This window comes from Oncorhynchus nerka, linkage group LG28 (assembly GCF_034236695.1).
Source record: "Oncorhynchus nerka isolate Pitt River linkage group LG28, Oner_Uvic_2.0, whole genome shotgun sequence".
Taxonomy (NCBI): Eukaryota; Metazoa; Chordata; class Actinopteri; order Salmoniformes; family Salmonidae; genus Oncorhynchus; species Oncorhynchus nerka.
The window spans coordinates 32,783,777-32,888,427 of record NC_088423.1 but is presented as its reverse complement, the minus strand read 5'-3'; the positions used below and the strand labels follow the sequence as shown (position 1 = coordinate 32,888,427).

General features: G+C 42.7%; 1 protein-coding gene across 1 annotated transcript; it reads left to right on the top strand.

Moving 5' to 3' along the window:
- The first annotated feature begins 16,465 nt into the window (after positions 1-16,465).
- On the top strand, positions 16,466-103,212 carry LOC115113151 (girdin-like). Its single transcript, XM_065012774.1, is given in 34 exon segments — positions 16,466-16,767; positions 16,901-17,001; positions 24,865-24,973; positions 52,678-52,747; positions 60,801-60,859; positions 62,116-62,199; positions 62,486-62,626; positions 64,246-64,415; positions 78,791-78,872; positions 80,333-80,491; positions 80,670-80,816; positions 81,376-81,520; positions 82,294-82,472; positions 83,580-83,717; positions 84,281-84,595; positions 84,784-85,539; positions 85,843-85,973; positions 86,150-86,288; positions 86,836-87,018; positions 87,137-87,298; positions 88,159-88,436; positions 90,053-90,196; positions 90,486-90,672; positions 91,091-91,236; positions 91,373-91,465; positions 91,979-92,181; positions 92,728-92,799; positions 95,418-95,495; positions 98,473-98,685; positions 98,993-99,055; positions 100,554-100,631; positions 101,030-101,295; positions 101,485-101,944; positions 101,947-103,212. Coding segments are annotated over 34 exon segments (6,111 nt in total). The 5' UTR covers positions 16,466-16,704; the 3' UTR covers positions 102,444-103,212.
- The last annotated feature ends 1,439 nt before the right edge of the window (positions 103,213-104,651 follow it).

The following is a 104,651-nucleotide window of genomic DNA, read 5'->3' as shown; positions in this document are numbered from 1 at the left end:
AAGCAATAAAACGGGCCTTCATTTGACTAGTTAGGTATCAAGAGCATCAGCATTTGTGGGTTCAATTACAGGCCCAAAATGGCCAGAAACAAAGAACTTTCTTTTGAAACTCGTCGGTCTATTTTAGTTCTGAGAAATGAATGCTATTCCATGCGAGAAATTGCCAAGAAACTGAAGATCTCGAACAACGCTGTGTACTACTCCCTTCACAGAACAGTGCAAACTGGCCCTAACCAGAATAGAAAGAGGAGTGGGAGGCCCCTGTGCACAACTGAGCAAGAGGATAAATACATTAGAGTGTCTAGTTTGAGAAACAGACACCTCACAAGTCCTCAACTGGCAGCTTCATTAAATAGTACCAGCAAAACACCAGTCTCAACGTCAACAGTGAAGAGGCGACTCCGGGATGCTAGCCCTATAGGCAGATTTCCTTTGTCCAGTGTCTGTGTTCTTTTGCCCATCTTTTCTTTTTATTGGTCAATCTGAGATATGGCTTTTTCTTTGCAACTCTGCCTAGAAGGCCAGCATCCCGGAGTGATCCCTGATAATGGGCCTCTGTACACCGATGTAGATATTCCATTAAAAAGCTGCCGTTTCCAGCTACAATAGTCATTTACAACATTAACAATGTTTACACTGTATTTCTGATTAATTTTATGTTTTTTTAATGGACAGAAAATGCGCTTTTCTTTCAAAAACAAGGACATTTCTAAGTGACCCCAAACTGTTGAACGGTAGTGTATGTCAAGCTGCAAAATTACTAAATGCTAAACGCGTTTTTTTCTCAAGAAACTAGGAGAAAAGGGTGATGTTTGAATTTAGTTGTGTTTACTTATATATTGTGATTTTTGTTTGTACCCCACACAATCACGATAACCATGAAGTAAATGGAGCTTGTACCTATTTCATGGGGATTTTTGAGTGGTACAGTGCCGTTTAAAAATGTGAACACAAGAGGGCGCTTTCTCCTCACAATAAACATGATGCCTACATAGCCCATGCCCCAATTATATCTCCTTCCACCCAAAGTTTGCACTGCACTCCCCTTTGCCGATTTGAAAGAAAATGACTGGTATAAGAAATATTGTGGAAACCTCCACCAGCCCATGCCCCCGCCAATTCAATGCTTTTAGATTTGTTGGAAGTAATGAAAGAGCACAGACTTCAAATCAAATAAAATTTTATTTGTCACATGCGCCGAATACATCAGGTGTTGGCATTACAGTGAAATGCTTACTTACAAGCCCTTAACCAACAATGTTTTAAGAAGTTTTAAGTAAAAATTTTAAAAAAAATAGTAACAAATAATTTAACAGCAGCAGTAAAATAACAATAGTGAGGCTATATACAGGGGGTACCGGTACAGAGACAATGTGGGGGGGCACCGGTTATTCGAGGTAATTGAAGTAATATGTACATGTAAGTACAGTTAAAGTGACTATGCATAGATAATAAACAGAGTGTAGCAGCTGTTAAGAATTATTTTGGACCTAGACTTGGCGCTCCGGTACAACTTGCCTTGCGGTAGCAGAGAAAACAGTCCATGACTAGGGTGGCTGGATATTTTGACCATTTTAGGGCCTTCCTCTGACACCGCCTGGTATAAAGGTCCTGGATGGCAGGAAGCTGGCCCCAGTCGGAGGCCGAGTAGTTGCTATACCAGGCAGTGATGCAACCAGTCAGTATGTTCTTGATGGTGTAGCTGTAGAACCTTTTGAGGATCTGAGGACCCATGCCAAATCTTTTCAGTCTCCTGAGGGGAAATAGGCTTTGCCGTGCCCTCTTCACGACTGTCTTAGTGTGTTTGGACCATGACAGTTTGTTGGTGATGTGGACACCAAGGAACTTGAAGCTCTCAACCTGCTCCACTACAACCCTGTCGATGAGAATGGGGGCGTGCTCGGTGCTCCTTTTCCTGTAGTCCACAATCATCTCCTTTGTCTTGATCACTTTGAAGGAGAGGTTGTTGTCCTGGCACCACACGGCCAGGTCTCTTACCTCCTCCCTATAGGCTGTCTCATCATTGTTGGTGATCAGGCCTACCACTGTTGTGTCATCTGAAAACTTGATGATGGTGTTAGAGTCGTGCCTGTTCATGCAGTCATGAGTGAACAGGGTGTAAAGGAGGGGACTGAGAACACACCCGTGAGGGGTCCCCGTGTTGAGGATCAGCGTGGAGGATGTGTTGTTACCTACCCTTACCACCTGGGGTCGGCCTGTCAGGAAGTCCAGGATCCAGTTGCAGTCCCAGGGTGCTTAGCTTAGTGATAAGCTTTGAGGGCACTATGGTGTTGAACGCTGAGCTGTGGTCAATGAATAATATTCCCTAATAGGTGTTCCTTTTGTCCAGGTGGGAAAGGGCAGTGTTGAGTGCAATAGAGATTGCATCATCTGTGGATCTGTTGGGGCGGTACACAAACTGTTGAGGCAGTACACACTTCAGGAGAAATTAGATGTTATTGGGTAGCACACAGGTATAATGCAGTATGACGAGGTTGTTCTTAAATTGCAGGGGCCTCCCTTGCCTTTGCAATCATACATGTCTTTGTTTATATTAAACTGTTGATCAATGATAAAACATATTGCAAGACCTTTATACTGCAAATGCTGTTTATGCATTGCTTAAAGTACTTAGGGTAAGCAAATTGTGTTGTCCCAGTAGGGATAGAGTGTAGAATTGTCAAGACAAGTTTTGGGGATTTAGAGATATCTATTTTTTGAATCCTAGAAAGTTGACAGGTCGCAATTGTAAATGAGAACTTGTTCTCAACTTGCCTACCTGGTTAAATAAAGGTAAAATAAATAAATATTTTAAAAAAGTGAAAAGTATTTAATATCTTGTATAGATCAATAAAAACAAAGAAGGCTATTAAAATAAAAAATGTTTTACTAGTATAATGTCTGTCCCTCAGTTTTATGTAATTGGTGTTACCACCTTGAAAATCACTCATGACAAAGATAGACAAGGAATTTGAGCATTCCCTCCAGTGGCAAACTGTTACCGGCAGAGTGGTCTATATTAAAGAAGATTATTGGCTAATCACACCCTTTTAGTGTGTCATGAATTTGAGGATTCCATTGATAATTTGGTGTGTCTAATTTTTATGTATTTTATTTAACTAGGCAGGCAAGCCAGTTAAGAACAAATTCTTATTTACAATGATGGCCTTCCCCAGCCTAACAACGCTGGGCCAATTGTTCACCACCCTATGGGACTTCCAATCATGGCTGGTTGTGATACAGCCTGGAATCAAACCAGGGTCTGTAGTGACGCCTCTAGCACTGAGACGCAGTGCCTTCGACCGATGCGCCACTCGGAAGCCACTCAGGAAATCCAAAGTGTCACTTGGTGTTACTCAATTTAATTGAAGGGAAATAACATTGTGAGCAAAATTATTAATCATGTCACTATATTTCATTATTTGTGTTAACGGCCTTAGAGTTGAGCATCTGTGGCCTCCATTTAAGAAAATATTTAAAAATCTAACATTTCTCATTGATGTTACCGTCGGTGGTGTTACTACAACTACTGGTGGCACAATGTTATCCTTATGGTAAAACATAGTCACTAATATGGCTGCCATATTAGTTGATTTAGAATGGGAAGATGTACCCAAATACATTTAAATAAATACAACTTTTCTTCTCTCCAAAATGCCATGCCAAAATGCCACCGCAATTCAAGACCGACCCATGAACCGGAAGTCTTTGGTTGTACAATGTCAGGCTTGCCAGCCATGCTGTTACTGTACTGTACCAGCCTAAAGAACAATGTGAGGATATGTTGAAAGACTTGTTCGATAGGAATATGCTGTCTTTGGTCAACACAGCATTATCAGCTTCCTCGTCATGAAATATTGGTTGACCCTTAAACTGTATATTGGGAGTCGAATTTACCTGCTTTAGAGTCAGCTATTGGTACTTTCAGAGTGGTGAACGGTGGTGAGGGTCCCCTACCGAGGACTTAGAATGTGAGCGCTATTAATCCTTGCTCTCACTCACCCCCACTCTCAACCACTCTGACTGCGCCTATGGACTCTTCCTGTGCGGGTGCATTCTCAGCCATTTTAATGTCAACCAGGACCCATGAGTCCATTGAAAGAATCGCATCTCTGCATGTCTGGCAGACATATCAGTGTGGATGACGGATCACCACCTCAAGCTGAACCTCGGCAAGACGGAGCTGCTCTTCCTCCCGGGGAAGGACTGCCCGTTCCATGATCTCGCCATCACGGTTGACAACTCCATTGTGTCCTCCTCCCAGAGCGCTAAGAACCTTGGCGTGATCCTGGACAACACCCTGTCGTTCTCAACTAACATCAAGGCGGTGGCCCGTTCTTGTAGGTTCATGCTCTACAACATCCGCAGAGTACGACCCTGCCTCACACAGGAAGCAGCGCAGGTCCTAATCCAGGCACTTGTCATCTCCCGTCTGGATTACTGCAACTCGCTGTTGGCTGGGCTCCCTGCCTGTGCCATTAAACCCCTACAACTCATCCAGAATGCCGCAGCTCGTCTGGTGTTCAACCTTCCCAAGTTCTCTCACTTCACCCCGCTCCTCCGCTCTCTCCACTGGCTTCCAGTTGAAGCTCGCATCCGCTACAAGACCATGGTGCTTGCCTACGGAGCTGTGAGGGGAACGGCACCTCAGTACCTCCAGGCTCTGATCAGGCCCTACACCCAAACAAGGGCACTGCGTTCATCCACCTCTGGCCTGCTCGCCTCCCTACCACTGAGGAAGTACAGTTCCCACGCAGCCCAGTCAAAACTGTTCGCTGCTCTGGCCCCCCAATGGTGGAACAAACTCCCTCACGACGCCAGGACAGCGGAGTCAATCACCACCTTCCGGAGACACCTGAAACCCCACCTCTTTCAGGAATACCTAGGATAGGATAAAGTAATCCTTCTCACCCCCCTTAAAAGATTTAGATGCACTATTGTAAAGTGGCTGTTCCACTGGATGTCTTAAGGTGAACGCACCAATTTGTAAGTCGCTCTGGATAAGAGTGTCTGCTAAATGACTTAAATGTAAATGTAAATGAAAGGAGAAACTGCTCTCCTCTCTTTTACTGTTCATTTTTGTGTCCGTGGATTTCACTTCTTCAATGGATGAACCACTCACCATATCCTCTATAATAATGACCACAGTGTCGTTATTGGTGTTGGTGATGGGTGTTGGACCCGCCAGGAACCTAATCGTCGACACGGCAAGAGCATGCATAATTAACCTAACATCTATAAAGAGGGAAAGCACACTGGATATGCATGTTCTGTTGCAAATAGGCCTGACTGGCGCACTAGTCACAGCATCATGTTTGAAGTGATGCATGCTTCATACCAAATTATGTTTGTAACTTTGAATTGAATAATCTTTGTCTGTGAACACCATCCTTACACTCAGATAATAACAATTTGGACCTGAAGCTCTCTCTTTCACTGTTATACCTTCTCAGAAAGATTCACTTCTTTAGGGGGCTAATTCAGTAGGCCATTACTGCTTGCTACTGGACATTTTGGTGTTTTTTGGTTTGTTCAAATTTCACAATTACACGCCATGCCTCATGTGTCAAAAAGATCCCCTTGCTGTACCCCGGGAGGGCATCTTGGTGTAATGAAAGGAGATTAGTGTGAGCAGCCATGCCGAGGAAGGGGTGGGAGGCTGTGGTTGTTATGACAACAGATTAGTGTCAGCAGCTTTTTTTTGCCAGAGATTCTATTAGGTTTATCCAGTTGCCATAGATATGGACAGGTTGAGAGCTCCTGTCCTGACAATATCCAGAGGCAAGGACCATCAGTGTCTTATGGACCATTCACTTAATGTTGCCATCAGATTGCACTTAGATTATTATTGTTTCATGGTTTCTTACAAAAGACGATCTTGGAAATGGAATTCTAATCATGTGTGCGCTGTGATCATTTTTTTGTATTGTTCCCCTCTCACCAGGGATGGGTTTACACCTGGTACACTAGGTGTGTGCAATTAATTATCAGGTAGAACAGAAAACCAGCAGGCTCCGGATCTCATAGGGTAAGAGTTGAGTACCCCAGGTCTATAGGGACTGGAAGGTGTCTGACCTTGTATCTGAAATCAAATTGTAGTTGTGCTGTGAAAGGCACGCTGAAAGATTGAGAAAGCATTCATGTAGTATAGAACAGTGTTTCCCAACTCCGGTCCTATAATACTCCCAACGGTACACAATTTGTATTGTAGTCCCAGACAAGCACGCCTGATTCAACTTGTCAACTAATCATCAGGCCCTCAATGAGTTGAATCAGGAATGTTTGTCTGGAGCTACAACAATAATTTGTGCTTTTGGGGTATTCAAGGACTGGAGTTGGGAACCACTGGTGTAGAATGCACTCGGGCAGGTCACTCCAGGACTCCAGTAGTTAAAGAGAGTGAGCCCATTGCTAGTGTCTATATACTATGGTGGCGCTAGGCACTGACGACAGGCTGTATAAGTACCACAGTAATACATTTTTGGCATATCCAATTACATTTTCAACAGTGGAGTGACAATTTGGGTTAAGGGTGTCTGGCAATCAATCATCACTGCGTCTTAGATAGGGATTCCACATAAAACCATTCTCTAAAAATACAGTGCAAATATGTTTACAACAGAAAGTCTGCAGCACACATATCTAGAGTATGGGTGACACACAGGAGGTTGGTGGCACCTTGGGAAGGACTGGTTCGTGGTAATGGCTGGAGCGGAATCTGTGGAATTGTATCAAATACATCAATACATCAAACACATGGTTGGATGCCATTCCATTCGCTCTGTTCCACCCACTATTATGAGCCGTCCTCCCCTCAGCAGCCTCCACTGATATTATATATAAAGGAAATTGCTTTTACATTGGCCATAGTCTGCCTACTTTTTTGCTTGAGGTGCAAAAAGTACAATATCAATTCTGTGAGTGATAATGGAATTAGATTTCATTTTCTACATCATTTCATCCCCAGTTTACCAGACAACATGTGGTGGCCATTATCCTTGTTCCTGCCTTAGCTAATTTATCACCTGTCAAAAGTGGACATTAGCTCATGAGCACAGTCAGTCATTTTGATTACTAAGACTTAAAGTGGAGAAGACTGATCGTCCATGTCAGGTGTGTAGTAATTACATGGTGCCTAGCAGAGCTGTAGGTATCATTAAAAGTTCTAAGGAAATTCTAACATGACATATTAATTATGACATTGAGGTGTTGATACTGTAGGCTTGTCAGAAACACAGCAGCAGGGAATCTATTGGAATTTTTGTTGTAATCAGGCTGAACCAATTATGTATATAAACCCTGGATTGCAGATGCTATGTATTGGCCATTGACAGGCTATGAAGCCACCGGTCGGCCATATTGGCACTCTCCAGTAGGAGCAATCTTCCATAGGAATGAATGGAATTATACAGTATTTCAATATAATATTTCATGGACATAATTACATTTTTTAGAATATAATTTTTATTTAACATGTTTGTTTAGCTCACATAATAATTTAGGAGTATTCATTAAGGTGTCTAATATAATGAATATGCCAAAATAACAAATGTAGACATCAATACATTCCTTTCTATAGCTTCCAAAATATTTTTTACAATGGTGGAGGAGTGCCAAGATGGAGGCACGGTGGCTTCAAAACAATGCCGCTATCAGTCATCTAATATATTTATAAAACATTGGGCTGACCTTTGCCGTAGGAGCTTTATATCAACAGAAGGGGGATTTGATCCATTTGGTTTGATTTCCCATATCAGCCCGACAGGATGAAGAGAAGTGAGTTATGGGGCTGCTGCTCCAAATAGGTCAGTCATCCCAAAAGCATACATCAATCATTTGACAAGACCAGCAAAGTGTAAGGTTTATAGTGATGTATTTTAGTACACATTCACACCTTGGATAAAGATTCCAAAATGTTTGTGATGCATAGATAAGCAGAGTTGGGTAGATTACTTTCTAAAAGTAATCAGTTACAGATACTAGTTACAGTACCTTTGGGAAGTATTCATACCCCTTGACCTTTTCCATATTTTGCTTGGTTACAGCCTTATTCTAAAATGGACAGAATTGTTTTCTTCCCCTCATCAATCTACACACAATGAGAAACAGGTTTAGACATTTTTGCTAATTTATTAAAAATAAAACTGAAATATCACATTTACATAAGTATTCAGACCTTTTACTCAGTACTTTGTTGAAGCACCTTTGGCAGCGATTACAGCCTCAAGTCTTCTTGGGTATGACGCTACAAGCTTGGCACACCTGTATTTGGCGAGTTTGTCCCATTCTTCTCTGCAGTTCCTCTCAAGCTCTGTCAGGTTGGATGGGGAGCATTGCTGCACGGCTAATTTCAGGTCTCTCCAGAGATGTTCGATTGAGTTCAAGTCCGGGCTCTGGCTGGGCCACTCAAGGACATTCAGAGATTTGTCCCAAAGCCTCTCCTGCGTTGTCTTGGCCGTGTGCTTAGTGTGGTTGTCCTATTGGAAGGTGGGCCACCCTAGTCTGAGATCCTGAGCTCTCTGGAGCAGGTTGTCATCAGGAATCTCTCTGTACGTTGCCTCGATCCTGACTAGTCTACCAGTCCCTGCCACTGAAAATCATCCCCACAGCATGATGCTGCCACCACCATGCTTAACCATAGGGATGGTGCCAGGTTTCCTCCAGACGTGATGCTTGGCATTCAGGCCAAAGAGTTACATCTTAGTTTCATCAAACCAGATAATCTTGTTTCTCATGGTCTGAGAATCATTTAGGAAAACTCCAAGCGAGCTGTCATGTACCTTTTACTGAGGAATAGATTCCGTCTGGCCACTCTACCATAAAGGCCTGACGGGTGGAGTACTGCAGAGATGGTTGTCCTTCTGGAAAGTTCTCCCATCTCCACAGAGGAACTCTAGAGCTCTGTCAGAGTCACAGAGTCACCTCCCTGACCAATCCCCTTCTCCCCTGATTGCTCAGTTTGTTATTGTTTGGAACCACCTTCTTCCATTTAAGAATTATCGAGGCCATTGTTTTCTTGGGGACCTTCAATGCTGCAGAAATGTTTTGGTGCCCTTCCCCAGATCTGTGCCTCGACAAAATCCTGTCTCGGCGCTCTACGGACAATTCCTTCGACCTCGTGGCTTGTTTTTTGCTCTGACATGCATTGTCAATTATGGGACCTTATATAGACAGGTGTGTGCCTTTCCAAATCATGTCCAATCAATTGAATTTACCACAGGTTATCTCCAATCAAGTTGCCGAAACATCTCAAGGATGATCAATGGAAGCAGGATGCACCTGAGCTCAATTTCAAGTCTAATAGAAAAGGGTCTGAATACTTATATAAGGTATCTGTTTTTATTATTAATAAATTAGCAAACATTTCTAAAAACCTGTTTTTGCTTTGTCATTATGGGGTATTGTGTGTAGATTGCTGAAGTTAAACTTAACTTAAACTTGCGCCTTTTGTCAATGGTAAATTGAATGTCATTTAAAAGTAATCCAAGAAGTAATCATTGTGTTTTCCAAAAGTACTTTTGCTGGTAACGTAACTGATTTAATTTTTTTGTAATCAGATTACATGCAAATGATTACATGTAATCAGTAACTCCCCAAACCTGTAAATAAGTAACAGGAACCAAGTACGAACGAGGAAAGGGTCATGAGCTCATGAGAGTTAGATCAAATTGGATTTTTTCACAAGGACATATAAAGGATACTATCCTCTACAACAGAGGTGTCAAACTCATTCCATGGAGAGCCTAATATCTGCAGGTTTTAGTTTTTTCCTTTCAATTAAGACATAGACAACCAGGTGAACCAGTTTACTAATTAGTGACCTTAATTCATCAATCAAGTACAAGAGAGGAGTTTGACATATACACTCTACAACATAACCTTCACTCCAAATCAAAACTTCAAACCTACAACCTGGAATTTGGACAAAATTACCTGGAAGGATTCTTACTACCAAGGACTATTCAGGACCATCCAGCAAACCAAAATTAAAATTCATTACAATAAATTCTAGATATTTTACTTTATAAAGACTGAATGGTAAATTAGGGTTACAAAGCTACCAAGCTTGCTAGGATAGAACAGGCCCTGTGGCTTCTTTACACCCATTTGCAGAGACTATCATAGTACAGTTCCCCTCAAAATAAAAATGACTCCAGAGACACTATCTGCGGACTGCTACAAGACTGGGAACATAAGCAACTTAATTTTCCACACATACAATCCCCTGGCATGGCACACTGCTATAAGAGCACACTACCCCTCTGTCAAGAGAGAGGGTATTGGCCCAGGGTGGGTGGAAAATCAGACGAGGACCCTGAGACTGAGACAGCCTATGTCAATTTGTACAAGGTTGGAACAGCGGTGGTGTAGGGAAGCTTCAAAGACGTCCAACAGGACTTTTACAGAATCAAAGACATGGTACAGCAGGAGAAGCTCTCTCTTGGTGACAACTCCCCGACTCCAAGTAAGTCGTTCCACTTTTTGAAGAACCCTGAAAGACATTGCCCACAACCCCAGCACCTCACACAGCAGCAACAGCGCAACAGACAACCCACCTAGACCAGCAAGAAAACAAGATCTGGCCCTAAACAGAGTGTGGAATTCCTGACCACTGTGGAGAGAGAGAGCGAGAGAGACTGGCGTTTTGGTATTGCGGCATTGCTTGGTCAGTGGAATCTTTGCTTTAGGTTAAATTAACATGATTCCATGCACCTCTGTTGCAGCTCTCTTTGAGTACACTGGCTTTGGAGAGTTTGATTTTCCTTAGCCAAAGGGGTGGTCTGCGTTTTTAAGAAGCCAGCCAAGTTGAAGGAATTTGTAGAGTTGTTTTCCCTGCTGTGTTCAAGCTGCGTAAGGAATGTTGCTGTTGCTCTATGACCCAATAATGAATTAATATGCTCTGTTACGCATCACATAAACATGATTAATAATTTATGAATAAAAAACATATGACCAATCGCATTTTCAAAACCAAGGTTTATGCCAAACACACACTGTTCTCCCCATTGAAAAGACAAAAATGGAGCTTCACAAAAAAAAAAGTCCACATTAAATATAATTGTTTTCAGATTGTGGTAGGTGCGCATTACATGAGTAATGATGAATTGATGAGTATGAATTACCTGTAAGTGTTTCAGAATCTATGTGCTCAGCCTGGCCCGTGGATTGGCCTGCTGTGTATTTGAATCTGAATCCCCTCCTACAAAAATGGTAGTCCAAAGTCCCGCACAAACCAGAGAACACATGGAATGTCTACCTAACATCCTCTTTTTGAACATAAACTAAAGCCTAAATCTGTGGGAGATAGTGTTCCCAGAAAGTCCCAGAAAGTCCCATCAAATGAACTCAGAAGCTCTCCTTCCTTATCTCAGGAGACTGGAGAATGACCTGTGCTGGAAAAGTTTAATGTTTGTGATTTTCTAATACCAAATGTCTGTGTTCTATCCATGTGCTTTTCTAATAACCATTTTCTGTGTTCATGCAAGTGACTGACTGAACGAATCCTCACTATCAGTAGCTACAATTTGGCAGTACACCCAGACCTTTGTTTTGAGAATGAAAGATATTGGAGTTTCAAGTTCTCAACTTAGAGACAAGAAACGTGTGAGGTATTGATCTGTTAAATATCTTGAACCAGTATTGGTTGGTCACATGAATGAAACAAATTGGTAATGATGAATGAATCATGCTAAATCATGCAAATATAACTTGTCTGTGTACAGCCATATATAAGACAACTGCTGGGCCTGCCCTGGCAGAGCTCCTGACAGATGTTCACAATGGTGCATTGAGTTGGAACCTCTCCAGTACACTGGCAATAAACAACGATTAATTTAAGATTGACTTCTAGTGTCCCTGTGTAAAATTATTTTCATAACATACCCATAGTAATTATTTCAGGTAAAGTGATGTGCTTCCATACATAGATTTTAGCTAAGCCCTCAGATGTAACCATTAACAAGTAAATAATTGTTTTAAAATTGCCTTTTTGGTGACATTGCCCTTTCCCCATTCATTCCGACCGACCAAATAATCAGTTTGGTTGATTGTGAGGCTTATTTCGTGGGATGAATGACTGGGCTGGTCTCAAAATATGCCACAGGAGGTTGGTGGCACTTTAATTGGGGAGAACGGGCTTGTGGCAATAGCTGGAGCGGAATAGTGGGGTGGTATCAAATGCATCCCATTCCATTTACTCTGTTCCAGCCATTATTATGAGCCATCCGCCCCTCAGCAGCCTCCACTGAAATATGCTTCCTAACTGCTGACAGCTCACCAAATCAAAGTTTATTGGTCACGTACACAGTTTAGCAGAAATTCTTATTTTACAATTCTGAACAAAAATATAAACGCAACATGCAAAAATGTCAAAGATTTTACTGAGTTACAGGTCATATAAAGAAATCAGTCAATTGAAATAAATAGCATTTTATCGATAGCAATTTGAATGCACAGAGATACCGTGACTAGACCCTGAGGCCCATTGTCGTGCCATTCATCTGCCGCCATTACCTCATGTTTCAACATGATAATGCATGGCCCCATGTCGCACGGATCTGTACACAATTCCTGGAAGCTGAAAATGTCCCAGTTCTTCCATGGCCTGCATACTCACCAGACATGTCACCCATTGAGCAAGTTTGGGATGTTTTGGATTCGACACGACATTGTGTTCCAGTTCTCACCAATGTCCAGCAACTTCGCACAGCCATTGAAGAGGAGTGGGACAACATTCCGCAGGCCACAATCAACAGGAGATGTGTCACACTGCATGAGGCAAATGGTGGTCACATCAGGTAATGACTGGTTTTCTGATCCCGCCACTACCTTTATTTTTAACGTACTGTACCTGTGACCAACAAAGGCATATTTGTATACCCAGTCATGTGAAATCCATATATTTGGGCCTAATGAATTTATTTCAATTGACTGATTTCTTTAAATAAACTTCAACTCAGTAAAATATTTAAATGGTAGAAGCGGTGCTCCTAGTGGCCGGAGACTTTAATTCTTGCAAACTTTTACCTCAACAACCATTTTACCTCATTTCTACCAGCATGTCACATGTGCAACCAGAGGGAAAAAAACTCCAGAAAAACTTTACTCTGCACACAGAGACACGTACAAAGTTATCCCTCATCCTCCATTTGACAAATCTGACCATAATTCTATCCTCTTGATTCCCGCGTACAAGCAAAAACTAAAGCAGGAAGTACCAGTGACTCACTCAATACGGAAGTGGTCAGATGTCTTCACTAACATTTTCAACCTCTCCCTGACCAAGTCTGTAACACCTACAAGTTTAAAGCAGACCACCATAGTCCCTGTGTCCAAGAAGCCAAGGTGACTCTGCTTAAATGACTACCGGGGCGGACGTCTGTAGCCATGAAGTGCATTGAAAGGCCAACACCAGCATCCCGTTAACCCTATACCCACTCCAATTTGCATACCGTCCCAACAGATCCACAGATGTCGCAATCTCAATTGCACTCCATGCGGCCCTTTCCAACCAAAAAGAAATACCTACGTGAGAATAGTGTTCATTGACTACAGCTCAGAGTTCAACTACATAGTGCCCACAAAGCTCATTACTAAGCTAAGGACCCTGGGACTAAACACCTCCCTCCAACAACTGGATCCAAGCGGTATCAATGCATCAAGTCTGGAACCAACATGCCCATGAACAGCTTTTATCTCCAAGCCATAAGACTCCTAAATAATTAGTCCAGGTAGTTATTGGTTAAATTTTTATCTGCATTGACCCTTTTTGCACTAACTCTTGTGACTCATCCCATATTCAGCTTGCTGTTTATTATCTATCCTGTAGCCTAGTCACTATATGTTATTTTACATTTTTCAATTATTCAATTTTTTTCTCTCTGCACTGTTGGGAAGGGCACGTAAATATGCATTTCATTGTTAGTCTACACCTGCTGTTTACAAAACACTTTCCCTGTCTGCCACAATACTACTCGTGTTATAGTCTAAAAGTATTTGGATTTAAATATGCTTAAGTATCAAAAGTAAATGTAATTGCTAAAATATACTTAAGCATTAAAAGTATAAATCATTTCACGTTCCTTATATTAAGCAAACCAGACAACACAATTATCTTGTTTTTATTTTATTTACAGATAGCCAGGGGCACACTCAAACACTCAGACATAATTTACAAATGAACTATTTGTGTTTAGTGAGTCCACCAGATCAGAGGCAGTAGGGATGACCAGGGATGTTCTCTTGTGATTTGGACCATTTTCCTGTCCTGCTAAGCATTAGAAGTACTTTTGGGTGTCGGTTAAAATGTATGGAGTAGAAAGTACTGTACATTATTTTGTTTAGGAATGTAGTGTAGTAAAAGTAAAAGTTGTACAAAATATATAAATAGTAAAGAACTTACCCGCAAAACTACTTAAGTAGTACTTTAAAGTATTTTAACTTACTGTAAGTACTTTACACCACTGATCATAGTGAGGATATTAATAGTGAGATGTGCAATGCCATTTTGTTCCAATATTTGATTTATTTAAAAACATTTCATGAAATAACTAACAAAGTGAAAACTTCATTGTTAGTTTGCCTAAGCATGACCATCATCCACATACCAATTTTTGTACCAAACCTTTTTTGTGTCAGCAATTGGACATTGTTTTTAGTGGGGGGGCTAGTTACCCCACATGTTACTAAGAGTGATTTGTACAGCAGTAGATATATTAGAGTGGGTTATGTCAATAATCCAGTATATAAATAAATATATGGTGTGTATAAACAGTGTAACTAAAACCCAATGTATGGTAGTAGAAATATTGCAATGAGCTATGCCGAGAATACAGTACTAAAATACGTGGAACAAAACCCCATGGCAAAATGGATAGAATTGCAGGGAATTAGCTTCTGGACCATAGAGGAAATATAAATAATATGGATGTGAATGGTGTGTATAGACAGTATAGACCGTATGTGAATATAAAAGGTGTGTACAGCAGTAGTTATATAGGATGAGTTATGACCACAGTAGAATACAGTATATACATATTAATTGGGTAAAACATTATGTAAACATTATTAAAGTGACCAGTCTCTAAGGTGCAGGGTAGAGTACCGGTAGGCTAGTAACAGTGACTAAGGTTCAGGGCAGTGTACTGGGAAGAGGCCGGCTAGTGATGACTGTTTAACAGTCTGATGGCTTGGAGATAGAAGCTGTTCATCAGTCTCTCATGCCCAGCTTTGATGCACTTGTACTTTCTCTGCCTTCTAGATGGTAGCGGGGTGAACAGGCTGTGTCTCGAGTGGCTGAGGTCCTTGATTATCTACTTGGCCTCCCTGTGACACTTTGTTTGTAATTACAGGTAGATAACAGTGTAAAAATCCAATATGAATTACCGTGACCTTCAAAGCAGTGCATTCCAAATAGTTTAATCAAAGGGTTGTGTGTGTTTGAGGATAAATGATATGTGCACTGGCATGCAAGTATCACACAAATTGAAGAGTACTGTTTTTTTGATCAATTACATCAGGATATATCTATAGATGGGCAGATGAGGATTTCTTTCAATCATTAATACAAGGATTTGTCTGGACATTCTTATTGATCTCTGTGTGGTAACACTAATGATTTTTCTAGTCATGTTGTTTGAGATCATTTATATGAATACTACCCATAACCTACATTGGCAGCCAGCCAGCATGCTACACACACACACACACACACACACACACACACACACACACACACACACACACTGCATAGTCCTACTGACACACTCACTTTGACAATATTCATTGACAAAGAAGACACATCAAATGTGAAGCATTATGTCCTGCTAATGTAGTCTATAGTCTCCATACAACATAATCCATTTAATGTGGAGGTGGAACTGTTAATGACAACGTGCTGCAGCCCTATTTTCTTGAGCGCAGTTGATTTTGGCGGAAGAAGACACGTCCTCTACGGATGGATGAGTACGCTGGAATGGAAACAAAACGGAGTTGAGCCCGTGGAGGCGGTACTTAGTCTAGCGCCATCAGTAAACTCATGTCAGTAGTAGGCTATTCAGCCGTTAGTCACTTGACTGGAAGAAGGGAATACATGACAGAAGAAAGACATCTCTGCCCAATTCTATTGGAACAGTCGTTGGTTTTATTGGGGAAAAATATGCGACCTTCAAGACTTAAAATAACGTGATGGGGAAAGGAATACATTTTTTAAAAGAATATTGTAACTCGACGTCCATTGGAGGAAACCAGTTACTGTCTTTAGGCTTACTACTAGTTCTGTGTTTTATCAGATCAACGTTAGATTTTCATGGAGCATGTTCTTTATTATTAGCCTACCTGTACAGGTCTAATGTCTTAGTTAAAGACATTTAGCTGTAGGTAGGTAAGCTGCCTTGACGGGCACAGGCTAGATGGGATTCAAGGTTTTTCCAAAAATGTGATGGAGTCCTTCTCAAGGAGGTAACATGTTTATCTCGGGTATCAGATACGATAATTGTGGATACATTTTCAGCAAAACCCGACGTCATTGACTTGTTTTCTTTATCGGCAAAAGTTGTATGTGTTTAATTAAATCAACCACCTGAGCGGCGTCTAAATTAAGGACGCGTTCAGAGGGGTGAAAGGCGACGCGAAGAAAATTTCCGACAAGGAGAAAATACAGTTTAATTCAAATTCTCTGGAATTGTCGCTGTCCAACACAAGGAAATGGAAAGTGAGGTTTTTACGCCATTGTTGGAACAATTTCTGCTCACGCCATTGGTCGCCTGGGTAAGGCACCCTAATTAACCATTCTATGGGAATTTGAGCAAAGCAATTAATCAGGGTATCCAAAATAAATGCCCTGTTTAACAAGTGATTTGGTTTTGATGACAGGTTTGGTGTGTATTGTCATATTTTTCAGGTTAAGGCGGCTGGGCATTCATCAGGAAACGATGGCACCAAACTATCGGAATACATTGAATTGTTGGATGGCATTTATTTAAACGAGATCATGCTTGAGATGTAAGTAGTAGCCTGTCTGTCATTTATGGGTGCTCTGTCTTTCACATGAATGAATGGCCATGCATGCTTCTGATCCATTGGCCACTCTCATCAAGTTTTGCCCTGCACTGTAGGTTACGGTGGATTCATGACACACAAAAAAATGTTAAACGAGTTCCACAGACACATTTCACTAGTGAAGTATGTCAGCCATCGATGCAACTAGATTAGGTGGTCTAATCAGAATGAGTTGTAGGTATTTTGAAGCAGACCGTTTCACGAGTTCTGTATTGATGGCAGAGTCTGCAGTAGGTCATCTTCCACTCGAGCAGTCAGTCACTGACAAATGTCAGAATGTGAATTGCAATCTGCAGCCTGCTGAAGACCTCTCCCTGGCGCTTGCTCTTCTTGCCTGCTAGAATAATACAGAGGGCAGCTAGTCTACCTCACTCACCCAGCCTACCCCTCGAGGAGTAGAAATGAGGAATCCATCCATCTCAGCCATGACCACTGACACGCACTATACAAAAGAAGCTGGTTTCCACCCATGCTTTTGTCTGGGCTAGGTTTGCATTAAAAGGTAGCCTATGTCAACTTTGGCCTACTTATCCTGTATGAGTAGAATTAACCCTAACCCAAGTTATTTATTATGGGCATTATCACTCTGGATTCAAAATCAGAAGGCAGACATCAAATAAATTCATTTTTTGTTATTGCAGAGCACTTTCTTCTCACACTATGAGCTTGTTACTTCTCACACATTCTATTAACAGGTCTAATCTCTACTGGCCCAGAGTATCAGTTAGCTCACAGTTTCCAGGTACTAGCTGTGCTCATGCTGCCTTGGCAACACTCATCAGGCCTCAAATCTTACTAGGTTGCCAATGACCTTGCAAACTCTACTCGGGTGTTTTTTTGTGGCAAATTTGGTATTTTATTCATATCCATTACTCCAGTCATACCAGTAGGCCTTGTTTATAATTGCCAATATAATCAGTCAAAGCCTAATATTTGGATTTGTTGATTTTCATCCCAAGAGCAGTTTTCAGTTTAAATGAACTGTAGTTTAGCTTTGCTTGTCTGGCCGGCAGGGTGTTGGGGCTGGCCAGTCACTTCATCCTAGCTCTTTGTGTGTGTGCATGCGTGCACAGTCAGTTTTGGGCAGCTGTTGGCACTCGTCTGCCCAGGAAGACTCCCACACAGAAGGCACATTGTCAAAATCTGTTGGGAAGCAGGTCTTTGTCTCACTCTCCATTTCGTCAAGGCTACATGTTCATCTTGCGTTGGCTGGTTTAAGATATTCACTGGTAAATATTTACCTTGTGCTGGATGAAGTTATGATTATTCCCCCCATGTTTGTCCTTGGTTTAGTTGATTCGGCCATATCAAAACTCAGACTTCCAGTTTATTTAGTGAAGTTGTACAAAAGCGTAGATTTAGTTCATGTTAACCATGTTACAGCTCATATGACTTCAGTTTATTCAACATGTCATTTCTACTAAACTTAATGTTGTCTGCAGTGACGCTGAGTTTGTATGCAGAGTGGAGAGCTGCGTTAAGTGATGAAAAAGATTAACTGCCCAGCGGGTCTGTAAAGTTGATGGCTTTGCCCAACAATACGCACTCTCACTGCCCAAGTCTGTGTTGAAACTCCTGCCGAGTGCTATTATCGTGGGTGTAACGGTAGGCATACTTGGTATTGACCTGCCTATGATCAATGTAGCCTCGTAAAGGGGTGCTCAGTCTTGTCCATGAGCAGCCATTAGAAAGATAAATAGATGTCTGATAGATCAAACAATCCATTTAAAACCACATTTCTACTAGGCGTACAGGCATCATCCATCTAGCACCTTCAGATTCGCATGCTTTGAAGTAGAGGGTGTATCATGTACTGCATAAAATGAACATGTAACGAGTTGCAGTGCTTGTTGTACAAATAGTGAGTTTGGCTTACTGCCATTTGAATCTTCTCATGTTGAATACTGTATGTGTGTGGTTCATCATGTACTGTACACAGATGGGCTCCAAATGATTTAAGCATCTGTATGTTTATTTTGTAGTTTATTTTGTAGTATCTCTCCAAGTTGTTGACAGGGAGGCAGGCAGACCTAAGTTGTCCAGGAAGCACAGAGGCCCTGCTGGATTATCTAACGGCTAGTTGGACTCACAGATGGCATGGTGTCACTGTCCTGCCCCTCAGTCACTACTGCCCAGCCAATTAGACCACCTTTCAGCAATATACTGTAGGTCTGTTTTCTTGTGTGGAGCACAGACTGGACAGAATTTAAATTTCTCTCTTCTCATTGCATTGGTCAAAAAGCAGGTTATTTTTTTCTGGTTGTACTGGCATACATTACAATGGTTCAGGTCCACAGTTGTAATAAGGTGAATGGCTGCATTTTCAGTGTCTGGGATGGTTGACCTCAAGGCCAAATTGTAGCACAATTTAGAGCTAAACCTGTTTTTGAAGCTAAATTTATGTATCAAGGGTAACTACATCCCCCTCAATTCTGGAAGTGATATTGTTAGTGTGCTATTTTCCACTTCAGTGCTCAAATACATCACCTCGGTCCATGAAACTCAGATGAGTGAGACTAATGAGCATGTGACACAGACACACATGTTAATTCCACCTGAAGCCGTGCAGCAGCTGTAGGGAAACCACATGCTCATTGTTCCTGAGCCTCTCCCTCAACACCTCAGTCAGGACAAAATCACAGACGAGTGCGGCCCACTTCCAATGCGACATGGCCACTTAACACAGTGGTGCAGCAGTTTAGAGGAAGCTCTGTTGAAGGACAACAGTTGAATTATCTTAATCCATATAGGATTAAAATCTCCAGCAGCTCCCCAATTCACACAAACAGGTTGTTTTTTTCCACTGGAAAAAAACCGGGTGATAAGACAGGACGGCATCACAACCACCACCTCTGCAACACTGCTGAACCAGACAACACGTCTCCATGCACGCTGTCTCCCTGTGTTTTCACTGAGCAGCATGCCTCCTGCTTTTGTTTTCTCTCCTGCTTAGGAAGACTGGGTATAGTTTGGATTCTTGCTGGACGGCTGGTGTATATTTGTTGAATTTCCCTAAGCTAGGTTATTTTTCCTTTGGAGATCAAAGGCTTCAGTCATAGGCTACCACTGACAGCCAGCTAGACAGACATCCCACACCATGCTGCTTTCCCGTTATCTGCCACAGACCAAACATGAATGACCATCCTCCCTGCGTCGCATCTCCCACTCTTCCGGGCCGACATTCCGTTTATCTGCCTGAACCAAGACCTCTCCGTGTCTACCTATGGTTGGTGTGAACACAACAGCTCGTGGTTCTGTTTTTGAATGGTAATGTAAACCGTGGGCATTTATTATTATTATTATTATGCCTGATGTCTTGTGCTTCACTCACATGTTCACTAGACTACGGTATTGAAGGAGGATGTTATAAGCTGGAAAAAAGCCCTGTGAGTCAGACATGCAGGAAGCAGCTGTTGTGACCTTGAAAGGGTACTGCTTTAACAAGGCCATGCAGAGACTCACAGGAATAGGAACGGCCCTATGGAAATGTACATGAATGACACACAGCTTCATATAGAACCAAACTACCCGTTAAAGCACAAGGCCACGAAAATAAGGCCGAGGTGCAGAACCTACTGCAGCTGTTCCCTCTCCCTGGATATTATAACGTGTGCTGTACTGTAGAAAGAGTATGTTACAGTAGATTGCTGTGATACCGGTTGTGGCTTTCAGGAGCTTTGAGCTGAAAACTGGAAATGATTGGGCAACACTATAGCAGCTCCATGAGACACACACACACACACTGTCATCCTGCCTGCATAGTTCTGAACGCCTCACCACAGTGGGACAACTGTAGTCATCATCCACATTCCTCTCTGGTGATTCCCCCAGCTAGCCCTCCATGTGCCTGGGAAGTAATCACTCCTCCCCACTAGTGTGTTTGGACTGAGAGGCTCACTGGCTCTGTCCTCCTCGTGCTGGGCAGCCTGCCCCTGCTCTACTCTCTGCTCCTGTTGACTTTGATGCCGCATGTCAGAAGTAGGTTATTTCCCAATGCAACGCAGGAGCGCCCTGGGCAGTACTGTGCTCTGCATTGACTATTGACTTGTATGTTGACTCCCCATTGTCTGAAGCCTATATGATCATCGTGGTACATTATTTGGGTTTTGTCTACCTCACAAAGTGCCATATTCAGGCTCCTGCAGTCACTAACACTGGGGGTGATGTAGTTCAATGAGGGAGGAGGAGTAGAGAAGGCCTCGGCCTAAAAAAACTGAGCCACGGCGGGATTGGGATTGTGTTTTCAAGGCACATTGAATTGGCTGTGTGTTTCTGGCTCTGTGATGTATAGAGAAGTTAGTTACTAAATTAGCATCCTCCTTCCCAGCTCCCTATGTGCAGCCAATGCTCGGCTTGAAAGGATTTCAGCTCCCTCCATGCTATTTAATTAGGGGTTAAGATGACCCCACCCCCAAAGTGCTCCTCTAGAGGGGCTCTGAGTGAGCGGTGGGGTTATGTGGCCAGTGCTATTCAAAGTGCCCTTAAAGTGGACCCTGTCTTTATGATTTGCAAGACTGAGGGAACAGTGTGTGTGTGTGTGTGGGAGCATAGCTGATCAAAATGCCTATTGACACCCGCTCCCCTTCTCAGGATAGTTGCTTTCATAAAAAATCATGAATGTTGTCATTTTATTTATCATAGTTCAATGATAGCTCTCTGGTCTTATGAAGTGCCATTTATTTTTTTATAGGCCAACTGCTAAGTCTTAACAATACAGGGGGTTTCAGGAAGATGCTGGAAACTCTGTTTATTCTATTTTATCAGTTGCTTGGCAATGGGCCTATTTTTCCATTATGAGTATTATGACCGAGGCGCATTAAAGAGGTTAATTTTATCCCTCATCGAGTGTTCTAATTCCATGGAAGCCAAATCTAGAACAGAGTTAACGGTGAGGGGAGAAATTGTGCAAGGTTAATTTGAAATTAGCCGTGTACACATGAGGTTGTGTTAGACATGAATGCTGAAAGCTTGGATCACAGATGCGGGCATGTATGACTGCATGCACATGCTACACATGTACATGCACTCATGCAGGTAATCACACAACCCTGTTTACAATAGATTTAACCTCTCTGGGATATGTGGGACGGTAGGGTCCCACCTCGCCAACAGCCAGTGAAATTGCAGGGCGCCAAATTCAAAACAACAGAAATCCCATAATTAAAATTCCTCAAACATACATGTATTTTACACCATTTTAAAGATACACTTGTTGTAAATCCAGCCACAGTGTCCGATTTTCAAAAAGGCTTTACGACGAAAGCACAGCAAATGATTGTTAGGTTAGTACCTAGTCAGAGGAGTCACAAAAAGCAGAAATAGAGAAAATTAATCACTAACCTTTGATCTTCATCAGATGACATTCATACGACTTCATGTTACACAATTCATGTATGTTTTGTTCGATTAAGTTCATATTTATATCCAAAAATCTCAGTTTACATTGTTTACAATAATATCTTGCTTCCAAAACATCCGGTGATTTTGCAGAGATGTTGATGACGATACAAGTGTTATGCATGGAATTATAGATACACTTCTCCTTAATGCAACCGCTGTCAGATTTCAAAAAAGCTTTACCAAAAAAGCACACCATGCAATAATCAGAGTACAGCGCTCCGACAACAAAATAAAACCTTACAGATATCCGTCATGTTGTGGAGTCAACAGAAGTCAGAAATAGCATTATAAATATTCACTTACCTTTGATCTTCATCAGAATGTACTCCCAGGAATCCCAGTTCCACAAATGTTTGATAAAGTCCATCTATGTCCAAATACCTCCTTTTTGTTTGCACGTTTAGTACACAATCCAAACTCACGAGGCGTGGGCAAGTCCAGGCATAAGTTCAGACAAAGTCCTATTACAGTTCTTAGAAACATGTCAAACGATGTATAGAATCAATCTTTAGGATGTTTTTAACATAAATCTTCAATAATGTTCCAACCGGAGAATTCCTTTGTCTGTAGAAATGCGATGGAACGCAGGTTGCTCTCACGTGAGCGCACGTGATCAGCTCATGGCACTCTGCTGAGACCCCTCACTCAATCAGCTGTCATTCCCCCCCCTCCTTCACAGTAGAAGCCTCAAACAACATTCTAAAGACGGTTGACATCTAGTGGAAGCCTTAGGAAGTGCAATATGACCCCATTGACACTGTATATTCGATAGGCAATGACATGGAAAAACTACAAACCTCAGATTTCCCACTTCCTGATTGGATTTTTTCTCAGGTTTTTGCCTGCCATATGAGTTCTGTTATACTCACAGACATCATTCAAACAGTTTTAGAAACTTCAGTGTTTTCTATCCAAATCTACTAATAATATGCATATATTAGCAACTGGGCCTGAGAGGCAGGCAGTTTACTCTGGGCACCTTATTCATCCAAGCTACTCAATACTGCCCCCCAGTCCCAAAGAAGTTAATGAACATGCCATGCCATTTGGGTTTAATGGCCACACAACAAATTTAGAGATTTTGTTGTCAAAAAGAATTGTCCCATCCTCCAACATTGGGAGATCATTCGCTTTATCAGCGACGCTTTTAAATCTCCAGACCAGTAGATAATTGGAACGCTGCATGGACGCACCATCAGATTGGCTTCAGTAAGAAATGAGGTCAGAGGAGAGCATCCAGAGACTGAACTCAAGCCATCTGGCCAGTGAAGGAGCCCAGTGGAGGCCTGCGTGTGTTTAATCTCTGAGCTCGTAAACCATGTTGGTCCAAAACCTTTTGGTTGATGATCATCAAAGCACAGCTCTGAACTAACAGACAGTAGATGAGAGGGACTCAGAAATTGGGTCAACCTTGATTGTCTGTGAGGACAGATGAGGGGAAATTCCTCTGCTTTTGTCCTGTCAGTGTTCAAGAATTCAATTCAATACCCCTTTTTTGAATTTCAGGTAGTTTCATAATGTATTCCTCAAAGTGTAATGAACGTAGTTTTGAAAATAATAATGCTAAATGATTTAGAATGCATGATTAATTACTAAAATGTTGATTCATTAAAGGCAGATTGTTGGAATTGCATTGACATTTTTTAAACATTTTAGTCATTTAGCAGACTCTCTTATCCAGGGTGACTTACAAGAGCAATCGGAGTTAAGTGCCTTGCTCAAGGGCACATCGGCAGGCATTTCACCTAGTCGGCTAGGAGAATGTCATGCATTCCTCATACACTCAGAGCAAGGAAAAGACGTATTGTTCTGAAGTTCCACACCCATGCTTAGTATGTCTGGAATGTCTGTTAATGCAGGTTGACACTCCTGATAACAGTTACGCTCCTAGCCCTGGGGCAGCACATCTCAATAGTACTCCTTGACTATACTAGAATGCACTCCCTCTGTGATTCTCACACCAGACTCAAGTAATAGTTAAGTGAGTTGTTTTCGCTACAAACTGTCCTACAACACAAACGTTCCAAAGTTTAGACCAGGGCTCTCCAACCCTGTTCCTGGAGAGCTACTGTCCTGTAGGTTTTCGCTCCAACCGTAATCTAGTGTACCTGATTTTGTTATAATTAGCTGGTTGATCAGCTGAATCAGGTTTGGTACAACTGGGGTTGGATTGAGCATCTACAGGAAGGTAGCTCTCCTGGAACAGGGTTGGAGAGTCCTGGTTTAGACTTAGCTCTGTTCGTACTGGGGTCATCAACACAACCATGAGAAATGTCAATGTTCAAACACTGATTTAACACTGTACTGATAATGCAGCATTTTACTGACTGACTGAAAGGCAGAAAGACAATTTACAAACGGATTTATCTACTCTGCTCTTATTCTCATCTATTTCTTTCCCCACAGAAATCCAAAAGCCACTGTTCAAAGAACCAACAAGAAAGTGAACAATGACTCAACACTGCGCATACAAAACCTCTCCATCCTGATCCGGCAGATAAAGTCGTACTACCAGGTGAGTGGGCAGTTAACCCTAATGCTCTAATGGAAAAATGATACAGATTGCATCTGGTGCTGAGGTCTGGTTTGTTGTGCTGATCTGTTAAAGGCATTAGCTTCCTTGCTCTTTGGGATCAATGACATTTTCTTCCCTGAGGTTTGTCAGCAAGACACGTTTCAGTGGAGACAGCCTTGTGTACACACACACACACACACACACGTGTGCACAAAATCAAGTTTAAACTAGCCTATGAACAAATACACACACATTGGAAAATAAGTATAAACACACACATATTTGAAGATGTCTGTGGCTGGTGTGATGTGGCAAGGGGACCTCCATCCAGATGTCACGGAGGCTTCTATAAATGGAAGGGAACTGCATGCAGACATGTTAGACATTTTTGGAGCTGAAACGCAGCACACTAATGTGGTTTTCCGTCTCACGCTTTGAGTAATGAAGATCTGGATGTATTTTGGCTTCAGTTTTGTGAGCGCTCAGAACAGTATTAAAACGGACACACTATGAGGAGTTACTTACCCACTATAGTAACTTTAAAAGCTGTCTGCCAGTAGTGTCTCAGTTTTGCTGCTTGGCTGATGTTTTCATTGTATTAGATCATATCAGGTTCTTGCATGTGAGAGTCAATTCAGAGCGTGGTTGATATTTCCATTCTGCTCAAGTAATGAGACTTCCCATTAATCTGATGGATAGAGGGAGGAAGGGGGGCTTCCTGGTGACAAGATCTGGTATACACAATGACTGCGAATGGAGGGGCTCTGACCTTAATATAAGGGAAGTTTATCTGGCTGTCAGCACCTCTGTCCACCAACCTTTTTGCCAACCTCACAGCCGAGAGAGAGAGGGAATACACTTAATAATTCACATGGAGGACGATAAAGAATTTCAGCCGTGATATGTTGGTGTTTCTTCTGAAGGTGCTGATGCTGGGAGAGATGATTGGTCGTCTCAGGGTGTCTTGGAACTCAGAATGATAATCAGGAAATGCACTTGATCCAGCATGCACAACACCAACGGCAGGAATATGTGGAGCTGACTATGGGGGATTTACCCAGCAGAACAGTCTGACACAGCCGTGGGAAATCCTCTCCTCAATCTGGACAGAGATGTTCCCTCCAGTCGGCCGCCATCGATCTTCCTATCGTCATCTGCAAGTCTCAAAGCAGAAACTACGCAGTCACATCCCCATAAGCCCAATGCTCATCAACATACCATATTGTAGAGTAGGATGATGACCAGGACTCTGGACACTGCTATTACATGCTTGGCTAAGCGACTTTCCTGGAACATCCAATTACACATCCCTTGAACATCTCACTACGCAGGGCCATTGTTTATCGACATTAATGTCATAAGCCTTGAAAGCTCTGCTAGGCCCTCTCAAAATGTCTTTCAAAATAATCTGTCACAAAGCCAAGTGTCTTAATACCCTTATTAGCCGCTTGGGTTTAAGTAAGAACATCAACATTCCAAGTGGCCATGTCAAGCTGAAAGCATTAGCCTTAGATGCACAATGAATGCTTCTACGGTGGGTGTCATCAATCTTTTCCTAGCCTTTCCTGCCTTTGTGCTAACCTCATGTTTTATATATTGTCAATCCAGTGAAGCCACCACTGTTTGTAGCAAGTCTCTCAATTGTCGTTGTGGCTTTACCACCCACAATCAACTACTCTGTTAACTGGAAACGCCATGCCATTTTCCTTTCATGTGGGCAGCATTGATTCTTGTGGTGTTTTGTGTAGACCTGCGTAGTCCGTTTGACTTGTTTGAAATCCACTTGATTACCTCATTCACATTCATCAAGGATTGAGATTTGATGGAGGGCTGGCCTTTGGTGTAAATGACAACTACTTGACTGAGATCAGTGGACCAGCAAACATTGCTTGGCTTTTTTTTAACGTTTCTTTCGTGACTTTCAGCGATTTTTTTTTATTATTTAAAAAAAAAAAAAAAAAAATTATTCTGATTAGTGAACACAAGTAATTGCTCCACTGAAACAAGAACAGCCCAGTCTTATGATATTGGTTAATGTGTAGGAATGATTTCAGATTAAAGGTCTGGCCAACAGACCCCTTGATTGTATTGAGGTCTTGAATTGAAGCGTCCTCTAGCACTACTCCTTATTCCTAGGCTCTGGATTGCCTACTATCCAGCCTTAAGTTGCTATCTCTGCCCTGGCTAAGGTTCACCCTGGTGCTTCAGTGCTGCTGGTTATAGACCTCTATGACTGGCCTGCCTGGCTGATCCTAAACTAGGCTAGTGGAAAACAGGCCAGCGGGCCCCAGCCATTCACCACTGGGGCTGATCAAAGTCTAGAGAGAGGCACTTTGACATTGAACAATGTCTTTGCTTTTCTTTGCTGTGGTCCCAGTTGTTCCTGCCTTTTAATTCATCCCTTTTTAATCTTACGTGTTCTAGATGGAAATGTAATCAATTCTCTAGGTTTTCAACTAATGGAGTTTCATCATACTAAAGTGGGCACGTAGACACTGCAGGGCTCATTTGGCATATAGGGTGGTTATGTTGGCAGCTCTACCATCCTTTTGTCTGTCGATTCTGCACTGTAGCTTCACTCTTGAATCTCGGGAGGAGGAACATTATTAAGCTACTGATCGTGCTGACTCCGCTCAAAGTCTCCTGCAACTGAACAAATGTAATACTTAAGATAACTCTCCTCTTCAGAGCTCTGGTGTCAGACTAGAGACCTCCATTCCTCTGGGATCCCATCTATCCATCCACCCATCCTATTAGTGCACCAGTGTCTTGGGACACGTGGATAATTACTTTGTGCAGAGGTTGTTAAAGTGGAGTGGCCTATAGTTCCATAATGTCTTTATTTATTGCGGTGTCCGCTCTCATCGGCATGCATAATATGCATTTTGCCATGTGTCCCATGGTTTCTGCTATTGCACTTATCTGCTTATATATTTGTAGTCGCTCATTGAGTGCTATTGTTGTTAGCATGGATACTGTGTTACTACGGTATGACACTATTGCGGCTGGGTTTTGTAGGAAGGAACAATGCTCATGACTTGTTTCTGTCAGAAGGAATGATTGATTAGAACTAATGCATTCCTAGTTCTGATGTTTTATTACACTAGGAGTGCACAAGATTTTCATTTAAAAAATGGCATCACCTTTTATTTACGAAGTAGGCTATTGATTCTTTGTCATGTTCTTTCAGGATCCTCATTACTCAACTGTACATAATACCTTCCTTAGCTAGGCTTTGGTCATAAGGATCAGGGCCTGAGGTAATCATTGGATGCAATTGGATGCAGTCTATCACAGTGCTATCCGTTTTGTCACCAAAGCCCCATATACTACCCACCATTGCGACCTGTACGCTCTCGTTGGCTGGCCCTCGCTTCATACTCGTCGCCAAACCCACTGGCTCCATGTCATCTACAAGACCCTGCTAGGTAAAGTCCCCCCTTATCTCAGCTCGCTGGTCACCATAGCATCTCCCACCTGTAGCACACGCTCCAGCAGGTATATCTCTCTAGTCACCCCCAAAACCAATTCTTTCTTTGGCCGCCTCTCCTTCCAGTTCTCTGCTGCCAATGACTGGAACGAACTACAAAAATCTCTTAAATTGGAAACACTTATCTCCCTCACTAGCTTTAAGCACCAACTGTCAGAGCATCTTACAGATTACTGCACCTGTACATAGCCCACCTATAATTTAGCCCAAACAACTACCTCTTTCCCAACTGTATTTAATTTATTTATTTATTTTGCTCCTTTGCACCCCATTATTTTTATTTCTACTTTGCACATTCTTCCATTGCAAAACTACCATTCCAGTGTTTTACTTGCTATATTGTATTTACTTTGCCACCATGGCCTTTTTTGCCTTTACCTCCCTTCTCACCTAATTTGCTCACATTGTATATAGACTTGTTTTTTTTTTTTTTTTTTTACTGTATTATTGACTGTATGTTTGTTTTACTCCATGTGTAACTCTGTGTTGTTGTATGTGTCGAACTGCTTTGCTTTATCTTGGCCAGGTCGCAATTGTAAATGAGAACTTGTTCTCAACTTGCTTACCTGGTTAAATAAAGGTGAAATAAAAATAAATAAATAAAAATTGGTGGATGCATCGCTCCCAGGTACTTCGTAGTCCACTGAATTCAACTGTGAGGAGTGCTTTCCAAATACTCAACAGTTCACTGAGTACTTACCTGGTGATTCAGAGTCCAGAGTCCAGAATGTGGTTTTGAGATATAACTTATTAACTCTATTTCACACTGGAAATGGTCATTTTACATTTTTCCAAACATTTTAAGTGCATTCCTAGTACTGATATTTGGGTTTGCCAGAGTTGTTGATTGGTCATATGAAGGTTTCTCTTCTTGGTTACTCAATCCAAATGATTGTTAGGCCTATTTATTTGGTGGTCTCTGTTTGGCATGCATGCATATTTTTCTGGAGCTCTCGCTAGCCAAACAAATTCCATGTGCGTAGCATCACGTCAAGTAAAAAAAATAAAAAGATGACTTATAGCCCTACACTTTTCAGTACCGATGTGAATTGAAGAGTGGACCTGCTGTGTAACTTCGCCCTTTAGCACTGCTTTGCTTTGGGGTGTGTTAATGCAGTAGCTCATTTTGTTTTCACTGCATTAAAGGGAACAGCGCTCCATTCACACACAGGGCCTGGTCCTCAGGGCACTGAGCCTAATGTATCTTTTGACCTCATCCCTACCCCATGCCCATTTTAGAAGCCATTTAAAGATGAGTTGGCACACTCACAGCTCACATCCTCTCTGCTATCATCCAAATGCTAAATAATCCTCCACATATGACACTTTAATGCTGTATGTCTCTATGCTGATCCCCGGAGTAGTGGACTTTGTTTTGGAGGCTCCAGGGGACTGAGTTCCCCTTGCGGCTGAGGCTTGCTGACCTACACAAAGACTGTCTGTTAGTGGGCCAGAGGGCTGAGATGGCGAGAGCAGAGCCTAGGATGGATGTTGTTGTTTTTGTCTTGGACTTCATCATGGAAAGATTTAAGTGTGTGTTATTATGGGAAAGGTTCAAGCCAGAGGTTCTTTTGCTTTCTTTGAATCATCGGCAATTCACAACATTTATTTAATTTGGGAACTGCGTATGCCTGATCCCTAAGGGATTTCTTTCATGGCCTTTGCATTTGAAACATGAGCAAATCAGTTTATTAGGGCATGTAGGCTACTTGTAGCTCGGGGCTAAATGCATCTACTCATGCAATCTCACATGCTAAGCCTAAATGTCCTGTTGATGTTAGAGCTGTGCCGATAGCTGGCACACGCACATCATCGGCAGCAGTCTTTGCAGGGTTGTCATTTGTTGGTTTATTTTTTTATTAGGCAGATGCAATATAGATTGAGGCCGGAATTCAATTCATAGCGCAGCACGCTGGACAGCTGACATTGCAGCTTTTAATGGCCTTTCCCCCGACTTTCGCAGAGATCACATTCACGGTAAAGGCCGTCATGTCGGCTCCATCAGAAATTAGCGCAGAACTAACGTGGATCGGATCAAACCAAGCCTTTATCTAGATTCTGCATTGCTGTGTAGCCAATGCCCCTAAAGCCACATTGGAGCAAAGTATAATAGAGAATAGCATCATGACTATCTATACAAAAAGAGATTGTGTCAGTGACCTCGCCGTGTTCAGAGAAATTATAATTGGATGAGTACTGCCCCTGTCTTAATATAGCATAATGAGAGGTTTTTAATTCATTAAAGCGTATTCCGCAGAAGAGCTTGGCGAGTGTTCTATTAAGCCTCGACCAAGGTTGATAATTGGTGCAATCACCCCTCTGTGGCCTCCTCATAGATCAAATAAAGGGGGATGTCTGCCTGAGGACATCCCTGTGACAGAGTAAAAGATCTCACCAGGACCTGCTTTAGTACAGAAATACGCCTATTTATTTCTTCAAGGATGACCTGAGTTCGGTACTCTCGCACCTTGAGTTACACCACTCTTTCTATCTATAGTAAGTATTGTCATGACATTACAGTACAGACACTCCAGCAGGTGCACTTCTCCATAGTCGAATTACACTGTAGTTGTCTTAATGAGCATGTGTAAAAGAACAGCACATTTCAAGATGAATTTAGATTAAAGTAGAAAGAAAAGAGCCTGATCTGTAGGAGAGACAGGGCAGTGTTGGTACCTGCCACCAGATGCTAGTCTCTGAGTGGTGGCAGTGTGGGCCAAGGCTGTCCTCGTGGAGGTGCCTCTATCTTGGTCATGAGCAACAGCAGCATCCCCAGGGGGCTATAGTAAAACCACTCTAACTGATAGCTCTGGAAACAAAGGGAGGACAGGACTAATAGCTATGTACTCTCCTCCTTCACATGTATGAAGTCTGTCCATCTGACTGGGTCCTTCGGTTTCTCGTTTGGCCTCGCTAACAAGGGTCATTGACAGTCTGACTCGTGGGGTAGTTTGATCAGTTGGTGGTACTACTGACTGTGACCGCTGGTATTATTACATGGATGCGTTGATGAGATGTTTGTCATGTACCCAAATCGGCACTAAAGCTATGAAATTTGGTATGTGTACAGTCATTTACGGCCAGAGGATTTGATTCTGACCTACATTACAGCACATCTGATATAACCAAGCACATTAGAGACCATGTTTTATGCCACTATTCACACAGGGAGGAATTCTGAAATCTTTGCGCTGAACTCATTCAATTAGAGATTCATTTATGTGAAAGTCCCACTTGTGCACGCTTATCTCAGCTCTGAATTGGACCTACAATCCTGTCTAAAGGTTTATTGTTCTCCAGCTTTTCTTGAAATCCTCAACAATAGGAGTGCTTTCCTTGTCTGTCACATGTGGTGAGAGACTGGTGTGTGAGAGAGGAAGCCTGCTGTGGTGCAGCTCGTTTCCATGGAGCTGCTCCCGCTCTTACCTCTCTCCTGCTTTTCCCTCTCCTCTCTGCATGTCCTCTTCTCCTATCTGACCAGCTTAATCCTGTCTACATATTCGTAATCAATCACATCACGTTCACCGTAGAGGAGTTAAGTCTGCACTGCCTTTTCCAGAAGTGTGTGCATGTGAGACGCCCAGGGAACATTCACCAGGCTGGGGAGAATAAACCCCATCGATGTTGCTAAGGCAACCCACTGTGTGCAGAACAGTTGTGATTCAAGCATTGAGTTGATAAGCAAGCAAGCAAGCCACCATCCACCCCTTCCCCAACTCTCACGCTACTGCACACTTGCCCCCGTTTGAGAGGTGCCGGTAGTGGAACCTGGGGAGTTGGGGGTAGTGAGCTGCTTAAACAGACTGGGGTCCTGTGAGACAGAAACACAGCCCTCTCAGAGCAAACCTCACCTTTCTCCTTCCCTCCCTTCCTGTGAGGAAGAGAAGGGAGGAGGGAAATCTGCATTCTGCATACGGCAGCAGAATACTGTATTAGGGAGAGGCTAGTATATCAGCAAGCATGGTTTGTCAGTAGAGCTCACTGTCTCATAAGTATACTCCAGTCTATCGGGATAAAGAACACTGTCTAGTTGGCATATACAGTGCCAACAGGATCCACATACTGGCATAATGAGGGTTGTGGTTATTTTTGAGCAACTGCATTTTTTTTAAACACCTTGTTATTGCAAAAAAAAAAATCTGTTTTGATTCACTGTGAACACTGTTTCATCTCAGCAATACATAGTACTACAGAACTGAAGGTGGAGCACTTCAGTAACACCTTATCTGACTGTAACGTGACCCAGTCTTGAAGAGCAATGAACTCTGAGCTGATCTATAATTCAGGAGTACACAGTGTGACGAGGAAGTGTAAGCTAATCACAGCTTACTGTAACTTTCTCTCTCTCTCCACACTGGGACATCTGCCTAAACTGCTTTACAGATGGACTATTTTCTCACCATGAATATTAAGTTGCAGATGTGAGAAGTAAAACAAATCACAAGACAGGCATGTACTGAGTTCTGTTTTTGTTGCCCTCCTGCCTGGCACCATGGAGCGTGCCACTGGATGATGGAGGCTTTTCCATTTCAAAGAGGAGTATGTATTCCTGCCACCACATGCTCAGTGTTTCCCCTATATGCATCGCAGCTGCTAAATTGTGGATGCCACTGTAAAAATAAAGAATTTTAAAAAACAATGTCAAATTATAGACTGGTTGGTTGTTTGGCAACAAAACCGACACGTGGGCAACTGGGGCAAAACAGACTGGGTTGGCTTAGATTGTTGACATGTAAACTGTATGTAGTTTCCAAATGTTTATTGAAAATCAGCGGTTAAAGCAAGGCGGTTCGGTAAAATAAATAGTGGGGTATGCCGTAGAGGTCGACCGATTAATCGGAATGGCCGATTTTTTTTCAAGTTGTCATAACAATCTGAAATCGGTATTTTTGGACACCGATTTGGCCCCCCAATTTAAAAAAAATTAAAAAGAAGAAAATAATCATATATATATATAATATATAAACTAGGCAAGTCAGTTAAGAACACATTCTTATTTTCAACGACGGCCTAGGAACGGTGGGTTAACTGCCTTGTTCAGGGGCAGAACGACAGATTTTTACCTTGTCAGCTCGGGGATTCAATCTTGCAACCTTACCGTGACTAGTTCAACGCTCTAACCACCTGCCTTAAATTGCACTCCACAAGGAGTCTGCCTGTTACGCAAATGCAGTAAGAAGCCAAGGTAAGTTGCTAGCTAGCATTAAACTTATCTTATAAAAAACAATCAATCATAATCACTAGTTAACTACACATGGTAGATGATATTACTAGTTTATCTAGCGTGTCCTGCTTTGCATATAATCGATGCGTTGCGCATTCGCAAAAAAGGACTGTCATTGCTCCAACGTGTACCTAACCATAAACATCAATGCCTTTCTTAAAATCAATACACAAGTGTATATATTTTTAAACCTGCATATTTAGTTAATATTGCATGAACATGAATTTATTTGTGTCACTTCTCTTGCAACAAAGTCAGGGTATATGCAGCAGTTTGGGCCGCCTGGCTCGTTGCGAACTCTGTGAAGACTATTTCTTCCTAACAAAGACAGCCAACTTCTCCAAACGGGATGATTTAACAAAAGCCCATTTGCGAAAAAAGCACAATCGTTGAACGACTGTACCTAACCATAAACGTCAATGCCTTTCTTAAAATAAATACAGAGGTATATATTTTTAAACCTGCACATTTAGCTAAAAGAAATCCAGGTTAGCAGGCAATATTAACCAGGTGAAATTGTGTCACTTCTCTTGCGTTCATTGCACGCAGAGTCAGGGTATATGCAACAGTTTGGGCCGCCTGGCTCTTTGCGAACTAATTTGCCAGAATTTTAGGTAACTATGACATAACATTGAAGGTTGTGCAATGTAACAGGAATATTTAGACTTACGGATGCCACCCGTTAGATAAAATACAGAACGGATCCGTTTTGTTTTTGAGATGATAGTTTCTGGATTCAACCATATTAATGACCTAAGGCTCGTATTTCTGTGTGTTACTATGTTATAATGAGGTCTCTGATTTGATAGAGCAGTCTTACTGAGCGATGGTAGGCACCAGCAGGCTCATAAGAATGAATTCAAACAGCAATTTAGTGCGTTTTGCCAGCACCTCTTCGCAATGCTGTGTATGACTTCAAGCCTATCAACTCCTGAGATTAGGCTGGCGGAACCGATGTGAAATGGCTAACTAGTTAGCGGGGTGCGTGCTAATAGCATTTAAAACGTCACTCGCTCTGAGACTTGGAGTAGTTGTTCCCCTTGCTCTGCAAGGGCCACGGCTTTTGTGGAGCGATGGGTAATGCTGCTTCGAGGGTGGCTGTTGTCGACGTGTTCCTGGTTCGAGCCCAGGTAGGAGCGAGGAGAGGGAAGGACGCTATACTGTTACACTTGCAATACTAAAGTGCCTCTAAGAAACCCAATAGTCAAAGGTTAATGAAATACAAATGGTATAGAGGGAAATAGTCCTATAATTCCTATAATAACTACAACCTAAAACTTCTTACCTGGGAATATTGAAGGAACCACCAGCTTTCATATGTTCTCATGTTCTGAGCAAGGAACTTAAACGTTAGCTTTCTTACATGGCACATGTTTTTGCATTATTTAAACCAAATTGAACATGTTTCATTATTTATTTGAGGCTAAATTGATTTTATTGATGTATTATATTAAGTTAAAATAAGTGTTCATTCAGTATTGTTGTAATTGTCATTATTACAAATACATTTAAAAAAATTGGCCTATTTTAATCAGTATCGGCTATTATTGGTATCGGTGTTAAAATCATAATCTGTCGACCTCTAGTATGCCGTACCGGTAAAACATGAGCCCATCACAAGAACTGCAGGCTATTACACCACTATTTACCATCACTGAATGTTGAGGCATGAAAGATGAGTGAATGGACTTAAACGGGTGGTAGGCCTATAGCTTACGCTCCAAAATGCAATGTGTTTCGACGAGAACACTGACATTTTGCCAAGGCAGAGATGAGTGGCCGACATTGAGACGCACGGACAGCAGCGGAATTAATTCTATCGCCAAAATTGTAACCGATGTCTCTTTCCATTCACCACTGTTTGGTGTCTGGAAATGTGTTGCGAGTGGATCAACGTGCATGAGTAGTCTAGTGAAGGAGCCCTTTGATGTGATTTTGACAATCATATAAAAACATGACTGGTTGTGTTTATGCCACAGCATATATACAGTTTTTTTCTCATTTTTTAACCACTCCACAAATTTCTTGTTAACAAACTATAGTTTTGGCAAGTCGGTTAGGACATCTACATTGTGCATGACGCAGGTAATTTTCTCAACAATTGTTTACAGACAGATTATTTCACTTATAATTCACTGACTCACTGGAATCACAATTCCAGTGGTTCAGAAGTTGACTGCTTTTTAACCTCTTGAAAATTCCAGATAATTGTCATGATTTTAGAAGTTTCTGATTGACTAAATGAGCGTCAATGCAAATGCGCTACCTAAATGCTAATAGTATTTGTTAAAACTCAAAGTTCATTAAAATCAGTGCCTCTTTGCTTGACATCATAGGAAAATCGTTGTGAATCAAGGCAAGAAGTCAGATTTTTTCTTTTGTAGATCAGCAAGTCTATTATCTGATAGCATGCAAATGCCAATACACATTCATCACAAACAACAGGGCACGTAAAAACATAATTACCATGCAGCCATCAAACCGCACAATAAAATGCTTTCTGTCTTACCTTTCAATCTTCTTTGTTGGCACTCCTAGATCAATCCCAGAACAACACTATTGGGTCTTTGGAGATGCTGGAGGAAACGGGTCATATAAAGCCAAGATATCCTCAGTAAATGTAGACTGTGTGATACAACCTGAAAAAAACAGCGATTTCAGCATGGAAGAAGCCACTTTTTAAAATTCAAAAGTAGCCAGACTAAACTTTCACAAAACACTGGGGACAAATACGTTTGAAATGCTACTTTAGGTCTGATGAAACGTTAAAAATAAAAATCATGTGAGGCGATGTAAAAATCATTAGCTATGTTTGGAAAAATTTCTTGAGAGAGCTCTTCCAAATGATCTCAACCGGAGACTGGGGTAAGTGCTGTATCCTGTTTGGGTTCAACCAAGAATCAAAGATGATTCAATTCACAAGACTCTAGACAACATGGGGATGCTGTAGGAGTTGAATGCTCGGTCTTATCTGAATTGAAGCTCACTGGAACAATTCTGGAAGTGGCGCAAGGATATTTATTTCCATTTTCTGTGATCAGGTTTTCCTGCGCTTTCCGATGTAACAACGTTATGTTATAGCAACAGTCGTGATTTAACCAGTTTTAAAAACTTCCGAGGGTTTCCTATCCACACATTCTAACCATATGAAACTATATTCCTGGCATGAGTAGCAGGGCGCTGAAATGTTGCGCGATTTTTAACAAAATGTTCAAAAAAGTAGAGGGTAGGAGCAACTAGTTAAACAGCTTGGAAAATTCCAGATAATTGCCATGATTTTAGAAGTTTCTGACTAAATGACGTCAATTGGAGGTGTACCTGTGGATGTATTTGTATTTCAAGGCCTACCTTCAAAATCAGTGCCTCTTTGCTTGACATCATAGGAAAATCAAAAGAAATCAGCCAAGACCTCAGGATTTTTTCTTTTGTAGATCACAAGTCTGGTTCATCCTTGGGAGCAATTTCCAAATGCCTGAAGGTACCACATTCATCTGTACAAACAACAGTTCGCAAGTATAAACACCATACCATGCAGCCATCATACCGCAATGGAAGGAGATGCTTTCTGTCTCCTAGAGATGAATGTACTTTGGTGAGAGAAATGCAAATCAATCCCAGAACAACGGCAAAGGACCTTGTGGAGATGCTGGAGGAAACGGGTACAAATGTATCTATATCCTCAGTAAAACAAGTCTTATATCGACAACCTGAATGGCCGCTCAGCATGGAAGAAGCCACTGCTCCAAAACCACCATAAAAAAGCCAGACTATTGTTTGCAATTGCACATGGGGACAAAGATCGTACTTTTCGGAGAAATGTCCTCTTGTCTGATGAAACAAAAATAGAACTGTTTGGCCATAATGACCATTGTTATGTTTGGAGGAAAATGGAGGCTTGCAAGCCGAAGAAACACCATTCCAACCGTGATGCACGGGGGTGGCTGTATCATGTTGTGGGGGTGCTTTGCTGCAGGAGGGACTGGTGCACTTCACAAAATAGATGGCATCATGAGGTAGGAAAAGTATGTGGATTTATTGAAGCTGAAGTCAGGAAGTTAAATCTTGGTCGCAAATGGGTCTTCCAAGTGTACAATGACCCCAAGCATACTTACAATGTTGTGGCAAAATTGCTTAAGGACAACAAAGTCAAGGTATTGGAGTGGCCATCACAAAGCCCTGACCTCAATCCCATAGAAAATTTGTGGGCAGAACTGAAAAAGCGTGTGTGAGCATGGATGCCTACAAACCTGACTCAGTTACACCAGCTCTGTCAGGAGGAATGGGCCAAAATTCACCCAACTTATTGTGGGAAGCTTGTGGAAGGCTACCCAAAACACTTGACTCAAGTTAACCAATTTAAAGGCAATGCTACCAAATACTAATTGAGTGTATGTAAACATCTGACCCAATGGGAATGTGATGAAAGAAATAAAAGCTGAAATAAATCATTCTCTCTACTATTATTCTGACATTTCACATTCTTAAAATAAAGTGGTGAGCCTAACTGACCTAAGATTGGGAATTTGTACTAGGAATAAATGTCAGGAACTGTGAAACTGAGTTTTTAAATGTATTTTGCTAAGGTGTATGTAAACTTCTGACTTCAACTGTATTTTTAAAATTTAAAATGTATCCTTTTTTATTTAACTAGGCAAATCGGGTGAAGAATAAATTCTTATTTACGATTACTGCTTATACCGGCGAAACCCGGATGATGCTGGGCCAATTTTGCACCTCATAGCCGGTTGTGACAGCCTGGATTCGAACCAGGGTGTCTGTAGTGACGCCTGTAGCACTAAGATTTGCCACTCGGGAGCCCCAATAAAGGTAATACATTTTAAAAGTTAAATGACAAATCTTTGACTAGAGATGCTTTTGAATTAATAGGGATTCTAAATATAAGTCCGGGATTAGGCAGCTGCCTGGAGCGGCGGTTTGACAAGGGCGGTATTTTTCGAGCTCAACTGACCAAGACGCACCTCCAACACCACACATTATTCTTTCCATAAACAACATCTTCTCTCACTCAGTGACATGAAGGCTATTTAGGTGAGTGCTGATGCCGCCCCATGATAAGCAATGCCCACTTTGCCAAAGGCAGTGCTGCAAAATATTTATATTTTCCATGCCCAGCGTTCCTCTCCAGGGTGCTGATGGAGAAACGCAGCATTGCGGCTCCCTACCAATGCGCCATCAAATTAATTTAACATAAATTAGATCTATGTAGCCTGCAGTAGAAAGAGTAGTAGCCTATGGGGTTTTTCTGTAGCCTTAGAATGGAGCCCAAATGTATTGCAATGTCATGAGACGGACACTTTTTAAATCATTAAGTTATTAATGAGGAGAGAGAGTGCAGGAACAAAAAGAGTGCGGTCAACAAGAATTGCAAGCGGGCAGACATCAGCTATGGAGCGGCTGAGGCATAATCAGAGGTGGACAGCAAATGGTGCTGAAAGTAATTTCATTATTTTTTTTTGACTGAACTAACATCAAAATGGCTTTGTTGGAGCCCATTTATTCCAATCTATCTAAGAAATAAACATTTTTTAAGCCCTTCAAAGTTGCTTTTAACCGTATAGAAGCAGAAAGGGGGCATTAACCAGACACTGTATGTTTCTCAGTTCACCATGTAACAATTCACTGCCTCCCTCTTCACAAGTTCTGTGCCAGAAACACGAGCCTATTGACAGTTTCAGGCTTCAAAGTTGCCCTCTGGCTTGTGACCACATTGCCCCCATTGCTAAATGCTTTCTGAGGGCTTGTGGCAGGGATTCATAAGTATTTCTTTGTCAGTCAGACAACTCACTTGTGGGAAGTTGGATGCGTGAACTCGCCACCACTTCAAAGGATCAGCCTCACTGTCTGCTGCCATCATCAGAGTGTAGCTGTCCAGCTCTTGCTCTGTGGCTGATCTCTGGGTTCTTAAGGTAGGTGCACTACTGGTTTTCTTTTAAAGATGCTCCCAAGGCTCTTCTTGGACTTCTTTGCTGATTGTGGAGCAGTGGCAGCTTCTTTCTCACTCTGGTCCTCTTCAAGAGAGAAGTCTCCCACGGCTGTGTTCCCTACCAGGAGGGCTTCTGTCTCGGGCAGCTCTCACCTTCACCTCCACCAGCTTCTCAGTGGTCATGTAGGTGGTCTTGAACCTTGGGTGCAGAAAGGTAGCTATGGTGAGCAGCTCCTCTGTTTCAGGGTTGGTGCATTTGTCATTCAGGTAATTGAGGACATTCATCATCTCTTGGGTCAGTTTGGCTTTGCCCTCCATTTGATTTCAGAACCTCCGTCTTGAACAAATTGAGGATCGGCTTCAGATGGTACACACATGTATTTCTCTCCTGACAGGGCATCTGTGAAATCCTGGAGGGGCTGCAGTGATGGATTCAAAGGCATCAATGTCTTGCCCGGAGGGTGCAAGGTGCTGTTTTTTTTAACCTGCTGCCAGAACTTGTGTGATGGCCTTTTCCTGCACCAGGACTCTTCCTATCATCTGCAGTTGAGATCCCCACTTTGTCGGGGATTCTGTGATGGGTTTGTGGAGGGTCAGGCTCTGTTTACCCTGTGCACTTGTCTGGGCCTTCTGCTTCTTTTAACTTTAGGAAAATGTGCTGACCACTTTCTTGCACACTCTAGTGGCCCAGGACACCAGAGGTTCATTTTGGACACTCCTCTCTGAAAAAATAAAAAGGTGAAAAAGAGTTGCATATGAATCACAATTATTCAATAGAAATAACATTGCATCTGCTATAATTAAAGCATGGACACCGGACATGATTACAAATGTAATCCATTTATAGATTTACAACTGTTGTAATTAAGAGAGCTATGTTGCATTAGAAAACAGGATAGCCTTCTCGATAAATTATTACTGAAAGAAAGAGGATAGATGCATATATTGAAACCATAGGCAATTGTATTGATTATAATTAAGCAAGTTAATCCATGTAATGTTGGGTTATTGCACACGTGAACAAATTACAAATATTATAGATTTGCGTAGCTGTATATATTCAGTGGAACATAAGAAAGATCAGATCGTGTAGTCAGCTATAACTTTAAATAGAGAACTTAACTATAGTTCTGCATTTTCTTCTTTATTTTTAAACTTATGTAATTGTTCTACCTAGCTCTGTGTTTTGGACATTTTTGAAACATACCAAAAGCAATGTATAGCCTGTGTCCGGAATACCCTAGTCTTGTCCATTTGTTTAGCTCCAATGCTTTGACCATGTTCGATCCGCTGTCTGTAGTCCTACATACTTGACGTGACTCTTTCAGGCCCTAGGAAGAAAGTGCCTCCCTCAGCCCAGCTGCAATTCTTTCTCCGGTGTGAACATCTGGGAAATAAGAGGTTTGAAGGAATTGGCTTGGCAGCTTCCAGTTGTCATCAATGTAATGAATCGTGAGGCTAATGTATGGCTCTGTGGTCCGGCTTGATCATAAGTCGGCAGTGGTAAAGAAGAATGCAGCATTAGGGATTTCGTTATCAGGACAGCGTTGCCATTCTGTGTAGAGTTCTGGCAGACATGTTTTGTGATGCTCGGGATCTCGTATCTTGGGTCTTGCGTTCAAATAAACTTTCTGAAACTGTCTTTCTCCACAGTTTAATTGGTTCTGCATTGGTTCTGCTTAACTGCATTTGTTATCTCATTCCACTTCTTCTTGCTCTTCTTGTCATAGGGAGTACCACTAATGAATGATGCCTTGAGTTATAGCTGAGTGCAGGTCTGACTTGAAGATGTCTTGAGACTTGCTCCGGGTGTTTGTTGCAAGCATTCTGCTAGATTCTTCATATTCACGCTAGAGGTTGACCGATTTATGATTTTTCAATGCTAATACCGATTATTGGAGGACCCAAAAAAAGCTGATGCCGTACATTTTTTTTGTATATATATTTGTAATGACAATTACAACAATACTGAATGAACACTTATTTTAACTTAATACATCAATAAAATCAATTTAGCCAAATAAATAATGAAACATGTTCAATTTGATTTAAATAATGCAAAAACAGTGTTGGAGAAGAAAGTAAAAATGCCATATGTGCCAGGTAAAAAAAGCTAATGTTTAAGTTCCTTGCTCAGAACATATGAAAGCTGGTGATTCAATATTCCCAGTTCATCAATATTCCCAGTTAAGACGTTTTAGGATGTAGTTATTATAGGAATTATGACGGGTTGACTATTTCTCTCTCTACCATTTTGTATTTCATATACCTTTGACTATTGGGTGTTCTTATAGGCACTTTAGTATTGCCAGCCTAATCTCAGGAGTTGATAGGCTTGAAGTCATAAACAGCACTGTGCTTCAAGCATTGCTAAGAGCTGCTGGCAAACGCAGTAAAGTTTCAATGAATGCTTATGAGCCTGCTGCTGCCTACCACCGCTCAGTCAGACTGTTATATCAAGTCATAGACTTAATTATAATATAATAAAGTTTTGGCCTTTTCTAGGGAGTTTTTCCTAGCCACCGTGCTTCTACACCTGCATTGCTTGCTGTTTGGGGTTTTAGGCTGGGTTTCTGTACAGCACTTTGAGATATCAGCTGATGTAAGAAGGGCTATAGAAATACATTTAATTGAAGTTATGTCATAATTATGTAAAATTTTGGCATATTAGTTCCCAACGTCCCAGGCGGCCCAAACTGCTGCATATACCCTGACTCTGCTTGCACTGGAACGCAAGAGAAGTGACACAATTTCCCTAGTTAATATTGCCTGCTAACATGAATTTCTTAACTACATATGCAGGTTAAAAAATATATACTTGTGTATTGATTTTAAGAAAGGCATTGATGGTTAGGTTCATTGGTGAAACGATTTGGCTTTTTTTCGCGGATGGGCTTTTGCTAAATCATCACCCGTTTGGTGAAGTAAGCTGTGATTCGATAAATTAACTGGCACCGCATTGGTTATATGCAACGCAGGACAAGCTAGTTAACCTAGTAATATCATCAACCATGTGTAGTTAACTAGTAATTATGTGAAGTTTTTTTTTAAGATACGTTGAATGCTAGCCAGCAACTTACATTGGCTCCTTGCTGCACTTGCGTAAAATGTGGTCAGCCTGCCACGCAGTCTTCTCATGGATTGCAATATAATTGGCGTCCAAAAATGCAGATTACCGCTTGGTATGAACTTGAAATCGGCCCAAATTATTCGGCCATGCCGATTTAATCGGTCAACCTCTAATTCGCACACACATTCAGTGTTTTCAGGTAGTGAAATATATTGCTAGTGTTTCCACCTCTGGCTAGCAAAATGCATTGACACAACTGGTTATCTCTGGTTACCCCTTTTCTTTTTTTTCTTTTCTAACCAATTCTTCGTACTGCAAATCAACCTCAACTGTTATTTTCCTTGTCTTCGGTCATCCTCAATGCTTGCCTACACATGTTACACTTTTGTTAACGAAAGGAGTTTACTTCACTAAATGTTTGCGTACTCTGCAGTTGCGCATGCTTGTTTGTATACTTTGATTGTTAGGCAGATTGCGTGTAACATCCATGCTTCTAGTTTTTTTTTACTTTGCTAAAAAAGGCTATGTTTTTAGTAAAAGAGAAACAATTTGAGGCCGTAACGCACGCCTGAAATCTGGAATGAAACAACGGCTTATTTTATTAATTCATCATGACATGCACGACATGGCAAAATCCATATCATGGCAAAACGTCATACCGGTATTCGCGTTCATCCCGCTATACCGCCCACCCCTACAAAAGATGTGATGCTGATGCTTATGGGGATATGTTATTTGTATCTGAAATTCTGTTTAGATTCATACTGATGTTTAATATTATTGAATTATTTGCAAACTGCAACCGTTTCATTGGAAACAAGACACTTGGGATTGAAATATGTTAATGCCTATTTCGCTGTCTATTCATCCCTATTTTCATTATCCACCTTTTTTGAGACTTTTTCAGGGTGACATTTTCTCTTGATTGCACCAAGAAATATATATTTTTAGCAGTGTAATCAGATTGAAAATATTAGGATATATTATTGACATTGAACTGATTTATATAGCCTACTAACCAGATGTTAATTGTTTAATTTGTAGCAAAGGCCTATGAATTGAGCTGCTATTATGTTTTGTTCTGCCGACTTAGCTGAGAAAATATGGTCCTAAGTACAAACCGTAACAAATTACGGCTTCCAGTCACATCGTTGTGCACGTAACATTTGTGACATTGTTAGCTAACCCTTCTATAGATGTATGCCCCAGGAAGCCCCCCCCCCCCCCTCGCGCTAGACCCAATTCACATGGCGCTTCACAGCTCCCAGAAAAACAGCTTTCAAACTGGATTTCGTAGCTAAGGTAAAACGCTAATTGTGCTCATAGATTATGCATGTGTGAACTACACATTGAGACATCCAGCCAAAAGAGGGAGGTTTAAAAAATATTTAATAGTCCTAAATTTCCAGAGCATGTCTTTAATATGCTAACCTTGATTTAGCATCGACTCATTCAGCCTTTTAATTTAGCAATTAGTCCTATGCTGCTTGTTTTGCCTTGCCTAATCAAGCATCCATAATGAAACATCATGGAGTTTATCATTCATTGGCCAATCCCACTGCTCTATTTAGAATCCAAACCCCCCACTTCAAGCATTTATTCGGGGATTTAAAGAGTGAGATTTCATAAACCAAACAAAGGAATACACTTGAGGTCGTTTTAGCCTGGATCTGAGGCTTTCCATTCCCTGTGTGTTCTCTCTTTGCAATAGCAGATAGTTCAGCTTCTTAACCCAAATAGAGAGAGGTGACATAGAGAGCAGATAAGGTTGGTGGACTGGCTAATGTACACTCAGGCTTTTGACTCAGTGCCTGACAGTGCTACAGTATGTGATTGCATTGAAAACGTGTCTGTTGTAAGGGACAGGTGTGTGTGTGTGTCGGCAGGTGAGGCAGCAGCTAGAAGGGACGTGTATGTGTGGTGGAGAGAAAGGGTGTTTGTATTTATTCCTCTTTGGGTTTAGTGGCGCCAGAGGAGATGGCTGCAGTTAACTAATTGTTCAGTTTAAAAAATAAAAAATGTGCATTATTTGTAGCTTTTGTACATAATGTTTCCGTCTCTTATGATCAAAAAGAGCTTCTGGATATCAGAACAGCAATTACTCACCTCATACTGGACATGTGAATGATGGGGACTCTTTAACGAGTCCTACATAAAGGATTTACTTCGGACACTGGAAAACTGTCAAATCCCCATCATTCGCATGAAGAAGAGACAGAGATGTAGGGTCGTAGGTTGTTGTGCCTGGTAATTAATCAGATGGCGAATGGGGATAACCCGCATCTGCCATCAGTCTTATTAGCCAACGTGCAATTATTGGAAAATAAACTGGATGAGCTCCGATCAAGACTATCCTACCAAAAGGACGTTTAAAAACTGTAATCTTATGTTTCACCGAGACGTGGCTGAACGACAACATGGATAACACACAGCTGGCTGGATTTTCCGTGCATCAGCAAAATAGAATAGCTGCCCCCGATAAGACAGGGGGTGGCGGTCTGTGTCTATTTGTCAATAACAGCTGGTGCACGAAATCTAATATTATTGAAGTCTCAAGGTTTTGCTCACCTGAGGTAGAGTATCTCATGATAAGCTGTAAAACCACACTATTTACCACAAGTTTTCATCATATATATTTTTCAGAAGCTGTCTATTTACCACCACAAACAGATGCTGGCACTAAGACCCAACTCAACGAGCTGTATAAAACCATAAGCAAACAAGAGAATGCTTATCCAAATGTGGCGCTCCTAGTGGCTAGGGACTTTAATGCAGGGAAAGTTTAAATCCGTTTTACTTCATTTCTACCAGCATGTCACGTGCAACCAGGGGAAAATGACTCTAGACCACCTTTACTCCACACACAGAGATGTGTACAAATCTCTCCCTTGCCCTCCATTTAGCACATCTGACCATAACTCTATCCTCCTGATTTCTGCTTACAAGCAAAAACTAAAGCAGGAAGCACCAGTGACTCGCTCAGTATGGAAGTGGTCAGATGACGCAGATGCTAAGCTACAGGACTGTTTTGCTAGCACAGACTGGAATATATTCCGGGATTCTTTGGATGATATGGTGTACTCCTCAATGCCGGTCACAGGCTTGCTCAATTAGTGCATCGATGACGTCGTCCCCACAGTCACCGTACGTACATGCCCCAACCAGAAGCCATGGATTACAGGCAACATCTGTACTGAGCTAAAGGTTTGAGCTGCCGCTTTCAAGGAGCGGGACTCTAACCCTGACACTTGTAATAAATCCTGCTATTCTCTCCATCAAACGGGCAAGCGTTAACACAGGACTAAGCTTGAATCCTACTACACCAACTCCGACTCGCATCGGATGTAGCAGGGCTTGCAAACTATTACGGACTACAAAGGGAAGCACAGCCACGAGCTGCCAAGTGACCCGAGCCTAACAGATGAGCTAAATTACTTCTGTGCTCGCTTCGAGGTAAGCATCACTGAAGCCTATATGAGAGGACTAGCTGTTCTGGAAGAATGTGTGATCACGCTCTCCGTAGCCGATATGAGTAAGACATTTTAAACAGGTCAACATTGACAAGGCCACGGCCAGACTGATTACCAGGACGTGTACTCCGAGCATGCGTTGACCAACTGACTGGTGTCTTCACTGACATTTTCAACCTGTCCTTGACCGAGGCAGTATTATACCAAGATTCACCGTAGTCCCTGTGCCCAAGAACACCAAGGTAATCTGCCTAAATGACTACTTACCCGTAAGCACTCACATTTGTAGTCATGAAGTACTTTGAAACGCTTGTCATGGCTCACATCGACACCATTATCCCAAAAACCTAGACCCACTCCAATTTGCATACCGCCCCAACAGATCCACAGATGACGCAATCTCGATTGCACTCCACATTGCTCTTTCCCACTTGGACAAAAGGAACACCTACATGAGAATTAGAGGTGAAAAGGTTCACAAAACTCATGGTACAATACGGTACAGAGGTGTCACGGTTCGGTATGGTTTCGATGATACATCGACAAAATAAATGCCTGAGAAATGTGATTTGTATTTAAATTAGCCATTTATTATAATAGTAAACATGGGTAGCTTGAAAACAAAGGAACCCCAAAAAACAGCAGTGGCTGCCGTATAACATGAAATTAAATTTAAAACAGAACTTCAACAAGAATGCATAGTCCAGCAGCATATATCAAAATTAAGTGACATAGCAGTGCCTTAAACAAAATAGGACTACTTGAGACTGGTTACTCAATCTGATGATAATGATTTAAATTTTTCCCCCCATGTTTTTCTTTAAGAAGATTAGTCTATCTACATTTTCTGGAATGAATGTAAGTGGATCAGCATCCAGGGGAATATAGTCCACTTCCCTGTATGAGGTCACCACCTCGATGACCTTGACCTTTGACTTGGTTCCCTGCTCCTGGGTCGTGAACAACTCCCCAAAAAGCCCAGCCATGGCAGACTTCTTTTCTGGAGGAGAACCCCTTTCATCTGCCTTCTCTGGAGAGGGGTTGGCGCCTGTGGTATCTGTGGCTTGATCCTGCAGAATTCAATTATATGAACATCTCTGTGGTGGCTTAAAGATATGATTTGTTGTTTGAAATGTATATTAGACACAAGACTTTAATTGTTAACCTACTAATAAACGAAATGTCACATTAACGAAATAAATACAATACCCGTTGTATATTGGTCACAATCTCTGCTGTGAGTTCATTGTAGACTCTCAGACGAGCAGCAGCATCCAGGTGTAGCAGGGACTTGAACCGGGGGTCCAAAGCGGTGCTCTTGTGTAAGAAGTCTTGGACACCAGGGTCAGCATATCTATGCTCCAGGTTAACTCTGATAGCAGTCTTGACGTCCCTTACAGTGAGTTCATCTTCATCAGATGCCACCATTGATTTCAGGATCATTGTTTACATAGGACCATGGAAACTGATGGGATGCTCTCAGTGCATCTCAGTGTTGTGACTGTTTTTTGAGAGGTTTGCACACTTTGATAACTTCCTCTGCTAGTCTTATGTCATTTTCAGACCGTCACAATATCTTTTGACATTCTTCCTCACAGCTTGAAACCGCAACTTTCTGCTCAAGGTATCTCTCAACCATGTCATGGCTTGAATTCCATCTAGCAGGGACATCTTGGATTAGTTTGTTGTTTGGCAGCTCCAGCATCTCCTGTTTTGTCTTGAAAACATGTGCAGGAGTTGTGCTTTTATCAAAGAAGGATTCCGCCTTCCTGATCTTTGCTAGGAGACGAGAGGTTGGATTCACTGACATTGCTTTTTGAGATGCTATATTAAGGATGCTTTGCTCACATATCTGTGGCCCCAATCCAGCTAGTGCAACTGCTTTTACAATATTTATAGCGTTGTCAGTGGTCACAGGAATCGTTACATTATCCCCCTCCAATTTCCACAAGGCAACTACTACCCTTAGCTCTTACCCCAAGTTTACACTGGTGTGACTACTCTCAAGGGGATGTCCAGGTTTTCTTAACAGCTTTTACCCCCAAGCCATAAGACTCCTGAACAGCTAACCAAATGGCTTCTGCGTTGACTGTTATTTTATTGTTGCGCTATAATTATATATATATATATTTATTTTTTTCATTTGTATTTTTGTTTACTTCAGTTTATTTAGTAAATACTTAACACGTATTAGTAAACATTTCATTGTATTCAGCGTATGTGACAAATAACATGTATTTGGTAGTTATCCAAGGCTATAGTTGCTGTCTTGGGATCTGACTCAGCAGTCAGCACCTTATGCCACAAAATGATTGTGGTGGGATAGCATTTGATGGCAAATCACATGTTATTCTATTCGATCTATTCTATTCTGGAAGCATGGGGGAAAAAATGTGAAGGTACTCCCTTCCTGTGGTGTTAGCCATATAATCATCCATCCACCCTTCACCAGCATAGCAGCAGTACAGGGTGGAGCAGCAGCTTGACACTCATCCTGACTGACACACAAAACCATGGCAACCGTGTAAAATTCTCACTTTGTAACCCCTGGAAACGAATGACCTTGAGCCCTCCGTCCCCTGGCGCTCGTTAGTGTGACCGGCATCTACCACACGTCTGGGGTTAGGGGTGCTGTGGATAGGGAGAGTGTGTCTGGTGGCTGAAGCATCAGTATTTTGTCCACTCTTGTCTGTTTTTCCTCGTGCCATGTTATACATATCATATAGGGCTACAACTGTAAATCTCGCTCAAAAGACGAGCCTATTATTGACCAGATGTGACCAATGGACAAAATCATTTCCACCTTGGGCCTCACGAGTGGCACAGTGTTCTAAGGCAGTCCTAGCGGCGTCTCTACAGATCCGGGTCCGATCCCGGAATGTGTCGCAGTAGGCTGCGACTGGGAGGCGGCGCACAGCTGGCCCTGCGTCTTCTGGGTTTGTGGATGGTTTGGCCGGCTTGGATGTCCTTGTTCCATCGCACTTTAGCATTGTTCTTACCTTGAATGCCGAGAGTGTGCAAATCTGTCATCAAGGGGTGACTATTTGAAGAATCTCTAATATATAAAATATATTTTGATTTGTTTAACATTTTTTTTTTGTTTACTACATGATTCCATATGTTTTATTTCATAGTTTTGCTTAAACTATTATTCTACAATGTAAAAAATTAAGAAAAAGCCTGGACTGAGTAGGTCTCCAAACTTTTGACTGGTAGTGTATGTGTGTGAAATGTCAGAATAAAGTGACTTACATTCTTAAAATAAAGTAGTGATCCTAACGTAAGACAGGGAATTTTTACTAGGATTGAATGTCCGGAATTGTGAAACTGAGTTTAAATGTATTTGGTTAAGGTGTATGTAAACTTCCGACTTCAACTGTATATATATATATATATATATATATATATATATATACAGTGGGGCAAAAAAGGGCAAGGGCATTGAAGATGAAATGTGGCTGGGTCTTTCAGCATGACAATGATTCCAAACTCACTGCCCAGACAACGGAGTGGCTTCGTAAGAAGCATTTCAAGGTCTTGGAGTGGCCTAGCCAGTCTCCAGATCTCAACCCCATAGAAAATCTTTGGAGGGAGATGAAAGTCCGTGTTGCCCAGCAACAGCCCCAAAACATCACTGCTCTAGAGGAGATCTGCATGGAGGAATGGGCCAAAATACCAGCAACAGTGTGTGAAAACCTTGTGAAGACTTACAGAAAACGTTTGACCTCTGTCATTGCCAACAAAGGGTATGTAACAAAGTATTGAGAAACTTTTGTTATTGACCAAATATTTATTTTCCACCATAATTTGCAAATACATTCATTAAAAATCCTACAATGTGATTTTCTGGATTTTTTTTCTTCTCATTTTCTGTCATAGTTGAAGTGTACCTATGATGAAAATTACAGGCCTATCGTCTTTTTAAGTGGGAGAACTTGCACAATTGGTGGCTGACTAAATACTTTTTTGCCCCACTGTACATACATTCTCACACACACACACACAGATATGCATATATACACTCTCGCTCGCTCCACCGGTCAAAAGTTTTAAAACACCTACTCATTCAAGAATTGTTTTATTTTATTTTTGCTCGCTGGACAAATGACAAGGTCAGGCCACCGCCCCACATACTTTAATGGTTACTTTGGGTTGGAGTTCTTTGGCTGAAGTCCCGAGGCTTTAATTACTATTCATTATGCTTACACCGTAAGCAAGTTCATTATCCAAGGTGGCCAGTCAGTCTGGCAGTCTGTTAGAGATTACACAGGCCCTAGATCAGCACTGCCCACGCGTCTTATTCCAGTCCCACCAGTTCAACAGACTTCTTCACTACTGATTACACAGGCCCTAGATCAGCACTGCCCACGCGTCTCATTCCAGTCCCACCAGTTCAACAGACTTCTTCACTACTGATTACACAGGCCCTAGATCAGCACTGCCCACGCGTCTCATTCCAGTCCCACCAGTTCAACAGACTTCTTCACTACTGATTACACAGGCCCTAGATCAGCACTGCCCACGCGTCTCATTCCAGTCCCACCAGTTCAACAGACTTCTTCACTACTGATTACACAGGCCCTAGATCAGCACTGCCCACACGTCTCATTCCAGTCCCACCAGTTCAACAGACTTCTTCACTACTGAATCAATAGTTAAAGCTGTTTCATGGAAGGTCTCCCTCATTTAGTGAGTACTTGGCTTTTTACATAATAGATGAAGACGTGTATGTGTGTGTGGACAGAGGTGTTATGCCCGTAGGGGGCACAGGGGCACGTGCCGCCTCGGACAAACAAAAATGTTTGTTGTTTCTCTGTAATACTACTAGCCACCTAGCTAAAGCCAACTTTATAACATTGCTAACTCGGATAGGTTCCCAACCTCGACTAATTACCAAGAAGCCATTTCAGGCTATCAATCAAGTTTGAGTAGCTAGGTTTGTAGACTTAACTAAATGTACTGAATAGGACTCACATTTAAAAAAAATATTTTACCCAGATTTGAGCAGAGATGGAGAAGCATATTTAGTTTATTTAAAAATATATATATTTTAAAAGAACCACTAGTCTGGAGGATTTAGACTGCGAGGGATACACGTGGGCCCCGACAGAGAGCATTGCGGCGTGGTCTGCATTTTTCAGGCTGCGGTTGGGAGCAGGCGGTCAGATCAGATGCAAGTTGTCCTGCTCCTTAAAGGTAGGCTATAAAATGTAGCTCAAGAGAAAGTGCAAGTGTTCACTCTGTTCTCTTCAAACTACATCTAGCCTGTTGGTTGATATAGCCCAGGAATACCTACCGATAGCCTAATTATAATGGGCCCAGTGAGAATCTCTGGGAATTTAACCTATTCTTAGGTTATTTTTGTGCATTTTGATATTGACTATAGGGTGCAATGTTGCTGCGACCTTGGCTGTCAAGTGAGCTTTGTCGTCACATAGTTCTAAAATAACATAGCGAGACTGCAGTTGAGTTCCAGACCATTTCTTGCGGTAGCAGGTGGGAGTCGGACACAGACAGCAGGTGTCGACGGGGGCAGGCGGGAGCGAGATGAATAAATCAGTGTAAACCCGCACAGACCTCTAATACAGAAAGCTGAAGAGGTATGCTTAGAAGTACAGAACATTTTACATCGAATGTAAGCATAATGATTATGGCTCTCGATTGCAGGGACGGTTTCGGGTGTTTGAAAAATGCTAAATTCACCAACTTCGGGGAATGGCAGTCTAGCTCTCCTCCAACCCCCCCCCCCCCCCCCCCCCCCCAGCCATCCTCACGTACTTTGTACCCCCTCAGATCGTTAGGGTGCATGTCACCCCTATGCGTGGAGAATTGACCAGTCGGCATGACTGGCTGCCTGTCAGAGTACCAGCAGTAGCATGGTGGTGTAGTACTGAACTAGGAGGAGCAGGAGATGAGCAGCTTTAGTTGTCTAGTCAGCTGACGACAGCTTTTGCGCTGTGTGTGTGTTTGTACTCCTATGTGCTCATTTCACATATGTATGTGAGCTTTAAGTGTGGGCATCCTGTTTTCATGATGGGAAAAAAAATCAAATTTGAATACCTGTGTAGTGAAAGGGGGATTTGAGATTTACAACCTACAGAAAGACCAAGGTCACCATTGTCACATGACAGCCAAGAGCACAGTCGGCACATAGACACAGGACGTGTGACATCATCAAAAGATGCTATATGAGACTTCTGCTTTGTCCATTGTTGGACAAATTGATACTCTTTTATATAACATCCCCATTGGGCTTCCCTCTGCCTGTACGGTCTCTGTACACGGCCTGCCTGAAACTCTCTAGTCTAGCCTATAGCTATCGCGTTGGGAGGGGGGGTTCAGGCATGAATCTGCAGTGATCCTTTAAAGATTCCTTCTCCATGAAGTCACTACTGATTCTGATGTTCAGTGAACAATATGCACACTTGTCAGGATGAATGAAATCCTGTGAACATCTGTAATAACTGATACTGTAATAATAAGTATTTGATGTTTTGTTCTTCCAGGAGACCCTCCAGCAGCTGGTGGCGATGCCTCTCCCCAACGTGCTGGTGCTGGGCAGGAACCCTCTCAGTGGTACGTCCTTCATCTGACTGACCTGCCAACAATGCAAACTGTTACACACTGTTACATGTCATGGCTGATCAGTGTGTAATACACTGTTACACTGGGATATGATATGCTTTTTAAACCCTTTATAACTTCATTATTATGCAACGTACGTGTAGGTTGTTTGCATTTCACATTCCCCTTTTATCTTGAAATCAGTTTTCCTTGTGTGTAGCTTTGATTTCCCCCGGCTAGAATTAGTCTTGGTTCTCTCAATATTGGCTGGTGAAATAAAATGAAGATCAAACCAGCCATTGATTGTATTGTCAAAATACGGTGATTTGGGAAACACTATGCTGGTTTATTGAATCTTGAATTGTTCTGCTACTGTGAAACTTAGCTAGTATCTGCGTCTAGAGTGAAGACCTAGACAACACAGCCATGAAATTCAATACTCCTATGTGCAAAGTATTATCAGACCAACTCAAAGTCCTGAACCAAAACATGTGGCATTCCAGTCTCTTTCCAATGACCTTTGACCCTGGTGGTGTGCAGCGGTGCTGGTATCTGGAGCCATCTGAAAGTGATTGACCATGTGGCTTTTATTATGCAGTCATTAAGGCTCAATGGGGTATGGGCCTATTATCAGTACTATGGGAATCCACCCCAGGCTCTGATTATTAACCCACTCTGTGCTCAACACCACAAAACCCCACTCCTCTGAGCCCACTAACTAACTCATCTGGTCCCCCACCCCAGACTGTCTGACTTCCACACTGAATATCACTTCGACTCAAAATGGAAAGCACTTTGACCAGCTAGAACATAATGTGCTCTTAAAGGCTCATCTCCTGTTCAATGTGGACAGTCATGCCCTGTCTGTGTCTTTCTAGTGAAACTACTTTTCCTTGGGTGCAACGATCAAGCCTTTATTTCAGAGACTGGACACGGTTGTCCGTTGCCTGTCACGTGGAGAGCAGTTTCTACCTACTTTTTATTGCTGACATTGTACGATTCTATTGTGGTCGTTTAGATGCCAGAGGAGTGTCTCTTTTCAGGAACAATGGCAACCGTATGGAGATATGTGCTCGCCAGGAGGAGAGGTGGAGGCAGGGCAGAGTGGCAGTCATCAGCAAAGCTGTGTGGGGTTGTGGGAAGGTCAGGAAACCTGAAGTCACATTTAAAAACCTGAAGATGGTTAGAGCACCTGGGGCCTCATTTATAACCATTACATAAATTGAACACTAAATATATGTGTGCGCCATTTCTGAAAAGACTGCAAAAATATTGAGATTGATACACTTGGTGCACGCCATACATGCGTTTATAAATCATACCTGCCGTAAAAGAAAGTGCAAGCGTGAACAAGCATTATAACTGCATCTGAAAAATGCCCATCGTTCACCTTTTATGGGGACAATAACACCCTTATTTGCTGTATGGTTTGGAAGTATTGGAATTAGACCAAGACGGTATCTAAAGGAAAATGTAATGGCAAACTTGATCAAATGTCAAGTGACATTTGCTTTATCTGACTGTTTCTGAAGGTCAAAAACAATAGCAAATTGTTGTGGACCAGTAAACAGATCGTTTGAATGCAATCATGTTTTGCTTTCACTTTTTCCCGAACCTAAATATTCTGCACTGCCCACACATTCTGAAACATTGTCTACTCTGGGGGGGGGAAAATAAACAACAGTAGACCTACGTACAGTGGTAGCCTACACATTTCAACGCAAAATATTAACATCATGTTCACCTGTTAATCTTATGAACTATGCTCCCTGTCGGATGCAAAGAGCAAAAACTTGAAATGACAGAAGTCTATCTAATAGGCCCAATTTAAATGAGATGTGCATGGTAATTTGTTGTGTAGCCACGTCGGGAATATGAGCTCCACTGTCTCAGCACAAGGATACTACTTTTGCCTGCAATGTAATACCTCAACCAATAGAAACTGCGTACACGTGGTCTAAAGTTTGCGGCAGGATAAGCACATTCTCACTTCAAGCTCAGTTTTTATAAATGGCAAGTTTTGCGTGATCTGGGCACACGCATATGCACAAAATATGCTATGTTTATAAATGAGGCCCTTGGGGAAATAAGTGATTTATAAAATCAGTTTCAGTCGGAAGTGAAATTAGCAAACGTGTGGTATTTTATCAGAGGAAACATGAGTTGTCCCTGACTCACGTTATAGACATATATAATGAATAACAATTATTGGGCCAATTGACAAAATACACTGACTGTACAAAACATTAGTAACACCTGCTCTTTCCATGACATAGACTGACCAGGTGAAAGCTATGATATGATCCCTTATTGATGTCACTTGTTAAAGAAAGGTTTTTAAGCCTTGAGTCAATTGAGACATGGATTGTGTATGTGTGCCTTTCAGAGGGTGAATTGGCAAGACAAAAGATTCAAGTGCCTTTGAATGGGGTGTGGTAGTAGGTGCTGGGCGCACTGGTTTGAGTGTGTCAAGAACTGTGACGCTGCTGGGTTTTTCACCTGTATGCCCCAGCGTCACTGAGGCCTTGTGCCCCTGCTCCCTGGTAGGACCCCCCCCCCAGGTTCCTGTGAACAATGGCTGGGCAGGAAGGGTTGCAGCAATGAGGGGTAAGTCACTGTCTGTGCGCCCCTGTGAGTTTCCTGCCAGGAAGAGCGGAGTGTAGCGACCGAGGGAAGGAGCCACACTAGGCGCATACAGCACTATCATAACAAAGCCTGCAGAGCCAGGGCTTCTGAAGGGAAATTTCCATCTATTTTAAACCACCCCCTCTCTCCTCTTGCTCTCTTTCTCATTCTCTCGCCACATCTTGCTCTCTCCCCCATCTCTCTCTTTCTCTCGCATGCTCGCTCGCCATGCTTGGTTCAGTCAGCTTCTTAAATTATTCATCCAGCGCCTGCCTGCTCCTTTATCTTCAGCGCTCAAGAAGATTTGCCTTTCTAAATCACTGTACAGGCTTCTGTGTGTGTATGAATCCTTCTTAAGGCTTTCAGTTTGAAGAAAAAGCATTTAGAAGGCATTCGCAACAGCTGGTCTTGTGTACTCAGAATAGAATCCAGAACGGACTACTCTCATATTCCCTAAAGGACCACACACACCACACAGATTGTCGATCTGCCGCTTGTTCGGTGTGGTGTGTTAGAGACCACCCGCTGATGGACATCCCGACTGCCAACATTTTTGCGCAATTCTACATGAAGAATGGTTGGCAAATTATGGCCTGCAATCTGTTCAGAGGTGCTAAGTACTCTTGGCCGACAAAAGCTAGTGTATGTCCTAGCCTTTATAGATGTTGTTTAGCTTCGATGGGTCTCAACATTTTCTAATCGTCGTCCGTTCCGTCCATATCCTATCTATCAGAATATTATCTTGAGTTATTCATTGCGACCTTAACACTTTTTTATATGAATAGACTTGGGCATTTTGACATGTCCCTCTGTCACTGTCTAGGAAGATCTTTAACCCCAACATTTCTCCAAGTTTTCACACCTAGTTATTTTGTTACTTTGACAGTCATTTCTGAATATTATTTTGTGTGATTAATGATTTTTAATTTCAAGGTCAACCCTGTTACTTAACTCTTGTTTTAATATGGTGAATCCCCCCCCCCCCTAAAGAAACATTGAACATCATACTGTAAGGTTGTGAATATAGGCCAGTAGTTATTTTTCTTACTGATGGTGCTTCAGTCTGGGCCACAAACATTGTTAGTTTAGCTGAGACCTGTGTTTTGATCCTCTGGATGTCCTGTGTGGACATCTGTAAGGATTCCAGATGGCATAGGAGGAATCTGGTCTTCAAGGATGTTGTCATTAGGATGAGTGAAACACTGATGTCACTATAAGTTGTTTATTAGCCACAGATATAAGCCAGCTCAGCGGAAGTGTTACAGGTCATAATTTTTATCATGGCTTTTATAATCAGTTGACTTGACACTATAGCAGTACATTTAACACCAAATGCCCCTTAGAAGCATTATTGCGTTGTATACAGTGCATTTAGAAAGTATTCAGACCACTTGACTTCTTCCACCATGTTATGTTATAGTCTTATTCTAAAATTAATTCAATTGTCCCCCCCCTCATCAATTTACACACACTGCCCCATAATGACCAAGCAAAACTGAAATATCACAATTACATACGTACACAGACCCTTTACTCAGTACTTTGTTGAAGCACCTTTTGGCAGTGATTACAGCCTCAAGTCTTCTTGGCTATGACACTACCGTACAAGCTTTGCACACCTGTATTTGGGGAGTTTCTTCCATTCTTCTCTGGAGATCCTCTCGAGCTCTGTCAGGTTGGATGGGATGTGTCGCTGCAGAGATGTCTCTCCAGAGATGTTAGATCGGGTTTAAGTCCGGGCTCTGGCTGGGCCATTCAAGGACAGACTTGTCCCGAAGCCACTCCTGCATTGTCTTGGCTGTGTGCCTAGGGTCGTTGTCCTGTTGGTAGGTGAACCTTCGCCCCAGTCTGAGGTCCTGAGCTCTCTGGAGCAGGTTTTCATCAAGAATCTCTCTGTAGTGCGCTCCATTTATCTTTCCTTCGATCCTGCAGCTGAAACATATTCCCCCAGCATGCTGCTGCCACCACCATGCTTCACCATAGGGATGGTGCCAGGTTTCCTCCAGACGTGAATCTTGGCATTCAGGCCAAAGAGTTCAATCTTGGTTTCATCAGACCAGAGAATCTTGTTTCTCATGGTCTGGGATAGAGGTCGACCGATTGATCGGAATTGCTGATTAATTAGGGCTGATTTCAAGTTCTCATAACAATCAGTAATCTGCATTTTTGGACACCGATTGTGGCTGATTTTTAAAATAAAAAATAGAAATGTAGTATTTTTCTTTTCTTTTACACCTTTATTTAACTAGGCAAATCAGTTAAGAACACCTTATTTTCAATGACGGCCTAGGAACGGTGGGTTAACTGCCTCGTTCAGGGGCAGAACGACAGATTTTTACCTTGTCAGCTCGGGGATTCGATCTTGCAATCTTCTGGTTACTAGTCCAACGCTCTAACCACCTGCCTTACATTGCACTCCGTGAGGAGACTGCGTGGCAGGCTGACTACCTGTTACTCGAGTGCAGCAAGAAGCCAAGGTAAGTTGCTAGCTAGCATTAAACTTTTTTTTTATTTTTTAAATCAGTCGTAACATAATCACTAGTAAACTATACATGGTTGATGATATTACTAGTTTATCTAGCGTGTCCTGCGTTGCATATAATCGATGCTGTGCCTGTTAATTTCTCATCGAATCACAGCCTACTTCACCAAACGGGTGGTGATTTAACAAGCTCATTTGCGAAAAAGCACTGTCGTTGCACCAATGTGTACCTAACCATAAACATCAATGCCTTTAAAAAAAAATCTATACACAAGTATATATTTTTAAACCTGCATATTTAGTTAAGATTTCCTGCTAACATGACTTTCTTTTAACTAGGGAAAATGTGTCACTTCTCTTGCATTCTGTGCAAGCAGAGTCGGGGTATATGCAGCAGTTTGGGCTGCCTGGCTCATTGCGAACTGTGTGAAGACCATTTATTCCTAACAAAGCTTGTAATTAATTTGCCAGAATTGTACATAATTATGACATAACATTGAAGGTTGTACAATGTAACAGCAATATTTAGACTTAGGGATGTCACCCGTTAGGTAAAATACGGAACGGTTCCGTATTTCACTGAAAGAATAAACATTTTGGTTTCGAAATGATCGTTTCTATTTTACCATATTAATGACCTAAGGCTCGTTTTTCTGTGTGTTATTAAGTTAATAAAGGTTCAATTAAAAAATAAAAGTATTGAGCTGTTTATGACTTCAAGCCTATCAACTCCCGAGATTAGGCTCGTGTAACCGATGTGAAATGGTTAGCGTTGTGCGCGCTAATAGCGTTTCAATCGGTGACGGCACTCGCTCTGAGACCTTGAAGTAGTTGTTCCCCTTGCTCTGCCATTTGTGGAGCAATGGATAACGATGCTTCAAGTGTGGCTGTTTTTGACGTGTTCCTGGTTCGAGCCCAGGTAGGGGCGAGGAGAGGGACGGAAGCTATACTGCTATACTGTTACACTGGCAACACTAAAGTGCCTATAAGAACATCCAATAGTCAAAGGTATATGAAATACAAATGGTATAGAGAGAAATAGTCCTATTATTCCTATAATAACCTCAACCTAAAACTTCTTACCAGGGAATATTGAAGACTCATGTTAAAAGGAACCACCAGCTTTCATATGTTCTCATGTTCTGAGCAAGGAACTTAAACGTTAGCTTTCTTACATGGCACATATTGCACTTTTACTTCTCCAACACTTTGTTTTAGCATTATTTAAACCAAACCATTATTTATTTGAGGCTAAATTGGTTTTATTGATGTATTATATTAAGTTAAAATAAGTGTTCATTCAGTATTGTTGTAATTGTCATTATTACAAATAAATACATAGAATTTGTCCGATTTAAATCGGTATCGGCTTTTTTTGGTTCTCAAATAATCGGTCGATCTCTAGTCTGGGAGTCTTTGGGTTCCTTTTGGCAAACTCCAAGCGGACTGTCGTGCCATTTTACTTAGGAGTTGCTTCCGTCTGGCCACTCTACCATAAAGGTCTGATTGGAGTGCTGCAGAGATGGTTGTCCTTCTGGAAGGTTTATCCCATCTCCCCAGAGGAACTCTGGAGCTCTGTCAAAGTGACCATTGTGTTCTTGGTCACCTCCCCGACCAAGACCCTTCTCCCCGATTGCTCAATTTTGCCCCTGGCCAGCTCAAGGAAGAGTATTGTTGGTTCCAAACTTGTTCCATATAAGATTGATGGATGCCACTGGGTTCTTGGGGAACTTCAATATTGCAGACATTTTTTGTTACCTTTCCCCAGATCTGTACCTCGACACAATCCTGTCTCGGAGCTCAACGAACAATTCCTTCAACCTCATGGGTTGGTTTTTGCTCTGACATGCACTGTCAACTGTGGGACCTTATAGACAGGTGTGTGCCTTTCCAAATCATGTCAAATAATTTGAATTTACCAAAGGTGGACTCTAATCATGTTGTGGAAACATCTCAAGGATGATCAATGGAAACCGAATGCACCTGAGCTCAATTTCGATTCTAATAGTAAAGGGTCAGATTACTTATGTAAATTAGGTGTTTCTTTAAAAAAAAAATATGCATTTGCAAAAAAAATACTGTTTTTGCTTTGTCATTATGTGGTATTGTGTGTGGATTTGAGATGGGGAAAACAATTTGATCTATTTTAGAATGTGGCTGTAACATAATGTGGAAAAAGTCAAGTGTACTGAATACTTTCCGAATGCACTGGAGGCTACATCCAATAGTTCAACCTTCCAAACCCTCTACCTCTACTGTCACTACACACCCACATGGAGGAAACGAATGCACCATAACATACACTAAGAACAAAATATTGCCATTTGATATTATGGCTGTCCATGAAGATGTTGTACCTACTGGTGGGGATTTACAGTAGTTGTTATTGCTGTGTGGCCCTTTTTTTCTGAATAGACATGCCTTGTTGTCAAAGCCTGTTAGTAATCTGTGTTTATGTCCTTGGGGCTGATGAGCTGACTACACACACACACACACGCACAGGCAGGCAGACCCACCCACCAACCGGCTCATTATTTTACAATTCTACAGATTACCTCAACCTTGTTGAGCTTCCTAGCAGCTGTGTAATCATTTCCTCTACATGTGGCTTGGCATCATACCATACCTATCTGATTGGATGCTGAAAATTACAGTACAATCTTTTTGGTTAAGGACCTCACATTATAAGCATGCAATAGTAGGTTTGTATGTATGTAATAGGGTTACTTGAATGGCTCATCTCAGGATACTTACTACAGCCCTATCTGTGTGACCGGGCCGGGGGGGCAGATATCTTTTTTGCAAAATGATACAGCAAAAGCTTATGGAATTTGGTTGTGATTTATGAAATGAATTTGAAACGAGGCAAAATGCCAGGGACAAGAACTACAGTCAATGAAAATATGTATGGTAGTAAAATCAATGGTAGTAAAACACTATTTGACAATCTGTCTGCAGAGCAAGGTCTGGAGGAGATGAGGAAGCTGTTGTTGCTGTTGCTTGGCTGTGCTGTCCAGGTAAGTCCTACTGTACACTCATCATCTACTGTCAATAGTCTACCATTTACCATTTCCTGTAGGATTAACACTCACTCTTCTATTGATTTGAGTTGCTCTTACTCACTACTTCCTGACCATCAATAACCTTCGGCTCTATTGTTCAGACGAGTGTTCACACAACTACAGTTGTATGAGTAAAATGAGTCATTCTCACTCAGACTAGCATTCGCTTCCTCTTCCTCAGCAGAGTTGGCACTATGACAGGTGGTCTGTCTTCTGTCCTGGCAGCAGGCCAGAGAAGGGTCAGAGGGTGTGTCTGCTCAATGGGAGGCTCTGTATGCCCTGACCCGACCCTTGTCTCTGTCTTTGCCCTGTGCCTGGCTGGAGTAGCACTGATGATGCGTCATACTTAACCCCTGGCCAGAGAGACGCTAACCTCAGTCATTCTCGTTAACACTTAGCTCACTGTTTTAGGGAGTTCTGACCTAGGATACTTCTTCAAGGACTCCTGATAGGGAAATATGTGTGAAGTCAGTGTTGATTTAAATGTTGTTTTCTAGATCATAATTGTTAGGTGACACTGTTCTATTACAGGGTAACTTGATTTTTAGCTGAATTCCTGATGGTTTTAGTCTTGTTTGACCAAAAAATGAAAATCCCCCTTTTTTGTTTTGCAAAAAAACTTTGGTGGGGAAGTCAGTTGCGGGTCGGTTATGGCCTGCGGGCCACCTGTTGCTGACCCCTGATCTACATATTCCTTCACAGGCATTTTTCCTCAAAGCCAACCAATCAGAACCCAGGCCATTCTCTTGTTAAGACTATGTAATAATTCAATGCTGAAGCATTCAAAAATAAACTAATGGGACCGGCGCCATTGATAACTACTAGTGCCGTTGCTAACTAGTAAATCTAGTTCCATGAATTGTAAAGAGTTACGAGATATTAGAACCCTGTTGTCTTAACCTTGTAATCTTCAACCTCAACTTTAGCTAGCTGGCTAGACGTCTTTTTTTCTGGCATTCGTTTAAAATGCATTTTTCACCATCCTGATATCTGTTTCAGAATGCTTGCCTTCTGCCTAGGCAGCGTAGCTACAATATTTTAGCTGCTCCCTTGGTTGATTGAGTGGTAGAACCTCTGTATTGTGACGCTGGTGTCTTCATCTTCCCATCTTCAACCTAGCCTGTGTTTAGGAAGCTGACCTCGCAAAGACCTCTCTAATTCCACTCTCCAGACTGTCATCCAAACCCCAAACCGCCTCCTTTTGTTTGCAGTGTGAGAAGAAAGAAGAGTACATTGAGAGGATCCAGACGCTAGACTTTGACACAAAAGCTGCCATAGCATCTCACATCCAAGAGGTATGAGAGACCGATGTATAGATATATCTTTATATCTCATTTTGTGAAGGCATCCAGTTCAAACATAAACCCTTGCGTCTCGTGTGTCTGTTTTGGGCCAGCTTTTTGTAAAAGGAAACTTTAGTTATTGTAGGACGGATCTGTGAGCTTTTCAGCCACATTTATGTCACTGCCCTCAACAGCAGTTTGAGTCAAAGTAAATTAGTTTGCTTACCATTGCTTTCAACACATTTGTTCTGTGTATTGGCTGGCAGAGTGTGACTCCGCTAATGCTGTTGTTTTGAAGGTGACCCACAACCAGGAGAATGTTGTGGACCTACAGTGGCTGGAGGGGGGTGACCTGCCCCCAGAGGACCTGGACTCCTTCTCCAGGAACATGGCCTTCCATCTCAAACGCCTGGTGGACGAGAGAGACGACCAGCTGGAGGTACATGTCTGAAACCGGGCACATTGGTGCCTTTTTAACTCCACTCAAGTGGTTAGAGCGTTGGGCCAGTAACCAAAAGTTTGCTAGATCGAATCCCAGAGCCGACAAGGTAAAAATCAGTTAACCCATTGTTCCTAGGCCGTCATTGTAAATAAGAATTTGTTCTTAACTGACTTGCCTAGTTAAATAAAGGTAAAATAAAATGAATAAAATGTTGTCTCAATGAGTTAACGGCCTGTATAGAGTCTGTATGGTGCTATGGTGTCTGCATTTTTATGGCGTGTGCGTCAGTTTGTGTGTATGGTTGGGGTGTGTGTGAATTGAACCCAGAGCAGTCTGATTAAGGACAGCCCACCCGTACAGTTGCCAAAGCCTGGTAGAGCAGCAGTCCCAGCATCCTATGGGCTAGGGGGGCAGAGAGAAGGAGGTGGGATTATAAGGATCTCCACTGGAGGCTAGACACTCTTCATTAAAAGCCCATTTCATTGCGTAGCCACTGGGTTATGAACGGACGATGAGAGAGAGAGGAGGGATGATATGTTGTCACAGGCCATTTTAAACCAATGCCTTTTGCTACTATTATCTCCGAACCCAGCCTAATATACCCTTGTGTGCCGATACTTGAGCCTTAACTGCATTAGTACTGGGCTTTTCATTATGTTTGGGGTTTCCATTTAAGTGACTGATCCTGGTGGCTAGGTGCTGCTTCTCCTCCTTTGAGGTCCGTCCTAATCAGAGCCATCTCCCTAAGCTCACACCTCCCAGACTGAGCAGACAGAACAGCAGGAGAGCCTGACGCAATATAGGTACTACTGTTCAATAACAAGGCGTCACAGGAGACTATATATAGACTGCAATCCACACGGTCAGTATACTCAATCTTCAATACCCTGTCTGACAACTGCTTTGTCTTTCATTGTGATCAATGATCTAACACTGTTGAAAGCAATTTGATGAGAGCCTTGTTTTCACCCATCCAAATCTGTTAAGATTACTTGGGCTGGTCATTTCAAGTAAGTAAGGAGGGAGGGATACATGTGTTAAATATAGAAGATGAGTGTAGGATACATGATCAGGGTCCTGGTCTGTGAGTTGTCTACAGGGATGCAAGCTTGTTCCTTTTTGGCAATATTTGCCATTTTGATCTTAAATTATTGAGATCATTGAGGGGTGTGAAAAGAGCTTCTCTCTCTGTGTGATCACTAAATAATGGTGTATGTTTCTCATATTGAAATGATTGACTGAGCACAGAATGCATGCGTAACGCTTTGTATTCAGGATATTTCTGGGCAATTTTATTTTAGTGCCTTATTTTAAACAGGATGCATGTTTTGGAGTATTTGTATTCTGTACAGGCGCCCTTCTTTTCACTCTCTCAATTAGGTTAGTATTGTGGAGTAATTACAATGTTGATCCGTCCTCAGTTTGCCTCTAACCCTGTGTGGTATCACGATACTACTCTGTTTTATGAAACTTGGCCATCGTTAGTCATATTTTGGTGTAGTGACAACCCCACTCTGAAAATAGTCAGTTTACACAGAGAATGTTTTGTCAGCACCTTGGGCCTTCACCAGTTTGCATCCCTGGTCTAACTGTTATGGTGTTGCGTGTCCTTCCAGACCATTGTGGAGCTGACCCAGGAGAGGGACTGTGGACTGTACTCTCCTCCGCCCCTCTTTGCCCAGTCGCCCAACGACTCGCCTAGCTTGCGCCGCACAGAGAGCCGCCAGCACCTGTCTGTGGAGCTGGCCGACGCCAAGGCCAAGATCAGACGCCTGCGCCAGGAGCTGTAAGTACCCTCATTTGGCCTTTCTCCAGCTCCATTGGCAATTTTAAGTAAGTCTGTGGTAGACTGCAAACACTGTTGGACCTCCCAGGATCTCTTAACACATCATTGGTTCTCACAAGTTCTATAAGCTTTGTACAAGTATCCTAAGAGTATTGTTGGTGCCTCGTGTAGTCTAGCAGAGTGTCTCTAAATGTGACACTCTGCATTCATCTACTGCCGTCTCGTGACTGCCTAGTAATGGAAAACAACCCAGTACGGTGTGTCATTGGAGCTAGGAACCGTGACTCAGCTCTGTCTTTGAGTATCCCATTCTCTGTTCACCAGTTCATGGAGCACTCTAATACTGACCGGAGAGAACCGCAAAAGCAGGACGCTAATTACGGAACTTAAAGTTTTATGTCAGCGATATTGTTAAAGAAGAATACATTTCCTCTTGCCTCTCAGTAGGAAACAAATGGTTCTACACTACTGTTCTGATGCCGTAGTGCTAGACCTTCATTGTTGTCATAAATAATTGAACTTCCTCTTCAGAGTCCATTAACCCTGGGCAGAGACAAAGGCCAGTGGTCAGTTTATCAAAGGGAGGGGTTTTTACGAGAAGCATTCTCTGTTTCAGACGGAAGTGTTTTCTAGGATGCAAAAAATGAGGTGCTGACTCTGGAATCTCTTAAACAAGTCCATCATAACATTAAAGTGGTTTGTCCAGTGATACGGTTGGGGTTTTGTAATGCAGGCTTCTTAGTGCTGGGTCAAACCGGTTTTGAGGTACACTACATTAACAAAAGTATGTGGACACCTGCTCATCGACTTTCATTCCAAAATCATGGGCATATATATGGAGTTGGTCCTCTCCTTTGCTGCTATAACAGCCTCCACTCCTCTGGGAAGGCTTTCCACTAGATGTTGGAACATTGCTACGGGGACTTGATTCCATTCAGCCACGAGCATTAGTGAGGTTGGTCACTGATGTTTGGCGATTTTAGACCTGGCTCGCAGTTCCAATTCATCCCAAAGGTGTTTGATGGGGTTGAGGTCAGGGCTCTGTGCAGGCAAGTCAAGTTCTTCCACACTGATATCGACAAAACATTTCTGTGTGGACCTCAGTTTGTGCATGACGGCATTGTCATACCTTCCCCAAACTGTTGCACAGATTTGTCTAGAATTTCTTTGTATGCTGTAGCTTTAAGACTGCCCCTTCACTAGAACTAAGGGGCCACCAAACTTTACAGTTGCGACTATGAATTGGGGCAGGTCTTCGTCTGACATCCACCAAACCCAGATTTGTCCGTTGGACTGCCAGATGCTGAAGTATGATTCATCACTCCAGAGATCTTGTTTCCGCTGTGCTAGAGTCCAATGGTGGCGTGCTTTACACCACTCCAACACTTGGCATTGTGCATGGTGATCTTAGGCTTGTGTGCGGCTGCTTGGCCATGGAAACCCATTTTATGATGCTCCCGACAAACAGTTCTTGTGCTGACGTTGCTTCCAGGGGCAGTTTGGAACTCTGTAGTGAGGGTTGCAACAGAGGACAGACAATTTTTACACGCCTCAGCACTCAGCGGTCCCGTTCCGTGAGCTTGTGAGGTCTACCACTTTGCGGCTGAGCTGTTGTTGCTCCTAGATGTTTCTACTTCACAATAACAGTATGGCACAGTCATAGGATGCCACCCATCCAAATCAGTTTGTCAGATTTCTGCCATGCTAGAGCTGCCCCAGTCAACTGTAATGGATGGGTGGCATCCTATGACTGTGCCATGTTGAAAGTCACGGAGCTCTTCAGTAATGCCATTCTACTGCCAATGTTTGCCTATGGCGACTGTGTGCTCGATTTTATACACCTGTCAGCAACGGTCAAAAGTTTGGGGTCACTTAGAAATGTCCTTGTTTTTGAAGGAAAAAACACTTTAGTTTTTGTTCCATTTTAAAACAAGACACTAATGTACTTGTTCTCTTGCTCAGTTGTGCACAGGGGCCTCACACTCTTTCTATTCTGGTTAGAGCCAGTTTGCGCTGTTCTGTGAAGGGAGTAGTACACAGCGTTGTTCGAGATCTTCAGTTTCTTGGCAATTTCTCACATGGAATAAATAGCCTTCAAGTCTCAGAACAAGAATAGACTGACGAATTTCAGAAGAAAGTGCTTTGTTTCTGGCCATTTTGAGCCTGTGATCGAACCCACAAATGCTGATGCTCCAGATACTCAACTAGTCTAAAGAAGGCCAGTTGTATTGCTTCTTTAATTGGCACAACAGTTTTCAGCTGTGCTAACATAATTGCAAAAGGGTTTTCTAATGATCAATTAGCCTTTTAAAAATTTGCTTGGATTAGCTAACACAACGTGCCATTGGCACACAGGAGTGATGGTTGTTGATAATGGGCCTCTGTACACCTATTTGTATATATTCCATACAGAAATCCAGCTACAATAGTCATTTACAACATTAACAATGTCTACGCTGTATTTCTGATCAATTTGATGATATTTTAATGTACAAAAACAAGGACATTTCTTATTTTATTTATTTCACCTTTATTTAACCAGATAGGCTAGTTGAGAACAAGTTCTCATTTGCAACTGCGACCTGGCCAATATAAAGCATAGCAGTGTGAACAGACAACGTCACAGAGTTACACATGGAGTAAACAATAAACAAGTCAATAACATAGTAGAAAAAAATAATCTATATACATTGTGTGCAAAAGGTATGAGGTAGGCAGGCAATAAGGAGGTAGGCAATAAATAGGCCATAGGAGTGAATAATTACAATTTAGCAGATTAACACTGGAGTGATAAATTATCAGATGAACATGTGCAGGTAGAGATACTGGTGTGCAAAAGAGCAGAAAAATAAATAAAATAAAAACAGTATGGGGATGAGGTAGGTAAATTGGGTGGGCTATATACCGATGGACTATGTACAGCTGCAGCGATCGGTTAGCTGCTCAGATAGCAGATGTTTAAAGTTGGTTAGGGAGATATAAGTCTCCAACTAAGTGACTTTTGAACTGTAGTATGTATGTATATTTTTTATATATATATCACACACACACGCACGCACAATACCATTCAAAAGTTGGGACACCTACTCATTCATGAGTTGTCTTTATTTTTACTATTTTCTCTTTTATAGAATAATAGTTTAGACATCAAAACTATGAATAACATATAGAATCATGTAGTCACCAATAAAGCGTTAACCTCTCTGGAATATTTGGGACGGTAGCGTCCCACCACGCCAACAGCCAGTGAAAGTGCAGGGCGCCAAATTCAAAACAACAAAAATCTCATAATTGAAATTCCTCAAGCATACAAGTATTTCACACCATTTTAAAGATAAAATTCTCGTTAATCCAGCTACAGTGTCTGATTTCAAAAAAGCACCACAAATGATTGTTAGGTCACCAACAAGTCACAGAAAAACACAGCCATTTTTCCAGCCAAAGAGAGGAGTCACAAAAAGCAGAAATATAGATTAAATTAATCACTAACCTTTGATCTTCATCAGATGACACTCATAGGACTTCATGTTACACAATACATGTATGTTTTGTTCGATAAAGTGCATATTTATATTCAAAAATCTCATTTTACATTGGCGTGTAATGTTCAGTAGTTCCAAAACATGCGGTGATTTTGCAGAGAGCCACATCAATTCACAGAAATACTCATAATAAACATTGATAAAAGATACAGCTATTATACATGGAACTTAAGGTCAACTTCTCCTTAATGCAACCGCTGTGTCAGATTTTAAAAAATGTTTACGGAAAAAGCACACCGTGCAATTATCCGAGTACGGCGCTCAGAGACAGCCAAAGAGATCCCTCATGTTGTGTGGTCAACATTAGTCAGAAATAGCATTATAAATATTCACTTACCTTTGATCTTAATCCGAATGCACTCCCAGGAATCCCAGTTCCACAATAAATGTTTGATTTGTTTGATAAAGTTCATAATTTATGTCCAAATACCTTCCTTTGTTAGGGCGTTTGGTGAATAAATCCAAATGTGCGTGCAAGTCCAGACGAAAGGTCGGACGAAAAGTCCAAAAAGTTATATTACAGGTCGTAGAAACATGTCAAACGAAGTATAGAATCAATCTTTAGGATGTTTTTAACATATATCTTCAATAATGTTCCAACCGGAGAATTCCTTTGTCTGTAGAAAAGCAATAGAACGCAAGCTAAGTTCTGGTGTATCGCCAAACCATCTCAGTTGGTTTGAGGTTGGGTGTTTGTGGAGGCCAGGTCATCTGATGCAGCACTCCTACTTGGTCAAATAGCCCTTACACAGCCTGGAGCAGTTTTGGGTCATTGTCCTGTTGAACAACAAATGATAGTCCCACTAAGCGTCCACCAAATGGGATGGTGTATCGCTGCAGAATGCTGTGGAAACCATGCTGGTTAAGTGTGCCTTGAATTCAAAATAAAACACTGACATTGTCACCAGCAAAGAACCATCACAACTCCTCATCTGTTCTTCATACTTGTGGAGATCATTCATTCACCTACTCTGCATCTCACAAAGACATGGCAGATGGAACCAAAATTTAAAATTTGGACTCATCAGACCAAAGGACAGATTTCCACTGGTCTAATGTACATTGCTGGTGTTTCTTGGCCCAAGCAAGCTTCTTATTATTGGTGTCCTTTAGTAGTGGTTTCTTTGCAGCAATTCGACCATGAATGCCTGATTTCACAGTCTGCTCTGAACAGTTGATATTGATGTGTCTGTTACTTGAACTCTGTTACTTGAATGTGTCTGTTACTTGCAGCACACTTTATTTGGGCTGCAATTTCTGAGGTGCAGTAAACTCTAATGAACCTGTCCTCTGCAGCAGAAGTAACTCTGGGTCTTCATTTCCTGTGGTGGTTCTCATGAGAACCAGTTTCATCATAGCGCTTGATGGTTTTTGCAACTGCACTTAAAGAAACATTCAAAGTTCTTGAAATGTTCTGTATTGACTGACCTTCATGTTTTAAAGTAATGGACTGTGGTTTCTCTTTGCTTATTTGAGCTGTTCTTGCCTTAATATGGCCTTGGTCTTTTACCAAATAGGGCTGTCTTTTGTATACCACCCCTACCTTGTCACAACACAACTGATTTGCTCAAACACATTAAGAAGGAAAGAAATATTAACAAGGCACACCTATTACTTGAAATGCATTCCAGGTGACTACCTCATGAAGCTTGCTTGAGAGAATGCCAAGAGTGGGCAAAGCTGTCATCGAGGCAAAGGGTGGCTACTTTGAAGAATATCAAATATTAAATACATTTTGATTTGTTTAACACTTTTTTGTTTACTACATTATTCCATATGTGTTATTTCATAGTTTTGATGTCTTCACTATTATTCTACAATGTAGAAAATAGTACAAATAAGGAAACCCTTTCACTGGTACTGTATGTATGTGCTGTGTGTATCTTTTTTATGGTGATCATGATATCCAGAATATAAGAGTGACGCGGCAGACTACTTCTCTACAGGAGTGCGAGTGCATATACTGTAGTCTCGTGTATGTGTGTGGAGATGTTATTGCCGTAGATGGCCACAGACCCCTCCAGTCACCCAGGCCTGATGCTGGGTCAGATGTCTGAGGATTTGACCCAGATCCGATGATGCCGTGCAGAGGCATGTTCTTTTTTAAAATGTGTTTTTAACCTACTTACGCAGTTCCTATTGAATTCCACTTGCTTTCTTCCGATTTCTGGCCGTTGTTGACTCTGGCGCACCAACACTAGAGGGAAGGGGAGTTGGCCATTCTCCGCCAAAGGCATGCTTTAAAACACAAATAGAGATTCAGTTCTATTGATCCATTTGAGGGCACAGTAAAGTGACCATACATAGTAGAGAATGTCTTTAAAAAATATGGCTTAATAATCATGATTTTTTAAAAGCTTAAATATGAAACCTGGTGTTAAGAGGAATAGAATAGGAATAGATTGTGTAGAAATGGATTGATATAGCCCTTAAAGACCCAATCTCAATCCTGTCAGGTTCTGTGGAACTACAGTTAGGTGCATTTTCTATTGTGAATGTTAGACTGTAAAATGCAGGTAGACCATGGTACCATGGTTGTCACTGTGACTCAGCTGCTGCAGGCTCAGTGCTGTCACCCACAGTGGATGAGCAGCTTTCTGTTCGGCCTAGGCTGTCAACTACTCTCTTTGTTAGGGCCTTAATTAAACGTGGAATACAGTGAAAGGTGTGTTACTGCTGAGGCTGAATGTCTGATGACAGGATCTATGGTGGGATGAGATAAAAGGACTCCAAACACAAGAGGTACACACTTGGAGTGTGTGCTCACCAAAAGCAGCTGAAGCAACAGCAGCGTAACATGAGTTTTATTCCATGCTCGAAGCTAGCTTCTCAAGCCTCTGATTTCTACAAGCACATCACAGGAAGCATAGAACAGTGATGATAATTCCTACAAGCAGCCAAGCCAGTACAGATCACTAATCTAGCAGGCCATCATAAGTTCTGTTCAGTGGACCAATGAGACTGGGAAGCATCTCCACTCATCTGAAGAGTGTACAGGTCTCTTCAAAGCTTTGTGTGCCACATTCTTAATTCCTCACCGACCAGGAGCTTGCAGGACTGGCCTCCCTCAGCCTCATCAAGTCCCAACCTGTATTTTGGTTGCATTGCCTGTCTAATAACATCTTCCGTCAAGATAGAACTGCCAAAAGGGGAGGAGTTAGCCTGCAAAGTAATGTCATACTTTCCAGGTCCATACCCAAACAGTTCGAACTACTAATTTTGAAAATTACTCTCTCCAGAAATAAGTCTCTCACTGTTGCCGCCTGCTATCGACCACCCTCAGCTCCCAGCTGTGCCCTGGACACCATTTGTGAATTGATCGCCCCCCATCTAGCTTCAGAGTTTGTTCTGTTAGGTGACCTAAACTGGGATATGCTTAACACCCCGGCAGTCCTACAATCTAAGCTAGATGCCCTCAATCTCACTCAAATAATCAAGGAACCCACCAGGTACAACCCTAACTCTGTAAACAAGGGCACCCTCATAGACGTCATCCTGACCAACTGGCCCTCCAAATACACCTCCGCTGTCTTCAACCAGGATCTCAGCGATCACTGCCTCATTGCCTGTATCCGCCACGGAGCCGCAGTCAAACGACCACCCCTCATCACTGTCAAACGCTCCCTAAAACACTTCTGTGAGCAGGCCTTTCTAATCGACCTGGCCCGGGTATCCTGGAAGGACATTGACCTCATCCCGTCAGTTGAGGATGCCTGGTCATTCTTTAAAAGTAACTTCCTCACCATTTTAGATAAGCATGCTCCGTTCAAAAAATGCAGAACCAAGAACAGATACAGCCCTTGGTTCACTCCAGACCTGACTGCCCTCGACCAGCACAAAAACATCCTGTGGCGGACTGCAATAGCATTGAATAGTCCCCGTGATATGCAACTGTTCAGGGAAGTCAGGAACCAATACACGCAGTCAGTCAGGAAAGCTAAGGCCAGCTTCTTCAGGCAGAAGTTTGCATCCTGTAGCTCCAACTCCAAAAAGTTCTGGGACACTGTGAAGTCCATGGAGAACAAGAGCACCTCCTCCCAGCTGCCCACTGCACTGAGGCTAGGTAACACGGTCTCCACCGATAAATCCATGATTATCGAAAACTTCAATAAGCATTTCTCAACGGCTGGCCATGCCTTCCGCCTGGCTACTCCAACCTCGGCCAACAGCTCCGCCCCCCCGCAGCTCCTCGCCCAAGCCTCTCCAGGTTCTCCTTTACCCAAATCCAGATAGCAGATGTTCTGAAAGAGCTGCAAAACCTGGACCCGTACAAATCAGCTGGGCTTGACAATCTGGACCCTCTATTTCTGAAACTATCCGCCGCCATTGTCGCAACCCCTATTACCAGCCTGTTCAACCTCTCTTTCATATCGTCTGAGATCCCCAAGGATTGGAAAGCTGCCGCAGTCATCCCCCTCTTCAAAGGGGGAGACACCCTGGACCCAAACTGTTATAGACCTATATCCATCCTGCCCTGCCTATCTAAGGTCTTCGAAAGCCAAGTCAACAAACAGGCCACTGACCATCTCGAATCCCACCGTACCTTCTCCGCTGTGCAATCTGGTTTCCGAGCCGGTCACGGGTGCACCTCAGCCACACTCAAGGTACTAAACGATATCATAACCGCCATCGATAAAAGACAGTACTGTGCAGCCGTCTTCATCGACCTTGCCAAGGCTTTCGACTCTGTCAATCACCATATTCTTATCGGCAGACTCAGTAGCCTCGGTTTTTCGGATGACTGCCTTGCCTGGTACACCAATTACTTTGCAGACAGAGTTCAGTGTGTCAAATCGGAGGGCATGCTGTCCGGTCCTCTGGCAGTCTCTATGGGGGTGCCACAGGGTTCAATTCTCGGGCCGACTCTTTTCTCTGTGTATATCAATGATGTTGCTCTTGCTGCGGGCGATTCCCTGAATCACCTCTACGCAGACGACACCATTCTATATACTTTCGGACACTGTGCTATCTAACCTCCAAACGAGCTTCAATGCCATACAGCACTCCTTCCGTGGCCTCCAACTGCTCTTAAACGCTAGTAAAACCAAATGCATGCTTTTCAACCGATCGCTGCCTGCACCCGCATGCCCGACTAGCATCACCACCCTGGATGGTTCCGACCTTGAATATGTGGACATCTATAAGTACCTAGGTGTCTGGCTAGACTGCAAACTCTCCTTCCAGACTCATATCAAACATCTCCAATCGAAAATCAAATCAAGAGTCGGCTTTCTATTCCGCAACAAAGCCTCCTTCACTCACGCCGCCAAGCTTACCCTAGTAAAACTGACTATCCTACCAATCCTCGACTTCGGCGATGTCATCTACAAAATGGCTTCCAATACTCCTCTCAGCAAACTGGATGCAGTCTATCACAGTGCCATCCGTTTTGTCACTAAAGCACCTTATACCACCCACCACTGCGACTTGTATGCTCTAGTCGGCTGGCCCTCGCTACATATTCGTCGCCAGACCCACTGGCTCCAGGTCATCTACAAGTCCATGCTAGGTAAAGCTCCGCCTTATCTCAGTTCACTGGTCACGATGGCAACACCCATCCGTAGCACGCGCTCCAGCAGGTGTATCTCACTGATCATCCCTAAAGCCAACACCTCATTTGGCCGCCTTTCGTTCCAGTACTCTGCTGCCTGTGACTGGAACGAACTGCAAAAATCGCTGAAGTTGGAGACTTTTATCTCCCTCACCAACTTCAAACATCAGCTATCTGAGCAGCTAACCGATCGCTGCAGCTGTACATAGTCTATTGGTAAATAGCCCACCCATTTTCACCTACCTCATTCCCATACTGTTTTTATACTGTTTTTATTTATTTACTTTTCTGCTCTTTTGCACACCAATATCTCTACCTGTACATGACCATCTGATCATTTATCACTCCAGTGTTAATCTGCAAAATTGTAATTATTCGCCTACCTCCTCATGCCTTTTGCACACATTGTATATAGACTGCCCCTTTTTTCTACTGTGTTATTGACTTGTTAATTGTTTACTCCATGTGTAACTCTGTGTTGTCTGTTCACACTGCTATGCTTTATCTTGGCCAGGTCGCAGTTGCAAATGAGAACTTGTTCTCAACTAGCCTACCTGGTTAAATAAAGGTGAAATAAAAAATAAATAAAAAATAATGTAGTGTCACAATCACACAAACCCATTAACCGTTGAATATGCTGTTGTCAGATGAGCTCTATTTGCTGCTAATGCTGGGTTGAGGGGGTTTGAAGTCCGTCTAGTCAGAGACGGAGCGAGGAGAGGAATCTGTTGGCCTGTTGCTCACTTAACATCTGGTTATCTGGATTTGCTCTGTTACAAAGAGCTGGTGGAACTAAAGCAAAGCAGCACGACAGTTAGAAATTTGCATGTCATAGGGGAGCTTATTGTGAGGTCATTTGTAGGTTGTGTTTGTGGTCGTACTTTGTATATTTTCAGTTGAGCTATGTTTGTTGTCCTGAGGAAAGGGTTGTTCTGTTGAAGTTGTAAAATAACACACAGGCCTTTTTGTTTTTTCCACTCAAGATCATTGACTTGCCTCTGAAGGAAAATGTATGCTTGGTTCTTTTCTTCAAAGTACAAATCAGGTTGTTTTCATATGATCAAAAAGACAGAAGATGTACTCACACACTATCATTTCAATTGTTCATTACACATATAAATGAATTATCCTCACCTGCAGAGTCTGAATAGCTCCTAATAATGTCAAATATAATCCACTATGGACTGTATCATTTGGTAATTAACCACACCCCCAACCCACACAGGCAGAAGTCAACAAGCTGACTTGACCCGGTAAGGACAGAGGTCTGTGGATTCCTATCTGCTGGGTAAACATCTTGGTTTGTACTAACCAATGAGTTACATGGCCTAAGTAAAAATTCCAGTTTTTCAAGACTACTTTAGAGAAAACAGAAATAAATATAGCTGTGAACAGCAATAAACAGGATTCATAGGATGACACAAAGCAAGCACTTTAGTTCCTACATGATGTCTTCCTTTATGTGCAATCAGTGAAGGCATTACCATGTTTATCTCTCATATTGTTGAGGTTTACTGTAGAATAGTGTTAGAGCACAATCCATTGTACAGCAAACCTATTCACATACTATAGCAATTGATTTATTCAAGACATTCACAGCAATTTAGAATAAAATGTTGGTATTTGTTCATTTTCACACACTAGCAATAAACTAATATACAATGCATTCAGAAAGTATCCCATACCCATTGACTTTTTCCCCATTTTGTTACATTACAGCCTCATTCTAAAACGTATTAAATGTTTTCCTCATCAGTCTACACACAATACCCCATAATGACAGTGAAAACAGGTTTTTGGACATTTTTGCAAAAATATTAAAAATAAAAAAACATTCCTAATTTACAAAAGTGTTTAGACCCTTTGTACCGTTTGTACAATTCATATGAAGCTACATGTATATATATTTTATATCTGCCGTTAGTGCGTAAGCATAATCTTTAGGGCCTAAGTGTACGAGCACCAATACATGCCAATTACCAAATCCTTTTGGGAAATTGGGCAGAAATCGTTTACATCGATCCACTGAGGCAAAAGCAGAGGTAAAGACACTTTACCGATGTCAACTAGATTTAAGCATTCATTCTATCGATGTATGACATTTTCTGGTGAGCAAGGGTTTATTTAGTCTTCTAGGGCAACAGGTAATGACAGAAGAAAAGCTGCATGTACTGTATCTGAATATATTTGCAAATCGTGTGTGTGATTTTGTGACTGCGTCAACCTGACCTTGTAGTAGGACATTCCGTGATTAGCTTTGGCATCAAATACTATCAAAAGTACAGTAAAAGGATATTAAACATTGAGATCTGGATTGACAAGTAGGCTAAATCGTGTGAAGTTACAATCTCTAGGGCTTAGTCTACACAAGTTGAATAAAGGATGCAAGTGTGTAAGCACCTCTTAACCATTGTGGTTCTTGCATGTTATTGTTCAACGCCAGAGTAGTCTAATCCTGTAATGTATATGCTCCTATTAGTGTTAGTCACGAAGTCTAAATATGACCTTGAGTGATTTAACACTTCCCCAATAGGAAGTCGTACCTTAAGCCAACACTTCCCCCCCCACACCCTGGTATTTCCTGCTGGAGACAGGTGACTTCATATCTGGGAATGGAAAGAGAAATGTAATATTAACAATAATTATGCATAACTTGTAAAGATATCCACACAGTAAATTGTAGCCACATTGTATTAATGAAATTCATTTTGGATTAGTTATTTACCATAAGACTAATTTAGAGGTGTTGTCCACAGCATTTTCAAAGGTGTGACTGGTTTGCTGTGTTTTTAGAAACAATCAAGTTTTTAATAGTTGGGAATTGAAACGATTGATCTGTTTCTCAGTAATACTGTTAATAATGCGACCAGGTGTATCTCATCTGATTGAGGATTGCTGACGATATCCATGTCCATATCCATGTCCATTTTCTTTGAACCTCACAATTCTATCTAGTGAGCTTACACACAACGTTTTAACTTATTTTACCAGGTCAAAAATAACATTACTTTTTCAAGGGAGACCTGGGCCTGGTTTCCCCGATAGAGGTGGAACTTAGGCTTTCAAGTGTTTTTTTTTAACCCTGCATCGTTCCTACATTGCATAACATACGTTTCCCAAAACACCACGTAGCGTGAACGGTCTCTGTGCGTCATTGGAGCATGTGTTGATACTGACAGGATCGAAAGAAAGGCAGAACTGCTCTCGGTTTCAGCTTTCTCCATTCAAACCTTACCCCAACATTATAATTATCTCACAATACTGACGACGGATCAGCTCCTAGAGAGATATTTCCACCTACAGCTGCAAATTGTGAGGCGGCTTATTCTAATGCTTACCCAATAAAAATCATTGCGCACATGTTAGGCTATACATCATGAAATATGAGACAAATTACAGACAGTAGCCTAGCTAGCCTACAAGTAGCAAAATAGAACTCATTTGATTGCACATTAAATGTAAATGGATAGGGTTGAAATAGGCCTATAGCCTACTGTATTTATATTTAAATGCAGTCATCTGTTTTCATTTGAAGCATGTTTTTATACGTCACTTGTTTGTACCAATTGCAAAAACATTGGCAACTTTGTAGTCAACTTTGTTCTGGAGTTATCAGCTGCCACAGAGAGACTGATAAACCATGTGATTCTGTGTTTAGCAGAGCTCTACTGTGTATAAAGTGGCGCGGGAGGGCAAAAAAGCATCTAACCACGCACTTGTATGGTCTACGAGTGGTCTGAGGCGGGCATTAGATTATGATCGTTTTCAAGTGCAACGTTAATAATGATGGTTTTGGGAAACAGCTCGGATTTACTGACGCGCCCTCAAAGGATCTAACGATTAGCTTAGCCTTAAAGACGTGCGCCAGTACTTTGACGACTAAGAAAGTATTTTATAAAACTCCTGCATTGGGCTGGATGTTTAGTTCACACATGCAGAATTACTGTCTAACTCAATTAGACACAAAATCCCTAGTTTGAAACTACTATTTTCTTGAAGCTGTGCCGTGCCATTTCTCCGCACGTGGGTCAGCCCCATAGCAATTCGAGTTCTAGCCAATGAGCTTCAACCCCTTGCATTTGAGTGACAGCTAGCAAGGCCTAACCAGCATTTGCCAATGAGCGCGAGAGAGAGAGAGAGAGAGAGAGACTTTTCGGGGACCACTTTTGGCTCATTAGTGCTACTTTCAGAACTACTGGCTAAAATGTACATGGCCCTCCAACTGCGTGAATGTGTGGGGTGTCTCTTTAATGTTAATTTAACCATTTTCAGACCAATGAATAACAGAACAGTAGGGTGGTGACTGTCATTCAATTATACTGTACCCCATATCAACCAACTAGCTAGTAGTGACAAGCCTACTTTGTCATTCAGTATTGCTGTAACGTTACTGTAGACTACTACTGTACCCCACCCACATCAGCCAAGTAGTTAGCGATAATAGCTAGTTATCTACAAAGAAACAATAAATGACATCGACAGATGTATAAAATAGAATACTGGATATGCAATATCTCGCCATCTCCCAACCCAGAAAGCAAAAAATAAATAAGTTTGTAAAATAACAAACATTCACTAAGTTGGTTTATATTTAGTGTTTTACACCTTTGTCATTAGATTATTTATTTGAAAATCATTTGAACTTATTTCCATATTTTACATGTGATAATACCACACAGAGGGACAGACACCTGTAATATTCTGAAGTACTCAAAAGTGCCACTAAATGTCTTGTGATAGATCAAATCCTTGAAAGATACCAAAATTCTGGTAGTTTACTGGTAAACATTAAACATTACCAGTAATATACCCTCTGTTTGCAACCCTAACCATGAGTCTGCAAAACTAATTTGCTGTTATTTGGACTTATGGTTAATGAGAAGTTTTTCAACAATTTTCCAAAATGGAGGACAATGTATCCTGACAGACCTTATGTATCCTTGAGGCCGATTTGTTCAGCATGTTGAAATACGCCTACATACCAAGTTTCAAGTCTCTAGGTCAAACAGACGGCGATATGAGGGTTTAAGTGAGACTGCTTATAACAGCGCCACCTATAGGCCAATCGGTGTTACTCATGGCCTCTAGTTTCTGTGCCAAATTAGAAAAATGTAAAGAAAAAATATTTATTCTAAGAATAACAACTGTGTGGGACAGTTATGGTGTTTGTGAGGAAGGATTTTTTTATGTGTGTTTAAAAAAAAAGTGTACATGTGTGATTGAAGACATTTCTCTCTCTCCCTTTCGCTCTCTGCCTCTTTCGCTTGCTCTCTCTCTTTCAGGGAGGAGAAGAGTGAGCAGCTGCTGGACTGTAGACAGGAGCTGGACAATATGGAGACTGAGAACAAGAGGATTCAGCAAGAGGTACTGGACAAAACAAATCTAGCTACTACAGCACAAAGAAATATAGAACAGATTTCCAACTCTGCATTAGAAAGATTAAACTAGCACAACATATAGCCCAACATAACACATTACCATCCAACCCCAGAGCAGACTGAGACCTCACTAGGTGTGGCACAGAATAGGTCAACACAGCTGAGTAATCACCGGGAGTCAATTACAGCTGATGTCAGAGCTCCCGGTCTACGTTACATTACACAATTTAGCACCAGCATGACTCCACTTAATGCACAAATACACAGTCTGCCTTGGACCAACATGTCTCTTCTGATCTCCAGCTACACACTTTCACACACAAACTACGCACTGACCATGCTGCTGAGCTGTGCTAGGCATCAATCCAGATTTACAGGCCTGTCACACAGAGCTTGCCCGCTGACAACTGGACAAAAGCTCCACCTATAAGACACGTCGCCTGTTGTGCCCTGACTGCTCTCAAGGTTATACAACACATCAAACCATCTCCACCACCTCCTATTTGACATTCTTAATCATGAGGTTAATGCCTTTAACCAATTAGTGGCTGAGCTATCTATAGTTTGGCGATCTCCTTAGAAGTAGGCAAAGATGTTCTTTTATTTATAGTCTTTGCTGTAAACATGATTCGCAGCGCTAGAAAGTAGGGACCACAGCAACAGCATGGCAGAGGTGCTTGTTGTGTGTGTGTGGGGTCATTTCAAATCCCCTTTCCAGAGAAGATTACTGGCTAATGACCCTATTGACTAAGAGGAGCTTTAGTCTGTCCGTGTGTGTGTGTGCACGCGTGTCTACCTACTCAATCTATGGTGTGTTTGTTTACCAATATTAATTATGCCTGTGCGCAATGCATGTACATTGAGTGTATAAAACATTAGGAACACCTGCTCTTTCCATGACATAGCTTTCACCTAGTCAGTCTATGATCCCTTATTGATGTCACTTGTTAAATCCATTTCAATCAGTGTAGATGAAGGGGAGACAAGTTGCGTAAGGATTTTTAAGCCAGAGACATGGATTGTGTATGTGTGCCTTTGAGGGTGAACGGGCAAGACAAAAGATCCAAGTGCCTTTGAATGAGGTATGAGGTAGGTGCTGGGCGCATCGGTTTGCGTCAAGAATTGCAACGCTGCTGGGTTTTTCACGCTCAAAAGTTTCCCATGTGTATCAAGAATGGTTCACCACCCAAAGGACTTCCAGCCAACTTGACCCAACTGCGGGAAGCATTGAGTCATCATGGACCAGCATCCCGGTGGAACGCTTTCAACACCTTGTAGAGTCTATTCCCCGGCGAATTGAGGCTGTTCTGAGGTCAAAAGGGGGTGCAACTCAATATTAGGAAGGTGTTTTTAATGTTTTGTACGCTCAAGGGAAATTAGTCTGTGAAAACAAATATCTTGTATGTGTGTGACACTGACATGAAGTGTTTTGTTTGTCCCCTCCAGAGCCTGCAGTTGTTGTCAGACGCGCGTTCTGCCAGGGCCTATCGTGACGAGCTGGACGTTCTGAGAGAGAAGGCCATCAGAGTGGACAAGCTGGAAAGTGAAGTGGGACGCTACAAGGAGAGGCTCCATGACATTGAGTTCTACAAAGCTAGAGTGGAGGTATGCCCTAACAAGTAAATAGCAGTTCAGCACCCAACAAGCTTGACGTGTCAATGAAGCATCCATTGGGTGTAACATAAATGTATCGACTTGTTTCCCCAATGTTTGTTTAATGTTGTGAGCCCTGTGTATTAGAAGTGATAGGGCTGCTGATGTTGATCTCTGCTGGGCCCTACAGGAGCTGAAGGAGGACAACCAGGTTCTGCTGGAGACCAAGGCCATGCTTGAGGACCAGCTAGAAGGAACCAGGGCTCGCTCTGACAAACTCCACGAACTGGAGAAAGAGAGCCTGCAGCTCAAATCCAAGATCCACGACATGGAAATGGTGAGGGAAAGATTGAGATTTAGAGACTGTGTTTTGTGTGGGATTAAAGTTAACAGACATGCTGGTATGTTTGTATATTTTCTCTTTATGGGACCATTTTGTAGGTTCTCTCTGAATAAAATCCCATATACTGTACTGAATAGGTTCTCACTGTAAAAGCCAATTTATGCTTGATCCTGAAATGTGATCCAGAGGCTCTCTATGGAGGGTGTGATGCAATTGCGGGGCCTTGCAGAGGCCAAATCAAGCTACGTACCCGCATTGTCGTGCGCCTCCCAAATTTTGTAACAATACGGAGGGCTGCGTATAGCTCTGCATTGACATGATTGGTTGACGATAGGTGGGGGCGGTAGGTCCTGTATAAACACAAACTCACTTCCTTGACAACTTCCTTTACAACAACTCTACGAAGCACAAGAAGTATGAATGCCTTGACTTCTACAGAAGTAAATGCTGTACTGTCAATGCAAACGCTGGAATTACCTTAAATCGGCTTTAAGGTTTGGCTAACTGTATAGCCATCCTGACAGTACGTTATGTGTTTGTCTGTGTGCATCAGGAGCGGGACATGGACAGGAAGCGTATTGAGGAGCTGCTAGAGGAGAACCTGGTGCTAGAAATGGCCCAGAAACAGAGCATGGACGAGTCTCTCCACCTGGGCTGGGAGCTGGAGCAGCTCTCCAAGACCCCTGATCTGACAGAGGGTGAGCATCAGTAGGCCTACTGGGGCTCTGGCTTCAACCCCGGCCCTGGCCGACCATATATATATATATATACACACACACCAGATTGGACAGGGTTTATTTACACATGATTAGCTCCTGTAATTAATATTTAATGAATCCGAGACCCAGATTAGCAACGGGCCTGGATTTGGAATAATGTTTAACTGGTCTTGGATCAGGATAAACCCTGTGTGTTTCCTCAGTAACTACAGTACTGATGTAGATCTACATTTAGGGATGTCCCATACTTCCTCTTCCCCTTGGGAAGTTCCCCAACACTATATCAGTACCTTTTTAAAATATCAAATCAGATTTGATTGGTCACATACACGTGTTTAGCAGATGTTAATGCAGGTGCAGCGAAATGTTTGTGCTTCTAGCTCCGACAGTGCAGCAATATCTAACAAGTAAAAGCTAACAATTTCACAACATATACCCAATACAAATAAATCAAAAATCTAAGTAAAGGAATGGAATTAAGAATATGTAAATATATGGACGGGACGAGCAATGTGGTAGCGGCATAGACCCAGTAGATACAGTAGAATAGTATAGAATACAGTATATACATATGAGATCAGTAATGCAAGAGATGTAAACATTATTAAAGTGACTAGTGTTCCATTTATTCAAGTGGCCAATGATTTCAAGTCTGTGTATATAGGCAGCAGCCTCTCTGTGCTAGTGATGGCTGTTTTCAGTCTCTCGGTGCAGTATGTTGTGTGTTTGACATAGTTGGTTTCATTGTGTAGTGCCTCAGAAGTCTCTGGGCCACGAGGTGAATGAGCTGACGTCCAGCCGCCTGCTGAAGCTGGAGAAGGAGAACCAGGCCCTGCTGAAAACCGTGGAGGAGCTGAGGGGCTCTGCCAGCGAGGACGCCCCTGCACACCGCCTCAAGGCCGACAAGGAGAACCAGAGGCTCACCCAGAGGGTCAGAGCAGCTTTTACACTTGTCCCATACGTCTTCACACTTGCTGCCTAAACACGGGCCCTCATCTGCCCATCAATCATCTGCCCACTCCACATTGGCTCCTTATTGCATCAACAACATAATAATGGCTGCCTGCTCTGTAACCCTACAGTACACTAGCATCTTTCTCCAGCCCCCTATATTTCACCCCAGGACTTGGCTTTCAGGCCTCATAGATCCATGACAACAGAGTTGAAAGAACTGAGTAAATCCTGAAGTCCATTTCCTATTATTTCTCAGACTTGACACTTGAAGGTTTCTCTAAGCTAACTCTCTCGGGCTATTTTCAGACACGCCTTCTCTGTGCACTCCACATAAAATGCATGAAATGTGCATTTCTCAAGCGAAACAGAGTTTGGCAACAGCACTCGGTCTGTAGAAGAGCCCATTTAGAAGTGAATCCAAGCAGGAGCAATAAGAAGGCAATTTTGAGTTAAGCTGCTTTGACGTAATGAAGTGCTTGTGAGTATATATCTATGATATGATTAGTAATAATCTGCCTGCTTTTTGAAGAACGGTATGTGTGTGTATACAGTGCACTTGTAGTTGCTGTTGGTGCCACAGTGTTTGTGCGTCATGCGGTGAGCAGAAGGGACAGAAGGAGAGAACAGACCGAGGATGAAGCGGCTGCAGTGAAAAGCTTTTATTTGTAGATAATTCAGCCCTTCCCTTTGTAGAGGGTGTGAGTGACATGAGTGGTAATTACCCAGTGCAGTCTGACAGCATCCTCCGGAGGGGAGAGGAGACAACGGAGATTGGAGCCGGTGTTCATGGGAAGGGCTCTATATGGAGTCGCTTTTGCTTCTCTTTAATATCGGACATGCATCACAACACGGAGCCACTGTAATTAGAGAAATATAAATGTCTGTGTATCATAGTCAATTCAGTTTTATTTTGGCCAATCAGGAAATTAAATTGAATAATGGGTTCTTCAATTTCATTGACCGGATTACAATGTAATTGAGTCCAATTGTGATGGGTAATGATGTGGTACTGCATAGTGTCATTGTCTGTGATCTAAGTGACTGGGTGCCATGGTAACAGTGCGTCCTCTGTGTGTGCCTGCAGCTGGGGCAGCTGGAGAGTGAGCTGAACACAGGCAGGGAGAGTCTGTGCAGTGCAGAGAGCCTCAGCACCGACCTGATGAAGGAGAAGGCTCTGTTGGAGAAAACCCTGGAGACACTGAGAGAGAACGCAGATAGACAGGTACACACACACACACACACACACACACACACACAGGCATGCATACATGTCCATGTTCAAGACACAAACAGCCTTTCATTTTAGGCTGGTCAAAGGACTGATTTGACCTTGTTCTGGTCTTGTTCCAAGAAACTCAAAACGACATTGCTACTTAACTTAATCTAGATCTATAATGATTTTCTTAAAAGAGCGTAGTCTTTGTGCTTGCATTCTCCCAGTGAGTTTGAAGAGCTCTGTGTGGCTTGGGGGGGTGTAATGAAAGTAATGAAAGCCGACAGAATCTAATGAGGCCCCAGACACAGGGAGTTAAGATTGATGAGGTTTACAGTAGAATAACAGATCTCTGGTGAACCTACACTACAGGGTTCAGAGTTAGGGCCAGGAACTTCTCATGACCACTCGACCTGATTTAGGACAAATTCAGGACCCTAGGGTATTATAAGAGCAAGGAGTTTTTCATGGTCAGATAATCTCTGGGGCTCTGTTCATATTAACACCATACTTAAGCATGACTCGAGTTGAAGCTGTCCCATAGCGCCACTCAGACGTCCTCCATTTTCCAGGTGAAAGGCCTGGAGCAGGAGAACGAGCATCTGACCCAGACTGTCTCGTCGCTGAGGCAGCGCTCCCAGGTGGGCGTTGAGGCGCGGGTCAAAGACGTGGAGAAGGAGAACCGCGTGCTGCACGAGTCCATCCGGGAGACCAGCTCCAAGCTCAACAAGCTAGAGTTTGAGCGCAAACAGCTGCGTAAGGACCTTGAGATGTACAAGGAGAAGGGCGAGAGGGCTGAGGAGCTGGAGGTGGAGGCGCAGCGGCTGGAGAGGGAGAACGAGGCCCTGCAGAAACGAGTAGCCAGTCTGGGCATCACCTGTGACAAGGTCGGCCCCTGCGTGCATTGGTGGCTGTAAACTTCACTTAAAGTTGTCGGTGTACCTGGTGTCTATTATGTGCCAAATGAGTCACTTATTACTTTGTTGTGCAGCTCCTATTGTATAAAGCAGATGGGAGTTTGAATGAGGAAAAGTGCTTTGTTGAGAAATGTTCCCATATTCTCCCAAATCCTCAGGTGGTGTCTCTGGAGAAGGAGAACTCCGAGCTGGAGGTAGAGGGCCGTCGTTTAAAGAAGGTGGTGGACGGCCTGCGGAGCACATCCTTCCAGTTAGAGGCCCTGGAGAAGGAGAACTCCCAGCTGGATGAGGAGAACCTGGAGCTTCGCAGGACTGCTGAGGTGCTCCGCTCGGCAGGGAACAAGGCGGCTCAGCTGGAGCTGGAGAACCTTGAGCTGGAGAGTGAGAGGAGCCAGCTGAAAAGGAGCCTGGAGCTGCTCAAGGCCTCCTCCAAGAAAACGGAGAGGCTCGAGGTGAGCAACCAGGGCCTGGATATGGAAAACCAGCGGCTGCAGAAGGCCCTGGACAACAGCAGCCGCAAGATGCAGCAGTTGGAGGGGGAGCTGCAGGATGTAGAGCAGGAGAACCAGAGCCTGCAGAGGAGCCTCGAGGAACTGAAGATCTCCAGCAAACGTCTGGAGCAGCTGGAGCAGGAGAATAAGACTCTGGAGCAGGAGAGCTCTCAGCTGGAGAAGGACAAGAAGCACCTGGAGAAGGACAACAAGAGGCTGAGACAGCAGGCGGAGATCAGGGACTCCAAGATGGATGAGGACAACCTGAGGATCAGCCACCTGGAGAAGGACAACCGCTCGCTGGGCAAGGAGATGACCTCCTTCAAGGACTCCTGCAACCGCCTCAAAGATCTGGAGAAGGAGAACAAGGAGCTGGTCAAACAGGCCACCATCGATAAGAAGACACTAGTCACTCTACGAGAGGTAATGATGTAGCGACTACCTTAGAGATGCATGTTGTAATGTTAGTGTATATATATTGTAATGGTAATGCATGGGGTGAATGCTCACAAGTCTTCAAATGTACATTTTAGAATATTCAGCTATAATCATTGCACCTGCATTATGCAAGAAGTAATTAAACCAGACCACTATGCCAACACTTTTTTCAACTTGGAACTCAACTATGTTCCATTAAGTACATTAAGATTGTATTATTCATTAATAAAGGATTAAATTCTAGAGATTGAATGTAGAGTGACTCTGGATTGGCGTTTGATGTTTCAGGAACTGGTGAGTGAGAAACTGCGGACTCAGCAGATGAACAATGACCTGGAGAAACTGACCCACGAGCTGGAGAAGATAGGCCTCAACAAGGAGAGGCTGCTGCAGGACGAGCAGAGCTCTGACAACGACAGGTAATACACACACACAAACCATTATGCTGCTGCTCAAAGATACCCATCCCCCCCATAAATAATTGTGACCACATCACATAGTAGACACTCTGCCAACAATACGGTGTGAAGACATTGAATTCTATCCGGGAAAGATCCTTGGTCTTTTAATGATTGTCAATGTCCCTTATGTGCAGGTACAAGCTGCTGGAGTTCAAGCTAGAGTCCACTCTCAAATCTACTCTGGAGATCAAGGAGGAGAAGATAGCAGCCTTGGAGGCCAGACTGCAGGAGTCCTCCAATCTCAACCAACAACTGCGCCAGGAGCTCAAAACTGTGAGTCCTAAACAATATAGAACAGCAGCCCAATGAACATCTGCACAAAAAACATTATCCCAGAGAGGTCCTGTGGTTATGCTTCTTTAACACGTGACACAGAGAAACGCTCAAATGCTTCTGAGGCAATTCATTATTTATTCATTCCTTTTCCATTGTGTTATCTATTTATTTTATTTATTTTACCTTATTTATTTAACCAGGCAAGTCAGTTAAGAACAAATTCTTATTTTCAATGACGGCCTAGGAACAGTGGGTTAACTGCCTGTTCAGGGGCAGAACGACAGATTTGTACCTTGTCAGCTCGGGGGTTAGCAACCTTCCGGTTACTAGTCCAACGCTCTAACCACTAGGCTACCCTGCCGCCCCTATTCATGAGCCACCAGGAGCCTAGAAAACCCAGATAATAATTTCCGCAGCACATGTTTAACTCTGTGACAAAAACTAGAACCTTTGCCACTGGGGTGCCAGAACAGAGATGGAACTCATTAGCATGGGCATATTTTGGGGGATTGAGGTTTAACCCTTTCACCTTTGACCTCTCCAGGTAAAGAAGAACTATGAGGCCCTGCGACAGAGGGAGGAGGAGGAGAGGATGGTGCAGAGCTCACCCCCCAGAAGAGGGGACAGGGAGGACTCTCAGGCGGTCAACAAGTGGGAGAAGGAGAGCCACGAGACCACCCGGGAACTGCTCAAGGTCAAAGACCGCCTCATCGAGGTGGAGAGAAACGTAAGTAAACTCAATCTAATCAACAAGTCAAAATAGCCATCTTCGATACGATATGTGAAGGGCCTCTGTATATAATTAATGCATGCGTTAATCTTTTGTGTGTGTGTGTCATTTTCAGAATGCCACCCTACAGGCAGAGAAGCAGGCCCTGCATACCAACCTGAAGCAGCTGGAGACCCAGAGCAGTAACCTACAGGCTCAGATTCTGGCTCTACAGAGACAGACTGCATCTCTACAGGAGAACAACACCACCCTACAGACCCAGAATGCCAAACTACAAGTAAGGGAAAGGAGGAAACCTAGTCAGTTGTACAACTGAATGCATTCAACTGAAATGTGTCTTCCGCATTTAACCCAACCCCTAAATCAGAGAGGTGCGGGGGGCTGCCATAATCAACATCCACGTCTTCGGCGCACGGGGAACAGTGGGTTAACTGCTTTCTCGGGCAGAACGACAGATTTTTACCTTGTCAGCTTGGGGCTTAGATCCAGCAACCTTTCGGTTACTGTCCCAACGCTAACCACTAAGCCCTGGTTCCCTCTGTTGCTCCTTCACTGCTGTGCTCTGCACCCTATACGCTGGCCTTGTCTACACTGCATTGATAGCTTATATTGTAGTTTAAACCCTCCCCAAGCTCTGTCTCTCCACTGCCACGTGGCTAGAGAGAATTCCCCTCTCGTAAGCCACATCTATTTTGATATATTTTATGGCAGCGGTTCAACAAAATCTTTGGTCGTAAAATCTACATCTGAACAGGAATCGGATGCATTCTGCTGCATGTCAAATCTAACTTTGAACATGTCTGTGCTTGGGAATTTGTACTTTCAAGAAACATTTGACCACTGATGTATATCCAAATAGGACAAGAACATGCGACGTCTCAACCGTTAGTGTTTACTGGATGGACAGGCTGTCTGTGGACACATTGCCCCCTATTGCTCAGAACTGACACCTACACAAATTGTTTTGTGAGGTTATCGCCCTGCTTTTTTCCCCACATAACTGGAGAATCTAATCTAATGCAATGCCTAGAAGGACATGACACAAGCCTTGAAAAAACAGACATAGCTAAGGGCATTTCTGAGCAACTGAGTTCAGATGGCACAGATGTCCAATCAGATGTCTTGTTTCCCCTTTAGGTGGAGAACTCCACCCTGAACTCCCAGAGCGGCACTCTCATGGCCCAGAATGCCCAGCTTGCGACACAGCAGTCCAGCACGGAGAACGAGAAGGAGGGGGCGATGAGGGAGAGGGAGGACCTGAGGTCCACCTATGAGATGCTACTGAGGGACCATGAGAAGTTGGCTGCCTTGCATGAGAGGCAGGCCTCGGAGTATGAGGGCCTCATTGGCAAACACGGAGGCCTGAAAAGTGCCCACAAGAGCCTGGAATCACAGCACAGAGACCTGGGGGACAGGTGGGGTTTCAACTGGTGCTGTTATGTGCCTCAGTTCCACACTACCATTACACAGTGCTTAAGTCAGAGACACATACAGTTGAAGTCAGAAGTTTACATACACCTTAGCCAAATACATTTAAACTCAGTTTTTCACAATTCCTGATATTTAATCCTAATAACAATTCCCTGTCTTAGGTCAGGTAAGATCACTACTTTATTTTAAGAATGTGAAATGTCAGAAATAATAGTACAGTGATTTTATTTATTTTTTGGCCCATTCCTCCTGACAGAGCTGGTGTAACTGAGTCAGGTTTGTAGGCCTAACTTGCTCATACACGCTTTTTCAGTTCTGCCCACACATTTTCTATAGGATTGAGGTCAGGGCTTTGTGATGGCCACTCCAATACCTTGACTTTGTTGTTCTTAAGCCATTTTTCCACAACTTTGGAAGTATGCTTGGGGTCATTGTCCATTTGGAAGACCCATTTGCGACCAAGCTTTAACTTCCTGACTGATGACTTTAGATGTTGCTTCAATATATCCACATCATTTTCCTCCCTCATGAAGCCATCTATTTTGTGAAGTGCACCAGTCCCTCCTGCTGCAAAGCACCCTCCACAACATGATGCTGCCACCCCCGTGCTTCACGGTTGGGATGGTGTTCTTCGGGTTGCAAGCCTCCCCCTTTCTCCTCCAAACATAACAATGGTCATTATGGCCAAACAGTTATATTTTTGTTTCATCAGACCAGAGGACATTCTCCAAAAAGTACGATCTTTGTCCCCATGTGCAGTTGCAAACCGTAGTTTGGCTTTTTTATGGCGGTTTTGGAGCAGTGGCTTCTTTCTTGCTGAGCGGCCTTTCAGGTTATGTCGATATAGGACTCATTTTACTGTGGATATAGATACTTTTGTACCGGTTTCTTCCAGCATCTTCATAAAGTCCTTTACCGTTGTTCTGGGATTGATTTGCACTTTTCGCACTAAAGTGCGTTCATCTCTAATAGACAAAACGCGTCTCCTTCCTGAGCGGTATGACGGCTGCGTGGTTCCATGGTGTTTATACTTGCATACTATTGTTTGTACAGATGAACGTGGTACCTTCAAGCGTTTGGAAATTGCTCCCAAGGATGAACCGGACTTGTGGTCTACAATTTTTTTTTTTGAGGTCTTGGCTGATTTATTTTGATTTTCCCATGATGTCAAGCAAAGAGGCACTGAGTTTGAAGGTAGGCCTTGAAATACATCCACCGGTACACCTCCAATTGACTCAAATTATGTCAATTAGCTTATCAGAAGCTTCTAAAGCCATGACATCAGTTTCTGGAGTTTTTCAAGCTGTTGAAAGACATAGCCAACTTAGTGTATGTAAACTTCTGACCCACTGGAATTGTGATACAGTGAATTATAAGTGAAATAATCTGTCTGTAAACAATTGCTTGAAAAATTACTTGTGTCGTGCACAAAGTAGATGTCCTAACCAACTTGCCAAAACTATAGTTTGTTAACAAAAAATATGTGGAGTGGTTGAAAAACTAGTTTTAATGACTCAAACCTAAGTGTATGTAAAATTTTGACTTCAACTGTATATACACACACAGCTGCCATCCACTAACCGGTGGTAATGTGTTGCAGGTATAATCAGCTGCTGAGGCAGAAGGATCAGCTGGAGGAGCTGGAGAAACAACTGAAGGCAGAGCAGGAGAAGATGCTGTCTGAGAACAAGAGCCACGAGGCCACGGCTATAGACTACTACAAACTGAAAGAGGAGAATGAAAGGTGAGTGTTTCAGGGTTAAGCTGAGGTCTGTGTGTGTTTGTATGAGAGAGGGGGGAGGAGGAGGGGAATTTACCCTGAGGGTTACTTTGAGGTGCAAGGGAACATCCTTAAGCTGTCAATCCAGGTACAGAGAAATCTGTGCATCAAGGTTTTTAGAGAGAGGGGGAAATAAAGTAAGCATGTTTTGAGTGGCAATATGCAGACATTTTAAGTGGTTGCAATTAGAGAACTAACCAGGGGGCTATGAGTAAAGAATGTGCTGTTTAAAACACATGACATCTGTGTGTAGGCTGAACATGGCACACCGCCAGCTGGTGAAGGATAATGAGGGACTGCAGGTTGACCATAAGAATCTGAAGAGCCAGATGAACGGTGCCAAGCTGGAACAGACCCGCCTGGAGGCAGAGTTCTCCAAACTCAAAGAGCAGTACCAGCAGCTGGACATCACCTCCACCAAGCTCACCAATCAGTGTGAAGTACGGTTACACACCCCTCAGTCCCCCTCACTAACTCACTAACCAGTGTGAGGTACTACAATATCTGTACCCCCTACCCATAAACCAACCACTAGATTATAATTATTATGTTCCGCATATTTTCAAACTCTATCACAGGTAACTCTTGGTAAATGTAGTCCTATGTTATGCAAGTGTTCAAAGCTGATATGTGGCCTCGGTCCAGACATGACTATGTTTGCCTGACATCTGTCTGTTGGAAAGGAAGGCTGATAGCTGGTTTCTCAATACCATGCTCTTTAAGGCTTAACAAGTGTCTGACCTGTATTCACCCACTGTGAAGGGAAGGCACAGCCCACGTGTAATATATACAACCATGTGAAAGCAACTTGGACACTAACAACTTTGCTCAAATAATAGTCTATTTCTCTCACCCTAGTTGCTGAGTCAGTTGAAGGGGAACCTGGAGGAGGAGAACCGTCACCTGCTGGACCAGATCCAGACCCTGATGCTGCAGAACCGCACCTTGCTAGAACAGACCATGGAGAGCAAGGACCTGTTCCACGTAGAACAGAGACAGTACATGTGAGAGATGACCCCACTATTACATTTTGTAACCAGTGTTCAAGTTAACATTTCAATAAGAAAGAGATGTTTGTTTCTTGGCTATGTAGATAGATGTAATTTGTTCCTGTGCCTAACTGGTCTTTCCCTCCTTCAGTGACAAGCTGAATGAGTTGAGGAGACAGAAGGAGAAGCTTGAAGAGAAGATCATGGACCAGTACAAGTTTTATGACCCCTCTCCTCCACGGAGGTAAGTAGCTAGGAGGAGTCCACTGCTATCATTGTGGTTGGTGCTTTGACCATATCAGCCTCTGTCTTAGTAAACAGCTGACTGAGACAAAGCTGACATCCCCCACATGAAAATGAAATGTAGAACTGCGGTGGATTGCTGCAGTTGTCTGGTTATGGTTAATTCCATTGCATAACCAACTGCCCTGGATCGTATGTGCTTATTAACCATTCAGTTCTGATTCATTTCCATGCCTGACTTAATGCATATAGTCTGAACCTAACCAACTCCTGCATATGGTTCAAATTAACCAAGAAGCTCTGGTTCATCTTTATGCCTAACCACCTTCATCATTGCTGACTCTGGGGAATTGGGAGGCTGTGGTTTGCAAGAACACCCCAGATGCTGGTTCAATAAGGCACAAAATGGGAATACATCCCTTAATTTAAAAAGTTTTCCGCTCTTTTTGTGCCTACTGAACACTACCCAGAGTCAAATAATGTACCCTAATTATAAAACCCTCTCTCATCTCAGACGAGAGAATTGGATCACCCTGAAGATGAAGAAGCTGATCAAGCCGAGGAGTCGGGAGCGGATGCGTTCCCTGACACTGACGCCCACGCGCTCCGAGTCCAGCGAGGGCTTCCTGGGGCTTCCTCTGGACAGCCAGGACTCTTCCTCCATAGGCTCTGGCTCCAACTCCCTGGACGACACGCTGACACAAAAGAGGAACAGCAGTGAGTAGACGCTCTCTGACCTGCATGGAAAACACCCTACTGATCAGATCAAATCGAGCCTCATTTCAAGTGCATTAAAACACATCAATATACTTTACGGTAAAATAGACACAATAGAGTCCGCTCCAGACCAGAAAAGAGTCCAGGACTAGGTCTTCCTCTCACTCAATATGTCCCTTCCTCTGATCAGAAGGACTAACAGACGGGAAGAAAGACTAGATCACATATTAGTTAAATAAGACACTGGGAGCAGAGCGTATGTCAATAAATACATGCGGTTTAAACACAGGAAATGCATGGTCAGACAGAGGCAGATACATGCAGACACTTGTAATATGATGCACGCAGACAGAGAAACCGAAGTACACTGGGTCAGACAGAAAAGTACATGCTGGCACAGACACTAGAACATGAGCAGGGCTCAGTTGTAGACAAGGAGGTATGCAGGGCAGGAGACACCAGGACAGTAGCCCCTTGTTGCTGTGTGGTGGCTGGTTGTGTGAACCTAATGCTTCCTGTGCTTGTTTTTCCCTCTCTATGCGATAGGGAAGAAAGACTCTCAGAGAGTGCAGCACTCCCATGTGCAGAGTAACCAGGGTAACCAAGGTTCCTCTAATGGTATGCTGAGAGGGGAGGGCTGGGCGGGGCTTGTAGTCGAGCTGTCGTGTCACTCAAGGCACGTCAACATGTCGTGTCTCATCCTTCAGTCAATGGTCGCGTTCCCCTACTTAGACGTTGCATGCATCAACCAATGTTTGCGTGCCACATCATCGGCTGTGTCATTGACTGATACAGTGCTATAACATATGTGATTAGCTGATACATAAAATACCTATCCAGGTGTTGTAAGATCTGGCAGGTGTCAGCAACGCCTGGGCAGAGGAACGCACCCACATTCCATACCTATTAAACGGTGTAGTGCATTATATGTAACCTCTGCTCAATGCACCAGCTATGTATGTATGTGTGTGTATATATGGGTTTCTTAATTTTTTACTATTTTCTATTTTCTACATTGTTATATTGAAGACATCAAAACTATGAAATAACACATATGGAATCATGTAGTAACCAAAAAAGTGTTAAACATATCAAAATATATTTTATGTCAGATTCTTCAAAGTAGTCAACCTTTTGCCTTGATGACAGCTTTGCACACTCTTGGCATTCTCTCAACCAGCTTCAAGAGGTAGTCACCTGGAAGGCATTTCAATTAACAGGTGTGCCTTGTTAAATGTTAATTTCTTACCTTAATGTGTTTGAGCCAATCAGTTGTGTTGTGACAAGGTAGGGGTGCTATACAGAAAATAGCCCTATTTGGTAAAAGACCAAGTCCATATTTATGGTAGGGCAGCTCAAATAAGCAAAGAGAAACGACAATCCATCATTACTTTAATCCGGAAAATGTCAAGAACTGTGAAGGTTCCTTCAAGTGCAGTCACAAAAACCATGAAGCGCTATGATGAAACTGGCTCTCACGAGGACCGCCACAGGAAAGGAAGAACCAGAGTTACCTCTGCTGCAGAGGATATGTTCATTAGAGTTACCAGCCTCAGACATTGCAGCCCAAATAAATGCTTCACAGAGTTCAGGTAACAGACACAACATCAACTGTTCAGAGGAGACTGCGTGAATCAGGCCTTCATGGTCGAATTGCTGCAAAGAACCCACCACTAAAGGACACCAATAAGAAGACTTGCTTGGGCCAAGAAACACAAGCAATGGCCATTAGACCGGTGGAAATATGTCCTTTGATCTGATGAGTCCAAAAGTTAGAGTTTTGGTTCGAGCCGCCGTGTCTTTGTGAGATGCAGAATAAGTGAACGGATGATCTCCGCATGTGTGGTTCCGCATGTGTGCTGCATCAGATGACCTGGCCTCCACATTCACCTGACCTAAACCCTATTAAGATGGTTTAAGATGAGTTGGAACGCAGAGTGAAGGAAAAGCAGTCAACAAGTGCTCAGCATATGTGGTAACTCCTTCAAGACTGTTGGAGAAGCATTCCATGTGAAGCTGGTTGAGAGAATGCCAAGAGTGTGCAAAGCTGTCATCAAGACAAAAGGTGGCTACTTTGAAGAATCTCATAAATGTATTTTGATTGTTATTTTATAGTTTTGATGTCTTCTCTATTATTCTACAATGTTGAAAAGAGTCAAAATAAAGACAAACCCTTGAATGAGTAGGTGTGTCCAAACTTTTGACTGGGATTGTATATGGATATATATATATAGATAGAGAGAGATCTATGTCTCTGTCTCTCTCTCTCTGTCGATATATGTCTATCTCATACAGACGCACACAAACATCAACATCACACCTGCCCAGACCCTATCTCCAGTGTCTGCACTACTTTCTCCCACATCCTCAAATCGCACCATTTTGTTATTTTCTGTCACCCACACTCTTTCAATATTTAGATAATGAAGCATATGATTTTTCCATTGACTTAACGATGGAGGATTGGTTGATGTCCGGTTTTTAAGTATAAGCTTTTTCAAGATAATTCACAAGAAAAGTATCATCCAACCCTTCAGGTACCTCTCTGCCCCCTCATATGACATGTCTTGAAATATGCAGACAGATGGATTAGAAGTACATTGTAATACTTCTGACAATAATTTTTAGCTATACTAAAGGCAATATTTGATGTAACTATGTTTCTTTTGTCTTTTAATAGCTATACTAAAGAACCTTTTACATAACACACACACATTTACAGAAATCAATAGAACACATGGAGGTGTCTGTGGAGCTGGAAATCTAAAATGGTCTCTCTATACAGTGTCCCAGGATCTACTATTTTTTTTGCGTTAGTAATGGGATCCCTGTGGCCATTCCTTCCACTGCAGTGCTGTTCCCCTGGTGTCACTGTTGTACTCTCTTAATTGCACCCTTTAATAAATGTCACCCTATGTGTGGTATTCTGTCTGTTAGCAGCCTGAGGTCTTCTATGTGGCAACCCCCTTCACAGTCATCCCACTTTGCTGTGTGCTTGGCGTTTTGTTTCAACAGTGAGTGAGTGAGCGTTTGTGTGTGTGCGCGTGTGTCTGTTTGCATACATATCAGTATTTGCCCCGATATCTATGTAACACTGTTTTATTACCAGTTGAGTCTTCAGAACGGTACACTGGTTCTCAACGTTAACAACCATCTTTTTTTTCTCCTTTCTTTTCCTCTCCATCTCCCCTGGTATTTCTGTTTCTCCCCCCTCTGCTTTGGCTGTAAACTGACAGCTGTGAAATGGTTGCCCTTTATGAGGAACAGATCGAAGGAGAAAGACAAAGCGAAGGACATCTACCGCCGGTCCATGTGTAAGACCTCCGACAGCCTGGCGTCCTACCACCTCCGTCCACCTCCTCTGGCCTGCGCCTTCCTGCTTCCCTCACCTAGCTTCTTTTCTCATAGCTTTTAAGCTGGTTTCTATTCGTCCTTTCTAGGAATAAACAAAACTCATGCCCTAATTTATCACCAATAGTAGATACATCTATCTTAACAACAAATTTTGTTCGGTTAGATTTGTGTACAATCGAAGTAATGACATACAAGAACTAACAAATGTAGATATTAGTACAAACTAACACTCTTCAATGATTGACAATACTTATGTGAAGTAATGTGAGTGGTAGTAGTGGTGTTTTGTAGTTCTTTTTCTGTAGTTTTATGTTGTGGTATCTGTAGATGCACTCTAGGTTAGTCTTAGTCTAGGTTATACATTTTGTTTTGGGGGAGGGGGTTTATCGGCGTCTAAACTTAATGTTGCGAGTTACAATAATAGAATGCACAAGGTGCATTTAAAAAAAAATCTGTGCGTCAGTCAATTAGTCCATGTCAGCAACAACAATAATGTGGATTGCTATTTAGCGGCCAGCTATCTAAACTTGTTATCATGGTCGATTTACCAGCCGGGGGGGCCCCAATGATTTTATTAGTCAGTCTCACTCAGATATTATATTAACAAATTCAAATATTTCTCTCTACGCTATGGCAAAATGTGTAGAATTCCACAAAATGAACTCTAAAACTAAAAAAATGTTCTCTCCGCTGTCAAAATGTCTTGCTCGCAAAGTGGCCGATTGCTGCCTCATGATGAGTTCAGATTTTTTGTGGCCCCCACCCCCATCAAAGTTGCCCATCGCTGGTCTAGGTCAAGACGATGTACAGTTGAAGTCGGAAGTTTACATACACTTAGGTTGGAATCATTAAAACTTGTTTTTCAACCACTCCCCAAATTTCTTGTTAACAAACTATAGTTTTGGCAAGTCGGTTAGGACATCTACTTCGTGCATGACACAAGTAATTTTTCCAACAATTGTTTACAGACAGATTATTTCACTTCTAATTCACTGTATCACAATTCCAGTCAGAAGTTTACATACACTAAGTTGGCTATGCCTTTCAACAGCTTGAAAAACTCCAGAAACTGATGTCATGGCTTTAGAAGCTTCTGATAAGCTAATTGACATAATTTGAGTCAATTGGAGGTGTACCTGTGGATGTATTTCAAGGCCTACCTTCAAATTCACTGTCTATTTGCTTGACATCATGGAAAAATCCAAATAAATCATCCAAGACCTCAGGAAATTGTAGACCACAAGTCTGGTTCATTCTTGGGAGCAATTTCCAAACGCCTGAAGGTACCACGTTCATCTGTACAAACAATAGTACGCAAAACACCATGGGACCACGCAGCCGTCATTCCCCTCAGGAAAAACACGCATTCTGTCTCTTAGAGAAGAACGTACATTGGTGCGAAAAGTGCAAATCAATCCCAGAACAACTGCAAAGGACCTTGAAGATGAAGTGAGGGAACCGGTACAAAAGTATCTATATCCACAGTAAAATTAGTCCTATATCGACATAACCTGAAAGGCCGCTCAGCAAGGAAGAAGCCACTGCTCCAAAACCGCCATAAAAAAGCCAGACTACGGTTTGCACCTGCACATGGGGACAAAGATAGTACTTTTTGGAGTAATGTCCTCTGGTCTGATGAAACAAAAATAGAACTGTTTGGCCATAATGACCATCTTTTATGTTTGGAGAAAAAAGGGGGAGGCTTACAAGCCAAAGAACACCATCACAACCGTGAAGCACGTGGGTGGCAGCATCATGTTGTGGGGGTGCTTTGCAGCAGGAGGGACTGGTGCACATCCCAAAATAGATGGCATCATGAGGGAGGGAAAGTATGTGGATATATTGAAGCAACATCTCAAGACATCAGTCAGGAAGTTAAAGCTGGGTCGCAAATGTGTTTTCCAAATGGACAATGACCCCAAGCATACTTCTAAAGTTGTGGCAAGTACTTAAGGACAACAAAGTGAACAAACCCTTGACCTCAATCCTATAGAACATTTGTGGGCAGAACTGAAAAAGCATGTGCGAGCAAGGAGGCCTACAAACCTGACTCGGTTACACCTGCTCTGTCAGGAGGAATGGGTCAAAATTCACCCAACTTATTGTGGGAAGCTTGTGGAAGGCTACCCAAAACGCTTGACCCAAGTTAAACAATTTAAAGGCAATGCTACCAAATACTAATTGAGTATATGTAAGCTTCTGACCCACTGGGAATGTGATGAAAGAAATGAAAGCTGAAATAAATCATTCTCTCTACTATTATTCTGACATTTCACATTCTTAAAATAAAGTGGTGATCCTAAGTGACCTAAGACATATAATTTTTACAAAGATTAAATGTCAGGAATTGTGAAACTGAGATTACATGTATTTGGCTAAGGTATATGTAAACTTCCGACTTCAACTGTATGTGTGACAGTGCAGTCGAGAGGTACTGTATGCCATTCTACTGTACCGTACTGTATAAGGTGGTGCTGTCTCTAGGTGTGTGTGTGGCCTGCACATTGACTCTGAACCCATCCATCCATCCATATACTGTATCTCTGCCTGTCTGCCTGTGGTGTGAGCGCAGCCTGTCATCCTCCTCACTCCTCTCTCACTACAGAGCCGGCATGACTTTGCAGAACCTCACTGCTCTCTTTCTCTCGCCACCTCTCACTCACAGCCACCATGTAGGAATTGAAGTGGAGCCTTGCAGTGCTTTTTTCTCTCTTTTTCTTTCTCTAATTTCCTGACTTTTTTCTGTCACTCTGCTATTTTTATTGAGTCTTTCAGTTTGGCTGCATTTCAGCTCTTGTGCATGCCTTGCCGACATGGGCTTGCCCACACTGACTGTGGCACATCTGAATTCTGCTGCTTTGACTTAGCAGCCACTGCATGCCTAGCCTAGCGCTGCTCCCTGTGCCCTTGGCTAATTTATCTCCATCTCCACCCCAGCCATGAATGACCTGCTGCAGACCATTGCCCTGGCAGGGGGCCAGTGGGCGGGCAGCACAGAGAACCTGGAGGGGCCCGTGGAGGCCAACGGGGGCAGCCGAAGTCGGCACATGAAGGAGCTGGGCTCCATGGCCTACTCCACTAACGCTATTAACTACACCACCCTCACTTTGCCCTCTGGCAACAGGGCCAAGAGGAGCTTGAAGATCAAAGGTAGAGACTACAGGACCGCTAGTCGATCCCCCTTGGTGGTGTGGTGAACTATCATCTAGGATGTGTATTTACTACAAGTCAAATTGTGTTTCAGAAGCAAGTCATTGTTTAATCCATCGTAAATGTCATTTTTCTTTCATCTCCATTTTTCCTTTTTGATTTGGACACTGGTGAATGCCTACCATCATACTCTAGCTTTCAGAAGATTGTCTGCCACATATTTTGTTTCCTTCATAAGCCCTATTCTCTGGTAGTTTCTCCATCCCTCCAGCCATAACTCATATTTCCACATCTTTGTCTCCTCCAGACAACGCTTCCTGTGAAGACGTTCCAGCATCCTCAGACGACCCCATTGGGTTCAGAGGTCAAGGTAAGAGAACTGTTGACCTTTAGGACAAACTCCCATTACTATTATTTAACCACAGGGCTTTACACCAGTTTATTACTGGGAGACAAAGGAATGAAATATCAAATGGCAAAAAAATAGGCAATGTTTTAAAGCCTTACAGTAAGTGTAAATGTCGTGCCACTGGAAGCTTGGTCCATATCTCTACATTTTAGTTTGCTACCATTAGAGCAGGGTTCTCCAAACTTGTTCCTGTAATGCTACCCTACTGTAAGTTTTCGCTCCAGCCCCAGTTGTAACTAACCTGATGCAGCTGATCAACCAGCTAATTGAAATCAGGTGTGCTAGATTAGGGTTGGAAAGAAAACATACAGGACGGTCCAGGAACAGGGTTTTAAAGCCCTGCGTTAGAGTAGATCTGCCTAAATGACTAGATTCAGCATGCTATCATTAACAGTAAACTCTGCTTAACAAAAAGTCATGAGCAGCATTCCTCCATTAGCTAGTAGATCGGGCTGTCTGCCTACTCTATTCTCCCACACACACACACACACACAGGTATCACAATTAGTATCCATTATCTCTATTTTCTGTGCAGTCTAGCTAAAATGTCCTCCCACTGTCATGTACGTTGTATTATACAGTAATGTACCTCTTATTGCATGACCTTTTCCACAACTGTTTTTTTGCACTTTGTTATGATGTGCTGTAATGTTGGTGAGTTAATTAATATAATGGCAGATAACCTAGTACAATGCATTATATCCTAAACTGAGCCAAACTACAAGTAGCTATATAAGTGTATATATAAGTATAAGTGAACTGCACCACTGTAGCCCAGTGTAGTGTTTAACAACTGTGGTAGCAGGTTAACCCAGTTAGCTGTGTGTGTTGAATGTGCCAGGCCTACAGGTCTTTAGCAGTGCTCAGGCTATGTCGCCCTCTGCTCTCGACCCGTCCGCTATGTGCAGAGTCCCCTGTAGCATCTGTTGTAAGTGACACACCTGTGTACATCTGTCTAAGACCACTAACAGTACCACTTTACACAAGCCCGCCACTGCTATCAATGATTACCACCCACTACCTGCAGACATCGCTTCCCCAGTACGACTACTGTACCAGCCACACCAAACCTGAACCAAACTGAAGACCACTAATAACAGCAACAACATTGTATCAATTTGCATCCCACACATTCACATACAGCCCACCTATCCTTTGGTACATTCCTCTGCCCCGGTTCTCCTCCATTCCCTACTCCTCTCAATTACCTGAGCCCCTCCTGTGTTGGTCTCTGGGTCATGTCAATCACAAGGCCCCTCCTTTCCTCCAATCAGGTTTTACAACATGTTCTTCCTCGTGAATGATTCCTCCCTTCGTGTTTGTGTGGCCCCTCCCTCTCCACTCCCTTTGTGTGATTGGGCATGTTGGCGTTGCATGGCACTGTGCCACCCCTCCTGCCTGCACCATCTGCTGACCCGTGTGACGTGTCCTCAATCTGTGTCCTCTTATCACTTTCCAGCCTCACGAGCCTCCAGCCTCCATAGTATCAAGACCATCAGCAGTAATACCTCCCACTCCACTCCGCTCGAGGCCAAAGGTACAGTCTCATCACTAAGGAGAACACCCCCTCTCTCCCACACTCCTGCATATGACACCTCCTTCATTGTACTCTCTGTTGATTCTCATACATACACGTTGGATAAAAAGGAGAGGAAAAAAATGACACTTTTGTAATCTATTAACATTGATACTGTAACTCTCTTCCTCTCTCTGTGTGAGATATGTTCTGGAAGGGTCCAGGCTAGGTTCTGGCATGTTTATTATTTATTTATTTATTTTATTTATTTGCGTTCTCACAAATAAGCAGGTTTCTGAGCTATGCTGGTTTAAATCTAGTGCCTGTCATCACCTTAGGGTGATACTCGTATGTTAGTACCTGAGTTAGTCGTACACTGTTAGAGCAGAACCCACCTACAGTAGTGTGTTTCTCTTCAGGCACGTTGAACGGAAACCTCAGCAGGCCCCACAGTGAGAGCAGTGGGGAGTTCAGCCTCAGTCTGGATCAGGAGGAGTGGTCCAGCGGGAGCAGCCCTGTCCAGCAGCCCCTGTCCCACTCCTCTCACCAGAGCTCCATGCTGCTGCAGAGGTCCCTGGACCCCCAGGCCACACAGGCCAAGAAGAAAAATGGCAGCGCCTCAGGCAACGCCAGCGAGGTGCTCTCTCTACAGCAGTTCCTAGAGGAGCACATCGACCCTGCAGAGGTGACAGCCTGGAACACACCGGAACACTAGATTAAAACTTTTACTGTACTATTTTTAGATGGGAGTACTGTTTTAGGCTTCAGATGTGTTATGATAAGAAATGAGTAGAAGTTATTTCACCACTCAAGTCTGCTATAAAAACCCAGGTATTATGGTATGGTAACTTTAATGTCTCTTCTCCATCAATAGTCTGGCAGCCAAGAGAATCTGACTGAGTCTTCCCGCCTTTCCGGAGGCGCTGAGCATGTGCAGAGAGACCGGGCCGAGCGAGGCTCCACCGGCACTAAGGGGCGGGGCATCCTGCGCTCAGCCAGTGGGAAGGCAGCGCCAGTGAACTCCGATGGCCGCCCCACCAGGGGTGGCCAACCAGGTCATCCCAGCTTACGAAAGGCAGAGAGTACGCGTGTGAAGGGCATGGTCCTGCCACGGGTCAGCCTCTCCTCCCAGAGTAAAGCTGTGTCTGTGTCTGAGCGTCTGGACATCTCCTCCTCCATGCTGCCCCGGGCCAGCAGCGTCATATCCACAGCCGAGGGCTCCACACGTCGGACCAGCATCCATGACCTGCTGTCCAAAGACACCCGGCAGCCCGTGTCTGTGGACCCCTCACCCTCCTCAAAGGCCTTGCCTCGCGCCTACACCACGCCCAGTGAGTACCCCCAACCAACAACCCCACCCAGTCCCAACATCCCACCCACCAGTCCATCCCCCTAGCCCCAGCCCCCATGCCCCTGTCCCTGCTGAAGTCAGTCAATATGCCCTGCACAGGCAGTCAGCACCCCCTCAGTTGTAAGGAAACTGACCTCTCCAGCCTCGAGTCTTTCTTTGACTCGTCCTTCACAGTGGAGTCAGTGTTTATGGACTCCATCTTCAGCGAGCCAGACTTCACAGGGTGCAGTAGCAAGAGCCACACCTTCCTTTCCCTCAACACCTCCCTGGTCAGTAACATCAGCGGCCCCCCAGGCAAAACCCACCTCCGGCCCAACCCTGCCCAAACCGCCCAGAACCAACCAAATGGGCTAAAGCCCAGCCCACCTGACCAGAATGGGGAACATGTCATTGACACCAATCATGTGCTTGATGCTGACCCATCTCCACCCCTTAGCCCAGAGGACCAACAATCGTTGTGGTATGAGTATGGCTGTGTCTGAATGTGTGGTGCCCTGGTCAGCTACTGATCTGGGACCTGCTTAAGGACCGGTGATGGTCGGGGAGAAAGAAGGAACTCTGCATGCATTATCAAAGCCCTATCATGCTATGTTTTCCTTTGAGCTTTTATGTTTGTTTTTTCATGGCTGATTTGTAAATCCCTTTTCATCACTCCTGGTTTGGTATTTCCCTCAGTCTTATGGAAGTGGGGTTCTCTGGATGTCTTTGCTTCAGAGGTCTGTTCACACTGTATTCATTCATCAAACCTCTGTTTGGCTCACATTATAAAGCTATTACATGATTGCTTAATGGGGACATCAATAGCTGTTCTAGTTATTTTATTCATTATTTGCTATTTCTTTTCTAATCACAAATACATCTCCAGAAAACATGCTGCAAAGCTACATTAACTATCATTTGGATGTTCAGTGCATCTTTAAAACATCATGTCAGAAGTCCTCCAGAATTAGAATGGAGCTCTGTTTAATAATAAAGCAATGAGGCTTGTAGAACACGTCCCATGATAGGCTGACTGAGGAACACATTAACTGCCAATAAGCGCTATTTATGGAGTCATTATGTAATCTAGCCCTTCAGAGGAAAGCAGTTTCACATCTATTAAAATTAGATAAAATATTTGGTTTCCCCTCTATGTTATTGGGTGTTTGGTATGTGGGAGAACTCTGTCCTCTAAAGTACTGTCACATTGCATTACCAGTCTAATTCTACTGTATCAATCTCAATGCATATTCACTAAACTGCATGGCTTTATTCTGTCTTGGTTTGTTCTGATGCTCTCATTTTGATTGTTGTGATCAAAAAAGAAAATGTTTTTTTGTTTTGTGCATATGACACATTTTTCTGTTCCATTCATTTTTCTGATCAAACCCCTCTCAATGTGGGGATTCAGATTGGGTGAATTGGGGTTAAGGGATTGTTTTTGAGGAAACGTAATTCACAAAATGACCTGAGAGCAATATTAAGCGTTTGAGAGAGAGCATTTTAAAGATAGTTGAGTCTTGTGTTTTTGTTGCTCTGAGACAGTATACATAGTGGTGAGAGAAATTTGCAATTGAGACAAATATGATGGCCAGATTATTTTGTGAATGAAGATTCCTCTACTCTTGGTTGTCATGGTATTGGATCTGGGTAAACTCTTGAATACTCATGGCCACAATACAAATTCCAATTGCACGATAACACATTTTAGCTTATGAATATATATATTTTTTAAATATTAAGTTATATTCAAGGACAGAAAGCACTCGTGTATGCACAAGCCGTAGGAGTAGTAATGTTAGTTAGATTTTTATTTCTGCTTTATGTATTTGCCATTTGAAATAGTTTTATTGTATTTATCTTGTGTATAAACTAACTTCGGCCTTTATTCCGATGTAATATGACATGCCTTTGTTCTGCAGATGTGGAAGTGTTACAAGAGCGCAGAAAGTCAAAAAGCAGTGGGGAGCAACAAAGCTCCTAAACATTACTCATCGGCTACCGTTATGAGCTCAAGTGGTGAGTGCTGCTCTGAGTCCAGTGGGGGGGGGGGGGGGGGTGCTCCATGGTAACCCGGTGGCTTAACAGATGTCCCATCCTGTTCATGCTTGCTTATGCTATGCTGGTGTTGTAAAGGGCACATGAATGGAGCCTGGTCTGCATGGCGTCCCTAATTACAGGAGGTCCTGACCTGCTACACTCCCTCCCTGTTCCTCAGTGTAACGTGTTTATAGCTGGCTTTTCTTTGACTTTTCTCTGCTGGTATTCAGGAAAAAACACTGGTGGCTCTATAGGAGGTTGTGATCCCTTTGTGAGCTTATCTGCAGTGCTGCATGGATTGTGGGTCAAGCAGCTGAAACCCCTCCCTGTCAATGCATGTAGACTGCTTTCCAGTGCGTCCATATATATATGTTCATCCTCTTCTCTGATGTCATCTGCCGCTAACCTCTTTTTCTGTCCTCTTCTCTCTTCACTCTTCTGTCTGCCTCCAACTCAGAGAGAAAAGTGACCTTCAAGCTGTCTGTCTGACTCTGAAGCCATTTAAAAGTTGATCTACTGAGATGGTCTTCAGTGTGAAAAAAGATTGTGTAAAACAAAAATAATGTATCTTTATATATTCTTTTTTTTTAACAAAAAATCAATGCTTCAATAAAGAAAAGGAAACTTTCCTTGAATCAAGGAAATAAAACTTAAGACGCAGCATGTGGCAA